The 142,518-nt window shown below is 42.5% G+C and overlaps 3 protein-coding genes across 3 annotated transcripts; 1 reads left to right on the top strand and 2 right to left on the bottom strand.

Moving 5' to 3' along the window:
- Positions 1-10,573: 10,573 nt before the first annotated feature.
- LOC145341421 (E3 ubiquitin-protein ligase DDB_G0292642-like) lies at positions 10,574-17,142 on the top strand. Its single transcript, XM_080186362.1, has 4 exons — positions 10,574-10,688; positions 12,446-12,543; positions 12,631-12,804; positions 15,978-17,142. Exons 1-4 carry the CDS (start codon positions 10,613-10,615, stop codon positions 16,491-16,493), a joined length of 864 nt encoding a protein of 287 aa, XP_080042488.1. The 5' UTR covers positions 10,574-10,612; the 3' UTR covers positions 16,494-17,142.
- Positions 17,143-21,254: 4,112 nt separating this feature from the next.
- LOC145341217 (uncharacterized) lies at positions 21,255-92,772 on the bottom strand. The gene is made up of 23 exons (XM_080186137.1): positions 92,585-92,772; positions 90,911-91,050; positions 88,359-88,455; positions 88,041-88,183; positions 84,276-84,364; positions 83,169-83,300; positions 81,194-81,289; positions 73,564-73,695; positions 65,010-65,051; positions 60,650-60,745; positions 58,049-58,165; positions 55,923-56,039; positions 53,797-53,913; positions 51,072-51,188; positions 46,955-47,071; positions 44,236-44,352; positions 37,394-37,510; positions 31,940-32,056; positions 28,964-29,095; positions 28,099-28,163; positions 27,909-27,964; positions 24,838-25,307; positions 21,255-21,497 (listed from the first exon to the last, which is right to left on the bottom strand). The coding sequence occupies exons 1-23, from the start codon at positions 92,770-92,772 to the stop codon at positions 21,255-21,257; spliced, it is 3,057 nt and encodes a 1,018-aa protein (XP_080042263.1).
- Positions 92,773-116,851: 24,079 nt separating this feature from the next.
- Positions 116,852-122,854, bottom strand: LOC145341420 (C-C motif chemokine 8-like). The gene is made up of 4 exons (XM_080186361.1): positions 122,712-122,854; positions 122,482-122,602; positions 119,835-119,912; positions 116,852-118,099 (listed from the first exon to the last, which is right to left on the bottom strand). The coding sequence occupies exons 1-4, from the start codon at positions 122,785-122,787 to the stop codon at positions 118,072-118,074; spliced, it is 303 nt and encodes a 100-aa protein (XP_080042487.1). The 5' UTR covers positions 122,788-122,854; the 3' UTR covers positions 116,852-118,071.
- Between the last annotated feature and the right edge of the window lie 19,664 nt (positions 122,855-142,518).

Genomic DNA, 142,518 nt, shown 5'->3' with positions numbered 1-142,518 from the left:
GGAGTGGTGTCTGAGGAAGGTGAGGGGATGTCCAGGGAAGAGAGAAAGTTTCTTAGAGGGTGGTGTCAAGTGTGGAGTCCTCAGGGGAGAATCTAGGATATAGGTGGCAGGAGGGAACAATGACAGTCAGAGGGGGAAATGAGATGTAGTAGGGTAGCAAATTCAGGGTGTGAGTCTGACAGGTGAAGGTACTGGGTGGATCAAAGAGGGGAACAAAACAGGTGGCTCAGATAATGAAGAATGCAGGATCATTGCTGGCATGGGGCTGGTAATGGGCGTCAGCTCTGAGGGGAGGGAAGGAGTTAGATTATTATAGGGTCTGGGGTCATGGCAGAGGTTCAAGGGTGATAGAAGGGGGAGGAGTGGTGATATTTGGTAGGTCAATGGTGATGTCGAAGTTAGTGAGCGACAGGAGCAGGTAGAAGGTGATGGAGCATGTTTGCACAGTGCACATGCAGTATTTTCTCATATTGCACTTGAAAACACAGTCACTCTGAATGTGTGAATCCTTACAGTGGGAGGAGGGTCTTTTTGGATGGGTGGAGTTCATTCTGCACAAGTGGCCAAAAAAATGGGCATCCTAATAATTATGAGGCAACTGGACATCAAAGATCTCAGTTGTATTCTCTCTATGTTGAAGGCCGCATTGCAGCAGATTTGCTCCTGACTCATGGGTTTCAATGTTGAAATCTGAGCAACGCATGGAGCTGCTATACACTGTGTATCATTTGCTATTGGCTGTCGTCAAGAACTGGGTACAGGGAAGGAAGGATGTCAATGTCTCAGAGGGGCATGGCTGGTGGAGAGCAACTAACTCATGACTCCAATCATTAATCCCACCGGATAAATAATCATGCCTGACAAGGAATCATGTAGTTGGCTGAGGCAATGGACTTTCTATGGAGAGAAGTGGAGTGTGTCTGGAGGAGGCTTCGTACACATGGCTCTTATCACCCTGGTCAAAGAGCAATGTCTCCAGTACACATTCTATATGAGTGAGAGAAGTACCAATCTCTGGTCCTCTAAGAAATCCTTTCCCTGAAAGGGGTGTGGTGTCCAGCCATGCCTAGACAGGAGCTGAACCCTGCAAGTTTTGAGATGGAGGGAAACCTGTAAAGGAACATGCTCACTGAATTTATCACTTCAAGTCATCCACTGTAGGCATTAATAATGCCCGCTGTAGGCAAGCTTGCCTTGGAAATGGCTCTCATCCAAGTAAGATGATGGAGGGCTCATTGCAATTTGGTACAGGGCCATGTGGAGCAAGGGCCTAATCAATAAGGGGCAGCGAGGCCTCTATAATGTCAAAATGTGGCAAACGTGGATCACTGCAATGGCGAGCATTTGCCTGGGTGTATTTCTGCCAACTGTGTTCTTATCTAGAAACGAGTGAATGCCAGTTCCAGAGGTGTCCTCACATGCCCTGAGATGTGGTTGCTCAGATTTGCGAATTTCTCTGGTAGAAGTTGCAGACGCAAAGACTCTGGAAGTGCAATGTAGAGTTCCTGACCTACAGTTATCTGAATAACTATCTGGGTGCCCTTTTAATATATTTTTTATTAATTCATGGGGTATGAGCATCCCTGGCTAGACCAATATTTATTGCCTATTCCAAATAGTCCTTGAGACATTGGTAGTGAGCTGTCTTCTTGACCTGTTAAAGTCACGTGGTGTGGGTACACCCACAGTGCTGTTAGGAAGAGAGTTCCAGGATTTTGACCCAGCGACAATAAAAGAACAGCCATATACTTCCAATCCAGAATGGTGGGTGGCTTGGAAGGGAACCTCCAGGTGGTGGTTATCCCTGGAGGTGCTGTCCTTGTCCTTTTTGATGGTAGTGGTTGTAGGTTTAGAAGGTGCTGTCTGAGGAGCCTTGGTAAGTTCCTGCAGTGCATCTTGTAGATGGTTGTAGTGGGGTCGGTTGGCAGGGAGGGGGGGAGCATTTCCCGAGGGCCAGGTGATCGAGTCCGACCTTATGGATGTTTGTGGTGAGAAACTGAACCTATTGGCAGGAGGGCACATACAATGGGTCGAGGGTTTTCTTGCAGTTGGAGCCAGGGAGCAAGGAATATAGCTACATTGTAAGGTAGAGGCAGCTAAGGGACTTCATTGGTGCATTCTGGGAGAACTCGGCCTGGCAACATCTACTGAGAAGTGGAAAGTGGAAGATCTGGTGTTAAGGAGCAGTAAGCCGGAAACACTACATTAGTGTTTCCCTCCTTCCCTTCTCCTTTAACCAAAAAAACAAGGCCACTGTGAGAAGATAAAAGGGAAGGTCAGAATTTTATAAATTTTTAAAAATAATTTAATTAATGCTCGAAATGTCGGTCAGTGGGGTTAAGTGCTGCACATGGGAGATTTGGGAGATCTGTGGCGCTTCCAACATCTCGGACAACTACATCTGCAGGAAGTGCACCCAATTGCAGCTCCTTCTAGACCGCATGGATAGGTTGGAGCAGCAGTTGGACGCAATTAGGAGCATGAAGGTGGCGGAAATCGTCATAGTTAGGAGCTTTAGAGACATGGTCACACCCAAGGTGCAGCCAGATAGTTGGGCGACAGCTAGAAGGGGCAGGCAGTCAGTGCAGGAATCCCCTGTGGTTGTCGCCCTCTCTAACAAGTATACCGTTTTGTATACTGTTGGAGGAGATGGCCTATCAGGAGACAACAGCAGCAGCAGCAGCCGCAGCCAGAGCAGTGGCGCTATGGCTGGCTCTGTTGTTAAGCAGGGAGGGACAAAGAGAATTAGAGCATGGTAGCACAGTGGTTAGCACTCCTGCTTCACAGCTCCAGGGTCCTGGGTTCGATTCTCGGCTTCGGTCACTGTCTCTGTGGAGTTTGCACATTCTCCTCATGTCTGCATGGGTTTCCTCCGGGCACTCCGGTTTCCTCCCACAGTCCAAAGATGTGCGGGTTAGGTTGATTGGCCATGCTGAGAAATTGCCCCTTAGTGTCCAGGGTAGTGGAGGTTAGAGGGATTAGTAGGTATAATATGTAGGGATATGGGTGTAGGGCCTGGGTGGTGTTCGGTGCAGACTCGATGGGCCGAAGGGCCTCTTTGTGCACTGTAGGGTTCTATGATTCTATGTTATAGAGGACTCTATATTTGGGGTGCAGGTAGGCACTTCTATGGATGTGAAAGAGACTCCAGAATGGTACGTTGCCTCCCTGGTGCCAGAATCCAGGATGTCTCTGAACAGGCAGAAAGCATTCCGAAGGGAGAGATTGTGGTACATATTGGTACTAATGACATAGGTAGGAAGAATGATAAGGTCCTGCAGCAGCAGCAGCTTAGAGAGTTAGGTAGAAAGTTAAAAAGCAGGACTTTTACTGTTGTAATCTCAGAACACCCTGTGCCACATGCCAGTGAGGCTAGGAATAGGAAGATAGTGCAACTCAACATGCGGCTAAACAGCTGGCGTAGGAGGGAGGGTTTCAGATATCTGGGCCATTGGGTTCTCTTCTGGGGCAGGTGGGATCTGTACAAGGAGGATGGGTTGCACCTAAATTGGAAAGGCATAAATATTCTGGTTGGGAGCTTTGCTAGTGTCACACGGGAAGATTTAAACAATTTTGGCAGGGGGGGTGGAAACCAAAGCAAAGGTGAATTATCTGAAGGGGAACCAGAGGGTAGGGCCAGTAATGAAAGAGCAGGCAAGGTGTGGTTGCTAATCAAAGGGGGTCTGGACTGAAGTGCATTTGTTTCAATGCGAGAAGTGTAAAAGGTAAGGCAGATGAATTTAGAAGTTGGGTTAGTACTTGGAACTATGGTGTTGTTGCTATTACAGAGACATGGTTAAAGCAAGGACAGCATTGGCAGCTTAACATTCCAGCTTACAGATGTTTCAGGTGGGTTAGAGGGGGATGTAAAAAGGGTGGGGGTATTGCTCTACTGGTTAAGGAGAATATCACAACTGTATTGCGGGAGGACATCCGGAGCGCTCATGTAGTGTGGGAATATGGGTGGTGCTCAGGAATAGGAAGGGTGTAGTCACAATGTTGAGGGTTTACTATAGGCCGCCCAACAGAGAGCAGGAGATAGAGAAACAGATATGTAAGCAGATTTTGGCAAGGCTTCTTGAAACAGTATGTAGATAGTCCAACTAGGGAAGGATTCGTACTGGACCTGGTATGAGCCCGGCCAGGTGGTCGACATTTCAGTAGGGGAGCAGCTCAGGAACAATGACCACAATTCAGTAAGCTTTAAGGTACTGATAGATAAAGAAAAATGTAGTTCTCAAGTTAAGGTGCTACACTGGAGGAAGGCTAATTACAATAATACTAGACAGGAACTGAAGAATAAGATGGGGAGCAAATCAACATGTAGCATATGAGAGTCTTTCAAGTGTAAGTTGATAGGGATTCAGGACTGGCACATTCCTGTAAGGATGAAGGATAAGTATGGCAAGTTTTGGGAACCTTGGACAATGCGAGATATTGTGAGCCTAGTCCATGAGGAAAAGGAAACATTTGTCAAGGCTAGGAAGCTGGGAACACACAAAGCAAATGTGGAATACAAGGAAAGTAGAAAGAATGGAATAAGTAGGGCTAAAAGGGGTCATGAAAAATCATTGGCCAGCAGGATTAAGGAAAATCCCAAGGCTTTCTATACACATATAAATAGCAAGAGGGTAGCGAGGGAGAGGGTTGGCCCTCACAAAATCAGGGGAGGGAATCTATGCATGGAGCCAGAGGAAATGGACGAGATATTAAATGAGTACTTTGCATCAGTGTTCACCAGAGAAGAACTTGGTGGATGATGAATCTGAGAAAGGATGTGTCAATAGTTTGAGTCATGCTGAGATCAAAAAGGAGCAGGTATTGGGGTTCTTGAGAAACATTAAGTTAGCCAAGTCCCCAGGGCCCGATGGAATATAACCCAAAATAATGAGAAAGGCAAGGGAGGAAATTGCTGAGACCTTAAGAGAAATCTTTGTATCCTCACTGGATACAAATTGGATTGGAAGATTGGAGAATAACCAATGTTGTTCCTTTGTCTAAGAAGGGTAGCAAGAATAATTAAGCTAATTACAGGCTGGTAAGCCTTACGTCAGAGGTAGGGAAATTATTGGAGAGGATTCTTTGAGACAGGATTTATTCCCACTTGGGAATAAAGGTTGTATTAGTGAGAGGCAACATGGTTTTGTGAAGGGGAGGACGTGTCTCACTAACTTGATCCACTTTTTCGAGGAAGTGACGCAGATGATTGATGAGGGCAGGGCAGTGGATGTTGAGATAAATGTCTGCTTTATATTTCCTGGGCCCCCGGAGTTGAACAAATTATACATCATTTTCGATACCAAATAAAGCTGTGCAAAATGTTTGGCGGGATTTTCCACACAACCCCTCTGCATGTTTTGCGACAGCAGAGATGGCCTGCCATTGGCTGGTGGCGAGACCTTCTAGTCCTGCAATTGTCAGCAGGGTTTCCTGTTGAATGCACTCCTCATTGCTGGGAAAGCTGCAGCGGGGGTGCGCCATCAGTGGAACTGGAAGGTCCTGCCAGCATGAACACTCAATACCTTCCGACTGATAAGTGGTCAAGTCCTAAGATACCTGCTTGTTACCCTTATAGGTAATCCCCTCTCTATAATTCTTTTCAATCTTTCTCCATTCTATTATAAAATCTAATTATTATTCTTAGTTCTCCAGTTATTTCTTACTTGTACTCATCCCCACTCTACTTGTTTTATTAGTCTGTGGAAAAATTCTGGAAAAGAGCCCCCAGATTTGTTACAACCAGGTGTGAAGGAGTGAACCAACTCCCATTTCTTCAGCTCCCTGAGTTGGTCACAAAGGGTGTTTAAAAATGCAGTTTCCTTGTAGGTGTCATTTCCAATCTCAATGTGTTTACCTTTTTTCTAATACAGAGCCAATCAGGCCAGATTTTCATGAGTCAAGGACAGAGTAAGTTTATTATTTATTAAACCCAAGAAATAAGTACCACAAGATGTGAAGACACACATACACAGACATCAAAAGTAAGAATGTTAAGAATCAACCAAAAGTCAAAATAATAAATTATTAAATTCTTTGTGATGCAGGTGTATAGTTTAATTCAACCTACGTTAACTTTAATTCAGTTTAGTTCACTGCTTTATACTCAAGTTCCATGTCAATCACTACTGTCTTGCACACATTATCAACCAACTCAAGCTGTCTGTCAGTCCCATACGCATGATCCTGACATTCCAGCTTACCAATTGAAGTGTTAGTATCTATCTTCTTTTTGTTTATTTGCATGGGATGACATACAATGTCCATTTGTTGAGCAGAGGCTCTAAGGGCCAAGCATCCACCATTGAGGGGGCTACAAATAGGGGAACCTCATTGTGAACCTCTCAGTGAATGCAAGTCTTGTATCAACACTTTCAGAAGTAAATTGTTCCTATAATTTTATTCTGTTTGTAAAATGAAGTTATAATTTTATTCAATTCAACACATGGAGGAAAAAGATACAAAAGCAGCTGAGGGATCCAGGTAAACTAGCCAATAATAGGATTAAAAACAAATAGACTATTCAGGTCGTGGCAAGAGGGTGATGCTAACTGGTTACAAAAACAGCCACGAGTCTGGAACAGTGCAATTGCTAGAGCAATATTATTTTGAAAGATGAACCAGACACAATTGGTTTCTGAAACAATTAACACTGATGTTAGGCAGTAGGTTGTAAGCATGTCACTGGTAGGTTCACTATGAGTTTTCTCCTAATTATTAACCTTCATTCCTGTAAACTTGCAGTGTAAGTTGTTTTTCATTCAATTCCTTGCACAAACACTTCATCATCATTTCCATTCACTTGCCCAGAGTTAATGAAGTCCAAAAGCATAACAAGAGGCAAGCAGGGATGTACTTCTGAGGCTATATAAGACTCTGGTCGGACCCCATTTGGAGTATTGTGAGCAGTTTTGGGCCCCATATCTGAGGAAGGATGTGCTGGCCTTGGAAAGGATCCAGAGGAGGTTCATAAGAATGATCCCTGGAATGAAGAGCTTGTCATATGAGAAACGATTGAAGACTCTGGATCTGTACTCGCTAGAGTTTCGAAGGGTGAGGGGGGATCTTATTGAAACTTACAGGATACTGTGAGGCCTGGAAGTGGACATGGAGAGGATGTTTCCACTAGTAGGAAAAACTAGAACCAGAGGGCACAACCGCAGGCTAAAGGGATGCCCCTTTAAAACAGAGATGAGGAGGAATTTCTTCAGCCAGACAGTGGTGAATCTGTGGAACTCTTTGCTGCAGAAGGCTATGGAGGCCAGGTCATTGTGTGTCTTTAAGACAGAGATAGATAGGTTCTTGATTAATAAGGGGATCAGGGGATATGGGGAAAAAGGCATGGGGATGAAAAAAAATCAGCGATGATTGAATGGCAGAGGATACTCAGTGGGCTTCATGGCCTAATTCTGCTCCTATGTCTTATGGTCTTATTGTCTCATTTTAAACCAAAAATGTGAACTTATGAAAACTATCATTGAATTCTTTAGACATGTCATACAACAGGAGTGCATAATGGTAGACCCTCAAAAAATGAAGGCCAACATGGCTTACCACAACCAAAGTGTGCTACTGATGTCCAGAGATTCCTTATAATGATCAATCGATTGTAATTTGATTCTGAACTTCGCTACGATCACCGAACTTTTGAGAGATCTTTTATAAAAAGGCCAACAGTGGTTTGGGGAATTAAGCAAACCAACATTATTTAAGAAAGTAACCAAATACTAAACTCTTCAAACGTACTGACACATTATAATCCAAGGTGGCCCACAGAGGTGGCCGAAGATGCTACTCAACAGATCTTGGAACTATACTTGCTCAGGTTCAGGAGGATGGTAACAGAAAGCCAGTTCACCTAGCTTCCAGGGCATGAACTGAAAAGGAACGATGTTTTGTGACTATGGAGAAAGAAGTGTTGGCAATAACCTGGACATCTGAGAAGTTTTCTCATTGTTTGATGGGATTGCAATTTCAAATTGAGACAGGTCATAAATCGTTGATCACCCTTCTAAATTTTTCCGAGATTGTCAAAATGCCTCTACCCATATTATGATTCAGAATCAAACAGATGTGTTATTATACAGTTATGCATGTGCCAGGCAGAACACACATCATAGCAGATACATTTGCTGGGATTTTATGACCTCGCTTGGGCGAGGTTCATAAAATTCTGTCCTAGGCTAATGGAAAATTACATTCTGCAAGCCTCATTTGCCCCGCTTCTGGGGTTGATGAGAGCAAAGAACAAAGGACAACACAGCACAGGAAACAGGCCCTTCGGCCCCACAAGCCTGCGCCGCCTATTTTAACACTTAAGAGTGCCTCATTCCAATCCTTCTTCTACCTGCGACTTTTGTCTACATCTCGTGGACTCCACAATAAAGGGGTGCAAATTTAGAGAATTATATGTGCGCCAGATTAAGAGAGGTCCAATTTAGGGACAATTTATCAACACCAATCAGCCTAAAAGCATGTTTTTGGGGTGTGGGAGGAAACCGGAGGACCAGGAGAAAACCCACGCAAGCACGGGGAGAATGTGCAAACTCCCACAGACACTGACCCAAGCTGGAGATGCAACCTGGGTCCCTGTAACTGCACAGCAAACAGTGATAGTCACTGAGCTATCGTGTTGCCCATCAATTGGTCCAGTTTAAGCGTACACTAACGATGTGAAGAACTAGGCAACTCTCGAAGCAACATCCAAGAGCAGCTCTCGCGCGACCCACTGTGTGCATGACCCTTGTTGGCCAACAAGGCGGACTGAATCACCTGTGGATGTAAAAAAGAGACATCAATAAACATACAGTCTATACTGACATTAATGAAAGATCCCCAATAGCTCCAACGTGAGAGACTGGTGAGCCATAAAATTGTGGCCGTTATCTAGAACTACGGTTAGACTCAGTTCTTATTTCAGAGCTGAAAACATTTTTATCAATGCTAACCAACTCTTTACCAGCTTTTGAGATAAAACTACAAGAAATCAGGAAAGCACAAAAACAGAATATATGAGTTGTACCCAGGTTAGGAAATTTTGCCAAGAGCTTGGTTAAAATATAGTCCAAATAATCAGCTTTTTTATGAAAGTACCACAAACAGAGGGAAAAAACTAATGATAGTGGGTGATCTTCCAGTATTTATCCATAGATTAGTAATGCCCAAGCCTATGAGGGAGGAAATTCTTTATAGAATTCATGGCGGTCACTTGGAAACAGTGAAGTGTAAAGCTTGTGCACATCAATATATGCGGTAGCCAGGAATTTCCTGAATAATGTAATTGCTCGCACAGTAACATCAAAAATTTGGTCATCTATCAACAAAAATGTATTGTGCATAGACTTTTATGAACCCTGTGGTTTTGACATTGCATTTTTACTTTGAATAATTTTTGGATTTTTCTTTAGGCAAAACATGTGGCCTGTTCTGGATTAGGAAGGTTTCCCACTATTTATGAGCAACTTAGGTCTAATTCTGCTTGTTTTTTTCAAAAACCTTTTTTATTTACACTCTACTACATGCTGAGATTCTAGATGAGTACATCTCCTTCTTGTACAATATGAAGCCTTGAATTGCTTTATTCTGCCCAGATAATGTCTAATATCCTGGCAATAAAAACAAAAATTGACCTACATATCTTAACATGTTGCTTTTGCTTTTCCTTTTGTTACTCATTCAATGCTTGGTTATACTCAGTTTCTCCATTTCATTTTGGACTTCTACTAATCCATTCCATCCTATGAAAAATGTCTTATACTTAGTCTTTCATTTGTTTACACACTTGGAAAAATTGCACTTATGAAGCTATCCATACCAATCTCACAGAATCAACGCTCAAGGATTCAAATGTTCAACTTCCAATTGATTCAATGATACAGAAGGGATAATGAATGGTCAAGTTTATCCCATCATCTTTTCAAGGTTCATGAATGAGGTCTTGTTCAATGTACAGCATTCTTACGTTACCTCAACAAGTGGCTAAACTTAATCTGAAATGTCTGGACAAGGACTGTCAGCAGATTGTTCAAACATGTGGAACATCAGTGACCAGCCACCTTCTTTCACCTCAAAATACCCAGTTTAAATTTCCAGCAGGGTTTATCACCAGAAAGGAGAATCTCATCTTGTTACCATTCCCTGTTGAAGATTAACTGTATTTCTGGTTGTTTTCACAGAGGTCCACTAACTCTGAGTGGCCTCATGGGCTGAGCAAGATGGGAGCCAGGATTCACTTTCAGAAGTGGGCACAGAGTAGTGAAATTACAGAGTTACAGAGGTGAGGGCAAGTTGGAAAAACAGAGAACTCACAAAGGCAAAAAGGATATTTATAACAGAACCATAAAAATGTATAAAAATAAAATTGCCGATGGAACTTCCCAGAAAAGATAACATTTTCAAGAAATCATGTTCTGAAGAAAATGAAACTGAAACACAACTTGCTGACGGAGCAGGCAGACACTGGTTTAATGCGATTGGTCAGTGGCATGGTCGTCAATTTTATTGACTCGTGCCTGTAAACAAATTAGGAGAGTTTGTTTTGAGGAAGTAACCTGTGTATTTGAACGGTGCGGGGAGCTCGTCGGGCACATACGTTGGAAGTGAAGCGGTGACAATAATGGAACGTATGGAAAAGCGCTATGATCCTGAAGACACCACTTTGAAATTTGTAAGGGCAAAGGACGAAATCACAGGTAAAATGCTAAGCGATACGTGTCAGTGGCGTTAGAAATAAAAACAATTGGAGCGATTGTAGCATCAATAAATATGTTTAGTTATCTTTAACGTAACGTAATCTTCAATCTAATAAAACAAACTCAAGGCATTTCAGGGCATTTTTGGAAACAAAATCCGATACTGGGCAGATCGCAAGTGGCCAAATCTTTTGTCAAAGTTTTAAGGATTGTTTTAAAGGAGAAAACTAAGGTAAAACGGTGGGCTAGTTTAGGGGAGGAGCTCCAGAGCTCCCTGCCCTATTAACAGATTTTGGGGGAGCGATTACACCCGAGAGTCTTCAAGAAGCCAGAATTAGAGAAGTGCAGCTCATAGAATCAGAGAATCCCGACAGTGCAGAGGGCGGTCATTCGGCCCATTGAGTCCACACCGAACACACACCCACCGAAGTTTTTACCCCGCTAGTTCCCCTGACATTAATGGGCACGTTAGCGTGGCCAGTCAATCTAACTTGCACGTCTTTGCAGTTTGGAAGGAAACCGGAGCACCCGGAGGAAACCCACGCATACACGGAGAGAACGTGTAAACTCCATACACCCAGTGGCCTGAGGTGAGGTGAATTGAACCCAGTCCCTGGTGCTGTGAGGCTAACCACTGTGTATGGCTAGAGGAGATTACAGAGATAGCCTCAACACAAGGATGAGAATTTTACTGTCATATTAAAGTGCACTGTTTGAAACAGTGAATTCTGATATTAATTCATCTTCCATTTTGCAATGATAGTTTCATTTTCATTGGCAAAGTGACACGGTGGAATTGACAAAAAGAATTGAAGGATTGCAATTAAACTTTGGGTGATAGTAATATTATTACAGGGGTTTTGCCTTCATTTTAATAGCCAGCTGCTTTGGGAAGGATTCTGATATACAGAATGCTTAGCGGTAAGTGCCCTTGTTTTTCAACTGACTGGAAAATCTGACCAGCATATTGTAAAACCATAGGGAGTAACCTTAACAAAAGCATTCTAAGCCCTGAATGAGCATGAAAACAGGAGAGTTTTGGTTCTTTTTTTCAGTGCAATTTTATGCCGCTCTGTTAAAAAAAATGCAAAATCTGTTTCCCACCAGCAGCTCACAGTGGAGTGGGCAATTGTGCATGCACAGCTGAGTCTTCCTATGTAACAGCACAGAGATCCATCAGTCACTTTCAACCCCTGGAAAGCACCCACCTCCCCCTGCCTACTCCTTCATGATTGCTGGCCTCCTTGGCCAATTGGTCACTCAACCCCACCCCAGTCAATCGCAACTCACCCCCCACCACCCCCCACTACCCCCACCCCCGCCCCCCCCCCCCCCACCTCTCCCCAATCCCCAATGCCATTTGCTCCTGTCCTGGCCCAGCCGATCATTGGCCCCTCCTTCCCGGCCTACTGATTGCACCCCCTCCCCCCCATCCTGGTCAATCGCTGGTGAGGACCTTCACCGGCGAGGTCGCAAAGGCAAGTGATTCCAGACGATTGCATCCCGGGCTCACTAATCATAGTTAAATCTACATTACTGGATTTAAATATTAAAATGTGCCTTGTGACTTTTTCGGGTGCAAGGCTGATCTCACCAGATATCCGGGCCCGGTAAGATCACGATAGCCGTGAACTCAATTTTTTGCCTTGCTCACAATCTTATCAGTTCACCCCACCCATTGACCGGTGGGATGAGAAAATAGGATTGCCTCCATTGACTTTATTGATCAAAATTCTAACGAAAAATGTCCATTTCAGGAGACGATGACCCAGATGTTCTGAGAGTAGAAATGTCCTGTGGACATGCTGTAGACCCCAATTCACTCACTTTATGGTGTCGGAGCCTGATAGACCAGGTCAGTACCTTGGACAAAATTAATTTGTTTGTTAAGTGATTGTTAAAAATAATATTTTGAAAACGTAATTTTCAATTCCTATTTTAGGGTCATTTCACATTCCACTGCCCTGCAATAATGAAAGGCACTGAGGAGAAATGTAACAAGCAGTGGTCTTACGTGGAAGTTCGCAGGCATGCATTGCTGACTGATGAGGAACAGATGTATTTTGAAGAGAAGGTTGCCTTACTCGCTGCTGCAAAATACTGTGAATACAAATGGGTAATCCAGCATCAGCATTTCATATCTATTGTTCATTATAAATGGGGGACATTTCAGGAATTGAGAAAGTTCTGAAGCAGGATGGAGTGAGAATATAGAAGAGTAAGGCAATCAACATGATTGATTCAGGCAGGATGGCAATGTCTGCTTATTAGACATTTTTTTAAAAAAGTGAAATTTAAACAAAAACATGGGATGTATCCTGGCATTTCTATGGTGAAATATATTAAATAGGCTGGGGCCCATTTCTGTTTGAATATAGTAAAATGAATTTTTGTTAATTGTGAAGGAGTTCAATGAGGGAGATGTAGAAAAGATGTTTACACTTGTGGGGAGTCTAAAGAACCAGAAACCATAAAGATAAGATAGTTACCAAGGAATCCAAAGATTCCTTCCTGCAGGGAAGGAATGAGCTGTTTTTTTCAGGAAAAGCATGTAAGTACATCAGACATTGAATCAAAGAAGGAGTCTGATCCTTACCCAGCTTGATCAGTTTTTCCTTACAACTCAGGCCTTTGATACTGGAGATCAGTTTCCTGGTTTTACTTCGCATTCAACAGTTGAATGGCATTCATGTGCCTTGGAGATAAGAAGTGGATGTTGTACTAGTCTGATCAGAGCGCTATGCAGTTTGGTCATAATTTCCTTTGACTCAGATTCTTCTATTTTGTTATTTAGTTGAACATTTTTTCTTTTCGTTGAGTGCTCTGTGGCATTGATTTGCATTGTGCTTCCAGTCTGACCACCCAGCCTGCCTATTACAAGGGTGAAAGCTTCTGTTTCTTCTCTTTAAGTGCTGGCTGTGCCGAGAAACTGGCATACAGTGCCCCTGCCAGCTTTTCTTGCCAGATAATGCAGCATTTTGAATAAAACAAATGCTGTAAGCAGCTATGACACTGTATCACCGACAGGGTGGGCCTGATAGAGCCAGCAATACCGGCTCCACTGATATCAGGGTGCCCTTGTCTAGTGGGCACTGCCAGGGTGTCTGGTGGACACTGCTTGACAATGCCCTGACCACCTGGGGGCTTCAATGGTCTCTGAGCCCCCCAGCATGGCCATCACATACTGGAGACCAGTACTGATTCATGTCCATGTACCAAGGCAGTGGGGATATTTCAGGAAGGGGGACGATTGCATGCCAAACTCGCCACTGAGATTTAAGTCAAGTCAATCTTATGCTAATCAGTCTCTCACCCTTTCTGGGCATGATCTAGTTTGCGGCAGTAGAGAGGAACCAGAATGATTGCAAACCATTTGGCGCTGCATGCACAACTGATTTTTAGGCACGCACTGTATATTCTGTGATTGATGCAATCTGCGCCAGGTATGACGAGGTCAGAAAATTGCCCCCACCTTCTCATGCAGCAGGGGTCTATTCATGTCACCTTCCTTTGCCTCCAATTCTTCCACCTCTCTTACCTCCTGCTCCTTACCTTGATGTGCTGTCTCCTTCCAGGGCCTCACTATCCTCAAAATCCACACCTCTCTGGAGGTCCATATTATGAAGAGTGCAAGAATGACTGACACCCTTTCAGGAGGGTATTGCAGAGCGCCACCCAAAGAGTCCAGGCATGGGACCCAATGGCCTCTGAGTCAGCAATGGCCCATCAATTGTGATGCTGATGCATTGTCTTAGGAAAGAGGGCATCTGCCACATGGGTGATGGATTGATGTGCAGTCACCTATGAGATTCTCTAGACCTCTTCACTGAGCAGGGCAGGGATGCAGGTGAGCAACTGTTTTGAGAGTTCCAGTCTTCTGTGGCGTTGTTTCTCAACGTGTGGTCTTTCTGCTTGGTGCCCCTTGTTCCACTCCCTCATGCCCTGCACTTGCTCTTCCCATATGGGTCACTGCTTCTCGTTCCCAGACTAAAGTACCTGCGGCCTTCCTGGTGTTCACATGCAGTCCAAACAATCGCCAGGACAGTGTAGACCGTAAACTGACAACTTTTAAATATTGATTCCTCCCTTGATGTATGATGGGTTGTTGCAACGACAAAGGAATATATCCTTTAAACTTTGAAAATCACATTTACTTAACTTTTTAAACTCTGCATGCCTTCGTAACGTGCCCCTGACATGGCCCTTTCCTTGAGGCGGCTGGTCTAATTCAGACACTTGCTAACCAAGCCCCCTGCAGAAAAATTGCAAAAATGTGGAACACGGGCTTTTACTAATCCTACATGTTGTTAATTTGAATAATAATTGGCATGGTGACTCCGAGGAAAATTGGGGAAGTGGAAATATGGTCCTTTGCAGCTGTGATTTTCTGCTATTTGAACAATTTCTTATCCAGGTGTAGCCTGGACGCACTCATCATTGAGTTTATATAGAAGCCTTTCATGTGGAACATTATTAGATTTTTTTTGGACATCTACATACATTACAGGCTGAATAACGTGCTCCCTGATTGGGAATGTTTCCCACTTTGTGGAGCATGTGATAGTGTGTGATGATGTCAGGCACAGTTCATTACTTTATCATCATGTTAGTTTCCAATAACAGCGTAAGTGGATCAAAAAGTTAGGAACCTGCCCATGTTATTTAAACAGCAATTCACTGAGCCAATTAACTAGCTATCTCACTGGAATAATAGTCAGAAGGCAATAATATGCCACAAGGTAAGATTTATGAAAGGTAAAGAAACTTTTTTTAGGGACAAGGCAAGCTTGTTTGGGTGGGTTTTAGTCTCAGCTTTGTAGTCCAGAATGCACTGGCTCCAGGGACTGCTCATTTTGGATATATTCTTGTGACATGGATGCTCCTCTCATTAAGAGGACTCTTTTGAGTGTTCATTGAATATGAAATATTTTCTTTGTTATGCTTGCCTCTGTAGAAGTTTGTCTCTGTAGAAGGTGTGTAGTTTTTTATGTTGTGGCAATGATTTAACTGTAGCAAACATTTAACTTTTGTAGGAGATTAAAAATTGGGAAGATAGTGGAGAAAAATAGCAAAAAAGTAACTTACAGAACTGGATATGAACGCAAAGATATTTTTGATGCTAATAAAAAGCACCAGCTAGCATACACGTTTAAATGTCCATTTCATCATTGTGTTGTGTATAGCTAAATACATATAAAGTATGCTTTGAAAGATAATGAGAAGATACTGTCAATGCTTTGAATACACTTCCTGTCTCAACATTTAGTTATTTTTGTGTTTTTTTTAAAGTGCCCTGAATGTAAAAGCTGTGTTGAACGTAAAGACCTGACAAACCTGTCAGTCAGATGTACAATTTGTACGACTGAGAAAAGAAAGTCTTATGAATTCTGCTGGCAATGTATGAAGGAGTGGAAGGGCCGAGCACCACGATCAGATCGATGTGACAATGAAGGCTGCACCAATATCCAGCTGGAAACCCTAAAAAAGTGTGACACAAAGATTTTACCATACAGCAACATTACCTGTCCTAAAATCCGTGCATGTCCTACGTGCGGAATGCTCATAGAGCATAAAGAAATGTGCAAATATGTCATATGCATTACATGTAAAGTAGAATTTTGTTTTGCATGCCTTCAGCTTAAAAAAGATTGCAGCAAATCATCTGACTATTCTAATGCATGTGCTAAACCTGTGGCACCAAAGCAAACCAGTATTCCTGTATGGAGTCGTCATGCTTCAAATTCAAATGCTTCAAATTCAAATGCTTCAATTGCTGCTGAGCCCTCTTTGTGTACAATCAGTTAAGCAAATAATCAGAGTCCAAGATGAAAGTATGAACACAAAAAAAATCACAAATCATTCAATATCACAATGCATGTCATTTATTATTGCTGATCAATGTTGTCTGATTTTGGTAGTTATGTTGAAAGGGGATTTGATAAGCCAAACCCATGATAGTTTTTGTTTGTTTGGATTATTTTATTCATAAGCTAATACCAAGCAAATAAATAATTATTATGTTTGGCATTTTATGTTGCCAAGGAAATTATTTCCTAATATTTTCATCTCTGAATTTACATGGGCTTTGCTGTGTTCTATATAATGTCTTCAGCTGGCATTTCCATTTTCTATTCTTCATTTATATGTAGTTGTGGGTTTAGCTTCATACTTGTTGTTTGACATGATTACAAATGCAAGAAAGTATATTTTTCAACAGTTGTACTATCATAGGAATGCTTGCACTAAATTGCTCTCTGCATTGTCTCAACGTTAAATTACTTAAAATAAGCATTTAATTTCAAAAGTAGTATGTGCATGAAAATATTGAAGGGAAATTATGTTACAACATGCATAAATAATCTGTTGATGCACTACTATAAAAGGGCTGTTGAGAATATACATCAGTGCATTAAGCAGTGTGAAATTTTTATCCTTTTTTAAATTCAAGTTTTATCTGAGCTTTTTAACATTTATCTTTGTATTATTTCAACTTGTATTTTGTTTCCTCGTAACGTTTGGTTTCCTGAAATAAAATATATAAATGTAAGAAATTTGGCACAATGTAATGTTTTATATCAATGATTCCCAAATTGTGGGTTGCAAACATGAATGAAGTTGTAAAGATCATATTTGGGATTGCAAGATCCACCTTCTCGTAGGCACCAATACAGCTGTGGAGAGCAGAGAAACCAGACTGGAGCTGCTCGCAAACCAGCCCTTGAACCATTAGACTGATACAGCCAAACAGCAAGGGTTGGACAGTGAACTCAAAGTGCTCTTTACCCTCAGAGTTACAGGATCGCCAAGTAGTTTTAATAACAAGGAAATAATGTTTATTAAACATGGAAAAATTGGATTATGATTCAATACTCATTTGCTCTCCCTTAGCATAATGAATACACACAGATTTTAAGATTACCATGGATTACATCTTAAACTGCAACGATCTCAGCAACACAGTACACAGATTGGCTGTGGTCAAATCACACAATTTACACTCTGAACCCAAGTCGGTGTCTGTGGATTTCTCCTCAGAATTCCCCCATTTAAGAGTTCTAAACTCCACTTCCAAAAACAATTTTATAATCTTCTTTCACAATAATGCTTTCTATCAGTAGCTTGCATTCCGAAATCCAGTCTAGTGTTTCCAAATTACTCTTTCAAACAAATCTTCCACTCTACTTATAAAACCAAATCCAGTATACAGGTTTTATAGCATGCCCTTTAGGATTTTGTTGTCTTAACTTCTGCACAAACTGCACAATTGCTTTTAACTCCTGATTCCCAGACTCTATTATAAATGGCATCAAATCTTTCATTTACCTCAGAAGTCTGCTTTCCCACTGGTTACTGCAATTGTTTCTTTAACTCAAAATACTTTGTTTACTCTTCCTTGAATTCTTCTGAACAATACCTTGGTCTGTGATCTCTTAACTTCAGTCATCTTAAAACATACAGTATGTTGAAATGTTAAAATATCTCAGATTCTTTAGACCAGTTTGCTTACTCCAATGTTTTACCTCGGTGCCCTTATTTGCAAGGTGGACAAACGACAAACAAAAGTAAAGGTTCAACAAGTTTATTAACAATAACACTACTAACCCTTAAATTACCCACATAAAACAAGAGGATACCCCAAAATCAGATATACTACCCACAAAGATGGTTTGGTTAAACTGCAGGCTTGATTCTCTGAGTCCCTCTGGTCTGTCGTCAGGAAGGTGAGTCTCGATGGCAGCTTCTTCCCTCTTCTCTGGTCAGCCTTCTGAACGGTCAAGGGTCGCCTCCTTCATCGAGTCTTCTCCAGTCTTCCCTGCTGGTGTCTGCAAGTGTGTTCCTTTATCCCCTGCCTGCTTGCCTTTCCAGAAACTTCTCTGGTTTCCGGCCAATGAGGTCCTAGGAGGGGGCTCCAATACCCAGTGGGTTTCTTGATGTCTGCCTGACAGGACACCAGGGTCCGCCCCCAGGCGTCCATCTCCATGCTGCTGCTTACATGTAACCTATTATCAGATTAAGCCAACTGCAGGAACTCTTGGTGACAGAAAGTCTGGCCCGACCTGGGCTTCTAACAATAGGCTGGTGCGTTTCAATGGGGTGCAATGATCTTTGGTAGGAAGTTGATGAGTCAGGCCCAGACAGGTTTGTGTATTGTACAACTAGCCTGCCTGAGCTTTGACTGTGTTTGATTTTTAATATGCCCAATTCTTTAATTTAGGATATCCAATTTTATCAGCCATAAAACTAGGCCCTGTTCATGTTACAAGTATTTCTCAATTCCCTGGCTATCTGTACAGTACTAATTCTGTAGGAAGTGTGGCACTTTGCAGGCTCCCTTACCCTGTCCAGTCTTTGTTCTGGCTGAGTTGAGAGATGTTCACACTCCACTGACCTGTCTCCAACTGGAATATACCCAGCTAACACTAAAACTTAAGCTTCCTCTTTTAAAAGAGCCTCAGTTGCTAAGCAATGCTCACATACTGACACCTTTTAGTTATTCCTCATGCTGTAACCTTCTCTAAGCAGAATAAAATTACAGTGGAAATTGAAACCAAATCTCCATACATATAAATACTTATACCCAGCATGAATTTAGCTATAGAATTTACCACTTCCAGACACAGAAACATGAAATTAAGCCCACTTAACTATACTTATTTCCAATATTTATCAATAGGAATATAAATCCCTTAACACTACCCTTATTTTCTTAGCAATTGTCTGATTGTATATGAAACAAAGTTTTGCAGTGTTAGTTTGTATGCAGCCTATCGCTGATTACACCATGAACATGAAACAAACCAGAATGCAAATTTTATTTTACAGTATTGTGAAAAATCATTAACTTGGCAAGAAAGTATCCCATTGGTTTATTTATAACTGTGCAAAAGATAACACTACCTCAGTCCACATTAACATATTTTGCACATATCACCCTAAGTATACACTGATAGTTTCAATACATGCAATGCAGATAAGTTGCACAAGATCTTTTCCATTGCATAGAAGAAGTAGTGGACTTTTCTATGCATTAGATATTCAATATTTTCCATGCAAGGGATATAATTACATTTCATTTCATCAGATCAAAAAATTTCTGAGCAACAGAGTGGAATGATTGAATACATTAGGCTAAGTTTTCTGACCTCTCCACAGCAAAATATTCTAGGGTCATATTGCAGTGAACAGAAATTTGGCTGAGTGCCAAATTCTTCATTCTCGTAGCAGTGGCAGTGGGGCATGAATAACTGGAGAGTTCCAGCCATAGGTCTTCACTGTCAGTGTGAAGCATTGGAATCCACAGGTGTCTCTGTGAGACAGAACGTTTATGAGGTCAAAGCAGAAAAAAAGGAATGATTCATAATTATATCTGTTTTCTTGAACAGCAGGTCTGAAGGCTGCATTTATTGTTGCTGCTCTCTATGCTATATCCCCAGTATCTACTTTGCAAAACCATTTTATCATGATACTTCAATACCTAAAAACTCATCAGAAAAAACAAATGAGATAATAGATAAGTGGACAAAAGGACAAGACTTAAATCAATGGAAAATACTGTTGAGAATCAGGTGTAGGGTAAAATTGTTCACTAGTTCATTATGAGCCCATTATCCATTGCTGTCCTGGCAATTTCACCCAACAAAGTCCGCACAGAGTAAATATTCATAAGCAACAAAGAAAATTCTATCCCTGCTTCGCCTTCTGTTTCCAAGATAATTATGTATGATAGAGGCAATCTAGCCCAGCCCATCTGATCTAACCAGAATGGCATATATATTAGGAGCAGGATAGACGATTTGGCCCCTTGTGCCTGCTTTGCCATTTCTAAATAATTTTTATTCATGTTACATCCTGCAGGCATCACTGGGTAGGACAGCAATACTGCCCTTCAGGAGGGGTTGGTGAGCTGCCTCCTTGAACTGCTGCAGTTATTGAGGTGTGGGTACACCCATAATGCCATTAGAAAGGGAATTCCAGGATTTTGACTCAACAACAGTAAAGAAATGACGATATATTTCCAAGTCAGGACAGTAAATGACTGGAAGTGAACTCCCAGGGGCGGTATTTCCAGGTATCAGCTACTCTTGCCTTTATAGACAGTAGTAGTCATGGATTTAGAAGATGCTGCCTAAGGAAACATGGTGAGTTCCTGCAGTGCATTTTGTAGATGACAACACATTGCTGCCATTGTTCATTGGTGGTGGAGGGATTGAATGTTTGTGTAAGGGGTAGCAATCAAGTGGGCTGTTTTTTCTTAGCTGCAGAGGCAAACTTATAATTAAACATATTCTGCATAGGCACAGGTCCCCGACCGAGAGGGGTGGGGGAGAGAAGGGGGGTGAAGTGGATGGGAGGCCAGTGGGGACTGCTGGCTAGTGGTTTTGGGGCACCAATCAGAGCCTGAATTTGCTGGTCGTTTCATTTGTATTTCTTGAGCCTATCAGCAACCAATGCAGAGTAACCGCTAGCTCCATCAGTCTCAATACTGGCCTCAGAAAGTCTCTTCTAGACAAAGAATGGAATCCTGATAGACAGTTGCTAGCAAAGCTATTGATATGGGACTCGGACTCACAGGACTTGAATTGATCGGAATATTGGCTCCTGCACTAGAAGTTTCCTGGCTCTTTCTGTCCTGTGCTGGCCTATACTTATGCTGGAGGCATACCATCGGTTAATTTCTCCATCTTGTTGCTCATTGGCTTGTTCCATGTTTATTCGCCTCAAGGCGCCTAGATCACAATGATCATCTACACCATCATGCAGACAACAGGCAGGCTTGGATTTCAATTCATCAACTACAGGTTTGTTTCCCTAATTACAAAGCACTAATGCAGTTAAGCAGAGATTTGTCATTTGTCTATTTTAGTATTTTTGTGGTTTGCATTGTGGATTTGAATTAATCATTACAGGCTTGTTTTCAAAAGTGTAGAACTACTGAATGAATAATTTGTGTACTTTTCTGTATTTTTGTGGTTTGCATTGTGTGAGCTGAGGGTGGGTGGGGTCAGGAGAGCAATTTGGGGGCAGGGCTTGACATAATTTGGTGCAGGACTTGACATATTTTAGGGTGGGAATTGATATCACAGGAAGCCAGGCTTGAGTGCCATATCACAAGGTGGTGCATCGTGATACCACAGGGGGCCCCAGCGCTGAGACAAAGCTCGGGGCCTCCAAAAGTGTAAGTTTATCTCTGCTTTGATAATGTTGAACTTATTGAATGTTGTTGGAGCTGCACTCATCCAGGCAAGGGAAGACTATTCCATTCCACTCCTGGCTTGCGCCTTGTAGATGGTGAACAGAATGTGGGGAGCCATGACGTGAGCTACTCACTACAGGCTTCCCAGTTTCTGGCCACAGTACTTACATAACTGGTCCAATTTAGTTTCTGGTAACTCCCAGGAAGTGGATAAATAATGGGGGATTCACTGATGGAAATGCCATTAAACTTTGAATGGCAATGGTTGGATCCTCTCTTGCTGGAGATGGTCATTGCCTGGTACTTATAATATTGCTGAAATATTGTCAGGACTCATAGCCTTTGCAGTATTCTGTGCCTTCAGCTCATTCATGTGGAGTGAATCAAATGGACTGAAATCTGGTATGTGTGATGCTGGGGACCTCTTAAAGAGACCGAGATGGATCATCCACTCACTATTTCTGGCTGAAGCTTGCTGCAATTGCTTCAGCCTTGTCTTTTGCACTGATGTGCTGGGTCCTCCATCATTGAGGATGGGGATATTTGTGGATCCTCCTCCTCCAGTGAGTTTTTTAATTCGCTGCTGGATGTGGCAGGACCACAGAACTTAGATCCGATTTGTTGGTTGGGGAATCACTTACCTCTATTATTTGCTGCTATTGCTGTCTGGCACACAGTAATCCTGTGTTATGGCTTCACCAAGTTGACACCTCATTTTAAGATAAGCCTGGTGTTGCTCCTGGCATTCCCTTGTGCAATCTTCATTGAACCAGGCTTGATCCCTAGCCCAGTACTAATGGTAGAGCATAATAGAGTGGCGCATGCCAGCCCATGAAGTTACAGATTGCGGTTGAGTACAGTTCTGCTGCTGATGGCCCACTGTACTTCATAGATGCCCAGTTTTAACTTGTAAGATCCTTTTTATATCTATCCGATTTAGCACAGTGGTAGTGCCACACATGTCAGAAGGTATCCTCAATGTGAAGATGGAACTTAGTCTTCATAAGAACTGTATGGTGATCACTCATTCAAAACCGTCATGGACAGGTGCATCTGTGATAGGCAGTTCGGTAAGCATGAACGGAAATATGTTTTTCCCTCTTTCTGGTTCCTTCACCACCTGCCATAGACCCAGTCTAGCAGCTATGTCCTTTATGACCCAACCAGCTTGGTCTGTGATGGTACTATTAAGCTGCTCTTGGTGCTGGATATTAAACCTCCAACCCAGAATACTTTCTGCACCCCTTCCATCCTCAGTGCCTCCTCCAAGTGTTGCTCAGCATTGAAAAGTTCTGCCAGTGGGGCAGGACACCCAGGAATGGTGAAGGTAGTGTCTGGGACATTATCTGTAAGATAATAACCCATAACTGATCAGCAGTGGAAAGCCATCAGCCACCAAACACAATTTTTGTGTGCATAGCTGAGTTGAAATATTGCACCTCAATTCTCAATGGGAGCAGTAACCTTTGGCAGAATCATCTCTGCAGGCCCCAGCAAGACACAGGAGAACCCTAACCACACCTTATGGCACACCAGACTGGGAACGCCCATAAGGTCCAACTTATAAATAACAATTTTGCATTGAAAGGATTTTTCTGCTGTTATAAAAGATATCTTGAAGCTTTGTAATTTTTTTTGCTATTTCTGAACAATCATATTGTCATTGGCTCATTGTAATTAAGCCTGACATCCAAAACAGTTAGGTCAGATAAAGAACAAAGGGGAAAACTGCTTCTAAGGAGATGATTAACCCTGTGCAGGGGAGGCGTTTTTAGATCTCAGCCAACAGCTGGAATAACTCTAAACTCCCAGCAAGAAGTTCCTTTGAAGAAAGCCTATCTTGAAAAGCAAGCTGATGATTTTTATCTCAGCAATTCCAAAAGATATAACTGCCTTGCGTGGTGACTGCTATGGGTTTTTTAAATAGATTTTAAAATCCATAAGGTGTTGTGAAACATTTGGGGAGAGTTAGTTCTGAAGCTTGTATACTGAGGATTGTTTGGAAGTGTTTAACTGAGTGATACTGTAGATAACCATTTTGTTAATTTTGTATACTTCTAGTTTACTTTATAATTGTTTATTTTATTTTTTATTAAACATTTATTTTATTCAAAATCATCACAAAACATCTGCAACATCATCCTCTAGTTTCAAACCTTTCCTCACATTGTACCAAATTGGAAAAATACAGTTGAGGGTAGTTGTTTCAAGTTACCCCTCTGGGTTAGGAATAATTGGTTTATTTGGAATTTGGTGTTGTGAGACATCTTACTGTGCTAACCCCTGTCCAAGGTTGGCATCTCCGCTTCGGTGCTTATGGTCAGCCATATCCCTAACCCATCCATAGCAAACAAAAAAATACAGAATAAAAACAGAAGTTTACTAGTTTTTTGTTTAAAAAAATCAGTGGCAATTCTCTTAACAAATAATATATCCTGATGACCCCAAATGACTTGAGTGTATTACCGGTGCTGCATAGTGTGGCTTAAAACATTTTAAAAGAAAATTAAATTCAGAAACACAACAGATCTCAGTGAATTATCTGGATTTACAAAAGAATTAACAGTCCAGCTTTCATATTTTTAATATTTGAGTTTTCAGTCCGAATCTTTCATTTTGCGACAGTAGCAAAATTGAGACTTTGAATTTATTTTAAATCCTTTCTTTATTCTAAAGTCTTCTTAGACCTTCGCTATTTTTGGATCCTCTTTTTCGTAAATAAACTCTTGAAATTTCAAATAGCCTCTCGTCTTTGTCTCTTTTGGCAATTAATTTTCTTTCCCTACCTGCTCTGATTCACCCTGCCCCTTTGATTTCATTTTCCTAAATGTTTGTTCTTGACTTCCTCTTCCTTTATCCCTGATAACGAAGGTCCTAGCTCTTCCTCTTGGCTCTCTTTATCATTTCTACTCAGCTTCTCTTCACTTGCTGAAGGATGTTTATTTGGTTTCATACCGATAGACTCCTTCCTAACCTGATGTTTGGTTTCTTCCATTCTTTTACCACACTGCAATCCCTCATATTGGCTGTTTGTACCATTCCTTTCTGTTCCTCTGGATATAATTCAGTTTTATTTAGACCTGTTGTATCATTTCCTTCCTGTATTGTCCTTTCATCTTTTTTCCTTTCAGTGCAAAGGCTTGTCTCTCCTATCCCATTTGCCCCTTTCATATTCTTTTCATCCACATTGCGTTCTGTAAACTCTTTTGATTGTACATCCCCATTTTCCATTTCCACATCTAATATTCTTTCTACAGTTTTCTCCTCACTGATCATTAGCTGTCGCATATGGTCCTCTCTCATATTTTCTTTCCCAATGATCTGACGCTGCTCTCCATGGTTTTTTTTCAGGTTCATTTCCATTCTTTCAAACTCAAAGCTTCCATTTTTCTTTGGCATTAGTTTTTCTTCATCTGTACTCTCTCCTTTGACACATTTTGGAAAAAATGATTAAACAATGTAAATAATCCTATTCATAACAGTCACAATTAAATTCATAGGCGTGATGCTATTTTATAATTTTCATCCTGATAGGAAACATTGTTCATAACTAAAACAACCTCAGCTAGCAAACTAAAGGACACCAATACTTGGCAAAAACTGGGCATGTGGGTAGAATCATATAGTGCAGAAGGAGGCCATTCGGCCTATCCAGTCTGCATCAACTACAATCCCCCTAGACCCTATCCTCATTACCCCATGTATTTACCCTAGCTAGTCCCCCTGACACTAAGGGGCAATTTAGCATGGCCAATCCACCTAATCCGCACATTTTTGGACTGTGGGAGGAAACTGGAACACCAGTAGGAAATGCACGCAGACACAGGGAGAATGTGCAAACTCCTTACAGATAATGGCCCAAGCCGGAATTGTACCCAGGTCCCTGGCACTGTGAGGCAGCGGTGCTAACCACTGTACCACCGTGCAGTAAGTAAAACTGAGCAGATTAGTTATCCACCTCCGATTTCCCTCTATAACCTAAACTTGAAAATTCCAGCAGCTCTGATGTGCCTGTTTAATTGGGCCCTCAAGAAGGTCTGTTGATAGGGATACAACAATAGAAGAACAACTGCATTTAATCCAAGCAGGAAAAGCTCTCCCACCTGATGGTTTGATAGTTGCTGGAAGAGTGAAGAGGTCATCCAAGGTAATAAAAATACTTAATTCCATGGTACCATGAGGAGAGGAAAGCCTCCAATGAGGCCCTCTTAAATTCCTCTCCACGGGACATAACTGTTTGCTGATGAGCCTTCCTTTGCTGCTTCTAGCTAAAAAAGACATTCAGGTGGCCTGAAGCCATTAGTCCCTGGGCCAGCAGTGATTTTACACCCTCTACGGCTGGGCAGCTGAAGACTGGCATATAGACAAGGCTCAGGAGTTAAAATATCAAGGGGCCACAAACTTTGGAACACTAGCCCCCAGTCCATCCGTCCAAAACCTACTATGGATCCAAATTAACCCCGATGGCTGAATCATGAGATGAGCAGATTATCTGAGCAGGTACTAAGTTTCCACCTTACCAATGTTCATGGTGTCATAATTCATTGACTTTTTTACAATTCATGATGCAAGCGTTTGAAAATATTTACTAAAAGGTAGTCAGACCTATTCTGTGGCTCATAATTCATAGAAACAAAGGAATTAGGAGTGCATGCTTTATGACCATGGCTGATCTCTCATCTTTACTCTACTTCTCTGCCTTTTTTTTCCCTCCACAGCCCTTTATCCCACTTTTGATCAAATAGTTATTTATCTTTTTTTTAATCCATTGGTTGATTCTGCATCCACTACACTCTAGGGCAATGAGTTCTATAGATTCGCAACCCTCTGTGAGAAATAGCTTCTCCTTATCTCTGTCTTGAACCTCCTCCCTCTTACACTACAGCTATGACCTCTTGTCCTAGAGTGTTCTAGAAGGGGGAACATTTTGTTTCAATTCAATGTGTCATCAACTTTCAAAGGGAAGAAAGTTAAATTGTAAAATATATTAATAGTACTAACTTATGTTGCATCCTGATTTGAATTTAATTTCCATATGATTTACTCCATACATAGAATAAAACATTGATAAATTGCTGCTATTTGATTCCAGTAAATTGTTTAGTATATTACTGCTGTTGATAAGGAGCTGACAGTCTCTGTGTTGGAGCTGTTACTGCTCAGCAAGGAGCTCACTGAGCCAGAGTGTCTCTGCAGAGGGGTATGGCCAGGCCAGCAAACGCAGGGAGTCTCCTCAGTCTGGAACTTTCCAACAGCAGAGGAATAGCAAGGTATTAAGGATGTCCAAGTACCTGCTGATGGACTGTGACTACTTGGAACTGGAGACTTTCCTAAAACTCCACATTTGCCTCGTCTCCATTCCCCTCAATACACCACTGATGCCTGGCACAGGAGAATGTTACCAGTTTTGACTAACCATTGGGTTTAATTGAGCAGGGAAGAGAGTGTGAATACCAGAGCCTATTTCTCTTTAGGCTGAAAGTTGGTATTGCAATATTCTTGTTATATTCTTGATGTCATTCTTTCTTTTTTTTATTATTGATTATACATAATCAATAATAAATAATCAATAATAGTCAATGGTGTTTCATAGTATTATTGAAACCCTACTGTGCAGAACAAGGCCATCCAATCGAGTCTGTACTAATTCTCTGAAGGAGCATCCCGTCCACTTGCACTATTCCCTCACACATTTACCATGGCTAATCAACCTAACCTAACCTAACATCTTTGGACACTAAGGGACAATTTAGATGGCCAAACTAACTAACCTGCACATTTTTGGACTATGGGAGGAAACAGGAGCACACAGAGGAAACCCACGCAAGCACAGGGAGAACGTGCAAACTCCACACGGGCAATGACCCAAGACCAGAATCAAACCAGGATTTGAGACAGCAGTGCTAACCACTTTGCCACTGTGCTACTCTTTAATTTGAAAAATCCTGCACAAAAATTTGGTGCAGATATTAAATTGCTGAATACAAACTGATCCATTCCATATCAGAATAGAAGACTCTATTTACCTTGACGGATGTTTACTTCCTCCTTCCTGTACATTAGCATGTATGCTGTATCTGATCTATGGTAAAAATACATACAGTTAAAAAAATCATCTTAAACTTATGGTAAAAAAATTCTGGGGTTCTTATAGCTGTCAAACTAATGGATAATCAAGATGATTTAATCAGAACCTCGGTAACACAACACAATTACCTTATACAAGGCATGCTTGATGGGCTGTTTGCATCAGAGGATGATTCTAACGTGAAGTCTGACTTCTGTAAAATAAATAATCATACTAATTTCTGGTTGAAGGTAAGATAAAGCATTATATTTCAGAGATTGCAAAACTCATGTTCATGAATAAAGGGAGAGGTGGTGTACAACAATGCTCCCTCTAAGCATTGCTCCCTCTAAGCATTGCTGTACACTATGCTCAACTATGCTTAGAGAACAAACTGGCCATGCACAAGCAACCAGAATACTGTTAGAGAAGGAGAAATGGAAATTGGTACAGGATATAGGACCTTAGAGTTTCTGGTACTCTTTGATCCCATGACACTTTTTCAGTCCGAATCTTCAGCTTTGAGCATTAATTTGGAATTGCATCTGATGGGGCATTCCTAGGAAACCTGCCAGAAATGCATCTAATTGGTCCAGCAGTGTTGCCATTGATAAAAGCATATACAGTTTCGCTGCGTCACTGAATATAGGCAACAAGAGTTAAATAGTAAGTCAATGATTGTTCCCAGAGTAATCCATGAATAATGCAAAGTCACGGGTAGGACTTCTCAGGAAGATGTGATCCTTTTCATCTTGGGGCCAACTAGCTGTGATTCCCTCTTTTGTGATGGAAGGGTGTGATTTGCTGCCTCTGCAGGGTGGGACCGCCCACTGTACTTAGAGAGTTTAATTACTGGGGTTTGGAACAAGCACCATGCTAAAGGAGAATCTATATAAGTAAAGTTTCAAAATATATTTAGATTACATAAAGAGTTTGAAAGATTACTCCAGAAAATTTACAAGAAAATTGAGAATAATCAGAATATTTTTCCTCAGTGAATACAATAATATTTACCTTGTTGACACTTGAGTCATTGAAACAGTACCAGTTACTGGAAGAAATTGGTTTAATGCAAGCAACATAATGGCCACTGCCATAACCTCCCAAATGTTCACATATTGCAAACAGCTTGAAGGTTGCGTAATCCTAGGGAGAGATTGAAGCATGTTATCAAAAAGGGAATCAAATCACACTTTAAACATTATGAAAAAACTTCATTTGATCCTTATTAGACTTTGGAATTGGATACCTATTTAATTAATGTAATGGTCTCACAAAGATGTAACTAAACCTGATTTTAATGCCAGTGTGCTAAAAACTTGATTAAATGAATAGAAGTGCTGTATCTATTGTAAATCCCAATTGCAGACATCTTCAGATTCTGAAGTCTTGAGAATATAATGCAGAAAATTGGAGAAGAGAATTGGCCATTTTCCCAAGCTCGATTCACAGAGTTATTTCCATACAGACAGTTGACCAACAGTTAGAACATAGAACATAGAACATTACAGCGCAGTACAGGCCCTTCGGCCCTCGATGTTGCGCCGACCAGTGGGACCAATCTAATGACCCGCTAACCTAAACTATTCCAATGTTATCCGTATGCCTATCCACTGACCATTTGAACGCCCCTAAAGTTGGCGAGTTAGAGAAAGAATCAACTTCTTCCACTTAATGACAAAACATATATCTTATTTATTTGTTCTTGGCATGGAGAATTTCTGCCTTTCCCTCAATACACATTGCTGAGTTCAGCAGCATTCTCTCACCAGTGGAAACCATTTATGCCAAAGCATACTCAAACTAAAAGGGTAGAAGAATTTTACAGGCGCACACACTGGTTGGTTTGCAGGAGGTGGGGAGCAGTGGAATTCTCCAAGTGGCCTTCCCAATGTTTATTCACCCACCGCTGAGCTGTCTGAAATTTTTGATGGTTCAGCGTGCAGAAATATGCTGGTATATTGACAGGTCTGTCAGAAAGCTTGCTGTGATTGCTAAGGAGCATGGCACACGGCTTTGTGTGGAGATTGAAGCCCAGCCTTTCTGGCAAGGACATGGTGACAAACTTGGGAACAGTTATAGATTTGCCCATCATGCATTAACTAATTGGTGGATGTCTCAGTCTCCATTCCATAGCTCCTCAATATCTGGCTGATGCAGAAGAAGCTCAGACTGAAGTTAAGGAAGTATAGCTTTCCTGCCTCGGCTGTTCAGACTATTGCCTTCCTAACTGTAAACACCTGTGCTCAAGGTGCTTGCAGTATCTCACAGCAGTCCAGCAATCTTTCCCTCAACATATTTAAATTCCTTAGACACTGTCCTGGAAACATGACAGTGATTCCATGGAGCACAAGTATGTCCTCTCTCAGGATGACACTTCGTCCTCCCACCCCTGTTATTCTGCTGGTGCCCATAAATCAACCAAGCCAGGTTGTTGACATCAACACCAAGATTACATACTCTAGTACCAGACCTTCTACTGCCTGAGCTGCTCGAGGTTGTTCTGTTAGGCATCTGCTGTCACCCTCGCTGAAAGTTGGCATCCTTTGAACAGCCATACTGTAATGGATAGGACCACCAGAACAACCAAAGTCACTTATAAGACAGGCAGTAAAGGAATGCACAGGAATGATTAGCTGGCCATCTTATAAAATATTTAATTTTTTTTCATTGTTGTTTGTTTTGTGGTCGTTTTTATTTCAATGTTACCAAGTGGCTGTAACAGAGGAATTAGAAGGTTTAGGACTACTGTTCAACAATGTGCTATTGCTGCTGACTTTGCTGGTAATCTGTGCATGCGTGAAGTTTGTATGTGCGCAGATCAGCACACAGCCTCTTCTAAAGACATCTTGCCTGTATGCATTGTTCCCATGTGCAAAATAATATATTCACACAAGTTGATGGCATTATGGGTGGAATTAGAGTGTGGCCACAAGCAGGAAAAACGTAATGAAGGCTGGCGGCTTTGTCCGTTGTATCATGAGGAACTTTGAAAAAACATCCCTAAGGGGCAGGTCCCATGATGTCATGGTGGTGGGGCATGGCCAGCATGGTTTTGCTTTTAAAGATTTTGAATTCTCTGTATTTAGATGCAGCACCCACTTTGTAGTAAGTTTAAATTTATTTATGCGTGTAACATGATGGTACATGTATAACATTTGAACAAATACCTTTATCAAACATCTGCCACAACTGTCCCAGAAGCGAGCATGAGGTGCAGATGTCATTTTTCATCCCAAATTGTAGCCCCGATGCCTACATTTCAAATGCTATGGAGTCATGTTCGCAGCTTGAGCCTTCACTTTTTGGCCCAAACTGACTCTGTTCCCTAGCCATCAACTCCATCCCTCTCTTCAGCTCCTGAGACCTCATCCTTTGAAACTGCCTTTCCCTTCTCATCACTTCTTTAAAACAATCTCTTTGACCAAGCATTTATTCTAGTAACTCCTAAATGCTTTGGTGTCAAATCTTGCTTGAAAACACTTCCGTGAAGCACCATATGACATTTTACTGTGCTAAAAGTGACACAGAAGTGTACATTGCTGTTGTTGATTCAACAGAATTTAGGCAGTGTGAAGTATGCGCCCAAATAAGGGCCTGGCTGGATTTCCACCTGTTTGAGATGCAGTTCATGTCAATGCCACACAACCTCCACAGAACATAGGAAATATTTTCCAATGATGCAATGACCAAATGCATGCACATTTCTATACACCTCAGCAAGAACTTACATGTGTATATATTTACAGGGTGGAATTTTACCAGCATACCCGTCTGAGGTTTGTACGATCCTACTCGAGGCCAATGGAGAATGCTGTTCTCCAAGCCTTGCCTGCCCCTGGAATCGGGATGGGCGTGCCAGTAAAATTCCAGTGACAGTCTTTTAATGTCTTAGATCATTCCTTAAAATGATCTTCTATACTACATACCAACGTGTCTCAAGACAAAGCTGTGTGCCTTGTTTGATGTGCCGTGCTCTGTTTGCCTTACCTCCTGAATCTCATCTTTTGGTAGCTCCGGGATTTCTTCAGAATCAGCATTGTGGGATATTTCTGATGTTTGTGTTTCCGGCTCTGAAGAACTTGCTGTTTCTCCTTCCTTGGATTCCTATGGAAAATAGCAATTGAAATCTGTTCAGTGGGCAATTAATTCACTTCACATAGTAATCTTGTTGGAAAGACGTTCAACTGAAATATTCGTTATTGCAGCACAACATTAGTAAACATTGTCAGCTGAATGTTCTGGAAAATTCCTAGGATTGTATAGAACTTATGTAAATTTGCTTTATCCTGATATGAGCCTTATTTCACACACTCCCACCCAAGGGTTTCATGACAGTGGTGCTTGTAAATTGCAGTCTGTGCCCTCCCACTATCTAGCTGCCCGTCACTGATCTGTCTCCAAATCTATGGGGATGGTAGATGTGACAGGTGGCAAAGAAATGGTCAATTAGGGGCCTCGCCCACCCTGGCACTATTTTACTATTGGCAGGGGAGTCTCATTCTAGCACCCTAGCAATGTGAGCTGCATCAGCAGGTGTGGTCCGGGAACATGGGGAATATCTGACCCAATAAGGCCATACCCCATTCCTTTACCTACCCCATCTGAACACTCAAACATGACCCTCACAACACTTGTGAGGCCTTCCAGCCTGACTCCGCTGATACTTTGGAGTCACCTTCATGTTCTTTTCCATTACAGCACATATCTACTCTCAGTGTTGCGGTACTGTCACTGGATGACAGTACCGCACGGTAATGCTCCGAAAATCTGGGTTGAATTCCCATGAAGATAGATGATGGAACCTGAGCTCAATTAGAAAAAACAATTTGGAATCATGAAACCATCTGGTTCACTGATGTTCTGATATCAGGCATTCTATTGCCCGAGCTGCTCTAGGTTGTTCTGTAAGGCATCTGCTGTCACCCTCGCTGAAAGTTGGCAGCTTTTGAACAGCCACACTGCAACGCATAGGAGCGCCAGGACAACCAAAGTCACTTACAAGACAGGCAGAAAAGAAATGCATAAGAATGATTAGCTGACTGTCTTATGAAATATTGGATTTTCTTGCAATGTTGTTTGTTGAGTGGTGATTTTTATTTCAATGTTACCGAACAGCTTGTAATGGTGGAATTATAAGTTTGAAGACTGTTGTTCAACAATGTGCTATGTTGCTGACTTTGCCAGTAATATGTGCATGCGTGAAGGTTATACGTGCGCAGATTGGCACACAGCCTCTTCAAAGACACGTCAGCAATCATCTTGCCGCTATTTATTGTTCACATTTGCAAAATGATACATTCACACAAGTTGATGACATTATGGGTGGAATTAGCATGTGGCCACAAGCAAGAAAAATGCACTGATGGCTCACGACTTTGTCCATTGTATCATGAGGAACTCTGAAAAAAGTGTCCCAAAAGGGGCAGGTCCCATAATGTCACAGTAGTGGAGCATGGCCAGCATGGTTTTGCTTTTAAAGATCTTGAATTTGAATTCTCTGTATTTATGTATTTACGTGCAGCACCCAGTCTTAAAAGTTTATTTATATGTGCCATATGACACATGTGTAACATCTGAACAAATACCTTTACCAAACATCTGCCACAACTGTACCAGAAGTGAGTGATGTTGTTTTTCATCTCAAATGGTAGTCCTGATGCCAACATTTCAGATGTTATGGAGTCATGTTCATAGCCATAGTCTTCACCTCTTGGGCCAAACTAACTCTGTTCTCCAACCATCAACTCCATCCCTCTCCCTGCCAATCAGTGATCCAGATCATATTTGATCCGAAAATGAGTTTTCGGATGACATGTCCTTCCATTCCTAAGAAAGCCTATTCCACCATCATAATGCTGTGCATCTCCCAGTCCTCATTCTTTTGTTACCTCCAAATTTGGCTATTCAAACAGATTCCTATCCTGGAACCCACACTCCCATCTCCATAACGATCAGCACAACCACAATTCGCATCAAATATTTTCACTTACTGCCCTATATATGCTCCCAGTTTGGAAACACCTTAATTGTAACATCCCCTTTGACTTTAAATCCCTTCAGAACTTCACCCATCCGTGTATCAATGACCTCCTTCAGACAGACAAACCTTTTGGCTCTTCCATTCTAACCTCTCATGCATCCTTGATTTTAATGCTCTATGATTTGGAATTGTGCCTTCAGCTCTTGAGATCTCATCCTTTGAAATTGCTTCCCTAAATCGTACCATCTCTTTCCCTTCTCATCACTTCTTAAAAACAACCTTTCTTGACCAAGCATTTATCCGAATCTCATTATGACTTGCTGTCAGATCTTGTTTGAAAACACTTCAGGAAAACACCATTGGACATTGTACTATGTGAAAAGTGATACAGAAGTGCACATTGCTGTTGTTGATCTGAGAAAATTCAGGCAGTGTGAAGTATGTGCCCAATTAAGAGCCTGGATGGATTTCTGCCTGTTTGAGATGCAGTTCATGTCAATGTCATGCAAACTCCACGTAACCCAGGAAACATTTTCCAATGATGCAATGACCAAATGCAAGCAAATTTCTATATGCTTCAGCAAGGACAGCAAAAAAACTTACAAGTATATATATTTACAGTTTTTAATGCCTTAAACTATTCCATAAAATGATCTTCTATACTATATATTAATGCGCCTCAAGACACAGCTGCATCCTTGTTTGTTGTGTCATGCTCTGTACTCCTTACCTCCTGACTCTCATCTTTTGATGGCTTCGGGGTTTCTTCAGAATCAGCATTTTGGGATATTTCTGATGTTTGTGTTTCTGGCTCTGTAGAATCTGCTATTTCTCCTTCCTTGGATTCCTATGGAAAAAAGCAACTGAAATCTGTTCAGTGGGCAATTAATTCACTTCACCTAGTAATCTTACTAAAAGATGCTTGGAAGAAATATTCATTATTGCAGCACAACATTAGCAAACATCGTCTACTGAATGTTCTGGAAAATTCCTAGGATTGTATTGAACTTAAGTAAATTCGCTTTATCCTGATGTGAGCCTTATTTTACACTCTCCCACCCGAGGGTTTTCACGGCAGTAGTGCTTGTAAATTGCAGTGTGTGCTCTGCCACTATCTAGCTGTCTGTCACCCATCTGTCTCCAAATTTATGGGGATTGTAGATGTGACAGGTGGCAAAGAAATCGTCAATTAAGGGACTTAACCACCCCAGCGCTATTTTACCCATACCAAGGGAGTCTCATGCCAGCAGCTTGGTAGTGTTAGCTGTATCAGCAAGTGTTGATCCAGGAATGTGGGGCACTATCTGTCCATCAAGACCAAACCCCATTCCTTTACTTATACCCATCTAACCTCTCAAACATGACCCTCACAACACTTGCCAGGGCCTTCCAGCCTGAATCTGTGATAACTTGGAGTCAGCTTCAGGTTTGTCTCCATTGCAGCACATATGCACTCTTGGTGTAGTGATACTATCGCCGGATGACCAAAGCAGAGATGCAGATTAATTTTCTGGGAACCTGGGTTCGAACCCAACCATGATAGATAGTGTAACCTGAGCTCAATTAGAAAAAACTTTCGGAATCATGAAACCATCTGGTTCACTGATGTTCTGATATCAGGCATTCTATTGCCTGAGCTGCTCTAGATTGTTCTGTAAGGCATCTGCTGTCACCCTCGCTGAAAGTTGGCAGCTTTTGAACAGCCACACTGCAACGCATAGGAGCGCCAGGACAACCAAAGTCACTTACAAGACAGGCAGAAAAGAAATGCATAAGAATGATTAGCTGACTGTCTTATGAAATATTGGATTTTCTTGCAATGTTGTTTGTTGAGTGGTGATTTTTATTTCAATGTTACCAAACAGCTTGTAATGGTGGAATTATAAGTTTGAAGACTATTGTTCAACAATGTGCTATGTTGCTGACTTTGCTAGTAATATGTGCATGCGTGAAGGTTATACGTGCGCAGATTGGCACACAGCCTGTTCAAAGACACGTCAGCAATCCTCTTGCCGCTATTTATTGTTCACATTTGCAAAATGATACATTCACACAAGTTGATGACATTATGGGTGGAATTAGCATGTGGCCACGAGCAAGAAAAATGCACTGATGGCTGACGACTTTGTCCATTGTATCGTGAGGAACTCTGAAAACAGTGTCCCAAAAGGGGCAGGTCCCATAATGTCACAGTAGTGGAGCATGGCCAGCATGGTTTTGCTTTTAAAGATCTTGAATTTGAATTCTCTGTATTTATGTATTTACGTGCAGCACCCAGTCTTAAAAGTTTATTTATATGTGCCATATGACACATGTGTAACATCTGAACAAATACCTTTACCAAACATCTGCCACAACTGTACCAGAAGTGAGTGATGTTGTTTTTCATCTCAAATGGTAGCCCTGATGCCAACATTTCAGATGTTATGGAATCATGTTCATAGCCATAGTCTTCACCTCTTGGGCCAAACTAACTCTGTTCTCCAACCATCAACTCCATCCCTCTCACTGCCAATCAGTGATCCAGATCATATTTGATCCTAAAATGAGTTTTAGGATGACACATCCCTCCATTTCCAAGGAAGTGTATTCCATCATCATGATGCTGTGCGTCTCCCAGTCCTCACTCTTTTGTCACTCTAAATTTGGCTATTCAAACACATTCCTCTCCAGGAAACCACCCTCCCATCTCCGTAACAATCAGCACAACCATAACTTGCATCGAATATGTTCACTTATTGCCCTCTAGAAGCCCCCTGTTTGGAAACATCTTCATTTTAACATCCGCTTTGACTTCAAATCCCTTCAGAACTTCACCCATCCGTGTATCAATGACCTCCTTCAGACAGACAAACTGTTTGGCTCCTTCCATTCTGGCCTTTTATGCATCCTTGATTTTAATGCTCTATGATTTGGAATTGTGCTTTTAGCTCCTGAGACCTTGTCTTTTGAAATTGCCTTCCTAAATCATACCATCTCTTTCCCTTCTCATCACTTCTTAAAAACAACCTCTTTGGCCAAGCACTTATCCTTGTATCTCATTATGATTTGTTTTCAGGTCTTGTTTGAAAACACTTCAGTGAAACACCATTGGACATTATACTATGTGAAAAGTGATACAAGATGTGCACATTGCAGTTGTTGATTTTTAAGAAAATTCAGGCAGTGTGTAGTATGTGCCCAAATAAGAGCCTGGCTGGATTTCTGCCTGTTTGAGAGGGAGTTCATGTCAATGCCATGCAACCTCCACATAACCCAGGAAATATTTTCCAATCATGCAATAACCAAATGCATGCAAATTTCTATATGACTCAGCAAGAACAGCAAAAACTTACGTGTATATATTTACAATCTTTCAATGCCTTAAACTATTCCATAAAATGATCTTCTATACTATATATTAATGTGCCTCAAGACAGAGCTGCATCCTTGTTTGTTGTGCCATGCTCTGTACTCCTTACCTCCTGACTCTCATCTTTTGATGGCTTCTGGATTTCTTCAGAATCAGCATTTTGGGATATTTCTGATGTTTGTGTTTCTGGCTCTGTAGAATCTGCTGTTTCTCCTTCCTTGGATTCCTATGGAAAATAGCAATTGAAATCTGTTCAGTGGGCAATTAATTCACTTCACATAGTAATCTTGTTGGAAAGATGTTTGACTGAAATATTCATTATTGCAGCACAACATTAGTAAACATTGTCAACTGAATGTTCTGGAAAATTCTTAGGATTGTATAGCACTTATGTAATTTCGCTTTATCCTGATATGAGCCTTATTTTACACTGTCCCACCCAAGGGTTTCATGGCAGTGGGGCTTGTAAATTGCAATGTGGGCCGTGCCACTGTCTAGTTGTCTGTCACCCATCTGTCTCCAAATTTATGGGGATGGTGGATGTAACAGGTGGCAAAGAAATGGTCAGTTAAAACGGCTTCATCTCACCCACCACTATTTTAACCATAGCAGGGAGTTTCATGCTAGCATCTTGGCAACATTAGCTGCATCTGCAAGTGTTGGTCCAGGAACATTGGGGACTATCTGACCATCAAGGCCATACCCCAGTCCTTTACCTATCCCCATCTGACCTCTCAAACATAAGCCTCAGAACATTTGCTGGGGTCTTCCAGCCTGACTCTGTTGATAGCTTGGAGTCACCTTTGAGTTCTCCTCCAGCACAGCACAGATGCACTGTCAGTGTGGCAGTGCTGTCGCTGTATGGCCAAAGCAGAGATGCAGGATAATGCTCTGGGAGAGGTCAGATGGGGATAGGTAAAGGACTGGAGTATGGCCTTGATGGTCAGATAGTGCCCAATGTTCCTGGGCCAACACTTGCTGATGCAGCTAACGTATTTAGATGCAGCACCCACTCTGTAATAAGTTTAAGTTTATTTATGCATGCCACATGACACATGTGTAACATCTGAACAAATACCTTTACCAAACATCTGCCACAACTGTACCGGAAGTGAGTGAGGTGCAGACGCCATTTTTCATTGAAATGGTAGCCCTGATGCCAACATTTCAGATGTTATGGAGTCATGTTGATAGCTATAGTCTTCACCTCTTGGGCCAAACTCATTCTGTTCTCCAACCATCAACTCCATCCCTCTCACTGCCAATCAGTGATCCAGATCATATTTGACATGTCCTTCCATTCCTAAGAAAGCCTATTCCACCATCATAATGCTGTGCATCTCCCAGTCCTCATTCTTTTGTTACCTCCAAATTTGGCTATTCAAACAGATTCCTATCCCGGAACCCACACTCCCATCTCCATAACGATCAGCACAACCACAATTCGCATCAAATATGTTCACTTACTGCCCTATATATGCTCCCAGTTTGGAAACACCTTAATTTTAACATCCCCTTTGACTTTAAATCCCTTCAGAAGTTCACCCATCCGTGTATCAATGACCTCCTTCAGACAGACAAACCTTTTGGCTCTTCCATTCTAACCTCTCATGCATCCCTGATTTTAATGCTCTATGATTTGGAATTGTGCCTTCAGCTCTTGAGATCTCATCCTTTGAAATTGCTTCCCTAAATCGTACCATCTCTTTCCCTTCTCATCACTTCTTAAAAACAACCTTTCTTGACCAAGCATTTATCCGAATCTCATTATGACTTGCTGTCAGATCTTGTTTGAAAACACCATTGGACATTGTACTATGTGAAAAGTGATACAGAAGTGCACATTGCTGTTGTTGATCTGAGAAAATTCAGGCAGTGTGAAGTATGTGCCCAAGTAAGAGCCTGGATGGATTTCTGCCTGTTTGAGATGCAGTTCATGTCAATGTCATGCAAACTCCACGTAACCCAGGAAACATTTTCCAATGATGCAATGACCAAATGCAAGCAAATTTCTATATGCTTCAGCAAGAACAGCAAAAAAACTTCCAAGTAGAAGAATTTTACAGGCGCACACTGGTTGGTTTGCAGGAGGTGGGGGGCAGTGGAATTCTCCAAGTGGCCTTCCCAATGTTTATTCACCCACCGCTGAGCTGTCTGAAATTTTTGATGGTTCAGTGTGCAGAAATATGCTGGTATATTGACAGGTCTGTCAGAAAGCCTGCTGTGATTGCTAAGGAGCATGGCACACGGCTTTGTGTGGAGATTGAAGCCCAGCCTTTCTGGCAAGGACATGGTGACAAACTTGGGAACAGTTATAGATTTGCCCATGATGCATTATCTAATTGGTGGATGTCTCAGTCTCCATTCCATAGCTCCTCAATATCTGGCTGATGCAGAAGAAGCTCAGACTGAAGTTAAGGAAGTATAGCTTTCCTGCCTCGGCTGTTCAGACTGTAAACTTCCTAACTGTAAACACCTGTGCTCAAGGTGCTTGCAGTATCTCACAGCAGTCCAGCAATCTTTCCCTCAACATATTTAAATTCCTTAGACACTGTCCTGGAAACATGACAGTGATTCCATGGAGCACAAGTATGTCCTCTCTCAGGATGACACTTCGTCCTCCCACCCCTGTTATTCTGCTGGTGCCCATAAATCAACCAAGCCAGGTTGTTGACATCAACACCAAGATGCCATACTCTAGTACCAGACCTTCTACTGCCTGAGCTGCTTGAGGTTGTTCTGTTAGGCATCTGCTGTCACCCTCGCTGAAAGTTGGCATCCTTTGAACAGCCATACTGTAATGGATAGGACCACCAGGACAACCAAAGTCACTTATAAGACAGGCAGTAAAGGAATGCACAGGAATGATTAGCTGACCATCTTATAAAATATTTAATTTTTTTTCATTGTTGTTTGTTTTGTGGTCGTTTTTATTTCAATGTTACCAAGTGGCTGTAACAGAGGAATTAGAAGGTTTAGGACTATTGTTCAACAATGTGCTATTGCTGCTGACTTTGCTGGTAATCTGTGCATGCGTGAAGTCTGTATGTGCACAGATCAGCACAAAGCCTCTTCTAAAGACATCTTGCCTGTATGCATTGTTCCCATGTGCAAAATAATATATTCACACAAGTTGATGGCATTATGGGTGGAATTAGAATGTGGCCACAAGCAGGAAAAACGTAATGAAGGCTGGCGGCTTTGTCCGTTGTATCATGAGGAACTTTGAAAAAACGTCCCTAAGGGGCAGGTCCCATGATGTCATGGTGGTGGGGCATGGCCAGCATGGTTTTGCTTTTAAAGATTTTGAATTCTCTGTATTTAGATGCAGCACCCACTTTGTAGTAAGTTTAAATTTATTTATGCGTGTAACATGATGGTACATGTATAACATTTGAACAAATACCTTTATCAAACATCTGCCACAACTGTCCCAGAAGCGAGCATGAGGTGCAGATGTCATTTTTCATCCCAAATTGTAGCCCCGATGCCAACATTTCAGATGCTATGGAGTCATGTTCGCAGCTTGAGCCTTCACTTTTTGGCCCAAACTGACTCTGTTCCCTAGCCATCAACTCCATCCCTCTCTTCAGCTCCTGAGACCTCATCCTTTGAAATTGCCTTTCCCTTCTCATCACTTCTTTAAAACAATCTCTTTGACCAAGCATTTATTCTAGTAACTCCTAAATGCTTTGGTGTCAAATCTTGCTTGAAAACACTTCCGTGAAGCACCATATGACATTTTACTGTGCTAAAAGTGACACAGAAGTGTACATTGCTGTTGTTGATTCAACAGAATTTAGGCAGTGTGAAGTATGCACCCAAATAAGGGCCTGGCTGGATTTCCACCTGTTTGAGATGCAGTTCATGTCAATGCCACACAATCTCCACAGAACACAGGAAATATTTTCCAATGATGCAATGACCAAATGCATGCACATTTCTATACACCTCAGCAAGAACTTACATGTGTATATATTTACAGGGTGGAATTTTACCAGCACGCCCGTCTGAGGTTTGTACGATCCTACTCGAGGCCAATGGAGAATGCTGTTCTCCAAGCCTTGCCTGCCCCTGGAATCGGGATGGGCGTGCCAGTAAAATTCCAGTGACAGTCTTTTAATGTCTTAGATCATTCCTTAAAATGATCTTCTATACTACATACCAACGTGTCTCAAGACAAAGCTGTGTGCCTTGTTTGATGTGCCGTGCTCTGTTTGCCTTACCTCCTGAATCTCATCTTTTGGTAGCTCCGGGATTTCTTCAGAATCAGCATTGTGGGATATTTCTGATGTTTGTGTTTCCGGCTCTGAAGAACTTGCTGTTTCTCCTTCCTTGGATTCCTATGGAAAATAGCAATTGAAATCTGTTCAGTGGGCAATTAATTCACTTCACATAGTAATCTTGTTGGAAAGACGTTCAACTGAAATATTCGTTATTGCAGCACAACATTAGTAAACATTGTCAGCTGAATGTTCTGGAAAATTCCTAGGATTGTATAGAACTTATGTAAATTTGCTTTATCCTGATATGAGCCTTATTTCACACACTCCCACCCAAGGGTTTCATGACAGTGGTGCTTGTAAATTGCAGTCTGTGCCCTCCCACTATCTAGCTGCCCGTCACTGATCTGTCTCCAAATCTATGGGGATGGTAGATGTGACAGGGGGCAAAGAAATGGTCAATTAGGGGCCTCGCCCACCCTGGCACTATTTTACTATTGGCAGGGGAGTCTCATTCTAGCACCCTAGCAATGTGAGCTGCATCAGCAGGTGTGGTCCGGGAACATGGGGACTATCTGACCCAATAAGGCCATACCCCATTCCTTTACCTACCCCATCTGAACACTCAAACATTTACCCTCACAACACTAGTGAGGCCTTCCAGCCTGACTCCGCTGATACTTTGGAGTCACCTTCATGTTCTTTTCCATTACAGCACATATCTACTCTCAGTGTTGCGGCATTGTCACTGGATGACAGTACCGCACGGTAATGCTCTGAAAATCTGGGTTGAATTCCCATCAAGATAGATGATGGAACCTGAGCTCAATTAGAAAAAACAATTTGGAATCATGAAACCATCTGATTCACTGATGTTCTGATATCAGGCATTCTATTGCCCGAGCTGCTCTAGATTGTTCTGTAAGGCATCTGCTGTCACCCTCGCTGAAAGTTGGCAGCTTTTGAACAGCCACACTGCAACGCATAGGAGCGCCAGGACAACCAAAGTCACTTACAAGACAGGCAGAAAAGAAATGCATAAGAATGATTAGCTGACTGTCTTATGAAATATTGGATTTTCTTACAATGTTGTTTGTTGAGTGGTGATTTTTATTTCAATGTTACCAAACAGCTTGTAATGGTGGAATTATAAGTTTGAAGACTATTGTTCAACAATGTGCTATGTTGCTGACTTTGCTAGTAATATGTGCATGCGTGAAGGTTATACGTGCGCAGATTGGCACACAGCCTGTTCAAAGACACGTCAGCAATCATCTTGCCGCTATTTATTGTTCACATTTGCAAAATGATACATTCACACAAGTTGATGACATTATGGGTGGAATTAGCATGTGGCCACGAGCAAGAAAAATGCACTGATGGCTGACGACTTTGTCCATTGTATCGTGAGGAACTCTGAAAAAAGTGTCCCAAAAGGGGCAGGTCCCATAATGTCACAGTAGTGGGGCATGGCCAGCATGGTTTTGCTTTTAAAGATCTTGAATTTGAATTCTCTGTATTTATGTATTTATGTGCAGCACCCAGTCTTAAAAGTTTATTTATATGTGCCATATGACACATGTGTAACATCTGAACAAATACCTTTACCAAACATCTGCCACAACTGTACCAGAAGTGAGTGATGTTGTTTTTCATCTCAAATGGTAGCCCTGATGCCAACATTTCAGATGTTATGGAGTCATGTTCATAGCCACAGTCTTCACCTCTTGGGCCAAACTAACTCTGTTCTCCAACCATCAACTCCATCCCTCTCACTGCCAATCAGTGATCCAGATCATATTTGATCCTAAAATGAGTTTTAGGATGACACATCCCTCCATTTCCAAGGAAGTGTATTCCATCATCATGATGCTGTTCGTCTCCCAGTCCTCACTCTTTTGTCACTCTAAATTTGGCTATTCAAACACATTCCTCTCCAGGAAACCACCCTCCCATCTCCATAACAATCAGCACAACCATAACTTGCATCGAATATGTTCACTTATTGCCCTCTATAAGCCCCCAGTTTGGAAACATCTTCATTTTAACATCCGCTTTGACTTCAAATCCCTTCAGAACTTCACCCATCCGTGTATCAATGACCTCCTTCAGACAGACAAACTGTTTGGCTCCTTCCATTCTGGCCTTTTATGCATCCTTGATTTTAATGCTCTATGATTTGGAATTGTGCTTTTAGCTCCTGAGACCTTGTCTTTTGAAATTGCCTTCCTAAATCATACCATCTCTTTCCCTTCTCATCACTTCTTAAAAACAACCTCTTTGGCCAAGCACTTATCCTTGTATCTCATTATGATTTGTTTTCAGGTCTTGTTTGAAAACACTTCAGTGAAACACCATTGGACATTATACTATGTGAAAAGTGATACAAGATGTGCACATTGCAGTTGTTGATTTTTAAGAAAATTCAGGCAGTGTGTAGTATGTGCCCAAATAAGAGCCTGGCTGGATTTCTGCCTGTTTGAGAGGGAGTTCATGTCAATGCCATGCAACCTCCACATAACCCAGGAAATATTTTCCAATCATGCAATAACCAAATGCATGCAAATTTCTATATGACTCAGCAAGAACAGCAAAAACTTACGTGTATATATTTACAATCTTTCAATGCCTTAAACTATTCCATAAAATGATCTTCTATACTATATATTAATGTGCCTCAAGACAGAGCTGCATCCTTGTTTGTTGTGCCATGCTCTGTACTCCTTACCTCCTGACTCTCATCTTTTGATGGCTTCTGGATTTCTTCAGAATCAGCATTTTGGGATATTTCTGATGTTTGTGTTTCTGGCTCTGTAGAATCTGCTGTTTCTCCTTCCTTGAATTCCTTTGGAAAAAAGCAATTGAAATCTGTTCAGTGGGCAATTAATTCACTTCACATAGTAATCTTACTAAAAGATGCTTGGAAGAAATATTCATTATTACAGCACAACATTAGCAAACATCGTCTACTGAATGTTCTGGAAAATTCCTAGGATTGTATTGAACTTAAGTAAATTCGCTTTATCCTGATGTGAGCCTTATTTTACACTCTCCCACCCGAGGGTTTTCACGGCAGTAGTGCTTGTAAATTGCAGTGTGTGCTCTGCCACTATCTAGCTGTCTGTCACCCATCTGTCTCCAAATTTATGGGGATTGTAGATGTGACAGGTGGCAAAGAAATCGTCAATTAAGGGACTTAACCACCCCAGCGCTATTTTACCCATACCAAGGGAGTCTCATGCCAGCAGCTTGGTAGTGTTAGCTGTATCAGCAAGTGTTGATCCAGGAATGTGGGGCACTATCTGTCCATCAAGACCAAACCCCATTCCTTTACTTATAACCATCTAACCTCTCAAACATGACCCTCACAACACTTGCCAGGGCCTTCCAGCCTGAATCTGTGATGGCTTGGGGTCAGCTTCAGGTTTGTCTCCATTGCAGCACATATGCACTCTTGGTGTAGTGATACTATCGCCGGATGACCAAAGCAGAGATGCAGATTAATTTTCTGGGAACCTGGGTTCGAACCCGACCATGATAGATAGTGTAACCTGAGCTCAATTAGAAAAAACTTTCGGAATCATGAAACCATCTGGTTCACTGATGTTCTGATATCAGGCATTCTATTGCCCGAGCTGCTCTAGGTTGTTCTGTAAGGCATCTGCTATCACCCTCGCTGAAAGTTGGCAGCTTTTGAACAGCCACACTGCAACGCATAGGAGCGCCAGGACAACCAAAGTCACTTACAAGACAGGCAGAAAAGAAATGCATAAGAATGATTAGCTGACTGTCTTATGAAATATTGGATTTTCTTGCAATGTTGTTTGTTGAGTGGTGATTTTTATTTCAATGTTACCAAACAGCTTGTAATGGTGGAATTATAAGTTTGAAGACTATTGTTCAACAATGTGCTATGTTGCTGACTCTGCTAGTAATATGTGTATGCGTGAAGTTTATACGTGCGCAGATTGGCACACAGCCTCTTCAAAGACACGTCAGCAATCCTCTTGCCGCTATTTATTGTTCACATCTGCAAAATGATACATTCACACAAGTTGATGACATTATGGGTGGAATTAGCATGTGGCCACGAGCAAGGAAAATGCACTGATGGCTGACGACTTTGTCCATTGTATCGTGAGGAACTCTGAAAAAAGTGTCCCAAAAGGGGCAGGTCCCATAATGTCACAGTAGTGGGGCATGGCCAGCATGGTTTTGCTTTTAAAGATCTTGAATTTGAATTCTCTGTATTTATGTATTTATGTGCAGCACCCAGTCTTAAAAGTTTATTTATATGTGCCATATGACACATGTGTAACATCTGAACAAATACCATTACCAAACATCTGCCACAACTGTACCAGAAGTGAGTGATGTTGTTTTTCATCTCAAATGGTAGCCCTGATGCCAACATTTCAGATGTTATGGAGTCATGTTCATAGCCATAGTCTTCACCTCTTGGGCCAAACTAACTCTGTTCTCCAACCATCAACTCCATCCCTCTCACTGCCAATCAGTGATCCAGATCATATTTGATCCTAAAATGAGTTTTAGGATGACACATCCCTCCATTTCCAAGGAAGTGTATTCCATCATCATGATGCTGTGCGTCTCCCAGTCCTCACTCTTTTGTCACTCTAAATTTGGCTATTCAAACACATTCCTCTCCAGGAAACCACCCTCCCATCTCCGTAACAATCAGCACAACCATAACTTGCATCAAATATGTTCACTTATTGCCCTCTATAAGCTCCCAGTTTGGAAGCACCTTAATTTTAACATCCGCTTTGACTTCAAATCCCTTCAGAACTTCACCCATCCGTGTACCAATGACAGACAAACCGTTTGGCTCCTTCCATTCTGGCCTTTTATGCATCCTTGATTTTAATGCTCTATGATTTGGAATTGTTCTTTTAGCTCCTGAGACCTTGTCTTTTGAAATTGCCTTCCTAAATCATACCATCTCTTTCCCTTCTCATCACTTCTTAAAAACAACCTCTTTGGCCAAGCACTTATCCTTGTATCTCATTATGATTTGTTTTCAGGTCTTGTTTGAAAACACCTCAGTGAAACACCATTGGACATTATACTATGTGAAAAGTGATACAGATGTGCACATTGCAGTTGTTGATTTTTAAGAAAATTCAGGCAGTGTGTAGTATGTGCCCAAATAAGAGCCTAGATGGATTTCTGCCTGTTTGAGATGGAGTTCATGTCAATGCCATGCAACCCCCACATAACCCAGGAAATATTTTCCAATCATGCAATAACCAAATGCTTGCAAATTTCTATATGACTCAGGAAGAACAGCAAAAACTTACGTGTATATATTTACAATCTTTCAATGCCTTAAACTATTCCATAAAATGATCTTCTATACTATATATTAATGTGCCTCAAGACAGAGCTGCATCCTTGTTTGTTGTGCCATGCTCTGTACTCCTTACCTCCTGACTCTCATCTTTTGATGGCTTCTGGATTTCTTCAGAATCAGCATTTTGGGATATTTCTGATGTTTGTGTTTCCGGCTCTGTAGAATCTGCAGTTTCTCCTTCCTTGGATTCCTATGGAAAATAGCAATTGAAATCTGTTCAGTGGGCAATTAATTCACTTCACATAGTAATCTTGTTGGAAAGATGTTTGACTGAAATATTCATTATTGCAGCACAACATTAGTAAACATTGTCAACTGAATGTTCTGGAAAATTCTTAGGATTGTATAGCACTTATGTAATTTCGCTTTATCCTGATATGAGCCTTATTTTACACTGTCCCACCCAAGGGTTTCATGGCAGTGGGGCTTGTAAATTGCAATGTGGGCCGTGCCACTGTCTAGTTGTCTGTCACCCATCTGTCTCCAAATTTATGGGGATGGTGGATGTAACAGGTGGCAAAGAAATGGTCAGTTAAAACGGCTTCATCTCACCCACCACTATTTTAACCATAGCAGGGAGTTTCATGCTAGCATCTTGGCAACATTAGCTGCATCTGCAAGTGTTGGTCCAGGAACATTGGGGACTATCTGACCATCAAGGCCATACCCCAGTCCTTTACCTATCCCCATCTGACCTCTCAAACATAAGCCTCAGAACATTTGCTGGGGTCTTCCAGCCTGACTCTGTTGATAGCTTGGAGTCACCTTTGAGTTCTCCTCCAGCACAGCACAGATGCACTGTCAGTGTGGCAGTGCTGTCGCTGTATGGCCAAAGCAGAGATGCAGGATAATGCTCTGGGAGAGGTCAGATGGGGATAGGTAAAGGACTGGAGTATGGCCTTGATGGTCAGATAGTGCCCAATGTTCCTGGGCCAACACTTGCTGATGCAGCTAACGTATTTAGATGCAGCACCCACTCTGTAATAAGTTTAAGTTTATTTATGCATGCCACATGACACATGTGTAACATCTGAACAAATACCTTTACCAAACATCTGCCACAACTGTACCGGAAGTGAGTGAGGTGCAGACGCCATTTTTCATTGAAATGGTAGCCCTGATGCCAACATTTCAGATGTTATGGAGTCATGTTGATAGCTATAGTCTTCACCTCTTGGGCCAAACTCATTCTGTTCTCCAACCATCAACTCCATCCCTCTCACTGCCAATCAGTGATCCAGATCATATTTGACATGTCCTTCCATTCCTAAGAAAGCCTATTCCACCATCATAATGCTGTGCATCTCCCAGTCCTCATTCTTTTGTTACCTCCAAATTTGGCTATTCAAACAGATTCCTATCCCGGAACCCACACTCCCATCTCCATAACGATCAGCACAACCACAATTCGCATCAAATATGTTCACTTACTGCCCTATATATGCTCCCAGTTTGGAAACACCTTAATTTTAACATCCCCTTTGACTTTAAATCCCTTCAGAAGTTCACCCATCCGTGTATCAATGACCTCCTTCAGACAGACAAACCTTTTGGCTCTTCCATTCTAACCTCTCATGCATCCCTGATTTTAATGCTCTATGATTTGGAATTGTGCCTTCAGCTCTTGAGATCTCATCCTCTGAAATTGCTTCCCTAAATCGTACCATCTCTTTCCCTTCTCATCACTTCTTAAAAACAACCTTTCTTGACCAAGCATTTATCCGAATCTCATTATGACTTGCTGTCAGATCTTGTTTGAAAACACCATTGGACATTGTACTATGTGAAAAGTGATACAGAAGTGCACATTGCTGTTGTTGATCTGAGAAAATTCAGGCAGTGTGAAGTATGTGCCCAAGTAAGAGCCTGGATGGATTTCTGCCTGTTTGAGATGCAGTTCATGTCAATGTCATGCAAACTCCACGTAACCCAGGAAACATTTTCCAATGATGCAATGACCAAATGCAAGCAAATTTCTATATGCTTCAGCAAGAACAGCAAAAAAACTTCCAAGTAGAAGAATTTTACAGGCGCACACTGGTTGGTTTGCAGGAGGTGGGGGGCAGTGGAATTCTCCAAGTGGCCTTCCCAATGTTTATTCACCCACCGCTGAGCTGTCTGAAATTTTTGATGGTTCAGTGTGCAGAAATATGCTGGTATATTGACAGGTCTGTCAGAAAGCCTGCTGTGATTGCTAAGGAGCATGGCACACGGCTTTGCGTGGAGATTGAAGCCCAGCCTTTCTGGCAAGGACATGGTGACAAACTTGGGAACAGTTATAGATTTGCCCATGATGCATTATCTAATTGGTGGATGTCTCAGTCTCCATTCCATAGCTCCTCAATATCTGGCTGATGCAGAAGAAGCTCAGACTGAAGTTAAGGAAGTATAGCTTTCCTGCCTCGGCTGTTCAGACTGTAAACTTCCTAACTGTAAACACCTGTGCTCAAGGTGCTTGCAGTATCTCACAGCAGTCCAGCAATCTTTCCCTCAACATATTTAAATTCCTTAGACACTGTCCTGGAAACATGACAGTGATTCCATGGAGCACAAGTATGTCCTCTCTCAGGATGACACTTCGTCCTCCCACCCCTGTTATTCTGCTGGTGCCCATAAATCAACCAAGCCAGGTTGTTGACATCAACACCAAGATGCCATACTCTAGTACCAGACCTTCTACTGCCTGAGCTGCTTGAGGTTGTTCTGTTAGGCATCTGCTGTCACCCTCGCTGAAAGTTGGCATCCTTTGAACAGCCATACTGTAATGGATAGGACCACCAGGACAACCAAAGTCACTTATAAGACAGGCAGTAAAGGAATGCACAGGAATGATTAGCTGACCATCTTATAAAATATTTAATTTTTTTTCATTGTTGTTTGTTTTGTGGTCGTTTTTATTTCAATGTTACCAAGTGGCTGTAACAGAGGAATTAGAAGGTTTAGGACTATTGTTCAACAATGTGCTATTGCTGCTGACTTTGCTGGTAATCTGTGCATGCGTGAAGTCTGTATGTGCACAGATCAGCACAAAGCCTCTTCTAAAGACATCTTGCCTGTATGCATTGTTCCCATGTGCAAAATAATATATTCACACAAGTTGATGGCATTATGGGTGGAATTAGAATGTGGCCACAAGCAGGAAAAACGTAATGAAGGCTGGCGGCTTTGTCCGTTGTATCATGAGGAACTTTGAAAAAACGTCCCTAAGGGGCAGGTCCCATGATGTCATGGTGGTGGGGCATGGCCAGCATGGTTTTGCTTTTAAAGATTTTGAATTCTCTGTATTTAGATGCAGCACCCACTTTGTAGTAAGTTTAAATTTATTTATGCGTGTAACATGATGGTACATGTATAACATTTGAACAAATACCTTTATCAAACATCTGCCACAACTGTCCCAGAAGCGAGCATGAGGTGCAGATGTCATTTTTCATCCCAAATTGTAGCCCCGATGCCAACATTTCAGATGCTATGGAGTCATGTTCGCAGCTTGAGCCTTCACTTTTTGGCCCAAACTGACTCTGTTCCCTAGCCATCAACTCCATCCCTCTCTTCAGCTCCTGAGACCTCATCCTTTGAAATTGCCTTTCCCTTCTCATCACTTCTTTAAAACAATCTCTTTGACCAAGCATTTATTCTAGTAACTCCTAAATGCTTTGGTGTCAAATCTTGCTTGAAAACACTTCCGTGAAGCACCATATGACATTTTACTGTGCTAAAAGTGACACAGAAGTGTACATTGCTGTTGTTGATTCAACAGAATTTAGGCAGTGTGAAGTATGCACCCAAATAAGGGCCTGGCTGGATTTCCACCTGTTTGAGATGCAGTTCATGTCAATGCCACACAATCTCCACAGAACACAGGAAATATTTTCCAATGATGCAATGACCAAATGCATGCACATTTCTATACACCTCAGCAAGAACTTACATGTGTATATATTTACAGGGTGGAATTTTACCAGCACGCCCGTCTGAGGTTTGTACGATCCTACTCGAGGCCAATGGAGAATGCTGTTCTCCAAGCCTTGCCTGCCCCTGGAATCGGGATGGGCGTGCCAGTAAAATTCCAGTGACAGTCTTTTAATGTCTTAGATCATTCCTTAAAATGATCTTCTATACTACATACCAACGTGTCTCAAGACAAAGCTGTGTGCCTTGTTTGATGTGCCGTGCTCTGTTTGCCTTACCTCCTGAATCTCATCTTTTGGTAGCTCCGGGATTTCTTCAGAATCAGCATTGTGGGATATTTCTGATGTTTGTGTTTCCGGCTCTGAAGAACTTGCTGTTTCTCCTTCCTTGGATTCCTATGGAAAATAGCAATTGAAATCTGTTCAGTGGGCAATTAATTCACTTCACATAGTAATCTTGTTGGAAAGACGTTCAACTGAAATATTCGTTATTGCAGCACAACATTAGTAAACATTGTCAGCTGAATGTTCTGGAAAATTCCTAGGATTGTATAGAACTTATGTAAATTTGCTTTATCCTGATATGAGCCTTATTTCACACACTCCCACCCAAGGGTTTCATGACAGTGGTGCTTGTAAATTGCAGTCTGTGCCCTCCCACTATCTAGCTGCCCGTCACTGATCTGTCTCCAAATCTATGGGGATGGTAGATGTGACAGGGGGCAAAGAAATGGTCAATTAGGGGCCTCGCCCACCCTGGCACTATTTTACTATTGGCAGGGGAGTCTCATTCTAGCACCCTAGCAATGTGAGCTGCATCAGCAGGTGTGGTCCGGGAACATGGGGACTATCTGACCCAATAAGGCCATACCCCATTCCTTTACCTACCCCATCTGAACACTCAAACATTTACCCTCACAACACTAGTGAGGCCTTCCAGCCTGACTCCGCTGATACTTTGGAGTCACCTTCATGTTCTTTTCCATTACAGCACATATCTACTCTCAGTGTTGCGGCATTGTCACTGGATGACAGTACCGCACGGTAATGCTCTGAAAATCTGGGTTGAATTCCCATCAAGATAGATGATGGAACCTGAGCTCAATTAGAAAAAACAATTTGGAATCATGAAACCATCTGATTCACTGATGTTCTGATATCAGGCATTCTATTGCCCGAGCTGCTCTAGATTGTTCTGTAAGGCATCTGCTGTCACCCTCGCTGAAAGTTGGCAGCTTTTGAACAGCCACACTGCAACGCATAGGAGCGCCAGGACAACCAAAGTCACTTACAAGACAGGCAGAAAAGAAATGCATAAGAATGATTAGCTGACTGTCTTATGAAATATTGGATTTTCTTACAATGTTGTTTGTTGAGTGGTGATTTTTATTTCAATGTTACCAAACAGCTTGTAATGGTGGAATTATAAGTTTGAAGACTATTGTTCAACAATGTGCTATGTTGCTGACTTTGCTAGTAATATGTGCATGCGTGAAGGTTATACGTGCGCAGATTGGCACACAGCCTGTTCAAAGACACGTCAGCAATCATCTTGCCGCTATTTATTGTTCACATTTGCAAAATGATACATTCACACAAGTTGATGACATTATGGGTGGAATTAGCATGTGGCCACGAGCAAGAAAAATGCACTGATGGCTGACGACTTTGTCCATTGTATCGTGAGGAACTCTGAAAAAAGTGTCCCAAAAGGGGCAGGTCCCATAATGTCACAGTAGTGGGGCATGGCCAGCATGGTTTTGCTTTTAAAGATCTTGAATTTGAATTCTCTGTATTTATGTATTTACGTGCAGCACCCAGTCTTAAAAGTTTATTTATATGTGCCATATGACACATGTGTAACATCTGAACAAATACCTTTACCAAACATCTGCCACAACTGTACCAGAAGTGAGTGATGTTGTTTTTCATCTCAAATGGTAGCCCTGATGCCAACATTTCAGATGTTATGGAGTCATGTTCATAGCCACAGTCTTCACCTCTTGGGCCAAACTAACTCTGTTCTCCAACCATCAACTCCATCCCTCTCACTGCCAATCAGTGATCCAGATCATATTTGATCCTAAAATGAGTTTTAGGATGACACATCCCTCCATTTCCAAGGAAGTGTATTCCATCATCATGATGCTGTTCGTCTCCCAGTCCTCACTCTTTTGTCACTCTAAATTTGGCTATTCAAACACATTCCTCTCCAGGAAACCACCCTCCCATCTCCGTAACAATCAGCACAACCATAACTTGCATCGAATATGTTCACTTATTGCCCTCTATAAGCCCCCAGTTTGGAAACATCTTCATTTTAACATCCGCTTTGACTTCAAATCCCTTCAGAACTTCACCCATCCGTGTATCAATGACCTCCTTCAGACAGACAAACTGTTTGGCTCCTTCCATTCTGGCCTTTTATGCATCCTTGATTTTAATGCTCTATGATTTGGAATTGTGCTTTTAGCTCCTGAGACCTTGTCTTTTGAAATTGCCTTCCTAAATCATACCATCTCTTTCCCTTCTCATCACTTCTTAAAAACAACCTCTTTGGCCAAGCACTTATCCTTGTATCTCATTATGATTTGTTTTCAGGTCTTGTTTGAAAACACTTCAGTGAAACACCATTGGACATTATACTATGTGAAAAGTGATACAAGATGTGCACATTGCAGTTGTTGATTTTTAAGAAAATTCAGGCAGTGTGTAGTATGTGCCCAAATAAGAGCCTGGCTGGATTTCTGCCTGTTTGAGAGGGAGTTCATGTCAATGCCATGCAACCTCCACATAACCCAGGAAATATTTTCCAATCATGCAATAACCAAATGCATGCAAATTTCTATATGACTCAGCAAGAACAGCAAAAACTTACGTGTATATATTTACAATCTTTCAATGCCTTAAACTATTCCATAAAATGATCTTCTATACTATATATTAATGTGCCTCAAGACACAGCTGCATCCTTGTTTGTTGTGCCATGCTCTGTACTCCTTACCTCCTGACTCTCATTTTTTGATGGCTTCGGGGTTTCTTCAGAATCAGCATTTTGGGATATTTCTGATGTTTGTGTTTCTGGCTCTGTAGAATCTGCCGTTTCTCCTTCCTTGGATTCCTATGGGAAAAAGCAATTGAAATCTGTTCAGTGGGCAATTAATTCACTTCACCTAGTAATCTTACTAAAAGATGCTTGGAAGAAATATTCATTATTGCAGCACAATATTAGCAAACATCGCCTACTGAATGATCTGGAAAATTCCTAGGATTGTATTGAACTTATGTAATTTCGCTTTATCCTGATGTGAGCCTTATTTTACACTCTCCCACCCGAGGGTTTTCACGGCAGTAGTGCTTGTAAATTGCAGTGTGTGCTCTGCCACTATCTAGCTGTCTGTCACCCATCTGTCTCCAAATTTATGGGGATTGTAGATGTGACAGGTGGCAAAGAAATCGTCAATTAAGGGACTTAACCACCCCAGCGCTATTTTACCCATACCAAGGGAGTCTCATGCCAGCAGCTTGGTAGTGTTAGCTGTATCAGCAAGTGTTGATCCAGGAATGTGGGGCACTATCTGTCCATCAAGACCAAACCCCATTCCTTTACTTATACCCATCTAACCTCTCAAACATGACCCTCACAACACTTGCCAGGGCCTTCCAGCCTGAATCTGTGATAACTTGGAGTCAGCTTCAGGTTTGTCTCCATTGCAGCACATATGCACTCTTGGTGTAGTGATACTATCGCCAGATGACCAAAGCAGAGATGCAGATTAATTTTCTGGGAACCTGGGTTCGAACCCGACCATGATAGATAGTGTAACCTGAGCTCAATTAGAAAAAACTTTCGGAATCATGAAACCATCTGGTTCACTGATGTTCTGATATCAGGCATTCTATTGCCTGAGCTGCTCTAGATTGTTCTGTAAGGCATCTGCTGTCACCCTCACTGAACGTTGGCAGCTTTTGAACAGCCAGACTGCAACGCATAGGAGCGCCAGGACAACCAAAGTCACTTACAAGACAGGCAGAAAAGAAATGCATAAGAATGATTAGCTGACTGTCTTATGAAATATTGGATTTTCTTGCAATGTTGTTTGTTGAGTGTGATTTTTATTTCAATGTTACCAAACAGCTTGTAATGGTGGAATTATAAGTTTGAAGACTATTGTTCAACAATGTGCTATGTTGCTGACTTTGCTAGTAATATGTGTATGCGTGAAGGTTATACGTGCGCAGATTGGCACACAGCCTCTTCAAAGACACGTCAGCAATCATCTTGCCGCTATTTATTGTTCACATCTGCAAAATGATACATTCACACAAGTTGATGACATTATGGGTGGAATTAGCATGTGGCCACGAGCAAGAAAAATGCACTGATGGCTGACGACTTTGTCCATTGTATCGTGAGGAACTCTGAAAACAGTGTCCCAAAAGGGGCAGGTCCCATAATGTCACAGTAGTGGGGCATGGCCAGCATGGTTTTGCTTTTAAAGATCTTGAATTTGAATTCTCTGTATTTATGTATTTACGTGCAGCACCCAGTCTTAAAAGTTTATTTATGTGTGCCATATGACACATGTGTAACATCTGAACAAATACCTTTACCAAACATCTGCCACAACTGTACCAGAAGTGAGTGATGTTGTTTTTTATCTCAAATGGTAGCCCTGATGCCAACATTTCAGATGTTGTGGAGTCATGTTCATAGCCATAGTCTTCACCTCTTGGGCCAAACTAACTCTGAAACACCATTGGACATTATACTATGTGAAAAGTGATACAGATGTGCACATTGCAGTTGTTGATTTTTAAGAAAATTCAGGCAGTGTGAAGTATGTGCCCAAATAAGAGCCTGGCTGGATTTCTGCCTGTTTGAGATGGAGTTCATGTCAATGCCATGCAACCTCCACATAACCCAGGAAATATTTTCCAATCATGCAATAACCAAATGCATGCAAATTTCTATATGACTCAGCAAGAACAGCAAAAACTTACGTGTATATATTTACAATCTTTCAATGCCTTAAACTATTCCATAAAATGATCTTCTATACTATATATTAATGTGCCTCAAGACACAGCTGCATCCTTGTTTGTTGTGCCATGCTCTGTACTCCTTACCTCCTGACTCTCATTTTTTGATGGCTTCGGGGTTTCTTCAGAATCAGCATTTTGGGATATTTCTGATGTTTGTGTTTCTGGCTCTGTAGAATCTGCCGTTTCTCCTTCCTTGGATTCCTATGGAAAAAAGCAATTGAAATCTGTTCAGTGGGCAATTAATTCACTTCACCTAGTAATCTTACTAAAAGATGCTTGGAAGAAATATTCATTATTGCAGCACAATATTAGCAAACATCGCCTACTGAATGATCTGGAAAATTCCTAGGATTGTATTGAACTTCTGTAATTTCGCTTTATCCTGATGTGAGCCTTATTTTACACTCTCCCACCCGAGGGTTTTCACGGCAGTAGTGCTTGTAAATTGCAGTGTGTGCTCTGCCACTATCTAGCTGTCTGTCACCCATCTGTCTCCAAATTTATGGGGATTGTAGATGTGACAGGTGGCAAAGAAATCGTCAATTAAGGGACTTAACCACCCCAGCACTATTTTACCCATACCAAGGGAGTCTCATGCCAGCAGCTTGGTAGTGTTAGCTGTATCAGCAAGTGTTGATCCAGGAATGTGGGGCACTATCTGTCCATCAAGACCAAACCCCATTCCTTTACTTATACCCATCTAACCTCTCAAACATGACCCTCACAACACTTGCCAGGGCCTTCCAGCCTGAATCTGTGATAACTTGGAGTCAGCTTCAGGTTTGTCTCCATTGCAGCACATATGCACTCTTGGTGTAGTGATACTATCGCCAGATGACCAAAGCAGAGATGCAGATTAATTTTCTGGGAACCTGGGTTCGAACCCGACCATGATAGATAGTGTAACCTGAGCTCAATTAGAAAAAACTTTCGGAATCATGAAACCATCTGGTTCACTGATGTTCTGATATCAGGCATTCTATTGCCTGAGCTGCTCTAGATTGTTCTGTAAGGCATCTGCTGTCACCCTCACTGAACGTTGGCAGCTTTTGAACAGCCAGACTGCAACGCATAGGAGCGCCAGGACAACCAAAGTCACTTACAAGACAGGCAGAAAAGAAATGCATAAGAATGATTAGCTGACTGTCTTATGAAATATTGGATTTTCTTGCAATGTTGTTTGTTGAGTGTGATTTTTATTTCAATGTTACCAAACAGCTTGTAATGGTGGAATTATAAGTTTGAAGACTATTGTTCAACAATGTGCTATGTTGCTGACTTTGCTAGTAATATGTGTATGCGTGAAGGTTATACGTGCGCAGATTGGCACACAGCCTCTTCAAAGACACGTCAGCAATCATCTTGCCGCTATTTATTGTTCACATCTGCAAAATGATACATTCACACAAGTTGATGACATTATGGGTGGAATTAGCATGTGGCCACGAGCAAGAAAAATGCACTGATGGCTGACGACTTTGTCCATTGTATCGTGAGGAACTCTGAAAACAGTGTCCCAAAAGGGGCAGGTCCCATAATGTCACAGTAGTGGGGCATGGCCAGCATGGTTTTGCTTTTAAAGATCTTGAATTTGAATTCTCTGTATTTATGTATTTACGTGCAGCACCCAGTCTTAAAAGTTTATTTATGTGTGCCATATGACACATGTGTAACATCTGAACAAATACCTTTACCAAACATCTGCCACAACTGTACCAGAAGTGAGTGATGTTGTTTTTCATCTCAAATGGTAGCCCTGATGCCAACATTTCAGATGTTGTGGAGTCATGTTCATAGCCATAGTCTTCACCTCTTGGGCCAAACTAACTCTGAAACACCATTGGACATTATACTATGTGAAAAGTGATACAGATGTGCACATTGCAGTTGTTGATTTTTAAGAAAATTCAGGCAGTGTGAAGTATGTGCCCAAATAAGAGCCTGGCTGGATTTCTGCCTGTTTGAGATGGAGTTCATGTCAATGCCATGCAACCTCCACATAACCCAGGAAATATTTTCCAATCATGCAATAACCAAATGCATGCAAATTTCTATATGACTCAGCAAGAACAGCAAAAACTTACGTGTATATATTTACAATCTTTCAATGCCTTAAACTATTCCATAAAATGATCTTCTATACTATATATTAATGCGCCTCAAGACAGAGCTGTGTCCTTGTTTGATGTACAATGTTCTGTACTCCTTACCTCCTGACTCTCATCTTTTGATGGCTTCTGGATTTCTTCAGAATCAGCATTTTGGGATATTTCTGATGTTTGTGTTTCCGGCTCTGTAGAATCTGCAGTTTCTCCTTCCTTGGTTTCCTATGGAAAATAGCAATTGAAATCTGTTCAGTGGGCAATTAATTCACTTCACATAGCAATCTTGTTGGAAAGATGTTTGACTGAAATATTCATTATTGCAGCACAACATTAGTAAACATTGTCAACTGAATGTTCTGGAAAATTCTTAGGATTGTATAGCACTTACGTAATTTCGCTTTATCCTGATATGAGCCTTATTTTACACTGTCCCACCCAAGGGTTTCATGGCAGTGGGGCTTGTAAATTGCAATGTGGGCCGTTCCACTATCTAGCTGTCTGTCACCCATCTGTCTCCAAATTTATGGGGATGGTGGATGTAACAGGTGGCAAAGAAATGGTCAGTTAAGGACATTACCTGCCCCGGCATTATTTTACCCATAGCAGAGGAGTCTCATTCTAGCATCCTAGCAATGATAGCTGCAACAGTCCAGGAACATGGGGGACTATGTGACCAACAAGGCCATACCCCACCCCTTTACCTATCCGTATCGCAACACTTAAATATGACCCTCACAACACTTGCGGGGGCCTTTCAACCTGACTCTGATGATAGCTTGGAGTCATCTTCATGTTCTTCTTTATTACAGCACATATGCACTCAGTGCAGCGGTACTGCCATTGGTGAACCAAAGCAGAGATGTAGGATAATGCTCTGGGAACCTGGGTTTGAATCCCACCAAGATAGATGATGGAAGCTGAGCTCAATTAGAAAAAACTATTTGGAATCATGAAACCATCTGGTTCACTGATGTCCTGATATTGGGCCCTTCTTAACAACAACCTCTTTGACCAATCTTTTATCCTAGTATCCTCTCTATGGTTTTAACATAGAACATAGAACACTCCAGCACAAACAGGCCCTTCGGCCCACAAGTTGCACCGATCACATCAATACCCACCAATCCATAGACCTATCTATAACCCCCAATCCCATTAAATCCCATATACTCATCCAGAAGTCTTTTAAAAGACCCCAGCGAGTTCCCCTCCACCACCACTGATGGCAGCCGATTCCATTCACTCACCACCCTCTGAGTGAAAAACTTACCCCTAACATCACCTCTGTACTTGCTTCCCTGCAACTTAAATCTGTGTCCTCTCATAGCGACCATTTCAACCCGGGGAAATAGCCTCTGAGAATCCACCCTATCTATTCCTCTCAACATTTTATAAACCTCTATCAGGTCTCCTCTCAACCTACGCCTCTCCAGGGAGAAGAGTCCCAGCTCCCTCAACCTATCTTCATAAGGCATGCCTCCCAATCCAGGCTACATCCTTGTAAATCTCCTCTGCACCCTTTCAACAGCTTCCATGTCCTTCCTATAGTGAGGTGACCAGAACTGCGCACAGTACTCCAAGTGGGGCCTGACAAGGGTCTTACAAAGTTGCAGCATTACCTCCCAAGTCCTAAACTCAATCCCTCGATTAATGAAGGCCAGTACACCATACGCCTTCTTGACCACATCCTCCACCTGCGAGGCCGATTTAAGAGTCCTGTGGACCCGGACACCAAGATCCTTCTGCTCTTCAACACTGCTAAGACTCCTGCCCTTGATAGTGTACTCGTTCATCCCATTGGTCCTGCCAAAATGGACCACTACACATTTATCCACGTTGAAGTCCATCTGCCACTTCTCCGCCCAGTCTTGCATCCTATTTATGTCCTGCTGCAACTTCTGACATCCTTCCAGACCATCCACAACACCACCGACCTTCGTGTCATCGGCGAACTTACTAACCCATCCCTCCACTTCCTCATCAAGGTCATTTATGAAAATGACAAACAGCAAGGGTCCTAGAACAGATCCCTGGGGCACTCCACTGGTGACCGACCTCCATGCAGAAAAAGACCCATCCACAACCACTCTCTGCCTTCTGCAGGCAAGCCAGTTCTGGATCCACAAGGCCAAAGGCCCTTGGATCCCATGCCCTCTCACCTTCTCAAGAAGTCTTGCATGGGGGACCTTATCAAACGCCTTGCTGAAGTCCATGTACACCACGTCCACTGCTCTTCCTTCGTCAATGTGTTCAGTCACATTTTTGAAGAACTCAACTAGGCTCGTAAGGCACGACCTGCCCTGTTTTCTGTCACTTCTTCTTTGAAGACACCAGTGAAGCACCATAAGACATATAATATGTGAAAGGTGATACTGAAGTGCACATTGCTGTTGTTGGTTTAAACAAAATTCAGGATGTGTGAAGTGTGCGCCCAAATAAGAACCTGGCTGGATTTCTGCCTATTTGTGATGCAGTTCATGTCAATGCCATGCAAATTCCACATAGCCCAGGAAACACTGATGCAATGACCGAATGCACGCACGTTTCTATATGCCTCAACAAGAACGCAAAAATTTACACATTTATATATTTACAGTCTTTTAATGTCTTAAACTATTTCATAGAATGATTTTCTATGCTCTGTGCTAATGTGCCTCAGACAGAGCTGTGTGCCTTATTTGTTATGCTATGTTAAACACTCCTTACCTCCTGCCTCTCATCTTTTAGCCTTTCATTTCTGGATCTTTTCAATGGTTGTGGTTCCAGCTCTGTAGAATGTGTTGTCTCTCCTTCTTTGGAATTCTATAGACAATTGAAATCTGTTCAGTGAATAGTTGATGCTCTTCACATAGTAATTTTGTCAGAAAGAGGTCCCATTGAAATATTCATTATTGCAGCACAACGTTAGTAAACATTGCCAATTGAATGCTACGGAAAATTCCTAGGATTGTATAGAACTTAAGTAAGTTTTCTTTGTCCTGTTATGATCACTTGGGCTGGATTTTATGCTCTCCCACCTGGTTGTTTCATGGCAGTGGTGCTTATAAAATGCAGAGTGTGCCCTACTGCTGCCTTCCTGCCCGTCCCCCATCTGCCTCCAATTTTATGGGGGTGGTAGTTTTGTCAGGTGGGAAAGAAACAGTCATTTAAGAGCTTCATCTGTCCTGCCACTATTTTATCAATAGCAGGGGAAACTCACGCTACTGGGTAACCTTGGCAGCTTTAGCTCCATCAGCAAGTGTTGGTCCAGGAGGTGGGGGACAATTTGACCACCAAGGTCATACTCCACTCCTTTACCTATCCCAATCTGACCTCTGAAACCTGACCCTCACTTGCCTCACACCCATTGCCTGCACCTTCTAGCCTGACCCTGGTGATAGTTTGGGAGTCATCTTCAAGTTATTTTCCATTGCAATATGCAACTCTCTGGGGCAGCCAGCATTCCCTGTGTAGTGATACTGTCGCTGGATGACCAATCCAGACAGCCAGGGTAATGCTCTGGGTTCGAATCCCACCATGACAGATGATGAAATTTGAATTCGATTCAAAAAAAAATTGGAATCATGAAATCATCTGGCTCAGCCAACGAAGTCAACATCCCACGGATGAATAGGCAAATAAAAACAGCTATGGATGTCTATTCAAACATTGCTCCCAGTATTAAATTTCTGAAGAGAAGTTAGCAGTATTGTCGATGGGTTGGCTGGTGCACTCGGTTGAAGTCTGCTTGGAGCGCCATTGCGCAGGCGCTGAATCTCCTAGTATACTGTTTACAGTTTAATATCCCAACATACTCTTTTTCAGTTATTTGCAACTCAATGACTTCATCCTGAATAAGATTACTGTCCTTCTTGAAGCTAAGGTATTCCCCCATAAAAAAAGTTCTATTATCTGCGGAATCTAAACAATCGATCAGCAAATTTTGAGAGTATACATTGGACAGTCTGCAGTCTTGGGAAAATGACCTTACAGTACATATTGATGAGGTGATATGGGGCGATATTTTGGAATGTGCCAATAAAATCTTGGTTTGCAATAGAACAAAAGGGATTCAGTTCAAGATATTATTCTGTCTGCATATTATTCTAAACTTGAGGCAGAGGTTTGACCCTACTATATCTGAGATGTACAGAAGTGCAGGGTGTTCATGGGAACTAGCTCCATTGTGTCTGACTTACGTTAGGATCAGATCCTATTGGTTTGGCATCCTTAAAGAGCTCGGGAGGCTTTTGATACGACTTTAGAGTTTAACTCTTTGTACTTGATTCTGGTTCTCCCAGGTAAAAAAATAATTAACACTAATGGGAAAAGGTAGTGCAATATTCTAACTTATGAAGTAGCAATAAATCTCCATCAATTCAAAATTGGCATTAAATTATTATGGAATATATCCCAATGGGATTCTTGACTTTTATATTCAGAGCTAAATCGAACATATTCTGTAAGCCATGACGTGGAGATGCTGGCATTAGACTGGGGTAAGAACAATAAGTCTCACCACTTGACAATCACCAGGCAGGAATGTTCCCTTCCTGTCTGGGAATACTTCAGTCAGTCAGTCAAGGGCATTCAGTCTCTGATCTTTGGGTAAGCGTCTCCGAGGCGGCCTTCAAGACACACGACAACGCAGAATTGCCGAGCAGAAACTGATAGCCAAGTTCCGCACATGAGGGCAGACTCAACCGGGATCTTGGGCTCATGTCACACTATCTGTAACCCCCACGACTTGCTTAGGCTTGCAAAATCCTATTAACTGTCCTGGTTTGAGACAATTCACACCTCTTTAATCTTTGCTTAATCCTCTCTCCACTTGCATTGTCTGCACCTGTAAAGACTTGAATACATGTTAAGACTCGCAATCCAAGCATTTTCGTGTAATCAAGTCTGTGTCTGTGTTCAATTCTGGTTCCACGCTACCAGAAGGATGTGGAGGCTTTGAAGAGGGTACAGAAAAGATTTACCAGGATGTTGCCTGGTATGGAGGGCATTAGCTATGAGGAGAGGTTGGAGAAACTTGGTTTGTTCTCACTGGAACGCCAGAGGTTGAGGGGCGACCTGATAGAAGTCTACAAGATTATGAGAGGCATGGACAAAGTGGACAGTCAGAAGCTTTTTACCCCGGGTGGAAAAGTCAATTACTGGGGGGGCACAGGTTTAAGCTGCAAGGGCAAGGTTTAAAGGAAATGTACGAGGCAGATTTTTTTTTACACAGAGTAGTGGGTGCCTGGAACTCATTGCCGGGGGAAGTAGTGGAAGCGGATATGGTAGTGAATTTTAAGGGGCACCTTGACAAATACATGAATAGGATGGGAATAGAGGGATATGATCGCCAGAAGGGTAGGGGGTTTTAGTTCAGTCGGGCAGCATGGTCGGTGCAGGCTTGGAGGGCCAAAGGGCCTGTGCTGTAATTTTCTTTGTTCTTTATATGCCCTGTTTGTGAACCCAACTCTTCACTACCTGATGAAGGGGCAGCATTCCGAAAGCTTGTGCGACCAAATTAAACCTGTTGGACTTTAACCTGGTGTTGTGAGACTTCTTACTCTGCAAAGATGTGCATCAATGTGCCTTTTTGCCTTTATCCTGATATCTTCCATTTTATGAAATATCTTTTCACTATGTATGATACGAGATGCCGGATACAACAAATAATCTGTACCAACTGTTTAGCTATTTTTTTCTGTCCTTTTCTATTTGTGTTTGTGGGAAATTGATCATCCTGTACTGTACTAATCTTTAAGAGTTTTTTGCATTGTTAAAAAACAGAAGAATATTTAATCAATGTATTTTTTCAGAAAGTACTTAAAATTAATGAACACACCCTTCTCTCTGTGACAAGTTCAATCCATAGTTAATATGTCGGTACTGCAACTTTGCACAGCTCAATACATGTGACTGGGGAGTGAGGGAGCAAGATATCGTTTTTTGCAAAGGTAATGGAGGTCAACATATCTTGGACTGCAACTTATGAATTTTTACATTGAACTGCATATCTGCATTCGCCTGAAACTGTTATCCAACTTGTGCATAGATAACAACATGTGCCATTAATGACACTTTTATTTCTAAAGAAAATTTGACCCATCACAAACTGAAAACATCACTGCACAAATAATTTTACATACTATGGAATCATTTTTGAGACAGGCAAGTGAGATCAAAGGCAGATGTATGAAAATACAATTCATAAACTCCCTCTTTCTGCTTTAGAAGAAATGGAACTGAGCACAAAAGAATGAGTGAGAATCCAGTGTATTGTAACTAAAGGGGTCAATGTTATTGAAATGCTTAGACCCTATTGCTGAAACCTAATTGCTATTTACAACATAATCCATATTTATTATTGATCAATTCTGTAGATACATAAAAACATAGAAAAAAAGAGTAGGCCATTCAGCCTTTCAAGCCTATTCTGTCATTCAATACGATCATAGCAGATCCTCTATACTTCCTCGCTCTCCCCATTTCCATCTGACACCTTAGAAATCTATTTCCTCAAATATATTCAGCGAGTTGGTCTTCTATGGTACAGAACTCCACAGGTTCCTCATCAACTGAGTAAAGATGTTTTTCCTCATCAATCCTAAATGGCCTACCCCGTAGCCTGAGACTATGACCCTTGTTCGAGACCACCCCCAGCCAAAGGAAGCAACATCGCTGCAACCAGTCTGTCCAGTCCTATCAGAATTTTATGCATTTCAGTCAGTTCCCCTCTCATTCTTCTAGATTCCAGTGAAAATAGGGCCGGTTAACCCAATCCCTCCTCAAATGACAGTGCGAAGGCCGGTAAGATGCTGCTTATATTCAACTTATGACAATGCTGACTACTGCATTGCCAGATTTTCAGTCTGTCTATAAAACAAAGATAGAATCAAATCTGCATTCCTCTACTGTATAGCATCATAAATCTATGTGCTTGTATGCTGTGATATCACAAAGCTGTCCTTAGAATGGTATAAACTGCCTAAAATTGAGACACTTCACTGTAAAGTGCAAACCAATCCCCAGGTTATTAAAGCAAGAGATATATTACAATAAAAATAATTTTAAAAAGGTGAAGAAATCTTACCATGGATGTCAGTTGCCACTCTGTTTTACCAGCAACCGTAGTCTATGAAAAAGAAAAATAAGTTGAAACAGTTTTATAAATCTAGCTTGCCCTAACAGTTTTTAATAGTACAGAAAAGAAAGACAAAAGAAAGCTATATTTTTTTAATTATTCAGATCTGGAATATCATCACAATGAAGAGACTCTCCAGTCTGGCGATAATGGCAGAAGAGACTAAAATCTGGAAGTCCTGCCATGAACATGGCACTTATCATTTCCACAGGAACAGAAATGGGCCCAGGTCAGGATTTGTTCATATGAATTTCCTGGGGGCAACTGCCTATATGAAACAGTAGCTGTCTCCAGTCATGTCTGATTTTCATTAGCCTCTAGTGGGAGACATGACAGCCAGATTCTCCGGTCCCACCAGCAATGCACTTTCACCTGTAATTTCCCACTGGGAATGATGTCAATTGGAATCCCACTGACAGTGGCAAGACCAGAGAATCCCGCTACTAGCAACAATTCGCCACTTCCCAGCGGCGGGAAGCACACGGCTGGAAGGCCGGAGAATCTCGTCCAACGTGTGCAGATTAGAACTGGTAGGAACAGACCTAAACTTTGCATAGTCCAAAGGAGATGCGAGGTATCCCTTTGAAAAGGTAGGGTATCACTTTGGATCTGGTCCTGGGACACCATCGAGGAAGGTCAGGCCCCCTTTGTAAGAAGTCAGGTGGCCCTTGAAATTCTTAAAAGGAGGCTTGAATGCACGTAAACCAATGAACTGTCAAGCTCATTGGAAATGTCAAAAATGAACTGTCTAATATTAAAAAGCATTCTGAAAAGTAACTGTCAAGACATTACAAACTCTTGCCCTTTAAATCTTTGAAAAATATCTGGAGTGTTTAAAAAAATCATTGTTTTTATTTCACTTTGTTTATACAAGCCATTATTGATTTAGTGCTATATAACTAATTTCACAAGTTCCATTATCACAGGGGCAGCACAATGGCATAGTGGTTAGCATTACAGCCTCACAGTGTCTGTGTGGAGTTTGCATATTCTCCCCATGTCTGTGTGGGTTTCCTCTGGGTGCTCTGGTTTCTTCCCACAGTCCAAAGATGTGTGGGTTAGGTTGGTCAGCTTTGCTAAATTGATCTTTAATGTCAGAGGAATTGACAGGGTAAATACATGGGGTTATGGGGATAGAGCCTGAGTGGGATTGTTGTTGGTGCAGGCTTGATGGGCCAAATGGCCTCCTTCTGCACATAAGGTTTCTATGATTCTAGATCACAGTAGAGTACCTTCAATGATAGCTTCAAGCGCTTATCGATTCTTTAAAGTGGGACTCTGAATTATAATTACATGTTCATAGTGGATTGAAACTTGAATGAAATATGTTTGATTTTATAAGACTGCAGTTAAAGGAATATAAATGTAGTATAAATGGCATTTTATGAATGAATTATTTCAAAATAAATTTGACAACAGATACTTAGAACTTCATATCATTTAATCTCAGCATTGTTCCTGGGGTCTGTCCATGGTAGACACTGTAAGAGTTAGAATGGTAGGTATGAGCCTAAAGAGTTGTAGGTGGGGATACGTGGTTCTGTAATCAGTCAGCATGGGGCTGTAAATGGTTTTGAGGATGGGTGGAGGGGAATAGGTAGGCAAAGGATCTTTATAGGTCCATGGAAGATAGATGGAATAGCATAAATTTAGCCTAGAGACAATAAAGTGCCAATGAGAGTTGGTAACAAGAGGTTATTGCAGAAGGTCAGGGGACATGGAGTTGGGGGTAGGGTGTTAGCGTGGATAGAGGATTGGTTGTCAAATAGGAGGCAGAGAGTGGGGGTCAATGGGTGCTATTCGGATTGGCGGATGGTGACTAGTGGGGTGCCCCAGGGGTCGGTGCTGGGGCCTCAGCTATTTACCATTTATATAGATGATCTGGAGGAGGGAACCGAGTGTAGGGTGTCGAAATTTGCTGATGACACCAAGATTGGTGGAACGGCAAATTGTGCGGAGGATGTGGAGAGTCTGCAGAAGGATCTAGATCGGCTGGGCGAATGGGCCAGGAACTGGCAAATGGAATTTAATGTTGGCAAGTGCGAGGTGGTCCACTTTGGTAGGAATAATGGTAGGAAGGGTTATTACTTACATGGCGAAAAACTGCAGCAGGCGACGGTGCAGAGGGACCTCGAGGTCCTTGTGCATGAGTCGCAAAATCCCAGCTTGCAGGTGCAGCAGGTGGTCAGGAAGGCGAATGGGATGCTGGCCTTCATAGCGAGGGGGATTGAATATAAAAGTAGGGAGGTCTTGCTGCGGCTGTATAGGGCATTAGTGAGGCCGCAGCTGGAGTACTGTGTGCAGTTTTGGGCGCCGTACTTACGCAAGGATATTTTAGCCTTGTAGGGAGTGCAGAGGAGGTTTACTAGGCTGATGCCGGAGTTGAGGGGGTTGAGCTATGAGGAGAGGCTGAATAAATTGGGCTTGTACTCGTTGGAGTTTAGAAGAATGAGGGAAGATCTCATTGAGACGTATAAGATGATGAATGGGATGGATAGGATAGAGGTGGAGAGACTCTTCCCGCTCAGAAAGGATAGTAGGACTAGGGGGCACAGCCTCAAGGTAAAGGGGGGACGGTTTAGAACAGAGTTGAGGAGGAACTTCTTCACTCAAAGGGTGGTGAATCTCTGGAATTCTCTGCCCGTTGAAGTGGTGGAGGCTGCCTCGCTAAATATTTTTAAGACGCGGGTTGATGGGTTTTTGATAAGAGAGGGGATTAAGGGTTATGGGGAGAGGGCGGGAATGTGGAACTGAGCCACAACAGATCAGCCATGATCTTATTGAATTGTGGGGCAGGCTCGAAGGGCTAGATGGCCTACTCCTGCTCCTATTTCTTATGTTCTTATGTTCTTATGTAGAGATGGCATAGGTTGGCATGGAGGGTATGAGAGGCCATGGGATGGCTAGAGTACATTAGGCGGCCAGGGCTGGCATGGATTGGACATGATGAATGTGTGGTGGAGTGAGGAATTGTAAGGAGAGAGAGGACTGAAGGGTTGCTTTTTAAAAGCTTGAACACATTGCCAAAGCACAGGGATAGGCTTTTCACCCAGCCTGCGTCTGCAGCCAATATTTTCTATAGTCATTCTGGGGGCAATGGACATTGTCTCATAACTTTTGGAACTGAAAACAAGGATGACAGGATCTGGGACCTTAGTAAATAGTAAGGCCAACAATGTAACTCCTAAATCAACGACATTTAAAAATTAAAGTAGAGGAAATAAAGGAGGGTGAATTAGAATTATAAACTACAAAAATAGAAATAAATGTGGAAAATTTTACTTGAGGAACGAATGAGTTTGGGAATGGGTAGGGTTTGAAAACAATGAAATTAAAAACATACCATGAAGCTGGCTCAAACTCATCAACATCCTCAATTAATTGCAGCATGTTAGACTGCCTGTGAATAATCCCTTCAGGAGGATACGTTACTGGTCGGAATTTTACCGGCATGCCCACCCCAATTCTGGGGGCGGGCAAGGCTCAGCGAATGGTATTCTCCTTTGGCCTCGGGCGGATGTGCCGATAAAATTCTGCCCACTATCTTATTAGCAGAGGTTTAACTAGTGATGGACAGGTACCCCAGACTTCCTTGGACTCTATCAGAACAATGTGGAAATACAGACTAATTAAGTAGGGGAGTTGGGGCGGGGGGGGGGGGGGGGGGGGGGCACTGTAGAAATAACAGGCACAAAATTCCATTAGCATTGAAAACCCCACAACTAATTTTCACCTCATTGTGAAAGACGTTAAGGCACTTGTTTTGACAGGATACATTCATGATTTTACAGATAAATTTCACTTCAGAGGTTTTATATCTAATCTCCAATTTGCAACTGTGATCAGATTGGCATGGGTGCTGCTTACGCTGGGTGAAATCTGGAGCCCTCCCCAGGGCAAGTTTGGTGATAGGGAGACATTTAAATGGATGAGAGATTGCCAAGTGGGGACCCCACCATTTTTCTGCTTCCACCCCAATTAAGTCCATAGGGGGAAGGCTGTGAACTGACTTCCCAGCCTGCTGTCAACTGAGACCATTATGTGAGCAATTAGTGTCCACTGGTGGGCTGGGAGGAGTGATGGCACCGTGCTCTGATCTTGCTGTTGACCTTATTCACCCCCACCACCCCAATATTTGCAGCCTCCTGGACGATGACCTGCTGGACCTGCTGAAATATTCACTTAAACCAGTGACTACTAAACTCATCATCACTCTCAATTTTTCTCCCGACCTTCCTGCCAGAGATCTGCCATGATAGTTTTGGGGCTTGTGCAGTCAACTGCCCACAAAGATAACTGATGCCAATCAGAAAGCCTTGGCTAGTTAGACATGGGTGCACAGAGACTTTTTAGATTCTCCCATATTGCCCAGTTGTATTCATTAGCTGGAAGGACATCCACTCTCTGTCAATGGGCACAACCACAAAAAGATTCTTATAACAGGTTTGTGTAAGATTCTCGACGGCTGCCGTGATGATTTCATCCCAAGTTAGTCTACCTCTCTGATCTCTTGACATCTCAGAGTTACTTTCTGGCTACTTAGTGACAAGAGATACCCACATCAAACTTTGCCAACAATAATTCTGAGGAACTCAATAAGTGAGTCCCAGGAAAAATATAACGAAAGCCAAATGAAATCCGGAGTTATCACTGAACCAGCAATCACCATGCTGAAAACATGCTTCAGGTGTCTCAGTGGGTCTGGAGACACTCTTCAATATTCAGCAGCCAACATCTCCAGAATGGCCATGGTGAGCTCCCCTCTACACAGCATTGCACAGTAGCAAGGTTTGGACCTTCAGCTCAGCAAGATGCAGAGTGCAGAGCCTCTTCAGTGGAGGAGGAATGTGATGTAGGCAGTGTACCAACAGCAGCACACATTGCTGGCTGAGATGTCCTAATATTGTAAAGGTTTGGTTAGGTTTCACAGTGTCCCCCCGGCAGCCCCATGCAAATTCCTTCACCCCATTCTTTCCCCAACACAAAGCACTGCTGCAATCCACCGAGCTTCCTTTTCACAACTCCCTACTCCTCTACTACTCAGCAATATTTCCCGTCTTAGTCACCACAAGTGAAAAACATACGGCTGCAGTTACATTTATAAATGGACAATACAGGGAAGTGGTGGAATTGAGTAATATTTTGGTGGTTGAAAACTGAAACAGAAATTTATCATTCTAATATTGTGAAACATAGCAATATGCAACTACAACTCTTCACAGCATGATGTAATCTCTGCTGGAGGCAGGCAACTCAGACTACGGTGAAAGTGGAAGTGACTGGAGTTGAGCACTTTTACCACCACCTATCTCATGGATATTTCATTTTCTGTACTAACAAAGTGCTTGCGAACACTCTGCTGCTAGATCAGTGGGGTAATAAATGCAAGACTGGATTATCATGAAACCTATTTAAAGTGACATTCATTGAAAGCAAACCCTTGGTGGGATTTGTCTGGAAGTTGTGTGACTGCAATGTTTGATGCTCCTTGCCAATGATCAGTGATTATTCTTTCCAGGGATGAAGACATCTTTGCAAATGCCTGCAACATCATGCTACTCATGCCTGTGACTGACTGCTCCAGTCTCCCTGCAAGTGTGCACGGAGCAGTCGGAGCGCAAATCATTACTTAACACACTCATTGTGCATGCTCCAGAAGCAACATTTGGTTGATGGCTTATAACAATCACCACTGTGACCAGCTGAGTTTACCTTTGAGTATCCATGTCCTATGCTGTGAACTCTGCATTGCTGTCTCTGCCTTCACCATCTGCTCTTGCTCACTTGTAAAGCAAGAGACGCCATTGTGACTATCTTCTTTAATGGTCCCACTGAGCATCTGAACTGATGCATGCATAAGTCTTGTGACAGTTCAGAGAGAGTGACTCCTTTGAGGAATTACCATGTCCTCCTGAACTACCTCCTTTTGAGTTGCTTGAAGGTCTTGTGGGACATTATGGACATGAGTTAGAACTGTCATGGTAAGGCTACTTGAGCTAATCATTAAGCTCAGAATGATAGATCATCTGCTATAAACATCAGGTCAATATGGATGAGTGTTGTATGCAAGGGGTTGACAACTGGACAACCCCTTCTCTCTATTTCCGATGGTCAGACATCCCGAGACTCTGATTTCCAGTGCTTCCATCTCTTCCGATGCTAATTGCTAGATTAATGGAGGGCCACCTCAAATACTTTGTCTTTTCTTGATAGTCTATGGTAATTTCTCTTTCAGAAGGAGAAAGTACAGACCTATGAATGAGCCAATAGCAGATGCTTAACAGATAGATCGACAACATTTGTTGAGGGTGGTTATACAGGAAAGCGTGAAACAGCAATAAGGTGCCAGTGTGGAGACACACTGGCAGCTGAGACAGATGGGTATGTGAGGAGGTGGACAGACAGAGCAAAAATATACCTGCAATGTAGATTTTGTGAGGAGTGAAGAGTTGTATTAGTTTTGAGAAAGCAGAATGACAAGAATTAATACACACATTAAGTTGCAGTTGAACATGCCATTTCCTCATTTTTCCTGCCCTGATTTGGTCACTGAGTCACTTTCAGCATTGAACCCAAGAGTGAAATTCTTCCATGGCTCTGCTATTGGGTTCAATACGAGGTGGAAGTTAAGAATCAGTTTTAAGTTGGCCTGAATTTGTCATGGGATCTTCTGCTGGTGCCTGCCATCGCAGAAGGGAAAACAGTTCGGACTAGTATTTTATTTCCCAATTTTTATTGATATTCTATTTTAAGGTATACAAGTATTCTTATTTTCCTGTTTTTACTGCGTTTTCCTTCTGAGATGATAGATCAGTATACCTGCTAGAGGCTGATATGATACTAATTTGGATCCAGATAATAGGATGCACGTGAATAAAAAACAAAGAAAATTACAGCACAGGAACAGGCCATTTGGCCCTCCAAGCTTGCACCAACCTGACTTAACTAAAACCCCCTACCCTTCCTGGGACCATATCCCTCTATTCCCATCCTATTCATGTACTTGTCAAGACGCCGCTTAAAAGTCACTACCGTATCTACTTCCACTACCTCCCCCAGCAATGACTTTCAGGAACCCACTACTCTCTGTGTAAAAAAATCTGCCCTGTCTATCTCCTTTAAACATTGCCCCTCGCACCTTAAACCTATGCTTCCTAATAATTGAATCTTCCACCCTGGGAAAAAGCTTCTGACTATCCACTCTGTCCATGCCTCTCAATCTTGAGGACTTCTATCAGGTCGCCCCTCAACCTCTGTCTCTCCAATGAGAACAAACCAAGTTTCTCCAACCTTCCTCATAGCTAATGCCCTCCATACCAGGCAACATCCTGGTAAATCTTTTCTGTACCCTCTCCAAAGCCTCCACACCCTCTAGTAGTGTGCTGACCAGAATTGATTGCCACTTTTTAAACTCAATACCGTGGCCGATGAAGGCAAGTATGCTACATGCTTTCTTGACTATGTTCGCCACCCACATTGGAGGCCCAACCACATCTGGAAAATCTTGGCATGCAGAAGTTGGGATTTACTAATGCCTGGAATTGTCTCTGAAATTTGGGATGGAGGCTGCCAGCAACTGTGGACCCCAGAACACACATACCAGTGGTGGGGAGAGTATCTACAGGTAGATTTATCAATATGGCACCCAGATATGAAGATGGGACTCATGCCATCATGCTCACCCTGCCAAGGAATATGGCACTAAATCCACTGGTGCATAATTAAAGAGGTTAGGGCTGGAGGATTCAGCATGGTTTCCAGCCAGCCTCTACAGAGGGAAACACACCACATTTCTGTCTTGCCACCGGATTTAGTCCCAAAAAAAGAGAATTCCGCTCTCAATTCCACTCCACTACCATTGCTTACCTCCTGAGCAGCTTCCAGTCGCAACTTCTTGGGTTCATCAGCAAATTTCTTGTTCCTATCATTAGGGAGTTGTATCTTTCTGTGAGCTCTTAAAAGGTCCCATCATTACATCTAAGGACACATCACTATAAGGAGGCACCAATCTGAAATGTTGGACTTCCATACTGACACATTCTTCTTCCACCCCCAGAATCCATCAATTGTTATTGAATTGCACTTCTGGGTTTGGTATGCACTAACGGAGCAAACTCACCTCACACCTTGCTTCTACTGCTTGTAGAATGGGTTAATAGAGACAGAAGAGACGAAGGCAAAGTCATAAAAAAGTCCAAAAATCTTTAAAATTCAATACTTCAAGGAATGAAATTCAAGTTTCAATTGTTACCTTTTATATGTCAGACAGGGCAATGCATTGCATTAATTAAAGTTAAATGTACTTACAATGATAATTACTAGACATAACTTTCTGCATATTTAATGAACATGCAAAGTCAATAATTTCTTAAAACAACAGGAGCCACTAATTTGGCCTTAATTTTAGTACTGAAATGAAGCCTGGGCCAGTTTGTCATTGTTCCTAATCCAAGCTTACAAAAAGGAAATTTCTTTAAAGTAGAAAAGCAAAATGAATTTGTACCTTCTGAAATGTTAACTTCAGTGGAATCTCGACAACATCATGCAGCTTTGTGAAACACATACTAGTATAGTCAAATTCAAATCTTTTCAGCTGTAGAGCCAATATCTTTGGCAGACTTTCAAAGTAATATTTCTGAAATTAAAAAGAGGACAGGCAAACAGTTATGCAGATGTCAACTTACTTGGGACATTTTGTGTCAATAATGGTCCATCAACAGACTAAACATTGCAGAGTAGAAATAGTCAAAAGATTTTATACGCTGATTATCTTGGTGTCAATTGCACACATTCACAGAGGGCAAAAAAAAGCAACCACCTGAACCTTAATGTAATATTTAAGTGTTTCTGAAATTACACAATAATGTGTCTAAGTAACACATCAATATAAACAGATATTCAAAGGTTCCATGGTGCTAAGATGCATATTAAACAGAGCTCAACAATTTTTAATCTTAATTTGACTGTTTACCTTTTCTCCCCCCATTGATGTTTAAGCAGTAATGAGACTTAATGCTGAGCGTAACATGTTTTTCATTAGCTACTAATGACTTTTCAAATGCAAGTATGCTATCTGATGTTGGGGGAAAAAAATGAACACCAATAGATAGATGCCAAGTAGCTCACACTGCACAACAGCTGTTCTGCACATATACACTAGTAAAGAGATTCTTGTGTCTGTAGACGGAGATGAGCATTCCACACTTTGGTGAATGATTAGTGCTTATAGAAGTTCCAGATCTTAAAATGCAGATTATAACAACAGGTTCATTGACACGGGTAGGTTTGAAGGTCAGACTAACCATAATGCGGGATGGTTCTGCATACATATCTCAATCAGAAAATATCATGTTTAGTCAGTATTAGGGTAAGCAATTGTGACCATCAGTCAACAAAGCCTGACCAATCTTATGTTAGCAAGTAACTGAACAGGATGTTTGGGGAACAGTCTTCAGGGACAGATAAGAACCAGTACAAAAATACCATCTGCACTTAACCTTGCAGCTTGAGGAGGCGGGGTGGGGGTGTGGCTCTGCCACTTATAATGCCCTTCAATGTGGTCTCCAACCACTTTTGGGCAGCACAGTAGTTACCACTGTTGCTTCACAGCTCCAGGGATCTAGGTTCGATTCCTGGGTTGGGTCACTGTCTGTGTGGAGTTTGCACACATTCTCCTCGTGTCTGCGTGGGTTTCCTCCGGGTGCTCCGGTTTCCTCCCACAGTCCAAAGATGTGCAGGTTAGGTTGACAGGCTATGCTTAAAAATTGCCCCTTAGAGTCCTGAGATGTGTAGGTTAGACGGATTAGCAGGTAAATATGTAGTGATGTGGAGTAGGGCCTGGGTGGAACTGTGGTCAGCGCAAACTCGATGGGCCAAATGGCCTCTTTCTGCACTGTAGGGATTCCATGATTCTATTTCCTTCTCATTTCAGCTGTGCTGTAAAATGGACACAAAAGGATTGGACCAAAGTTTGACAATGGGATGGCCTTTGTCACAGCCCCCTCTAATTCAAATTGAGATCAGTAGCTAGAATTATTCTTCACTTTTTTGTATATTCCTTTTTGATATCCTCTCTATTCACTTTAGACTCCAAATTTTATTCATATTTACATAGGGAAATAATATGCTTTTAGAGCCTTTAGATTTCTAAAAGTTTAGAACTTTTGTAATTCTATTGTTTAATTGCCTCAAAAGCATATGAAGTATGAGTGCAGACCATATGCCTCACTGAACCCATTGTACCATTCAATACAATCACGGCCACAATGGCTTCTAATTCACAATTGATTTTCATATCTCTTGATTCCTTGAGAGAACAAAAATCTGTATGCCCCATGTATAAATATATTCAATGATGCAGCATACACAACTCTATGGAGTAGTGAATAAGTTTCTCTGCCTTAAAAAAATGGGCCCCTGATCCTGAAGCATTGCTCCCTTAGCATGGATAAAGGATTAGTTCGCTAACAGGAAAAAGAAAGTAGGTATAAATGGGTCTTTTTATAATTGGCAAGCTGTATTCAGTGGAGTGCTACAAGGCTCAGTTGTGGGGGATCAACTGGGAGAGGTGGTAGTGTAGTGATAATGACACCAAACTAGTAATCCAGAGGATCAAACTAATGCTCCAGGATAAATCAAGCTTAACACAAGTTAGAAACTGGTAGAATTTTAATTCAGTTAATCAACCTTGGATTAAAAAAAAGCTAATCTTGGTAATAGTGACTCTTCTCTATTGTCATAAAAACCCATCTGGTTCACCAATGCCCTTTGGGGGAAGGAAATATGCTATCCTTACCTTGTCTGGTCTACATGTGACACCAGACTCAAACTAACGTGGGTCTCTCTGAAATGGCCTATTCAGATATGTCAAACTGCTGTAAAGCCTACAACTTGGCATTGACCTTGGCACTGGAAATAATAGAAAACCTAGCCCCATTGATTTCCCAAAATGTTTGATAAGGTACTGCACAAAAGGGTACTCAACAAGAAAAGAGACAATGGTGTTTGGCGTATAAGAATATAAGAACATAAGAAACAGGAGCAGGAGTAGGCCATCCAGCCCTTCAAGCCTGCCCCGCCATTCAATAAGATCATGGCTGATCTGTCGTGGCTCAGTTCCACATTCCTGCCCTCTCCCCATAACCCTTAATCCCCTCGCTTATCAAAAACCCATCAACCCGCGTCTTAAAAATATTTAGCGAGGCAGCCTCCACCACTTCAACGGGCAGAGAATTCCAGAGATTCACCACCCTTTGAGTGAAGAAGTTCCTCCTCAACTCCATTCTAAACTGCCCCCCCTTTATCTTGAGGCTGTGTCCCCTAATCCTACTGTCCTTTCTGAGCGGGAAGAGTCTCTCCACCTCTATCCTATCCATCCCATTCATCATCTTATATGTCTCAATGAGATCTCCCCTCATTCTTCTAAACTCTAACGAGTACAAGCGTAGTTTATTCAGCCTCTCCTCATAGCTCAACCCCCTCAACTCTGGTATCAGCCTAGTAAACCTCCTCTGCACTCCCTCCAAGGCCAAAATATCCTTGCGTAAGTACGGCGCCCAAAACTGCACACAGTACTCCAGCTGCGGCCTTGCCAATGCCCTATACAGCTGCAGCAAGACCTCCCTACTTTTATATTCAATCCCCCTCGCGATGAAGGCCAGCATCCCATTCGCCTTCCTGACCACCTGCTGCACCTGCAGACTGGGTTTTTGCGACTCATGCACAAGGACCCCGAGGTCCCTCTGCACCGTCGCCTGCTGCAGTTTTTCTGCAGTATATTAGCAAGGATAGAGGATTGGCAATGCAATAGAAGATAGAGGGGTGTTCTCAGGATGGCAACCTGTAATTAGTGGAGTGCCACAAAGATCAATGCTGGGGCCATAATTATTTACAATATATGGGGGCGATTTTCCCATCCCGCCACACTAATTTTTTAGTACAGCAGGCTGGGAGAATCACGTGTCGACCGATTCGTGGGATTCGCACATACATTCTTGACATGCACGCATCTCCCAGTGCCAGATATCCAGCGCAGTCGGAACCATGCTAGAAACCAACGGGAACACCATCTCTTTTTAATGCGATTAGTGGATCCGGGATCGAATTCTCCAGGCCTGCATCTCCCACCTTGCCAGGAGTATTTCACTCCAGCGGGATTCAGACTAGCTCCCCATGTTCGAGGAACTAGTGGGACAACCCCACTGGAGTGAAGGGGGGAAGCAATCAGGGGGTCGGGCAGTAGAGGTGTGGTGCTCCCTGGGCATGGGAGCCCTATCAATGCCATCCTGTTCCCCTTTGCACTGCCCCATGCCCAGGGGGATCCTCGGCATGGCAGTGCCAAGGAGGCAGGGCCTAGATGTGGGATGGGGGGGTCCCCACTGTTGCTCTACATTGGAATCAATTGGGGCTAGAAGGAGGCCAATGACTGGGGCAGGCTGGGAGGGGATGGTCTGCAGATTAGGGCGCTCTGGGATGAGAGGGGGGACGGTCAGAGCTGGCCTGGGAATACTCGTCGGGGCTGCGATTGTGCTGTGGGAGGGGTAGAGAGGCAGTACTGCGATGGTCTTGGGCTGGCCAGTGACCAGGAGGATGACAGATAGGGGCAACTGCACATGCACAGAGGCCCAGAACCGTCAACCTTCAGCATGACTAGGCACCTCCCCTCCCTCCATGGGCTTTTAATAATATTCAGGATTGTGACCTCTCTATTGCACAGGGTATGGGAGATTCGAGTGTAACGTTGCACTGAGAAACTGCCGTGATTTGCACCAGTTTTCCCACACTTATAACTTTTTTGGGAGAATTGCGGTCTATATTCTGACTTGGATAAGGAAGTGAATGTATTATTGCCAAGTTTGCAGATGACACAAAAATAGGTGGAAAAAGCAAGTATTGAGGATAATACAAAGATTCTTCAGAGGGATAGAGAACGTTAAATCAGTGGGCAAAAACTAGACAGATGGAATATAATGTAGGAAAATGTGAGTTTATGCACTTTGTGACGAAGAATAAAATTTAAATGGAGAAAGACTGCAGAAAGCTTCACCACAAAGGGGTTTGGGAGTCCTCGTACGTAAATAACAAAAAAAGACGAGCATGCAATTGGGAAGGAAAATGGAATGTTGGTCTTTATTTCAAAGGGAATGGAGTTTTACAAGGCACTCGTTCGACCACACCTGAAAAACTGAACAGTTTTGGTCCCGCCATCTAAAGAAATATATACTGGCATTGCAGGCAATCCAAAGAAGGTTCACTATGTTGACCCTGGGTATGGAGAGATTTTCTTATGACGAAAGGTTGAGTAGGTAGGGTCTTTACTGATTGGAGTTTAGAAGAATGAAAGGCAGACTTATTGAGACATATTGATTCTTGAAGAGCTTCACAGAATAGATGCTGAAAGGTTGTTTTTCCCTTGTCAGAGAGTCTAGGAGCAGAGGGCACAATCTCAGAATAAGACGTTGTCCATTTAAGACAGAGATGAGGAGGAATTTCTTCTCTCAGAGGGTAGCAAATTTGTGGAATTCGTAACCACAGAAGGCTGGGTCATTCAATATGTTCAAAGCTGAGAAAGACAGGATTTTTAGGCTGTATCCCATCAGGCCCTGGGGACTTGTCTATCTTAATGTTTCTCAAGAACTCCAATATCTCCTCCTTTTTGATCTCAACATGACTCAAACTATCTACACACCCTTTCCCAGAGTCGTCATCCACCAAGTCCTGAGACAGTGCTACACTGTCTGTGATGGCTGTTGAGCTGTTAATCTGAGACTATGGGCAGGATTTTACAGCTTTGGTCAAGCGAGATCGGAAATTTCCTCCCGGGGTCAATGAACATTTTCATAGTCCGCTCCATGCCTGCTCTGAATCCGTGGCGGATGAGGCTGTAGCATTCCAGCACATGTCTACCCTTATTAGATTGATGTGAAAGATCCAACGTTGATGTCTATGGCTGGCCAACTTGTGCAAAGCAAGCTCTCTAATGACAGGTGAAAAGTGTTGTCCTGAGATCACGAAAGAAGCTGGAGAAATTCTTATTCATTACTTTTTCCTTTCTTCGTGGAAGTAAGTACATGAAGGCAACCCCTTCCCCAATTCTTACTCCACCACCCCCACCCCTACCCTATGCACAGCTTCCTCACTGCTGCCACACAGTTTAATTGGAACACTGGCAGATATTGGGTTGGGCTTGTAAATTTTCAAGGCATACTTCAGAGCTACTATACACAAACGTATTACGTCAGTGAAGATTTTAGTCAGAAATCAATTTACAGCCAAAAAGCTGCTATATTATCACCAAATTTCCTCCCATATTGGAGGACTTCTGCTTTTCCACTGGAAGTTTAATTGAAGTTACCAAAATCCTGGGAAATATAACTGTATCCGGTATCCATCTCGTTCTCACCCCCACCCTCACTTTCAGGCCAACTGGAGGATATATTTCATGCTAGGCAGACCTTAATTGGTCACTTGAGTGTGAGATCACACCTGGCAGCATATTCTACGTCTGCTCCCAGGCCTGACAACCAAACCTTTCAGGCCCGTACTTGGAGTACTGTGTATAATTTTGGTGTTCTTGCTTGAAAAAGGATATAATTGTATTAGAAGCAGTTCAGAGAAGGTTCACTCAACTCATTTGATACAAAGTAGAGATCATTTGATCTCTGCTTCTCAGAAGACTAAGGAAATTTGGCATGCCAGCTATGACTCTCACCAACTTTTACAAATGCACCATAGAAAGCATTCTTTCTGGTTCTATCACAGCTTGGTATGACTCCTGTTCTGACCAAGACTGCAAGGAACGACAACAGGTTGTGAAGGTAGCCCAATCCATCATACAAACCAGCCTCCCATCCATTGACTCTGTCTACACTTCTCCCTGCCTCAGCAAAGCAGTCAGCATAATTAAGGACCCTATGCACCCTGGGCATTCTCTCTTCCGCCTTCTTCCTTCAGGAAAAAGATACAAGTCTGAGGTCACGTACCGACCGACTCAAGAGCAGTTTCTTTCCTGCTGCTGTCAGACTTTTGAATGGACTTACCTTGTGTTAAGTTGATCTTTCTTTACACCCTAGCTATGACTGTAACATTACATTCTGCACTCTTTCCTTTCCTTCTCTATGAATGATACATTTTGTCTGTATAGCGCGCAAGAAACAGTACTTTTTCACTGTACGTTAATACATGTGACAATAATAAATCAAATCAAATGTGTGGTCACATCAATCCTAATGCACTTTGTGAATTATAATGCAAGTAAATTGATAGACAAAATTCAATTGCTATTAGCGCTTCATGATTCTATTACTTATTCCTCCTTGATTATTTCAAAGCACAGGTATAAAGAACTCAGCCATACATGCTAAACAGATATGACCATATGATATTATGCACCCCAACCAGATATAATTTGACTCATTTTTGAATAGTCAAGGACAAACATGAAACTTTTTGAAGCCATTTGGAATATCTGCTGTTGGGTGTTTTACTGCTCCAGTCCAGGCCCATGATATACTGAATCATATCGTTTCTGATCGGTCACTCGCATCTCAATCTCTGATCTGGCTCTAAGTGATCTCTCAGTGCTAGTTTGCTGGGTTTACTGCATCATTGATAATTGTTTTCTGTGCGGTTCCATGTAACAGGTCCCACATTTGGATGAGCAATTTTTCAAAAAGCGATTACAAAGGGAAAATCCTTAAAGCAATGAGTTGTATGTACAATCAGATGCTATCAATCAGGAACTGAGATTTAAAGAATGAGAGTTTATCTACTATATAAAATCCTTAGGGCACTTGACTGGGTAAATGCTTCCTCTTTTAGGAGTCTAGAATGAGGAAACATGGGTTTAAAATAAGCGTTCTCTCTTTTAAGATGGAAATTAAGAGAACTTTTTATCCCTGAGGGTCATCGGTCTATGGAATTCTCTTCCACAGAAGGTACAGGATGCTGGGTCATTGAATTTATTCTAGGAACTGGAATTTATGCGAATACTTATTGTTGATAAAATCTTGAGTTATGCTTTTTACATTTGCTGAGTAATACAAATATCTAGTGTATGGAGCATTTTGTTTGTCCTAATTAATGTTTACAACAAAGTTACCTGTTTGAGTTAGAGAAATAGAAAATTAACTCACCGCCTTTGTCTCTGTTTTCTCCTCACAGGTTTCACAGTAACACAAATTATCTCCATCCAGAGTTGTTTCTTCCAAAAATGCATCAAGACATTTAATCTAAAAAGACAATTAGAAGCAACTTTTATCAGCAGAATTTTATGAAAATCGGTGGTAGCTGGAACGTAATTTATATTTTTTGTCACATTTTCACCAATTCAGCCACTTTACAACATTTAAAAAAAAATTAATCTGTGGGACATGAGCGTCACTAGCTGGCCAGCATTTATTGTCCATCCCCAGTCGTCCTTGAACTAAGTAGCCTGCTTGGCCATTTCAGAGAGCATTTTAGAGTCAACCACACTGCTGTGGCTCTGGAGTCACATGTAGGCCAGATCAGGTAAGGGTGGCAGATTTCCTTCCCTAAAGGACATTAGTGAATCAAAAGGGTTTTTCCAATAATCAGCAATACTTTCACGGTAATCAGTAGACAGATACCTTTTATTGACTTCAAATTCTACCATCTACTGCGGCAGGATTTGAACCTGGGTCCCCAGCTGAGTTATAATGATAATACCACTAAGCCATCGCCTCCTCTACTTTGTGATATTGTAAACATCTTAGCATATTTATTTCAACAATCAACAAAACAACTGTTTCATTCACCCGGCCTCAGTGACTGGGTAAGTGGAGTTTGTACCTTCTCCCTATGTCTGTGTGAGTTTCCTCTGGGTGCTCCAGTTTCCTTCTAGAGTCCAGAGATATGTGGATTAGCCATGCTAAATTACCCTTTAGTGTCAGGGAGATTAATAGGTTAAATATATGGGGTTCTGGAGATAGAGACTGGGTGGGATTCTTGTCAGTGCATTCCTGCCTCACAGTGCCAGGGATCTGGGTTCGATTCCTGGCTTGGGTGACTGTCTGCACGTTCTCCCCATATCTGAATGGGTTTCCTCCAGATACTCCAGTTTCCTCCCACAGTCTGAAAGACGCGCTGGCTAACTGCATTGGCAATGCTAAACTCTTCCTGAGTGTTCCGAACAGGCAACAGAATGTGGCGACTAGGGCATTTTCACAGTAACTTTGTTGTATTGTTAATGTAAGCCTACTTGTGACAATAATAAGTAAACTTTAAAAAGATTCTTGATTAACAAGAGGGTGACAAGAGGGTGAAAGGCTATCGGCGGTAGGCAGGAATGTGGGGTTGAAGTTATGAACAGATCAGCCATGATCTTATTGAATGGCAGAGTAGGTTCAAAGGGCTAAGTGGCCTCCTTCTGTTTCTAATATGTACGTTCATATGCCCTTGGCTGCTGAAGTAACCCCTGTTACCTTAAGCATGACTGGCATCAGGTGGTTTCACAAGCATTTGGAACTCATCTCCCTGGCCATCATGTTACATAGAGACATCAAGATAAAAATAGACATCTAAGGCACTGGTACTCAGAACTGTAATAGCTGGATCTCTGCCTGTAGATGCATTGCAATCTGACAACACAGAGGAATGCACCATTGAGAAAACTGTGGCAATGGGAATTTTAAACTTAATGAGCCCATTTCCTGAAATAAAAATAACAATGAAATTGACATACAAAGCCAAATGAGCCTTTAAAAATGAATTACAATTGCTTGGCTAGATCCATTTGTACAGTGGCAAAGTATCACATCTGCCGACCGCACCCCCCCCTCCACCCCCCCACCCCCCCACCACCGCCTTCCCCCAAACTCTGAGGTATGTGCTGCACAAGTGCTATATTGGCATGGGTGCCTGTTGAGTGCCAATATATAGGATAGGATTAGGAACAGATGGAGTGTGCAGGAAAAAGATCTGACTCGTCCTCAGACAATACCAGAAGGTCAGTGCAGAGATTTGTAGCCTATATTTCCAGCCGGGGACAGCATTCACTATCTGCAGTTTGAAACTGGCCCTCCTTATGGTCCTATTATTAAAATCAGGATTTGCTGGAATTTTAACTAAGGACATTGACGTTCTGCTTACCACACTGTTGAAATCATTAGCTTGATCAAATGAGTGAATGCTCAAAGGGATATCCAAAAGAATGCATTCCTCCAGGGATTCAATCTTGCATTTCAAACACTTCAGAGAATTAATCACTTTACTCTGGTAGATCTGGAAAAAAGATTATTTTAGAATTTTCTCCTTTTCTATGTTTTCTCTCCCCTCTATTCTTCACATTCCCACAATGAAACAAACATTTTTTTTTCTATTTACTTCCTTTTTTCTTGCATCTTTTAGATGAAGATGCATGCCATCATATGGATATGGTTGCAAAGCAATCAACATCCAGATGGTATTTTGAACAAGCACTATGTGAGCCCAGAATTTGCTCACCAAGGAGACATCAGAGTGCAGTCTGATTCTATCTTCATCTAAAATTCTCTCACTTGCGCTCGCCAGCAATCAAAACTTGGCCTCTTGACTGGCTTCATTTTACCCCTGCATTTTATGCATCTTTTACACAGATGTTAAGACCAGCTGAAGTGCCCATCACTGTATGCACGATAGGAGCTACCTGGAAATAGTTCTAAACAGATTGGTACGGCTCTGTTACAATGCCAGATGTGAGCTATGCTCAAAGGAGAGATGGAGATGGGGTGAGATTGCACTACCAAATCTCCAATCAGCCCTCCTCTAACAATTCTCCACCGGGAGTGTGGGGTTGGTGAATTTGTCCTATTGTGTACATTTTTTTTTCACAATTTATTGAGCCAATGATGACAATTAATATCCTGAATGCACATATTTGTGGCCAGGGTCAAACCAACATCCAGTCAGCAGCATCTTTATATCATTTAGAAAATGGATGGTCAGCAAGAGTTGAATGACACATATTAATTTACAGATCAGTACCACATTAATTCCTCAAGTTACATTTAAAAACAACAACAAACCAAAAATTATTGATCATCACTGCAGTATAAAATGTAACAGTGTGAATTTGGTCATTTTCATGCAATTGATTGAGATAATCAATCCAGATAACACTTGCTGACAAAATAAAGAAACCTAAGGAAGATTTGCTTAGGTTAACTTTACTAATATGCAAGAATTGATTTTAAAATCTCTCCTCTGTTCTAAGCTCACCTGCAATATTTTGCAAGACCCATCACTTTCTCTGTCAACTTTGTTCAGTAACCATCGAAAACATTCTTCTATATCCTGTTGTTTGAATACTTAAGAAATAATCCAAAAGTAATTTTTATAGTTCTGTACTTCAGTTACTTTGAACTTGAAATAAAAAAAAGTTTGTTAAAAATTCAGGAAACAACAATAGTGTTGGAAAATATAATGGCACAGTAGAGGCTGAGATTGGATACTTCTCAGAGACCATTCTTGAAGGATTTATCAATTTGGAGATAAAAGAATTAATGAAAAGAAATTACAATATAAATAAAAACAACTATATTCACTCTGATGACTGGAATAATATAATTTCTGACAAGCAGGATCTCATTAATGAGAAAATTAGGAATATGACAAATTAGGATGCATTTAGCTCAGTCCTTAATTCTCCAAATATGGTGCAGGAAAATTTATTCTCCAGTATCACTATTGCAGAATTATAAAATGCCTTTTCTAGTACATTTATCTACTATATTTCTGGCCTTCAAATTATGCCATGGCATACTTCCATGTAAATGTTTTGTGCAAAGCATTGTCTTCTTGAACTTCACATACCATTGATCATAGCATATGAGTAAATAGATGTACGAAGAGGATACCATTTTTTCAGGGCCAGATACCATGTTTAGGTCTATATTTGGCAGATAGGTTAACCCTCTTTTCTGCTAAGGAATGCTATGCTCACATTAGGAGATGGTGTCATTTTTTTGCATTTCAGATATGCACATTTTAAACACCTGAAACACCATAAGCCCATGGGACCAAGAAAGTGATATAGACCTTATTGCCAAGATGATGCATAGGAGGTTAAGATACACTCACATGTCGAGAAATGGCTCCTCTAGAAAAAGAATGAAATATGAAGCTGGTTTCTGTTGTAGTAGCTGCTAACTCATCAAATAAGCAGGTATGGTGGCGAGCAGCTCTGCCTACTCCGCTGACCATAATGCGGGACCCCACACCAAACTCTGAGCTTGGACCTCATTAATTATTCACAGGTGTTTTCCCATCTGACTTTCCTGGTTGGTCAGCAGCTGAGTTGTCTGCCCACCTTCAGCTGACAAAGGTTTGAATATCTTGAGCCATGTTAAATATCAGTCCCGCACACTCCTATCACACTCTCCAACCCACCTAATTTCACCAGACTGTGCAGGACGTCAACAACCCAGAGAGAAAAGGGTAACAGCCTCAAAAAAGTCTCTTCCTTTATTCGACCACCTTTCCCCCTCCGCCTCCCCCATGAGCCCATTACCTGCAAGGCACCCATGCCCTACTTGGACCCCATCCATTGCCTCTGGAGTCTTCATTTATCCCCTTCCAGTAAACAGTGTGATATCCATTTGATCCTTTTGTTTGTGAGCTTTTCATGTAGCCTTGTTTGGATTCATTTTCCCTCCCCTCAGTCCTCCTTCTGCTTTTCATTGTCTTCGTCATCCACCACCTCACCCCTCTGCCTGCCATCATGAAACCTCACCCTATCCCCACCCCAACTCCTTGCATAAACCTCCTTTCACATTGATGAAGACAAGAAGGGCAGACCACCAAAACCCACTCCTCACCTCACACTCTATCCCCGGTCAAACTTTGGACTTTGTTGCAGAGGCTGCATGAATCCCACAGCATCCTACTGTTCAGATAGACACTGGTGTGTTGCACCAGAGGTAGGAGACTCCTGTACTCCCCAGCTCCAGGCACAGTGCTGAACCAAGATAAACAGTGACACAGGAGAGTCCATGGGTCCAGCAGCATGGTGCTGACCATGAAGACCATCTCAACATGGAGATGGAGGGCAGGGACCAATCTGCCCTGGCAAAGTGGTGAACAACGCATTAGAAGCAGTGCAGCTGTATGGCAGAAGAAAGTTGTTACACTGACCTCAAAGTCTCTGGAGAACTGAGGACTGACTTGTGCACGTCACTCTTTATCAATTGGGTTTGACGCTGACATGATTTCCCACTTGTGTGACACAAGATAGGAAGGCCTGACGGGACACTGGCAGGCAGTTGTTTTAATAAACATTCATAAGATGCAAATTAATGCAATAGTATTCACACCCCCTGCCAGCAGGACCACCGACTTGCCATTAAGTGAATTGCAATGTAATTTTACGCTGGGTGACGCTAGATTCTCCGCTCTTGTCCACCAGCAAACCCACCATGATGGGTTGGGAAAATTCCGGCCTATGTTAGGGAATTTGGTGTTCGAACTAAACTGGTCTGAAAAAGGAAGGAGGAATCCAGCCTGAAGAAGATGTCCAAGACTAAATACACAATGAGGACAGGAATCAGCTGCTGACCTGATCTTGAGAAGCATGTATCAGAATGAGTCCTCGAAAATCAGCAACACGGTTACATCACCACCAGAAATGCATTCCGTATAGAGGCACACAAGTGGGAAAATCAAATCCTGAGCCCAGCAAAGATTTCACAGCAACTGCTGATTGGTATGGACAATTTTATTTAGTGCTGTTGCATTAAAAAATAATGATCACTCAACAAAATGCCAAAATGACCAGTTTCCAGTGATACATCATGAAACAGCGCCAAAAATGTGAGTATCATGATGTCACACTAGCAACATGGGTGTATTATGATATGCCCAACAGTCGAATTGTGAAGTGGGAACATTCAAGAAAAGTTCAAATACTAACCACAGGATGTGGGAATCAACCGGTGAATTCTTTGCGTTGGATGCCAAGAAAAATGAACATGCTTCATTGGAGATTTTTAAAACACGTTGCTTACAGTTGAAGATAGGCTTGTAGAATTATTTCATTTAGTAAAATGTGTTGATTTAATTTGTATTACCAGTATTTTTACATTTCAAAGTGGCAAGTCAAAACACCAAGACTAGCAGTTCATGTTATATTTGGCATACAAGTCAAACCCCATTTTGGGAAGATATATTTGAACCATGACCCAAGGTAAATCTCCTGATAAAGGAATGGCACAATGGTTAGCACTGCTGTCTCACTGCCAGGGACCCAGGTTCGATTCCCTGCTTGGGTCACAGTCTGTGTGGAATTTGCACATAAGAACATAAGAAATAGGAGCAGGAGTAGGCCATCTAGCCCCTCGAGCCTGCCCCGCCATTCAATAAGATCATGGCTGATCTGTCACGTCTCAGTTCCACATTCCTACCCTCTCCCCATAACCCTTAATCCCCTTGCCTATCAAAAACCTATCAACCCGCGTCTTAAAAATATTTAGCGAGGCAGCCTCCACCACTCCAACGGGCAGAGAATTCCAGAGATTCACAACCCTTTGATGAAGAAGTTCCTCCTCAACTCCGTTCTAACCGCCCCCCCTTTATCTTGAGGCTGTGCCCTCTAGTCCTACTGTCCTTTCTGAGCGGGAAGAGCCTCTCCACCTTCTCCACACTCTCCCCATGTCTGCACGGGTTTCCTCTGGGTGCTCCGGTTACCTCCCACAGTCCAAAGATATGTGGGTCAGGCAGATTGGCCATGGAAAATTGTCCCTTAGTGTCGTGGGGACTAGCTAGGGTAAATGCATGGGATTATGGGGATAAGGCCTGGTTGGGATTGTGGTCAGTGCAGACCAAATGGCCTCTTTCTGTACTATAGGATTCTATAAGCTTCAGATGAACATGTTACATGACTTCCAAGCTAGTAACTTAATACATTACATTTTACAAGATATGCCATTACTCGTGCTATACGCCAGTCTGATATATATATGTTGGCTTTTCCTACATGTTATGACTTACCATCTTGCTTACTCATGCCCAGGTTCCTTGTAATCCCATGTGTGCGTGCTGTATGATTTGCATCTAACTCTGCAAACAGAGCTTTTAGCTGGTAGCAAATGCTGGAGTCCTTATCAATCTTTCCATCTGTCTCTTTCACAAATCTAATGGGTTGATTATTTGTTTAACAAGTTAATACATTTCCAGTACAGAGAATAACTTTTATATAATGTATTTTTCACTTTTCATATGTAAATATTCAAACCAAAAACATTTTACACTTCAAAGTAGTTAGAGCACATGTATTCAGAAGCTCATTATTATATTAACTGCACAAACCTGATGATAGCTTCCTTCACTTCAGGAGTCATGTAGAGAGTTTGAAGCAATGTGTTCAGGTAGCAAGTGGCTCCTTGGTTACGTAATCCTGAAAACTCTAAATCAGAAATAAAAGTTTGCCTAACATGATCACTAATGGAGAAACAGCAGCGTTTCCTAACAGACAATAAACAAACAAATGCTAATTTTCATATGCACGTAACATACAAAACTTCCTATAATTGTGGAATTCTGTAGCATTTTTCACAATAATTTATAAAAAGTTGCAATATGTGCTACACAGACCAAATGTTTTATTGTGATAATATTAATATTAATAAGCAACTTTATGTTTATTGATGTCATAAAGTTGAATAATTTGGAATCAAGCTGGAGACATCAAAAATGTTCCTATCTCTTGACATCAATCTTAACACCACAAATCAGGAATAGCATTGGTAAATATTTATTATTTATTCATTTACGGGGTGTAGGCATTATTGGCTAGGTCAGTATTTTTTGTCACTTCTCCCAATCTTCCTCGAGAAGGTGACATTGAGCTGTATTCTTGATCCTGAGATATGGGTATGAAGGCACAATGGTTACCACTGATGCCTCACTGTGCCAAGAACAAAGAAAACTACAGCACAGGAATAGGCCCTTAGGCCCTCCAAGCCTGCACCGACTATGCTGCCCGACTTAACTAAAACCCCCTACCCTCCTGGGGACCATATCCCTTTATTCCCAAGGATCCAGGTTCAATTCCAACCTTGGGTAATTGTCTATGTGGGGTTTGCATGTTCTCCCTGTGTCTATGACCGTTTCCTCTGGGTGCTCCTCCCACAGTCTAGGAGATGCGCAGGTTCGGTGAATTAGCTATGCTAAATTGCCACTTTGTGTCCAAGTTGGTAAGATGGATTAGCAATGGTAAAGGTTAAACGTACATGGGGTTGCAGGCGGAGAGGTGAGCCTGGGTAAGATACTGTTTTGAACAATATCTTACTGCAGTCACTGCAGACTCAATGAGCTGAATGCCTCCTTCTGCATGATAGCGATTCTACGAATCAATGATAAGTCACAGTGCAATTAGCAAGGGAGTTCCAGGATTTTGACCCAGCGACCCATAGGGAATGGAGATATGTTTCCAAGTCAAGATGGTGAGTGGCTTGGAGAGAAAACTGCTGGTGGAGGTGTCCCCATGTGCCTGGTGCCCTTTATACTTTTAGAAGATGCTGCCTAAGGAGCCTCGGAGAGTTCCTGCAGTGCACCTTGTAGATGAGTGCTGCTACTATTCATTGATAGTGAAGGGGTGCCAATCAAATGAGCTGCATTGTTCTGGAAGGCGACAGGCTTCTTGAGTGTTGCTTGAGCTGCACTCACCCAGACAAGTGGAATATTCCATTGCACTCCTGACTTGTGCCTTGATGGACAGGCTTTGGGGAATAGGAAATTCATCACTCGATGCAGGATTCCTAACTTTTGACTTGCTCTTTTAGTCACAATATTTAAATGGCTAGTCCAGTTTAGTTTCTGGTCAACCCCCAGCAGTGTTTGACATGCATATTACTTGCCACTTATCAATCCAAGCCTGGATATAGACAGCTTTTACTGCATTTGGACATGGATTGTTTCAGTATCTGAGTGGTAGTGAATAGTGGTGAACATTATGCAGCCATCAGCAAATGTCCCTAATTCTGAACTTATAATGGAAGGAAGGCCAATGTGGTGAAGAGGATGAAGATGGTTTACCATAGGACAGAAACCAGAGGAACTCCTGCAGTGATGCCCTGGAACTGAGATAATTGATTTCCAACCATCACAATCATCTCCCTTTGTGCTTGGTATAATTCCAACCAGTGATGAGTTTTCCATGATTTCAATTGACTCCACAATTGCTAGGGCTCCTTGATCCCACACTCAATCAAATGCTGTCATGGTGACAAGGGCAATCACTCTCACCTCTAGAGTTCAGCTCTTTTGTCCACGTTTGCGCCAAGACTTTAGTGATGTTGGAGGCTGAATGACCCTGACCAAACTGTAAGTATGCATCAGTGAGCAGGTTATTGCTAAGAACATACCACTTGATAGCACTGTTGATGACCTCTTCCATCACCTCACTGATAATCCAGAGTAGACTGATGGGGCAATAATTGGCTGGACTGGATTTGTCATCCTGTTTGTATACTGAACATAGCTCGGAAATTGTCCACATTGTTGGGTAGATGTCAGTTTTGTAGCTACACTGGAGCAGCTTGGCTAAGGGTGTAGCAAGTTCTGGAACACAAACCTTCGGTACTATTGCCAGAATATTGTCAGAGCCCATAGGATTTCCAGTGTCTTCAGCCTTTTCTTGACGTTTTGTAGGGTGTACTGAATTGACTACAGACTGGCATTTGTATTGCTGGAAACCTCTGGAGTAAGCCAAGATGGATCATCCATTTAATTAGCACTTCTGACTATTGCAAATCATTATCTTATTCACTCAATTGCAGGGCTCTTTGTATGTAGCCCTAATCAGTAGTTGTGAGTGGATAGAGGCAATTATTTTACTTTCATTGGTATGTGTAAATTACTGGTAGTCAAATCTAGAAGTATATTTGTTTCTGTAAATCTGTATGCTGGACTCTGGTTGGCCATTAGCTGGCGTTCCAGGTCCTTGCTATAGTTCAGATAATAAATAGCTTTTTCAAAACTCTGGATATTGATCTGGTCACTTCAAGGGAATACAGTTGCAATAAGTTTAAAGGCTGCACACCATCAGCCCTGCAACACCATCATCTTACCATCTGATAGAATGCCTCAGAAGATAATAGCTGTGAGCTATAACATTGCAATATACGTTAAGCTAGTCCAACCATATAGCAATGCCAGTCCTTCTCTTACTAAACCTTCTGGTATGACGACACTTGGACATTCTCCAAAAATACTGTCATGGTATTATTTTGTTGTGCTCTTATCAGATTCTCCCTCATTTACATTTGCACTCTGTATCAACCACGATTAGACAGCTCCATTAGAGTAGCCGGTGAAATTAGTAGTCCACAAACCGGTTACAGCTAGAACTAGATGATTTGATTAAAATTCCTCAATCCTATCTACTGTTACAATTGTGATGCACAGAGGCTTCAATTGCCCTTTACAGTAACCAAGGGTTCAGTCCCTATGCACGTAGTGGGTAAGAGCTATGGGAAATCTTGTGAGTGATGCTATCCTGGAATCTCTGCTTCCCGACTGATGTCAAGCGGTCCACGGCCCTCAGTGAGAATGGCCACATTCAGATCTCTGGGGTGGAGAACCCATTTCCACAACTCATCCCATCAAAACCCCACCTGAGCTGAGAATATCCAGCGCCTGTTGAGACGAAACGGAGGCATCACTGCTGCAAGTTTTTTGTACATAGTCTTGAGGCCCTGCAGTAGTACCAGCATTTGTCAAGTCTAGACAAACTTGAGCTCATTCAAAATTCTCCTGCCAAGTCCCTTGTACCGATCAGCTCTGAGCTCACCTTCATTGGCTCCCAATTCACCAACACCTCAAGCTTAGAAATGTTATTCGTCTGTTCAAAACACTCCATAGCCTTACTTCTCTGTTTCTCAAGTATTCTCTGGACCCTACATTAGCTCTTTGTTCCTCCAGTGTAGGCTTCTTGTGTATCCCATTTCCTTTGTCAAACATTGGCAGACATGTTTTCAGTCGTCTAAGTGCTGTGCTTTGACATCCCCAACCCAAACCTTTTCACTTTGTTATCTCCTCTCCATTAACACATTCCGTGAAACATTTCACTTTCTCTAATATATGTCACACATTTTGACTGACATCCAGTATTGGGCAAGTAATTTTTTTTTGTGTAAGTATTAGGAACACCAGGCATTATCCTTGCTGGCCACCAATTCTGTTCTCCAGCCACGAAACCCGTCCCCTCCCTGGTAATTGAGAGATTAAAACCAGCTTGTTCACAATATTGGTGTCATGTCTGACCCCAAGGTGCAATTCAGTCACATTTCCACTCTATCACCAAGAACACGCATGTCCACTTTCATAACATTGCCTGAATCCAGACAGCTTCAGCTCATTCTCTGCTAAAACCCTCAAGCAAACCCTTTCTGCCTTAATGGATTCCTTCTCTCTCTTAGTCAACTTGACAACTTCTACCTTCCGCAAACTCAGATTCATTCAAAGCTCTGCGAGCCACATCCTAAATTACACAAATACCTGTTTGCTCTTCCACCCTGCACTCACTGACCTACCTTATTTCTTGATTAAACAATTCCACAACTTCAAGATTCTCATCCTTGTTTTCAAATCCCTCGATGGCCTCACCCCTTCCTATCCCTTTCACCCTCTCCAGTCCCACAACCCTCCCAGATATCCTGACCCAGTTCATTCTGACCTCTTGATCATACCTGATATTAATCACCTCACCATCACTGACCATACCTTTAAGCACCTTTACCCTAAGCTCTGGAATATCTTACAAAGAACAAAGAACAAAATCAGCCCGGGAAACAGGCTCTTCGGCCCAACGAGCCCGCGCCGCCATCTCAACACCAGCAGTCCACCTCTCTACCCACGACCCCTGTCTAATGTTTTATGGCCATCCAGATTGAGGGAAACTAATTTAGGGACAATTTATTCCTGCCAATCAGCCTAACAGCACATCTCTGGGGTGTGGGAGGAAACCGGAGCACCCGGAGAAAACCCACACAAGCACGGGGAGAATGCGCAAACTCCCACAGACACCAGCCCAAATCCATGTGTCTGCACAGCAATCAGCGATAGTCACTGAGCTGTCGTCTTGCCCAGTATCTTGTCCAGTTTAGGCACACACTAACGACATGAAGCACTAGGCCAATCTCGAACAACCAAGAGCAGCCCAAGTACGACCCATCGCGTGCATGCCCCTCGTTGGACACGAGGTGGACTGACTTAAAACCTGTGAATGAAAAGGGAAAAAACATTATCATACTATACCCATTTACATTACCAGGGATGCCCCAATGCTAATGACCCTTATTTAAAAGGATCTCCTATATCCACCCAGCTCCAACTCAGTCATGTGCCTGTCTAAGTTACTCTTAAAGGACTCTAGCGTGTTTGCCTCCACCACCTTACTTGGCAGAGCATTCCATACCCCCACTACCCTCTGTGTGAAAAACCTCCCCCTAATATCTGTGTTGTACCTCTCCCCCCCTCACCTTAAGTCCATGGCCCCTTGTCCTACGTGTCTCTATTATAGGAAATAGCTTACCTCTGTTTACTCTATCTATACCCTTCATAATCTTATATACCTCTATTAGATCCCCCCTCAGTTGGCATCTTTTAAGGGAAAAGAGCCCCAATTTCTTCAATCTTTCCTCATACCCCAGTCCTTCCATACCAGGCAACATCCTGGTAAACCTCCTCTGCACTCTCTCCAGAGTCTCCACGTCCTTCCGGTAGTAAGGCGACCAGAACTGGACACAGTACTCCAAATGCGGCCTAACCAACGTTCTGTACAACTGCAACATTAGACTCCAGCTCTTATATTCTATACCCCTTCCTATAAAGGCTAACATACCATAAACTTTCTTCACCACACTCTCCATTTGCACTGCCACCTTCAAAGACTTGTGCACTTGCACCCCCAGGTCTCGCTGCGATTCTATACTCCTTACGGGCTTACCCTTTATCATATAACTTCCCCCTACATTATTCTGGCCAAAATGCATCACCTCACATTTATCCGGATTAAACTCCATTTGCCACATATCTGCCCAATCAACCAGCCTATCAATATCCCGCTGTATTGCCAGACACTGCTCCTCACTGCCCGCCAATCCAGCCATCTTGGTGTCATCAGCAAATTTGCTGATCACACCACCTACTCCCTCTTCCAAATCATTTATATACACTACAAAGAGAAGAGGTCCCAGTACCAAGCCCTGCGGCACACCACTAGTGACAGACCTCCAGCTAGAAAAAGACCCCTCCACTACTACTCTCTGACTCCTCTTTGCAAGCCAGTTCTCTACCCATCTAGATACCTGACCACATATCCCATGAGCTTTAATCTTCTGTACCAACCTACCATGAGGGACTTTGTCAAACGCCTTACTGAAATCCATATAGACAACATCAATGGCTCGTCCTTTGTCAACCGTTTTTGTCACCTCCTCAAAGAATTCTACCAGATTTGTAAGGCAAGACTTCCCCTTGACAAAGCCATGCTGCGTATCCTTAATCAGATCGCAACGCTCCAAGTGCGCATACATCCTATCCCTAAGAATCCTCTCCATCAACTTACCTACCATTGACGTTAAGCTCACTGGCCTATAGTTACCCGGGCTATCCCTCCTACCCTTTTTAAACAACGGTCCGTCAACATCTCCATCTTAGAACTTTCTTTCCTCTTCTAAAACAGTTATATAATTTTAAAGTTGTGGCATTGTTTAATCCCATAAGGAGTTATAGAATCCCTACAGTGCAGAAGGAGGCCATTCAGTCCATCAAGCCTACACCAACAACAATCCCACCCAAGTCTATCCCCACATATTTATCCTGCCAGTCCTTCTGACACTAAGGGGCAATTTAGCAACCTAACCCACACATCTTTTTGAGTATGGGAGGAAACTAGTGCACTCAAAAGGAAACCCACACAGACACGAGGAGAACGTGCAAATTTCACAAAAGACAGTGACCCTAGACCAGAATTGAACCTGGATGCCTGGCACTGTAAGGCAACAGTGCTAACCACTGTGCCACGGTGCCTCCCCAGCCTTTCCTGGCTCCATGGATGTTTAATATTGGATTGGGGCGTTCTACTATTTTAAATACGCTATCTAATTAGAGGCTGTTGTTGAACGTCTTTGACCAAGTTTTTTAAGGCATGTTCTTTAACTCAGTTGTAGTTTTTATTTGAGTATACCCTACCTCGGGCCGATTTACTACATTAACAGTACTGTATTTTATTATCCATAATATGGTCTGTAACTTAGTTTTCAGTAACGGCTGACGACTAAAAAAGTTTTGACATTAATGTGCAGTTGGAGGTGTATCAAAATAAAAGCTACCGTCGTCACAGGTTAAGCAAAGCAAGTTAATGACATTAGTTCATTATTAATTCACTCGATAACAATTTTATCCCTTACTTTTAGGAGTGTCCCCGTGTAGTCCGCTCCACCTTTTCCGCATTTCTCTCTGTTGTGTTTTATCTCAGTCCTTTCACTCTTGTTAATCTGCAAGTAAATGAACGGCGTCATTCAATAAACTTATTTAACCATTTCCTTACATGTGTATAATTAAAATACACGCGTTCCTTATTTACAATGTGTTATTCCGCTCCGGGAAGTCTCTCTGTCTTCTACAGAAACAGTGAAGCGAGTGTTTCAGAGCCTGAGGATGATTCCAGCTCTCTGCACTAAGATTCAACTCACTCCTTATTTATCTCGGCACCTCCCCACATTCATTCCGATTCGGAACAGCAACAAGTTTCAGTTTCTATTCCTAAAGATTAAACATACGCAACAATATTAAAACAGCACAGTGTTTTTCTCAAATGCTGCTTTACAAATGGTAAGGTTGTAGGTTCAGAGTTTGAATATGAGAATCTAGGCTGACACTAGTGCAGTACAGAGAGTGGTAGTGCTTTTGGATAAGATGTTAAACCAAAGGTCCTATCAGCTCTCTTGGAAAGATGTAAAAGATACTGTGGTGGTGGTGGGGGACAATGGAGTGCACTCTACAGAAAGCTGAGGGGGTACAGTCATTGAATATATTCAAGACTCAGATAGATTTTTGATCAGTAAGGGAATCGAGGATTGTAGGGAAAGTGAACATGAGGAATGTTGGATCAGCCATGATCCTTTTGAATGGCAGAGCAGGCCCGAGGGGCTGAGCGGCCTATTCCTGTTCCTATTTTTATGATCTTATTGGTCAACTTGGTGGTTTCCTGGCACCGTCCCAACTGTGAGCCTTTTTTAGGAAGGACTGAACAGATTGTCCTGCAGAATAGTATTTCAGCATCTGTGGCTATTTTTAATTTCAAACATTTTAGAAGTGTTGAGTGACAGCCTAATGGCTTTGAGAGTCTGACCATGATTCTTAATTAGATAGTAATGCCCCCTGCCAATATCACTGTCTGTTGGTTGTTCTTGACACTGTGTGGGCACGGGATCCTCACTTAATTCATATGTCGAAACTCCAACCCAAATTGGAAAATCTTCTCCGGCCGCTCATCTCAAAACCAGATAATCCCGCCTGAGGTCAATGGACCTTTGTATGGTCCAGCCCCGCTGTCCACCACATAAACTTGTGAACTTTACATTCATAAGTTCCTGAATCTTGTACAATGAAGCATGAATTTGGTGCCCCCTTGTGACCTCATTTAATGCAGCAGCAGAATAAACAAATTTATAATATTTAATCTAAAAAAAAGTCAGCTATTTTAGAACTGAAATCCCTACTTCTTGAGTTTGATTTGCCAACCCTCCAAGTTGGTACTTTAATCAATTGTTGGATTCATGAGTGACCAGAGTTGCTTTGTAATGTGTTTTGCAAGGTTTGCCAAATATTTCTCTAGTCTTCTCAAAGATAAGGAAGAATAGGTATTGCCTTCATGGACAACAGAGCATTCCAATGCAATGAAGAAGTTAAAATTAATAGTTATGCACTAGGTGTGGAACAGCTATTTTGTTGGAAACAGCATCCACAGATGAGAGGTTGATGGCAGTACCAGGACAGGACTATGCAAGCCACAGGCATCCAGTAGTTTGTTCCTCTCACATCCTACAGGGGGCAGAAAACCACCAGCATCACAAAATTGCTGCAATGAAGGAGGCCATTTAACCTATCACATTTGCACCAGCATTCAGAATGGGCATTTCACTTAGTGCCATTCTCTCGTCATCTCCCCATAACTCTGCACATTTTCTCTTTTCAGATAAATGCCTAATTCTATTTTGAATGCTTCTATGGGCGGCACAGTGGTTAGCACTGCTGCCTCACAGCTTCAGGAACCCGAGTTTGATTCCGGGTTTGGGTCACTGTGTAGAGTTTTGCACGTTCTCTCTGTGTCTGCGTGGGTTTCCTCCAGGTGCACCGTTTCCCTCCCACTGTCCAAAGACGTGTGGCTTAGATGCATTGGCCACACTAATGCATCTAATGCCCTTGGTTTCCTGGGACTCATAGGTTAGAGGGATGAGCAGGGTAAATATGTGAGGTTACGGGGATAGAGCCTAGATGGGATTGTTGTTAGTGCAGACACAATGGGCTCAATGGCGTCCTTTGGCACTGCAGGGATTCTATGATTTTTTGAACCTGCCTTTACCATACTCTCAGACAGTGCATTCCAGACCCTAACCACTCGCTGCATGAAAAAGCTTTTTCTCGCATTGCTTTTGCTTCTTTTGAAAATTACTTTAGATCTATACCCTCTCATTCTCCATCCTTTCACAAGTGGAAACAGTTTGTCCCTTATCTACTTTGTCCAGGCCTCTCATGATTTTGAATATCCCTCTCAAAACCTCTCTGAATCTTCTCTCCTCCAAGAAAAAGACAGCCCCAAGATCTCCAATCCAGCTTTGTAACATAAATTCTGCATTCTTGTGATAAAGTCTTAATTTGCGAATGGCATTTGTTGGCTATCTTTGGGCAGCACACCGTTTAACATACAACACAGGCCTACAGAAAGTAATCAATTATTCACTTCATCCTCCTCTGAATTTATTGATGAAGCCAGGAGATACTTTAGTATCATCACAGAAACTGAATAGAATCATAAAATCCCTACCATACAGAAAGAATTGGCCCACTAGTTCTGCACCAACTCTCCCAATAGAGCATTTTATGCAGTCCAGTGCCTCCAAATCCCCCACATCCCCGTAAACCTATGCACTTACCCCGCTAATCCCCCTAACCAACATATCTTGGGACACTATAGGGCAATATGGCATGGCCAATCCACCCAATGTGCACATCATTGGACTGTGGGAGGAAATCGGAGCACCGGAGGAAACCCATGCAAATATGAGGAGAATGTACACACAGATCATCACCTGAGTCTGGAATTGAAGGTGGGTCCCTGTGCTGTGAGGCAGTAAAGCTAACCACTGTGCCATGGTACCACTGTGGATGCTAGAAGTATTTCAGTGATTTAGTTTTGACCCCATATAGTATTATCTTTCTTTCTATAATAATTTGTAAGAAGGCCATCCTCACAAGGTGAAGGAAGCAAGCTAACAATTTTTTTTAAAGAAATTCATTTATGGGATGTCACTGGTCAGGCCAGCATTTATTGCCCATCTCCTATTATCCTTCAGAAGTGGTGGTGAGCTGCCTTCTTGAACCGCTGCAGTCTATGTCGTGTAGATATATCCACAGTGCTGTCAGAGAGAGACTTACAGGATTTTGACCCATCAAAAGTGAAGGAATATTTCCAAGTCAGGATGGTGAGTGGCTTGGAGGGGAACCTCCTGCTCTTGTCCATCTAGATGGTTGTGGTTGTGGGTTTGAAAGGTGCTGCTTAAAGAGCCTTGGTGGGTTCCTGCAGTGCATCTTATAGATGGTACACACGGCTTCCACTGTGTGTTGATGGTGGAGAAAGCAAATATTTACAGGAGAGGTGCCAAACAAGCGGGTTGCTTTATCCTGGATGGTATTGCTCGATGGCACTGTTGATAACCCCTTTCATCATTTTAGTGATCGAGGGTAGATTGATAGGGCAGTATTGACCAGGTTGGATTCATCCTGCTTTTTCTGTACAGGACATACCTGAGCAATTTTCCACTTTGTTGGCTAGATGCCAGTGTTGTAGCTGCACTGGAACAGCTTGATTAAGGACACAGCAAACTCTGGAGCGCAAGCCTTCCGTACTTTCTGGAATATTGTCAGGGCCCATAACATTTTCAATATTCAGTACTTCGACTGTTTCTTGATATCATGTGGAGTGAATTGAATTGGCTGAAGACTATGATGCTGGGGACCACTGGAAGAGGCTGAGATGGATCATCTACTTGGCACTTCTGGTTGAAGATTGCTGCAAATGCTTCAGCCTTGTCTTTTGCACTGATGTGCAGGGCACCTCCATCATTCAGGATGGGATATTTGTGGAGCTTCCTTCTCCAGTAAGTTGGTGAGTGCACCTCCATTCATGGCTGGATGTGGCATAATTGCAAAGCTTAGATTTGATCTGTTGGTTGTGGGATCGCTTAGTTCTGACCATTACTTGCTGCTTGTGCTGTTTGGCACACAAATAATCCTGTGTTGCAACTTTGCCAGGTTGACACTCATTTTTAGATATGCCTGATATTGCTGCTGGTATGCCCTGCTTCACTCTTTATAGAACCAGTGTTGATTTCCTGGCTTGGTGGCAATGGTAGAGTGGGTGACGTGCCAGGCTGTGAGTTTGCAGATTGTGGTTCAGTACACTTCTACTGCTGCTGATGGCCCACAGCACCTCATGGATGCTCAGCCTTGAGTTGTTAGATCTGTTCAAAGTCTTTGCAATTTAGCCTGAGTGCCACAGAACACAATATGAAGATGGGACTTTGTCTCCACAGGGACTGTGCAGTGATCACTCCAATCAATACTGTCATGGACAAATGCATCTGTGGCAGGCAGCTTGGTGAGGATGAGGTCAAGTATGGTTTTCCCTACAGCTGCCGCAGTCCCAGTCTAGAGGTTATGTCCTTTATGTCCTTTACAGATGATGATCTTTCCAAATTGCACAATTGTTAAAGTTTATTTATAAATGTCACAAGTAGGCTTACATTAACACTGCAATAAAGTTACTGTGAAAATCCCTTAGTCTGACACCTATTTGGGTACACTGAGGGAGAATTTAGCATTGTCAATGCACTTATTGCACCTCGTGCATTGGGAAAGTTTCCTGAGGTGCCTAAATTCTTCATAAATTAATAACAGAATTTGGTGTGATGCATTTTAAGGAAGTTATTTACGGCCATGTACCAATGAGATTGCTCACCCCTTTGGTTCCATCAAACTGCCTGAAACTAAAAATGAAACTGAATGCATTTAGTTTACATTTGACTTAGAGAAGCACGGAGGAGACACTGCAGCTTGTGAATTCCCCAAGACAGTACAGTGGGGAAAACCTTTCAAGTGTTTGTTTTGGAGCTGATGGGGCAGAAGGTCACTGTTGATGTTTCCCATTCTGAGACAGAGCTTAACGCGATGACAATCTCTACATTTAAGGGAAACTGCTAAGAAACTGCCAAAGCAGCTATGTGGGTATTGAGAGCAACAAGTGGCCTTTTAAAATTAATGGGAAAAAAATGTGGGCAATCTTTTTGCTTGGTGATAGAAGTTGCCTCCCCTTTCTCCTGATGATATAAACTTCGAGGAGGCAGTTCTCCCAAAAGTGCTAAGTTGGCAGGAAAACTGTTCTGGATCACAACTGTTCTGACAGTTCAGCTTCTCACCTGAATCTCTGCACTTTGTGCAATGCAGAGGGCCCAGTCATGAATCTTATTAAACGCTTGAGGCCAAAGAGCCTAAAATTGGCAGGATGGAGCAGGAATCCACACATGTGCACGTCTCTGGGAGATCATGGAAAAGACTTCCCAACATTGAAATCACTGCCATCCAACCCCCACTGACATCACTGGCCTCACGTTGGCCCCCATAACTCTCCCCCAAACATCGCTGGCCTCATTGCTGGCCCTCACAACCCCCACCCCCCACAGAGACATCGCTGGCCTCATTGCTGCCTCCCATCTCCCTCCACATACAGACACGGCTGGCCACTCAACTCATGCCCCAGTGGATCCAGATAATGCAGGCATGCAATCCGCTCATCCCCTGAACTCACTGCCTTCACTGCTGCCCTGCAGAGAATTAGCATTGTGCTGACATGCACAACCCACCTTGTGATCATTCCCTCTCTTGAATGGAAGTGTTGAGTATTGCACACCCTTGGACACAGCAGCCTATTGAATGGCAGCCAATCAGCACCCCGAAGGATGAATGACACTCAACTGAACGCAACCTTCAAAATCTCTCACAAGGATTTGTTGCCAACGGACCCTTGACTGGCCACACTCACTGCACCTGCACTCCCCTAATAAGTCAGAGCTCCAAAAAAGCTGCAGGAGTGGACACACAGCCAGTCACGCCACAAAGATGGCTGCGCGTAAACCGACTCTCAGATTTTCAGACACCGACCAAGAGCACCTGCTAGATGCCGTGGAGGAGAGGTGTCATCGTCTGTTCCCAGGCCAGGGCCCTCATCCAAGGGATGCATCTGCTATGGCATTGTGAGAGCAGTTGGCAGAAGTGGTGAATGCCAGGAGCCTGACACTGCTCTGGCACAGTAAGAAGTCTGACAACACCAGGTTAAAGTCCAACAGGTTTATTTGGCAGCAAAAGCCACGAGCTTTTGTAGCACTGCTTCTTCATCAGGTGAGTGGGATTTCAGTTCACAAACAGGGCATGGAAAGACAAACTCAATTTTCAAAATAATAAGAACATAAGAACATAAGAAATAGGAGCAGGAGTCGGCCATCTGGCCCTTCGAGCCTGCCCCGCCATTCAATAAGATCATGGCTGATCTGAAGTGGCTCAGTTCCACTTTCCCGCTTTCTCCCCATAACCCTTAATCCCCTTGCCTATCAAAAACCTATCTACCCGCGTCTTAAATATATTTAGCGAGGCAGCCTCCACCACTTCAACGGGCAGAGAATTCCAGAGATTCACCACCCTTTGAGTGAAGAAGTTCCTCCTCAACTCCGTTCTAAACTTATTCCCCCCCCCCTTATCTTGAGGCTGTGCCCTCTAGTCCTACTGTCCTTTCTGAGCGGGAAGAGCCTCTCCACCTCTATCCTATCCATCCCATTCATCATCTTATATGTCTCAATGAGATCTCCCCTCATCCTTCTAAACTCTAACGAGTACAAGCCTAGTTTATTCAGCCTCTCCTCGTAGCTCAACCCCCTCAACTCTATTATCAGCCTAGTGAACCTCCTCTGCACTCCCTCCAAGGCCAAAATATCCTTGCGTAAGTGTGGCGACCAAAACTGCACACAGTACTCCAGCTGCGGCCTCACCAATGCCCTGTACAGTTGCAGCAAGACCTCCCCACTTTTATATTCAATCCCCCTCGCTATGAAGGCCAGCATCCCATTCGCCTTCCTGACCACCTGCTGCACCTGCAGGCTGGGTTTTTGCGACTCATGCACAAGGACCCCGAGGTCCCTCTGCACTGTAGCATGCTGCAGTTTTTCGCCATGGAAGTAATAATCCTTCCTACCATTATTCCTACCAAAGTGGACAACTTCACACTTGCCAACATTAAATTCCATTTGCCAGTTCCTCGCCCATTCGCCCAGCCTATCTAGATCCTTCTGCAGACTTTCCACACCCTCCGCACAATTTGCCGTTCCACCAATCTTTGTGTCATCAGCAAATTTCGACACCTTACACTCAGCTCCCTCCTCCAGATCATCTATATAAATGGTAAATAGCTGAGGCCCCAGCACCGATCCCTGGGGCACTCCACTAGTCACCAACCGCCAATCCGAATAGCACCCATTGACACCCACTCTCTGCCTCCTATTTGACAGCCAATCCCCTATCCACGCTAACACCCTACGCCCAACTCCATGCCCCCTAACCTTCTGTAACAACCTCTTGTGCGGCACCTTATCAAACGCCTTCTGAAAATCAAGAAACACCACATCCACCGGTTCCCCTCTATCCACCGCACTAGACACATCCTCATAGAATTCCAATAAATTCGTCAGACACGACTTCCCCTTAACGAAACCGTGCTGCGTCTGCTCTATCAAACAATTCTCCTCAAGATGCCTCGCTATTTTCTCCTTAATTACGGATTCAAGCATTTTACCTACAACAGACGTTCAACTAACCGGCCTACAATTCCCTGCCTTTTGCCTGCTACCCTTTTTAAACAACAGCGTAACATTAGCCGTTTTCCAATCTTCCGGCACTTCCCCGGAATCCAGCGAGATTTGGAAAATAATCACCAAGGCATCCATTATCACTTCCGCCATTTCTTTCAGAACCCTTGGATGCATTCCATCCGGTCCTGGGGACTTGTCCACTGTCCCTCTAGTCTGTCGAGCACTGCCTCTCCAGTAACAATAATGTCATTCAGGCCCTCCACTCCTACCATCTTTCCATCATTAACACCCAGCAAACTATTCGAGTCCTCCTCTGTGAAGACCGAAGCAAAAAAGTTATTCAAGGCCTCAGCCATTTCCTCATCCCCCACCACTAAATCCCCCCTCTCATCCTCTAAGGGTCCAACGTTCACCCTAGCCAGCCTCTTCCTTTTTATATATTTATAAAAACTCTTACTATCCTTTTTTGTATTTAGCGCTAGCCCAGCTTCATAGTTTATTCTTCCTTTCTTTATCAACTTCTTCATCATTCTTTGTTGATATTTAAACCTCTCCCAATCCTCTTCTCGCCCACTACTCTTAGCCGCTCTAAACGCATCAGCTTTTAATTTAATAATCTCCTTTACCTCCTTTGTTATTCACGGCTGATTATCTTTCCTCCTACGATCCTTTTTAACCATCGGAATAAATTTCTGCTGAGCACCAAGAAAGATCTCCTTAAAGATCTTCCACTGTTCCTCAGCAGACCTACCTTCCAATGTGCTCCCCCAATCAACATTCGCCAATTCCTCTCTCATCCTGTCGTACTCCCCTCTGTTCAAACAAAGGACACAGGTCCGGGAACCCACTTTCTCCTCCTCCATCTGCATCAAAAACTCCACCATACAATGATCAATCTTCCCAAGAGGATCCTTCCCCACAAGGTCCCTAATTCTACCTGCCTCATTACATAACATCTGATCCAAGATAGCTCGCTCCCTCGTCGGCTCCAGCACACACTGTTCAAGGAAACTATCCCGGCAGCATTCCAAGAACTCTTTCTCAAGCCCACCGCGTCCAACATGGGTCGACCAATCAATATGTAGATTGAAATCCCCCATAATTATCACCGTTCCATTCCTGCATGCCGCATTTATTTGCGTGTTAATAGCCCGCCCCACCTCCAGATAATTCTTTGGGGGCCTATAGATGACACCCACCAGCGTCTTCCTCCCTTTGCTGTTCCTAATCTCCACCCACAACGATTCCACATTCTGCTCTTTGGCTCCTATATCTTCCCTTACTACCACCCTGATGCTATCCTTAATCAGCAGAGCTACCCCCCCGCCTTTTTCCTCCCGTCTATCCTTCCTAAACACTTGATACCCCTGGACATTCAGCTCCCAGTCCCTGTCACCTTGCAGCCACGTCTCTGTAATGGCCACCAGATCATATCCATTTGTGCTGATCTGCGCCACCAGCTCATTCACTTTATCCTGAATGCTTCGCGCATTCAGATAAAGTGTCTTCATCCCAGCCTTCACCTGTACCCTATTTGCAGAAACGCCACCAACCATACTCACGCCTCCTACTCCCTTTATTATTGGGACATCCTCGGCCTCCTCCCTTACCTGTACCCTCTCCTTTACTTTAGACCCTGTAATTTCACCTACCCTCGCACCCCTCCCCCCCCCATTAGTTTAAAGCCCTATCTACAGTCCTATTTACACAATTTGCCAGGACTCTGGTCCCAGCACGGTTCAGACCAACACCATCCCACCTGAACAGGTCCCACCTACCCCAATACTGGTGCCAATGCCCCATAAATTCAAACCCATTCCTCCCACACCAATCCCTGAGCCACCCATTCATCTCTTTAATCCTATCTACCCTACGCCCGTCTGCACACGGTTCGGGTAGTAATCCAGAGATAACCACCTTGTCGGTTCTACTTTTTAATTCCATTCCCAGCTTTAATGGTTGGAATGCGAGTCTCCACAGGCAATCAAGTCTTAAAGACACAGACAATGTGAGTGGAGAGAGTGTTAAGTATAGCCAGGACAGCCAGGACAGCTAGTGAGATTTTGCAAGCCCAGGCAAGTCATGCGGGTTACAGATAGTGTAACATGAACCCAAGATCCCAATTCAGGCCGTCCTCATGTGTGCGGAACTTGGCTATTAATCTCTGCTCAGTGATTGTGCCCTGTCGTGTGTCGCGAAGGCTACCTTGGAGAACACTTAGCCAAAGATCAGAGGCCGAATGCCCATGACCGCTGAAGTGTTCCCCAACAGGAAGAGAACACTTGCCTGGTGATTATTGAGCAGTGTTCATTCATCGTTGTCAGAGCATCTGCACGCTCTTTCCAATGTACCAAGCCTCGGGACATCCTTTCCTGCAGCGTATCAGGTAGACAACTTTGGCCGAGTTGCAAGTGTATGTACCATGTACACCTGATGGATGGTGTTCTCACGTGAGATGATGGCATCTGTGTTGATGATCTGGCACGACTTGCAGAGGTTGCTGACGCAGGGTTGTGTGATGTTGTGGTCACTGTTCTCCTGAAGGCTGGGTAGTTTGCTGCAGACAATGGTCTGTTTTAGGTTGTTTGAAGGCAAGAAGTGGGGGTGTGGGGATGGCCTTGGCGAGATGTTCGTCTTCATCAATGACATGTTGACAGCTCCGGAGAAGATGTCGTAGCTTCTCTGCTCCGAGGAAGTACTGGACGACGAAGGGTACTCTGTCCACTGTGTCCCGTGTTTGTCTTCTGAGGAGGTCGGTGTGGTTTTTCGCTGTGGCGCGTCGGAACTGAAGAAGCAGCAGTTCGAAAGCTAGTGGCTTTTGCTATCAAATAAACCTGTTGGACTTTAACCTGGTGTTGTGAGACTTCTTACTGTGTCTACCCCAGTCCAATGTCAACATCTCCACATCACTGCTCTGGCAGGCAGTGTCGCAAAATAATGAACGACCTTCTCCAAGAAGCAAGGGTGAGTGAGCATCCCTCTTGGAACCATGCATATGCTTGGTACGGATCTCCAACCCTACTCAGACACCTGAAGGCCATGCAACAAGTGACCCTTCCCCCAGGAACAGAATCTAACCCCTTCCCCTCATCCCTCAATGAGCACCCTTCAGTGGTGAACGCTTTCCCCAAAACTGTCAGCGCAACGCTCGAGACACAGGCAGGCATTGCACAGCTTGCTATCCGCCTGATTTTCCTCCAGGAAAAGAACATCCACAATGCACAGGAAACAACACAGACCTGTGACAGCTGAACAGCATGGAGGAGCGTGCCATGGAGCTGGCAGGGGACGATGGGCCATCCTGAATGGTCACCAACAGCCAGGTCGGTGTCCAGCATTCAAGTGAGTAGAAGCACTCCCTCAACCTCGGCCTTTGTCTGAGCAAGTGTGATACTGCATGGAATGTTTTGCCTCCCTCCCCCTAATGTGTTTTTTTTACAGTTCTGGACTCAGAGAACCCGACTCTCTGGGTGTTGCCACCACCCCCACTGCTCTGAAGCAAACTGCCCATGGCCCCCTGAATGACACCTCGAAGGGAGACGCTGAGAAATCCTCCGAGGGCAGCACCACTGAAGCGACACCGGTATGTACCCCACAACCCACCGACACAGACGAACACACAATGGGTACTTTTAGTGTTGGGACTCCTGGGTCACGATCTGGTGAGCACATCACAGCTGCTGGTGCACATTGGGTGGAGGTGGATACATCTGAGGGCTCGGGCACACGGAGGTCTCCGGGAGGCCAGGATTCAGCTGGGCCTCTGGGTTTGTTCCTCCCAAGGCTGGCGGAGATACATCAGGAAATTCGGGGAGTTGTGGGAGGGCTGCAACTGCAAGGCTGTTCAGGGGAATCAAACAGAAAGCTATTATGGACGAGAAGGGATTGGTTTAGGTTAGTGGGTCATTGTTTTGTAACTGGTCGGCGCAACATCGTGGGCTGAAGGGCCTGTTCTGCGCTGTAATGTTCTATGTTCTATGTTCTATTGCGGGAGATGGTGCTGACACAGTGTGAGACCCAAGCCAACACTGCAAGGGTGGCGACCACAGTGGAAAGACTGGCTCAGGGGTCTGTCCTCATGGGTGACAGGGTCCAGGCCATCCCAGAGACACTACAGGCCATGGGTGAGTGTGTTTCTAATTCCCAAGAGGCACAGTGTTCGATGGGTTTTTGGGGCATGGGGGAGACACTGTTGGTCATTTTGGGACTTTCGTTGGCACTCTGGAGACACAGCAGGCCGTGGCTGTGAGCCTCGATACCTTAGCCCAGGCTTAGAGGGCCACTGCTGAGGGGCTCCAGAGCCTGGCTTGCTCACAGAATGCTGTAGCAGAGGGACTCCGGATCTTGGCTGAGTCTCAGAGGGCCAGGGCTGAGGACTCACACATCATAGGACAGACACATCTAGGCCTCCAGGACCGGCAGAGCCAGGTGATGTCGGAGCTTCTAGAGTTCAGTCCAGCTATCCTGGCATCCCATGGAGTGCCCCCGGGGCCTCTGGGTACCCCAAAGGAGGAGGAAGGCCTTGAGCACATGCTCCACCTAGGAGATCACGGACATCTCGAGACCTTCCAATTAATCCCTTCCTCATAGTGGGACATCTCAGGGCCAGCGAGATGAACACGGTGGCACCGAAATAGTGCCATCTGTAAGTCAGCTGGGGCCCTCCAGGTCCAGGCCACCCAGGGGGCGTCTGCCAAGGGCATCACAGGCAACGGAGCGAGCATCACAGCTGGGCACCTCCACCTCCGATGTGCATCTTGGTGTAGCTTCTAGAAGAAGCAGTAGACAGCACAAAGTTAGAAAGTTGTAGTTCACTAGAAGGCATGGGTGAAGGGCAGCTTTAGTCAGGGTTTATGTTAACCATTTATGTTAAGAGCACAATAAAATGTTAATTTCCCATCACGCTGTAACTAATGCGTCTCTGATTCTCTTCCCCCCAACCCCCACCCCCCACCCCCCCGCCTCCCCACCGGCCACACACAGTTCAGTGTTCCTGACTCCCAAACATAGAGGTGCTGTCTGTTGAGCCTTGCAGACTCACTCATATTTCAGAGTGAGCCTTACCTTCCCCAACATCCACCAGACCCTTGGTGCAAATGCACCCACCCCCTCCCCTCTGTTGGTCAAAAAACATATGTCCCAAACCTTACAGCTATGGTTGCAGTGTGCATTTGGAGTACAGGTAGGAATCAGACTTGAGTGGCACCAGGGGCAAGATTGTCATTATCATCCTCCAGCCTTCAACCAAGACTCACAACCATTGCCAGCCCAGGCACATCAATAGGGTTGGATGTTTCTGGGGGATAGGGTGGTGGGATCTGGGGAAGGGTGATGTGGTGGTTTGAGGGCCCAGGTTGGTTTGGAGGGGGAATAGCGGCTGCACTTTCTCCTGGGGTGTGGTGGGTGTGTGGTGGTTGCACCTCTCTCACTGCACAGCACTGGCTAGGTGAAGGGGGCTGCAACCAAGGCATCCCATACTGCTCTTCCTTGCCAGACATCTACCATTGCTGCTTGCCATCTTTCCTCTGGCTCTTCATGTGATAGGGTGCCCACTTTGCCCCCTCGTTCCTCCTCCTCCTGCTCCAGTGGTCTCCCTGCTGCTACACAATGTTGTGAAGAGCGCAGCAAATGACCATGTTATGTGAAGCACGCACAGGGTCATACTGGAGGGCCCCCCCCAACTTTGGCACCCTCCGCCTCCTGTGCACTCTCTTGGGAGGCTGCCCACCCCTCTCCTGGCCCTCTGCGGCAGCCCCCTGCCCTTCTTCCTGAGGGTCTGGTGATAGCTGCTCTTGTGGTGGTCTATCCAAGCCTGCCACCTCCTGAGCCGCTGCCTCTTCCTTCTCTGCCCCTGCTGCCTTTTTGTTGGTGAACACTCCAGCGGTCACAGCATTCGGCCTCAGATCTTCAGGTAAGCATTCTCCAAGGCAGCCTTCATGACACATGACAGCACAGAGTCACTGAGCAGAAACTGATAGCCAAGTACCGCACACATGAGGACGGCCTCAACCAGGATCTTGGGTTCATGTCGCACTATCTGTAACTCCCCTGAACTTGCAAAATCCCACTTACTGTCCTGTCTGGAGACAATATACATCTCTTTACCCTATGCTGAATGCTATCTCCACTTACGTTTTCTGCACCTTTAAGACTTGAATAGCAGATTAGCTGTAAAGACTCACATTCTAATCAGTATTCTGTAAACTGTGTGTGCCTTTATATGCCCTGTTTCTGATCAAAACTCCCCACTCAACTGATGAAAGAACAGCATTTCGAAAACTTGTGGGTTTACTATGAAATAAACTTGTTGGACTTTAACCTGGTGTTGTGAGACTTCTTACTGTGTTTATCCCAGTCCAATGCCAGCATCTCCACATCATGGCCTCCAACATGGCTAGCTCCAGATTGAGCAAACAAAAATCCATCTGCACGGTGGGGTTTGGAAAGAGCATTGAATGATAGATTATTATCATTGGCTGCAGAGACCCAGCACCACCCCAATCCCTCACTTGGGCCAGAACCCCCACTTGTGGGAGCTGGCAACCCCACACAATCCATGGTACCATGTGTGGCCTGATTTAGGGTTGTGTGAGATTCCCATCATGACAAATCCTGGCACAGATTATGCAGGTCAGTGTTTCCGTATCAGTGAAGGGGCCCAATCCCCCTAAAACCTACATATTTTACTTCAGGCTGAGGATCACATGATTATAGTTTTGACACTTGCGGGCATTAACAACTCTGTGGAACAATTTTCATTCTTGAAGTTCAAATTAATTTCATTCAAATTAATTGACTAGTGGAGGGCTGCAAACTCACTTTGAATACCAGGAGACTAATCAGATATGAACAATAAGGAGTCTATCTTTTATTTATGAACTGTGTTCACTAACTAGGCTTGTGCAGACCAACGGACAGGCTGAAGCCTGCTCCTCCACAGTCTAAGAACACAAGCATAGATGAAGGAAAGTATATTAGCTTCCCGCACAGATTCAGTTGTAAAGGCGTCGTACAATAATGGCAGATAATAAGTTTGCATACTTGAGGAACCATCTGCCAATTGTCACTGTAAGTTCTACCAGCTAAGTGACCCATCGATTTTCAGCGGGTTCCTGGCGGCACCATTTTTCTCTGGCTGGGAGATGCGTGTGTGTCAAAAAAACTGTTGGGGAACCCGCAAAATGGCCATGATAGGAGAATCACAGCCCATGTTTGGAATCTTCTGGTCCTGCCAGCAATGGGAAGCTAGCCGCACTGGGGGGGGCTTAACAGCATGAGGCCAAAAATCAATTTCGCATTGTGGGAATGAAACGTAGGAATTCTGTCCTTGAGACTTTAAAGATGTGATAAAGGTGGAGCTTCCTAATGGATAGTGTCAGGTCTTCTGCATGCATTAGAGGGTGGCACAATGGCACAGTAGTTAGCACTGCTGTCTCACAGCGTCAGGGATCCAGATTCGACTCCCTGTTTGGGTCACTGTGTGGAGTCTGCACGTTCTCCCTGTATCTGCATGGGTTTCCTCCGGGTGCTCTGGTTTCCTCCTACAGTTTGAAAAACGTGTTTGTAAGAGTACTTTGGCCATGCACCCCAGTGAATCTGAACAGGCTCTGGAGTGTGGTAACTAGGGGATTTTCATAGTAACTTCCTTGCATTGTTAATGTAAACCAACTTGTGACTAATATATAAACTTTAACTTTATGTTGTGCATACTAATTACAAGACCACCTTACCCAGAATTAAGTTCCCTTCTACATGAAGTGCACTGCCACTGAGAAATTAGAATGTTCATTTTCACAATAGCGCATTGAGTGACGTGTATCTGGAGAGCTTGACGTCTTCCATGATTAATGGTGAGTTGCCACAGCATTGTTCTCTTTGGAAAGTGTATGAAAATGCCAGCCTATGCTTAGCCTGGGTAGCAATGCAAGTTGTGTGGAAAATGACCAAGGAAGAGAGACAGGGTTGGCATGGAAAAGTGGAGCAGTGGATGGGCAAAGATGGAATGGAAAAGTGCGCGCTATCCGGGTCACAATTAAATATGATGCTTGGATCTTTGCCTCCATGAGGTAATGGTGAGAATGATGACCTTCTGCACACCACAAGATTCATCATGTGCCATAATAATGAGCTGACCAACACAAGATAGCACATGGTTAGCCATCCCAGTGGAAATCATTCTGACCACGGCTCCCACCACCAAATTTAGATTGCAGAATGGAAGATTCTGCCACCTATTTAGATTTACACTCCATAATGAGCAGTTTTGCAGAACATTGTTTAACATTATGTCTTAATCTGTACGAAATACTTATACTTCCTCTTTTGGCATCTGTGTGTAATCACATTCCTCCTGTTTCCCAAGTTATTTTTATATAGACAATGTTGGCAAGAGTTCTACCAAAGACGTGAAACAAATTTAAGAAAATCTTTGTGTCAATCTGGAGCCTCCATAATGCCCTGTCAAATTATTACTTTGACTATAGGATTTCTTTGATGTCTGAAATGCTGCCATTGTAATGAGGGAGCACAACTTCATGTTATATATTTGGCAAACCTGCAGGGGGAGAATGGCTGTCTTAAGGAGAAAATTTCCAATCGCTGAACAACTGTCTTATGAAAGGTTAAACTGAGTTCAAACATCATTCAATCACTCTTATTTTTTGCAATCCCCAAAATGCTGATGCATTGTCCCTTGCTAAGTATAGAATTGTAACTATCAAAACTTCCACACACACATTTCCGCTGAAAGCTGGCTGAGTGATATTATCCCAAATCACATGTTATGTGATTCTTAGCTGGTAGAGCTTACAGTGACAATTGGCGGATGGTTCCTCAAGTATGCAAACTTATTATCTGCCATTATTGTACGACGCCTTTACAACTGAATCTGTGTGGGAAGCTAATACATTTTCCTTCATCTATGCTTGTGTTCTTAGACTGTGGAGGAGCAGGCTTCAGCCTGTCCTTTGGTCTGCACAAGCCTAGTTAGTGAACACAGTTCATAAATAAAAGATAGACTCCTTATTGTTCATATCTGATTAGTCTCCTGGTATTCAAAATGAGTTTACAACCCTCCACTAATTAATTAATTTGAATGAAATTAATTTGAACACCAAGAATGAAAATTGTTCCGCAGAGTTGTTAGTGTCCACAGGAAACAAAACTATAATTATGTGATCCTCAGCCTAAAGTAAGATATGTAGGTTTTAGGGGGATTGGGCCCCTTTACTGTTATGGAAACAGACTTGACAACAAAATTCCGCTGTAAGACTGCTTTTCCAAAATAAAGTCAGAACAAATTATTAACTTTCATGCAAACTATAGCAATAAACTCAGGCAGTGACCTACAGGTCAATGCGGGTTATATATACACTCTTTTCTACCTTCTCCTGTCAGGAAAAAGATACAAAAGTCTGAGATCATGTACCAACCAATTCAAGAACAGCTTCTTCCCTGAAGCCATCAGACTATACATTAAACTGATATTTCTGTATAGTCCAGCAATGACTGTAACCCAAAATTTTGCAATTTCTCCTTTCCTCTTACTCCATGTGCTCTATGAAAGGTATGTTTTGTCTGTATAATGTGCAAGAAACAATAACAAAGAACAAAGAAAATTACAGCACAGGAACAGGCCCTTTGGCCCTCCAAGCCTGCACCAACCATGCTGCCAGACTGAACTAAAACCCCGAGCCTTCCAGGGACGATATCCCTTTATTCCCATCCTATTCATGTATTTGTCCAGATGTCCTTTAAAACTCACTATCTATCTGTTTCCACTACCTTCTCCGGCAGCGAGTTCCAGGTGCTCACTACTCTCTGTGTAAAAAACTTGCCTCGTACACTTTCTTCAAACTTTGCCCCTTGCACCTTGAAGCTATGCCCCCTAGTAATTGAGTCTTCCACCTTGAGAGAAAGCTTCTGACTATCCATTCTGTCCATGCCTCTCATAATCTTGTAGACTTCAATCAGGTCGCCCCTCAACCTCTGTCGTTCCAGTGAGAACAAACAAAGTTTCTCCAACCTCTCCTCATAGCTAATGCCCTCCACACCAGGCAACATCCTAGTAAATCTTTTCTGTACCCTCTCCAAAGCCTCCACATCCTTCTGGTAGTGTGGCGACCAGAATTGAACATTATATTCCCTATGCAGCTTAACTCGGGTTCAATAAAGATACAACATGACTTGCCAATTTTTAAACTCAATGTGCTGGCCAATGAAGGCAAGCATGCCATATGCCTTAACTACCTCCTCCATGTGCATTGCCCCTTTCAGTGACCTGTGTACCTGTACATTAAGATCCCTCTGCCTATCAATATTCTTAAGGGTTCTGCCATTTACAGTATATTTCCTATCTGTATTAGACCTTCCAAAGTGCATCACCTCACATTTGTCCAGATTAAACTCCCTCTGCCAGCTCTCTGTCCAAGCTTCCAGCCGATCTATATCCTGCTGTATCTTTGATGGTCCTCATCGCAAACTTACTAATCAATTAGTATTATTATCAATACTAATAATCCTCCAAATCATTTATATATATTACAAACAGCAAAGTTCCCAGCACTGATCCCTGAGAAACACCACTTGTCACAATCTTCCACTCAGAAACGTACCCTTCCACTGCTACCCTCTGTCTTCTATGACTGAGCCAGTCTGGTATCCACCTTGCCAGCTCACCTCTGATCCCATGCGACTTCACCTTCTGCACCAGTCTGTCATGAGGGACCTTGTCAAAGGTCTTACTGAAGTCCATGTAGACAACATCCACGGCCCTACCCACATCAATCACCTTTGTCATTTCCTCAAAAAACTCAATCAAGTTAGTAAGACATGACCTCCCCTTCACAAAATCATGTTACTTCTTGCTAATACGTCCACTTATTTCCAAGTGGGAGTAAATCCTATCTCGAAGAATCCTCTCCAATAATTCCTCTACCATTGACGTAAGGCTCACTGGCCTGTAATTACCTGCTACCTTTCTTAAACAAAGGAACAACATTGGCTATTCTCCAATCCTCTGGAACCTCCCCTGTAGCCAGTGAGGATGTAAAGCCCCAGCAATTTCCTCCCTTGCGTCTCTCAGTATGTTGGGGCATATCCCGTCAGACAATGAGGACTTGTGTACCTTGCTGTTTCTTAAGAACCCCAATACCTCCTCCTTTGATCTCAACATGACTCAAACTATCTACACACCCTTTCCCAGATTCATCATCCATTAAGTCCTCTTTGGTGAATACTGACACAAAGTACTCATTTACTACCTCGTCCATTTCCTCTGGCTCTATGCATAGATTCCCTCCTCTGTCCTTGAGTGAGTCAACCCTCTCCCTGGCTATCCTCTTGCTTTTTATATATGTATAAAAAGCCTGGGACTTTCCTTAAACCTGCTGTCCAATGATTTTTCATGACCCCTTTTAGCCCGTTTACTTTCCTTGTATTCCACATTTGCTTTGTGTGTTCCCAGCCTCCAAGCCTTGACAAATGCTTACTTTTTCTCTTTGACTAGGCTCACAATATCTCTTATTATCCAAGGTTCCCAAAACTTGCCATACTTATCCTTCATCCTTACAAGAATGTGCAGGTCCTGAATCCCTACCAACTTACCCTTGAAAGCCTCCCATGTGCCAGATGTTGATTTGCCCCCAAACATCTGCCCCCAATCTACATTCTTCAGTTCCTACCTAATGTTGTTGTAATTCGCCTTCAACCAGTTTAGCACCTTAACTTGAGGACTACACTTTTCTTTATCCATCAGTACTTTAAAGCTTACTGAATTGTGGTCACTGTTCCCGAACTGCTCCCTTACTGAAACGTCGATCGCCTGGCCAGGCTCATTTCCCAATACTAGGTACAGTATGACCCCTTCCCTAGTTGGACTATCTACATACTGTTTCAAGAAGCCCTCCTGGATGCTCCTTACAAACTCTGTCCCACCCATACCCCTAGCATTTAGTGAGTCCCAGTCAATAGAAGGGAAGTTAAAATCTGATGTGGAGATGCCTGGTGTTGTGAGACTTCTTACTATTTTTACACCTTGTCACAATCTGCCTACATATCTGTTCCTTATCCTATCCCAATACAAGTGACAATAATAAATCAAATCAAATCAAATTAAGTATCTCTTATTAGTAATGGGTGGGAGACACACAATATGGTTGCTAATTGTCTGGGATTGTCCTGAGTCTCCAGATTCTAATAATGTTCAATGGTAATATTCTTATTAACAACCTGGTAATCTATACAGGCAAAGAATGCACATTTTTCAAGCATAACATTTTCATTCAATTTTGCATTTGCAAAATTCTAGGGACAAAAGAATAGCTTTGAATGTACTCTTTCTGAATCAATATCCTTGAATTGTGTGCTGTCCTGTACTCAGTAAAGAGATTGTGAGAAATCTCACTCATGATGAAAAGTTTTAAGCAGGTTCCTTTGCATGTGATGTGAGCGGAATGAAAGTGTGATGCAAACAAGGACCAGTTTTAGTTCCAGTTTTCAGCTTGTTCCTCAAAAGTTTCGTGTATTATTGGTTTGCTTATATTTGGTCTCCTAAATTACAGAGCATTGGTGCAAAAATTGTAATTCAATTCAAAAAGGAAGGACTGGAACAGTATCTGATTTGAAGCATTTTGCTGTTCTCTTCTACCTGGTTACACACACACAATCAATTTGTCCAAAATATATGTTACTCAGGATGGCTCATGATGCTTTATACCCATGAGTTACCAACTTTCAGTCAGCAAGATTCCACAAACAACGAATAAATGGCTCGCCAGATCATCTGCTTTTGACTGTATTAAATAAGGAAGAGAAAGAACTCACATTCAATGTGAGTTCACAATTTCACAATCTTTCACAATCTCAGGATGTCCCAAAGCACTTTTGAACCAATGTTTTTGAAATGGTGTTATTGCTGTAGTTGAGGGAGAAATGTCCATCAGGGTGCTGAAGAACGCCCTGCCTTTCTTCCAAATAATACCATAAAATCCTGTGTGACTCCTTAGGAAGACGAGTGGAGCCTGAAATTTCTGAGTCATCCAGCAGATGGAACAATATCAATATAGTGCGTCTGTACAATTACAAGATCAAACCAATGCCATGGAACCGTGACCTGCTGTTTCAACTGAACCAAACTGACTTAAGTGACTAAAGATTGGCTAAATGGACAATTCATGAATTACAAAGTCATTAAAGCTTTATAGGGAGAGCTTTTATCATATGTAGTTTCTGTTCAGATAGTAATCCTTTCTAACTCTTGCCATATCGCTTTGGTTAGCTTCACATGGCTAGTGTGAAGTTCAGGTTTGATTCCTGGTTGGGCCGAGGTAGAATTGAGAACTGAGACCTGTGTTATTGTTCTGCCCTCTGAGTGGGTTGGAAGGTGATGGTGAAAACCCACTGACACAACCAAATGTGAAGAAAAAAGCTCAGGATGAAGCATTGACAGACGATAAACCAAAAGCCCGCCTTCAGGCAGAGCGCACACAATCAAAATGAGAGTCTATAATTTTCATCAAAAAAAGGGAATGCTACAAGAGTTTTTATTTCTAAGGATATTCCTGGAAAATATTCCAGGATTTTGCTTTGGAATATCATAGCTGCAGAAACATGATGACTATTAATGCTTGCTGAAAGTGTTCTTAAGAAAGACACATGAGGCAGGCTACATTATCCTTTATTAATAGGTAAAAACAAAGTCCAAATTTGTAAAATAAAATAGAAAAATAAATGATTAGCATACTTAAGCATGTATCTAAAATAAGTTCCTCAGACATAAATGAATAATGCATAATATTCTAAATAATACTGTTGCAGCTTTTATTAAGCCTGAATATAATGCAGAAATAACAATGGAGCTCTTATTAATAATATTTGCCAAAGCTTTTGATTAAATTTCATACAGCAATTCACTCCAAAACAATGCTAAATATATCTTTGTTTTCAAGTATCTGATGGTTGATGTTCTAGGACTATATGAAGAGGATTAGCCCTCGAGTTTGTCAATTAGATCATGGTTAATATGCACCTCAGTATAATTTACCACCTCAGCTCCATATTGCATTGTATTTTTGCACAAAAAAACTTGCAAATAAGACATTATAAGTGAACTTTACTAAGTATCACCAACATTCTGCTTACTAGCAATATAAAACAAATGCTGGGTGAGAATTGACATTCTGTTATATTTGATAATTGTCACATAGATAAATTTGATAATTGCTATCTCAAATAAAACTTGTGGAAGATGCCTTGGGCACAGAACATCATTATCGCACACATAGGATTCCACTAACTACTATATAATAGACTGGACTTTGGCAGATGAGGCTCGGAATTATGAGCAGAGCTTTCACTTTGGAATTCTAGATCTAACAGTGCTTTCAGGATTCAAATTACTGTTGCATTTCAAGCATCAAGGTGACTTATATTACTTATTCCTAAATAAAACTGCATCAATGTTAAGCTTTAAAGCATAGCAATAGAGTATTCCAAAGCATAAATCTTAGATAAGTACTAAACTACTTGAAAGATCACAAGATTATAGATGAAATATTCCGATTGCTTATGAAGTTTCATTCCCTGATTGTCTGATTAATCTTGAGAGCTATGATTGTCTTGGGAATTCAGTTTACAAAGTGAGAATAAAATACTTTGACAATCATTCTTATAACTGGCTTTCTAATCACAGGCTTTAGAAATTCAGAGAATTCAAACATTCAGTGAAATTTTTACTTGATCATTATTATGGAAAGGAAGTTTGAGATCGATTGAGCTTTTGTAAGAAATATGTAACTCCCGAGGTCAAATGACACAGTAAAAATACAGACATTCGTTTGCATAACTGAACAGTGGCGCCTGTTTTCATCCCTTCCTCATTGTTAGGTACTGCCAGTCTCCATCCTGTTTCTTGAAATAAACAAAAGATTAGTAGAGAATATAACTCAAACTACTGGCATGATCCTATTAATAAACTTAGATATTTTGTTGGTATAACTAGGCACAGTCCTGGAACAAGCATTAAGAAAGATAGATATTTGACGATAACGAGGAAAGTAAGCATATTAAGACTCAGAGAAAAATCAGCATGCAAACTAACAAAGAGAGGACAAGCAAGGGAAAGACAAAGTAAATCATTTATTTTAAGCTGAGAAACTGAAGTGAAAATTCAGGGTTCATGCATTGAACATTGTGAAAGCAAAGATATGGTAAATCATGAATTATTTGAAGGTGATATCAAGATGTTAGGAGATGAAAAGGCTGAAAGGCTCTAAATCCTGTGTATTTGAGGTGCTGGGAAAAGGATGAGTCAATGTAAGCTGTATTGGCTTAACTTTATTGTGCTGATGCAGGGTTAAGGAAGGTGCTGTAAGCAGAGGAATAAAATGTACAAAAGCCAATGAAACTTGCAGTAAAGAAAAGTTAATAACATCGAGAAAGAAACAAATGCATGAGAAATGTGGAAATTGGAGAACACTGTGCCCACCCCAGTCCAATGTCAGCATATCCACATCATGAAATTGGAGGACAGGGAGTAGAAAAGGAATGAATATCCAAAATTAGTTATTTATGCAATGTGAGAAAACTACTCCCAAGTTATGGAGCAAACACTAATGAAAGCAGGTAAAAGCTGGCTTAATTGGAAAACAACACCTTGCTGTTAGAAAATAATCCTGCAGAACAGAATATTAGCATAATTACTCAAAGGAAACTCTCAACAAAAGTACCTTTAAATGATATTTGTCAAATTGTGCCTTTCAGTACAAGAGAACATTTAAGTTCAACAATTTAATCATTGGTTGGAGTGCACTAGCTCCTCTCTATTTCTAGCTGGAGTATCAGATTTCTGCATCATCAGATAAAATATCTGGCATACTGGTTTGTACTGTACTGTGTATGCTGGAATGTCAGATGTAATACACATGTAATAAGGTACTATCAGCTGGAGGAAAAGATGGCCAGTATCATCCTATTAACTATTTTTCAGAGGGTACTGAGGACATCATGGTATTTCTGATTTGTGGAGTTACAAACTGAAAGGATGCAGAACTAACATTCAACACAAAGAATGATTTTATGTTGAATACTGTTAATTCGCCTCCCTGTTCAATAACTCCCTTAAAACAAGCTTACCATGTGCCCAGTGGCTCAGTGTTTTAACTGAAGGTACTTTTACCATGTAGCGAGGATACTGATTTTGATTGTGCCAAAGTGGAGACCTCCGACCATGCTCACCCTTCCTGTTGAGCCAATGTGGCTGCAGTTACTATTGGAAGACCAATAGAGAGAAACTTGCATGTTTGTTATCTTCACTGGGGGCTCTCAAGGGGATACCAAGGAGAAATAAAACTTTTTTTTTCACATGGTACATAGTTTGGGTCTAGAATGTATTCCCTGTAAGTGTGGCAGAGGCAGGTTTAATGGAGACATTCAAGAGGGCATTAGATGATTATTTGAAATAGAAGCAATGTACAGGGTTGTGAAGAAATGGTAGAAGAATGGCACTAAGTCAGAGTGTTCAAATGGAGAGCCGGTGCAGACATAATGGACCGAATGGCCTCCTTCTGCAACATAACAAATCTTGCGATTCTGTGAAATAGTCAGCCAAACAGATAACATCTGACCAGCATTAAATTCAACTTACTGGATTTCTCTGATTTTCTTTGGCACCCAGCGTGCAACTGGATCCGTACAGATGGGTCCAACCTCCACTGTGTAGAAACTAAAATAGCAAAGACATTAGAGCACTTTTAGAATTTTGAAGTTGACAATAGAAAGAATTTTTGTGCACAACTTATATAAATAACGTTTGGAGCCATGAGTCACTATTGATGTGTAAAGCTTTCTGTTAAGGATGCAATATGTTTTGAGATAAAGACAGGAAAAATTCCAAGTTGTAAATTGTCATGTCAATATATTTAAAGACAAGATTGACCTATTAACAATGGCGGTGGGGATACTTGGTAGAAAAAAAAGGAAGATATATCGCAATTGTTTTTATAGAACATTTGAACAGATGCAACGGAGATGGAGGACTGGGAAAATGGAATATAATCCTTCTAGGTATGAGGGAGTGAAAGGAACATAATTGTCAGTAGACTGTATGCCAGGATTTTACAACCACGCTCGGGCAAGGCTCTTAAAACCCCACGCAAGGCCAACGGAGAATTCCGTTCTGCAAGTGTCCCTTGTCCTGATTCTGGGGCAGACGAGACAGTAAAATTCCAACCATAGCAATTAATGACTGATAGTCTATTCTCAGATTTGGAAACAGAGAAGTCTGGAACAGAATGGTAGCTTCAGAGATGGATCATATTGCAAAGAAAGGGTGAGAATTGAAAGCAAAGTCGATGCAATTTTCCAGTTCAGAATGAAAGCAGAAAATGGCTCCCGTACAATTATCAGTCCACTGGAGAAAGAACTGAGGGAGGGGACTTGAGTAAGATTGGAACAAAAAATGTTCCACATATTATACATCAGGCAGGTGTAGCTTGAACCCATGTGTGTATAAGAAATAATGTATTTTATTTGGAGGAAGTGAGCAGAGTTGAAAGAGAAGTTGTTCAATGTGAAAACAAGCTGAGTCAGGCAGAGGCAGGTGGTGGTGAGTGGGGATTGGTTGAGCCTCTGTGCAAGGATGAAGGAGGGAATCCGTAGCAAAACTATCCTGGTTGAGGATGGAGGCATGAGGAGATTGGGAATTGGAAGATCGATGTTTATTCAAAGTGTGTATTAGAAGCTATTTATCTTCATAATGAAAGCATTTACTAGATTTTATAAAGTGCCTGTAATATGTAAAAATGTATGGTTAGAAATTAACGTTGGTACTATTAGCGATAAACATTCAAATCATTTACATTTGTGGTTGCATTATTACACCAGAGTTGCTCATCCATTTAAGCAGATGTCAACTTGTATCTTATGTAGCAAGAGAGGAATGTCTTATGGCACCCTCTGATCTCTGTAAGAATTGGCAGTGGTGATCTCTAATGTTGATATATTATCGAGCATGCCAACTAATGTTTCCAAAGCATTATCTACAAGAATTTTTGAAGATCAGTTTTGTACTCATCAAGATTTGAATCCAGTCAGCAATGTGGGGAACTTATTATTCCAACCCATTTAGATATAAATATGGTCTTCTCCGCTTAAAAATCTTTTGTTCAATTAAAAACTTTTTCCAAAATATGCCTAAGGATTTTGGAATGCCAAAATTTTCTTGTTTTCTGCACTTCACACAAAACCAGAAAATACAATAGTTACCAATAATTTTCCAAGATTCACTATCACTATGTCAAAAGAAATGGACAATGATTGTTGAAAATACCCCCTCACACCACCCTCCCACTGCTATGCTATAACGCCTTGTACTTTGCCGATATGTTAATTTGTTAAAGTATATTTGTTTGCTCCGATATTCTCCCTTAAGACTGCCTCTCCTGAAAATGGTCAACATAGGAACATACAACATTGATTGTCAAGCTAGCTGCTCCTACACCTCATGATAATTGTTAACACAAACATGGCCACAGCACCATAGTGTCAGGGGGTATCATGGGGTACTCTTTCAAACAAAATATTTTCTAGGATGGGACGAAGGGCCTCTTTTTGTGCGGTAAAACACAATGACTCTATGACTTGGGGTGTGCCCAGATTGTATTTGTTGCCCAAGTACAATGTCTGCTTTTAAAAAAAATAGTAATTTCAGAAATAATATTTTTGGAGCATACACCCAAAGCCAAGGTTTCACAGAAAAATTGGCAAGTGGACCTCTGCCCAAGAATGATTGAAGCCTCCAGGGAAAGAGGAGAAAATTTCAGGGAAAAAACATACAAAAAAAGGGGATTTTTAGAAGATCCAATTTATGGATATGTTAACATAGTGAATATATTGCAGGACTAATAATCCAGAGTCCTTCCAGAGGTATGAGTTCAAATCCTAGTGCGCAGCTGGGGAGTTTAAATTCAATTATTCTAGTATCTGTAATGGTAACTATGAAACTATCCGATTAAGGTCAAAATCTACTTTGTTCGCTGATGTCCTTTAGTGAAGGAGAATCTACCTTCCTTACCTAATCTGTGATTCCTGAACCATAGAAATGTCTTTGGCTCTTAACTGCTGCCTGGGATGATCTAGCAAGCTACTCAGTCATATTCAAGAAGGCAACTCATCATTGTTTTCACAAGGACAATTGGAACGTCCTTAATTACCAGCAAAATCACAACCCCCGTGAATAAATAAAATAAAATATTGAACCTTTGAAGATGGTTTAATTAAACATAATCACTTACACCACAGCTTCCACACAAGGAGAAAGGGCATTCTGTATCCTGTAATGTGTAACGTTATAGGGGAATCTTCTTAGAGACACTCGCTTGCAGCAGCTTGTGGTAACTCTGCTTGGTCGGAGATCTGAAAAATAAGAGTACAGCTTTTGTCCAAGATGAGCGTACACAGCCTCTTTCAAATCAGTCTGTTTGTTTACCAGATATAGAAGATATTAAAAGAATGCAAAACTTACATGACTCGCTTGATACAAGGATGATTCCAAACAACATAAAAATGACAGCAATTTGGAGTAATCTTTTTGACTGCATTGTAGACTCTGAGAATTGTTTTTTTTTGCAACCTGTCTCTTCAGCAGTGAGGTTAGAAATGGTTCTGCCGTTGTGTGTTTCTCATGGTTAACTTATTTCCCTTTTATAACACGAGTATCATAAAAAGCACACAGGAAGATGGTTGGCAGTGTCAGTTACGTCTATGTGGTTTCATTCGAATGAAGTGCTCATTTCAAGATTTGAGGTAAAGTTAATCACTCACTTCTCCAAATCAAAACGAGCTCATCCCTTTTGACTGCTAAGAAAGGCTTCATGGAATTTCAAGTGTTCATCTCTTTTCTCCAATCCTGATGTTATTTCTTGCTTGCAAGAACAAGTGTTATTTTATCTTAAATCTGCAACCAGCACACATTGCCCATCCCCAGTTGCTCTTGAGAAGGTAGCAATGTGCCATCTTCTTCCTCTTCAGGTGAAGGTTCTCCCACATTGCTCTCATTTCGATCCAATAATCACAAAGGAATGTCCAAATTAGGATGATGTGTGACTCGGAGTAAAAATTGAAGATGATAACTTTATAATACTCCTGTTGTCCTTGGCCCTCTAAATTATGATGATTGTGGTTTTGGGAGCTGATGACAAAGAGGGTTGGTTGAGTTGCCATATTACGTCCTGTAGATAGGACACACTGCAACATTGGGATCCTAGTTGTGAAAATGTTTAAGTTGTGGATGGGATTCTGATTAATGGAATGCTTTGTCCTGAATTGTGTCAAGCTTCCTGAGTGTTGTTGTAGTTGCAAGTGGAGAAAATTCCATCACACTCCAGACTTGTGCCTTCGAGGTGATTGATATTCAGACACTCTTACACAGTACCAGCAGACTTACAGCCACTCAAACAACCAGGGTGCTTGAAATACGAACCTAAATAGAGAGTTGGCCCGCATGAATGAGCCTGACGTTGTTCTCATCTTTCCAAAGTCAACTTGCTCAGCATCAATCTTGACTGGAAAATTTGGGTTTTTGTTTCTCTCTCCACAGATATTGCAGGATCTACTGAACATTTCCCACATTCTCTGCTTTTATTTGAAATTTCCAGTTTACATAATATTTTGTGTTTGTATCTTAAGACAACTGGATGTAGAAATACATCTATCATATAGTGTTCCTGACAACGTGTTACACTTTGGCCCAGTTTAAAACACCCAGGAGGTTTCACAGCTTTAGCTGTTATGTAGACCCACATGATAGCACTTTGCACCTGTTACTTTCAGTTGGAACATTTATATCTTCAAAGATGCACACTCAGCAACTTGTTCCACCAAACAAGGGATCAATACTGCAATGATTATATTGCTGGTTGAGTAATCCTGAATTCTGAAATAATAATCCAAAGCAATGAGTTCAGATCCCACCATGGGGAATAAAAATTTAATTAAATAATTAAAATCAGAAATAAATATATTGTTTTAATAATGGTGACTGGATTGCAGTAACAACCCATTTGGATCTGATTCATGAATATCCTTTGGAAAAGGAAATCTATCATCATTGCCACGTCAGGTCTATAGTTGATTCCAGATTCACAACAATGTGGGAGACAGAAAGCAGGAACCAATAGGCAAATTAGCCTATGGTTTCCCTATTTGTCATTGGGAAAATGTTAGAAGTATTATTAAAGATGTTATAGCAGGGCACTGTGATAGAAGTAACATGTGCTGTGAATAAAGAGGGATCGGTGCATGTACTGTAATTAGATTTTCAAAAGACATTTGATAATGTGCCACCTCAAAGGTTTTTGAGGAAAGTTAAAACTTATGGTGTAAGGGGTAACATATTGGCATGAATAGAAGATTGGTTACTAACAGGAAACAGAGGGTAGGCATAAATGGGTCATTTTCAGGTTGGCAAGTTGTAATGAGTGGTTTGCCACAGGAATCAGAGCTATGATTTCAACTTACAATTTATGTAAATGGTTTGGATGAAGGGACTCAAGATACGATTGTTAAATTTGCTGATCAAACAAAGACGAGCTGGAAGCAAATTACGTAGAGGTCATAAGGATATAGATAGGTTAGTTCAGTGGGCAAAGATCTGGCAAATAGAATATAATGTGGGAAAATGGAAATTGTCTATTTTGGCAGGAAGAATGAAACAGAAGCAATCCTGTTATATCCAGTTGTGAATAGCGGTGATGAACAGATGATTCACCATTGCCCACAATCATGGATGATCATCTTCAATCAATTTGAGTCTCTCTATGTGTTGTAAGAAACAGTTGAGCTCACTGCATACAACAGAGACAATGAGCTCTGACAAAATCCCAGCTAGACTGCTAAAGGTTAGTGCTACAGACCCTGGACGTAGATTCTAGACTGGCTCTGTGGCAGATGGTGAGGGAGCCCATAAGAGGAAAAAGCATACTTGACCTCATCCCCACTAACCTGCCTTGAGGACATTGAGGATACTCTTCATCATGGTGTGTGGCACTACCACTGTGCTAAAAGAGATGGACTTCGAATAGATCCAGCAACTAAAGATAGGACATCCATGAGGTGTGATGCACCATCATCAGCAGCAGAATTGTACTCAACCACAATCTATAACCTCATGGCCCCGCATATCTACCATCAACACTGGTTCAAGGAAGGTTGTAGGAGGGCATGCCAGGACCAGCACCAGGCATACCTAAAAATGCATTCCAAACAATGGAAGCAGCAATTAATGGGTAAATCATCCACTCAGAATTTCTAGGTGAAGTTGGTTATAAATGCTACAGCTTTGTTTTTGCTGTTATGTTCTGGACTCTGCCATCAATGTAGATGGGGACATTTTGGAGCCCCATCCTCCAGTTAATTGTTTCATTGGCCAGTACTATTTTTGACTGAATGTGGCAGGACTGCAGAGCTTTGATCTTGTCTGTTGGTCATGGGATTATTCAACACTATTTATTGCATGCTGCTTTCCATTGTTAAAAAAAACCATCACATCCTGAGTTGTATTTTAAACTAGGCTGGCATCTTGCTTTTGCTGGGTTCTCCTACACAGCTCATTGAGCCAAGGCTGGTGTCCTATCCTGAGGGCAACGTTGGAGTAATGACTATGTCAAGCCATGAAGTCAAAGATTATAATTGAATACAATTTTGCTACTGCTGATCGCCCAGAGTGCCTTGTGGAAGTTCAGATTGAGCTGCTAACTACCAAAGATGCGTTACATGGAATATTACACTGTAATGTCATCTTCTATAGAACCTTCTGAACAGAACATTTTGTGCTAAACATAAGAAACCTCACCTATATTTGTGATATATGAAAAAACCACTTTACAGAGCCCTCAAAGACAATGGTTAAATAAGCCTCAGATTGAAACCAGTGAGAGGTTACACAGTACTGCCGCAGTAACAGTTGGGACAATAGCCCTATTGCCTCTCTCTTCCTCTTTGAATCCTCTCTCAATAAAGCTGAGCCCTGTTTGTGGTTTGAAAATCCACCAGAAGACCTCATTGCTGCAAACTGAGAATTCTTAAAGGAGGATTCTAATTTAAGACTTGCCTTCATTGAAAAGAGAATCTATCAGCCATTATCGCAGAGTGACTGGTCCAGTGAGACGCCAAAGTACCAGCAGTCAGTATGGAAACTGACTCTCTAGCTGTGAACAAGCATTTGGGTAATCTGTGAATAATTTTTCTGTCTTTACCTTCTTTTCACTTGGCCAAGTTTTAGCATCTGAAACTCTACAAAAGTTCATTTGTTTCTGTAAGTAGAAGCCTGGGGAAGTTGGGTGCTTTTTGCATTAATGGAAAATTGGACATTTTAAACCATGTTGTTAATAATTTCTGTGACTTCACCTGAGTGAGTTTTTGTAACAAAACTAATTTCTTACTTGCTATCTCAAGGAAACTGGTTGGCTTAATTCTTACAATGAGTTATACATGGTAAAATACATATTGGGCAGAATCTGACCAAAAAATAACAAACCATCAGTGTTTGACTCCAAACTGATGACAAGCATGTTTTCTGTACAGATTATACATGTCAAAATAAAAGCAGGGCAGCACGTTTCACACCCGGTCATGTTGAGGGGTCATAAATTTGGTCCAAATGAATCAATAGAGTATAGTATGTACTATGCCATGCACATTAATTTTGTGCATTCAGCTTTCATTGTGCTGTATTGGACAACCTCAATTATAATACTGTTGGAGACTATGATTGGACATGATTCCCCCAATTAGAATCCATGAGTCCTTCTTGAAATGCGCATATTTGTACATTGATAAGAGGTGATTTGCAAAATGGACAGCTTCACAATAAGAATGGTTATTTGAATGGGACATCAGACAGTCACAACTGTATAGATGTATAGAGTACAGTTCAACATGAATTTGAAAAGGCAGGATAAACAAACTATAGATGAAAGGGTGACTTCTGCGGTTTTATGATTCTTTATCATTCAGGAAATCATAGAATTTGTGATATCAGCACAAACACATTCTAACTGGTGTTGCAGTTCTTTACTGATGCAAATTCCTTGATGGAAACTTTGTTCCAGTTAAAATTTATTGCTGAATTCTAAAATAATATTTCCATCGAGGAATTCATATTTGCAACAAAAAAAAACACAGCACTGAGGTTTACTTTAGAACTTTACAGTATTTGACAGAGAACACATTTTGGGCGGATACAAGCAGGAATAGTGGAAAATGTGAATCAAGTTGATGGTGGTAAAGCTGGCACAGTAAAACTGATTTCTCAACCTAATTATATCTAGTAGCCATCAACCCCTTACTACAATATTGCTTCTAAAGTACACATTTTCATCCCTGTGCAGGAACTCAGGAACTATGATATAGCCATTCACAAGTGGTCTCGCTTTGGATAATAGCTTAACAAAAAAAAGTACCATGCATTAAAATAAACAGGCCCTGCCCAACAAAAAGTAAATTAGAGGAAAAATTGTTCCAAAGAAACCACTTTGAGCAACAGATAGGTTTTATGTAGAGGATGTATGAACATAACCCTAGGAACATAGAAACATAGGAACAGGAGTAAGTGATTCAACCCCTTGAGCCTGCTCCACCATTCAATAAGAACATGGCTGATCTGTAGCTGAATTCCACATACCTGCCCTAGACCCTTGATACCCCTGTTCAGTAAAAATTTGTCTGTCTCGGACTTAAATCTAACAATTTAACCAGCATCCACCGCTGTTTGAGGAATGGAGTTCCAAACCTTTACCATTCGTTGTGCGAAGAAGCGTTTTCCAACATCTCTCCTGAACAACTTGGTCCTAATTTTTAGATTATGGTCTCTGGTTCTAGAGCACTCAACAAGTAGAAAAAGTTTATCCTTATCCACTATGTACTCCACCAAACGGGTCTTGGGGGAGGGCATTAGATTCCACCAACTGTGTGGAACATTTGATCATGTTTTGTGACCATGTGATTGCACATAATGTTGTACTTGTTTTACAGTGTGGACCATCACATTGAGGAAGCATCATCGTACTTGATTGAAACTGCTATCTTATCTGTTTTCAGCCCAGACATAGGTTTCAGGAATGTAATCATATTTATTTGAAACCTCAATATTACACAAGCTGTGGTATTTTATTGTGGTTATTGTGCCTCGTCGTTGTCTGCGTTTCTGCACATCAGCTCACTGTACTGTCAGCGATCGAGAGCAAATTGTACAGCTGGATAAAGAAAAAGGGGATATAGAGATATGAGAGAGGAAATATGATTGAAAATAATTGCTCATGTGAAAAATCAATGCTAACACAAGCTGGTTGGGCCAAATGGCCTGTTTCTGTTCTGCGTATTCTATGTATTTCTCTGTATGATGATCTTTGTTCAATTGCAAATTGTTGCATGGCTGAACAGTATATATTTATAGTTACACTTTTTGAGCTATATTCTTTGTATCCTCCGGATGACTTTAACTGAAAGGATTTGAGGATGACTGATGACACCTAAGATCTAAAGATTGGATTATGTTACCAACCTTATTGGCCGATAGACCTATGCCTATTTCTACTGCATATAAAAACAGAAAATGCTGGAAAAACTCAGCAAGTCTGGCAGCATAATTGACGAAAAAAGTGGGGTTTACATTCCAAGTTCAATATGACTTCTTCAGAATTTATAATAAACACAGCTACATTGTCCCTGGTGAACTGACAAATTCAGGTCAAATCAATCTGCTTAATTGGTACCCCACCCATCCCCTTAAACATCCTGAAACATTCACTTCCTCCAGTGTCAATGCAAAATGACAGCAGTGGTATCATATAACCACTGCACCAACTCACCAAGGCTCCTTCAAAGGCACATTACAAATGCAACCTCTACCATCTAGAAAGAGAAGCATATCATAAACATTGGAACTTCACCAACATGGAGTTTAATTTAGCTAAATGTGAGGTGGTACATTTTGGTAGGTCAAACCAGGGCAGGACTTACTCAGTTAATGGTAGAGCATTGGGGAGAGTTATAGAACAAAGAGATTTAGGGGTATAGGCTCCTAGCTCCTTGAAAATGCAGTCACAGGTGGACAGCATGGTGAAGAAGGCATTCAGCATGCTTGGTTCCATTGATCAGAACATTGGATCAGGAATTGGGATGTAAAAGGCATTGGTAAGGCCACATTTGGAATACTGTGTACAGTTCTGGCAACCCTATTATAGAAAGAATATTATTAAAGTAAAAAGAGTGCAGAAAAGATTTACTAGGATGCTACCAGGATTTGATGGTTTGAGTTATAAGGATAGACTGGGACTTTTTTCCTTGGAACATGACTTGGGGTGACCTTATAGAGGTCTATAAAATAATGGGGGGCATAGATTAGCTAGATAGTTGCCATCTTTTGCCAATGGTAGGGGAGTCAAAAACTAGAGGGCATAGTTTTAAGGTGAGAGGGAAGAGATACAAAAGGGTCCAGAGGAGCAATTTTTTCACACAGAGGATGGTGAATGTCTGGAACAAGCTGTCAGAGGTAGTAGTAGAGGTAAGTATAATTTTGTCTTTTAAAAAGCATTTAGACAATTACATGGGTAAAATGGGATCGAGGGATAGGGATCAAATGTGGGCATGGTTAGTGGCTAAAAAAGAGTGGCATGGACAAGTTGGGCTGAAGGTCTTGTTTCCATGCTATAAACCTCTATGACTCTATGATTTGCAATTTTGCTCCAAGTCTTGTAAAATGCAGTCTTGGAACTACAGAGTGGATTTTCTGCCCCCCACCTTGACAGGTTCCCCCACAGCAGGTGGGGAGAGCCAAACAAAAGTCTGATGTTGGTGAGATCAGAAGATCCCACCAATGTTTCCTCACTGTCATTGAATCAACGTCCAGGAACTCACTTGCCAACAGCACTGTGGGTGTACCTACATCACATGGGCTGCAGCAATTCAAGAAGATGGCCCACCACCTTCAGTGTTAAAGATTATTATTAGATTACTGCTAATCATACAATAGAAACATAGAAAATATGAACAGAAAATAGGCCTTTCAAGCATGCTTCACCATTCAACATAATCATGCCATATTGCTATCTCAACGCCATGCTCCAGCACTCTTCCCATACCCTTTGACAACTTTAGAGTCTAGAAATCTATCTTCTTTTTAAATATACTCACTGATTTGGCTGCACAACCTCCTGTGGTAGAGAATTGGACTGGTTCATCACCCTTTGAGTGAAAAAAATTCTCTTCATCTCAGTCCTAAATGACCTACTCTGTATCCTGAAACTCTAACCTCTTGTTCTAGACCCACCAGCATGAAGAAACAACATCCCTGCACCCTGGCCACCCGGTCCAGTCAGAATTTTATCTACTTCAAAGAGATCCCCTCTCATGCTTCTAAGTTCCAGCAAACATTGGCCCAGTCAACCCAATCTCTCCTCACAAGACAAACCTGCCATCCCAGAGATCAGCCTGATGAATCTTCCCAACACTACCTTGATGGTAAAAATATCTTAGCTAAGGAGGCCAAAGCTGCACACAGCACTCCAGGTATGCTTTCACCAAGTCCATGTAAAGCTGCTGTCGGACAACCTTGCTCCTGTACTTGACTCTTGTTATAATGAAGGCCAATATATCATTTGCATTCTAACAGCACTGTGGGTGTACTACATCACATGGGCTGCAGCGATTCAAGAAGATGGCCCATCATCTTCAGTGTTAAAGATTTTTATTAGATTACGGCTAATCATACAATAGAAACACGGAAAATAGGAACAGAAAATAGGCCTTTCATATGGTGCTTGTTATACCTGCATACTTACTTTCAGTGACTGGTGTACTAGGACACCCTTTGTACATCAACATTTCCAGATCTATCACTATTTAAATAATAATCTACCATAATTATTCTCTGGGAATAGTGGAAATTTCACATTTATCATGTAATCCTGAATCTGCCATGTATTTGCACATTCACTCAACTTGTCTAAATTACCTTGAAGCCCCTTAATATCCTTCTCATCAATCACAACTCCACCAAATTTCAGGTCATCAACAAACTTAGAAATATTACCTTTGATTCCCTCATCCAAATCATTGATGTATATTGTGATTTGATTTGTTTTGATTTATTATTGCCACATGTATTAACATGCAGTGAAAAGTATTGTTTCTTGCATGCTATACAGACAAAGCATACCATTCATAGAAAGGAAAACAAGAGTGCAGAACATAGTGTCACAGTCATGGCTAAGGTGTAGAGAAAGTTTGACTTAATGCAAGGTAAGTCCATTTAAAAGTCTGATAACAGCTGGGGAGAAACTGCTCGAGTCACTTGCTGCAAGACTTCAGATTTTTGTATCTTTTTTCCCTACAGAAGAAGGTGGAAGAGAGAATGTCCAGGGTGGGTGGGGTCCTTAATTATGCTGGCTGCGTGTGATAACTGGTACCCAAGCACTGATCCCTGCAGGACCCCACTTGTCATTGGCTGTCACTTCAAAACACCCCCACTTATTCCTGTTCTCTGGGTCTGATGTTACCATTTTGATCCTAAGTGCTGAATCTGGGTGCAATTCAGATCCAACTTGGAAATCTGCTCTCAGGTGCCCCCATACTGAAAAAAAGATTGCAAGTTTGAATTGCACTGTGGGTGAGGCTTAGAGTCATTGAAATGATCAGAGCTCTGAACTGTACATTTGCAGTTAGAAAAAAAATTGAAAATTGCGCTGCTGTCACATTGCTCCTGGGCCAGATAATGCCTCCCCCCAGCTCTCACAGACATTATCCCACCCCCACAACATTACAGACTTACTTATCTCTCCACCTTCCACCACCCAGAACTATTATGGCTCCCTCCCCTCTCCCCTTCCACCAATATCAGGCAGAATGGCAGCGGACCCCCCCCCTTCCCGTTCTCCCACTGATCTCAGGCTGAGACCCCCCATGTTCCCCCATATCTCCCCCAGATCCTCCCATTCCCAGCATCCAGCATTTTTCCAGAATGTGTTTGCCCTCTAAACGTCACCATCTGATCCTCTGCATGGCTCCTTCTGTACCAACAGAAGAAGACTGAGCACAACACCCGTGAGAGGGCGAAAGCTGGGAGTGGTGAACAAGACCCCTGGGTCCTCACTCCCTTTGAGGAGCGGGCACTGGAGCTCACCAGAGAAGGGGAGATGCGGGCCGTCAGCAACGGCATGGTCGGGCTGCTGACCTGACATGAGCACCTGTCATTCCTACACTCACTTTGAAGCAATTTCTTGGGACACGAGTTTCGGGAGCAAGGCACAAGGTGTAAAGGAGATGTACTAGGCATGTTTATTTGCATAGAGAGGGTAGCGGGTGCCTGGAACTTCCTGCCAGGGGAGGGTGTGGATGTAGAAACGATAGGGACATTTAAGGGGCATCTTTACAGCTTTCTGAATGAGATGGGAAGAGATGCTTATGGCCCTCGGAAGGGTAGGGGCAAACAAATCAGATAGGCAGCGTCGTCACTACAGGATTGGAGGGCCGAAGGGCCTGTTCCTCTGATGTAATTTTTTTAATGTAATTTTACGTTCAATGGAGAAATATGAATCATGTGTTTGGCATCCCAGATTCCTGTCCTTCCCTTGCACTTAACCTTGTGTCCTATGTTGCAGGGACAGGCTCCGAAACCCCAGGGCCTTCTGGACTCCACGCCTGTACTGCAGCCCCCGCCCATCCTGAGAACGATAGCTCGGACAAGTCCTTGGAGGATATGGGTGAATGTCCTCCGAAAGTGGCACCGTTGATCCGTCATCTTGTACCTCACAACTCACCATGATAGAAACTGACACGTCGGTGGGTCCAGTTAGTGTTGAGGCTTCTGGGTCACAATCTGGTAAGCACGACACATCTGCTGATGTACATTGAGTGGAGGAAGGAACGTCCAAGGCCCCTGACATATGGGGGCCTGCCAAAAGCAAGGACTCAGCTACATGCTGATCTTTTGAGATTACTTCTCCCTCAGCTGCTGAAGATGCAGCAACAGAGCCAGGGAATGCAGGAGAGGTTGATGGCCACACTGGACCAACTACGAGGCTGCTGGGAGGAGTCCCAAATCTTTCAGGTGAACCAGCTATTGCCTGTCTTGCGTGCTTCCCAGACCAACGCTGCAAGGATGGTGTCTGCAGTGGAAAGCCTGTGGCAGGGGATCCTTACCATAGGTGGCAGGCTCCAAGCAACGGCCAAATCACTGCAGGCCACAGCAAAGGGACTGAGCAGGCGTCTTGAGATTCTGTGGCCCACGGCTGACAGGCTCGAGAGCTTGCAGGAGACCCAGCGGGACAGCACTGAGACACAGTGGGCAATGGCAGCAATCCTTGAGAAGGTGGCCCAGCCTCAGAGGGCCACGGCTGAAGGCTGGCAGAGCATGGCCCGCCATGGCTGAGGGCTTGCAGAGTGTGGGCCAGTCCTAGACAGCACTTTCTGCAGCCATTGAGAGATGGTCCATGACTCAAGTGGTCAACCACCATGGATAGGATACAGGTGGTCCTCCAGGACTGGCAGTGCCAGGTGATACCAGAGCTTCTGGACTTCACTGCAGAAGCACCAGTGTCCCATGGAGTGTTCCAGAGGCCAAAAGGGTCCCCAAGGGGGGAGGAAGAGCTCGGGCCCACACCGGTGCCTTCCGGACAGGAGGCAATACCTTCTGACTCCCCCCTTCCTGACTCTGGGGTATCACAGGGTCAGCGGGATGAAGAGAATATCATGGAAACATCTCAGACATCTGGAAACAGGCCAAGACCCTCAAGGCCCAGGGCTTCCAGCAGATGCCCACCATGTGCATTACAGGCCATGGGGCGAGATAGGTAGCTGGCTCCCTCCACCTCTGATGTACATTCTGGGGAGTCACTGAGACATAGTGGTAGGCTACATAAGGTTGGGAAATTATAATTGCACTGAGATGACGGATGAAGGGCTCCACTAGTTAGAAAGAAATGTACGCACCTTAACGTTTCCTTTTCACAAGTTCTTTTATGTTACAACAGCTTATCTGAACACCTTTATTGTAAATAAATGTTTTTTTCTCAACAGCCACCTGTGAACAAGTTGTCTCAGATATGATTCCTTCCCCAGTGATGATCACGTGACGGATGCCTTATGGTGATATCAGTTTGGGGTGGCCCCTCAATGCAGTGTCATTGAGAAAAGGAAGCCATTGGTTTCTCATACCCCATGAGCGATGATCTCCCGTCCCCCATCCCATCCACCCCGGCACCCTGTATGAAGGTTTCAGTCCCCTTATCCACTAGATAGATATGGGCCCAGGTGCCAGGGTGCATGCGGAGCTCATGTAGGAGTCAGACTAGTTGGCATCAGGACGTCATCAAAATGGTGTTTAGCAAATCGTCATCACCCACCTGCCTGCTAAAAAAACTCACAAACACAGAGTAACCACTCTGTGTGACAATGTTCAGGTTAAACAGAAGGCATTTGGGGGGAGGGGAGTGATGGAGGGGGGAATGAAATCCACAATCACCATCCCCTGGTGACTGAACCGCCTGGTTATCCGACCCTCCCTATCCACCCTCGTATGCCTCAGCTGAGATGTCAGCCCTCCACCACCTGGCTGGCATTCTCTTCCTCCTGTTCCTCATTCCAGAGGTCACCTCGCTGCACAGCCAGATTGTGCAGGGCACAGCACACCACCACAATGCAGGTGGAGATCAGAAGGCTGTACTGGAGGGCTTCTCCAAATCGGTCCAGGCACCGGAATCGCACCTTGAGGAGCCCAATGCATCTCTCTATTGTTGTGCGGGCCTCACTATAGCGGGTCTCTGCCTCTGTCACAGGCCTCTGCACAGGCATCATTAGCATGTCCGAAGCGGGTAACCCATATCGTTTAGGAGCCACTCCCACAGCCTGGACTCCTCCTCAAATGTTCCCACGATGTCTGAGCTCCTGACAATGAAGCTGTCTTGCATGCTGCCTGGATGCCTGGTGCAGACGCGTATGATGGTCATGTTGTGGTCGCACACGATTTGTACATTCAGGGAGTGGAACCCCTTCCTATTAACAAATCGCGATGGATCCTGTATGGGGGCCCTGAGGGCGATGTAGGTGCAGTCGATGGCCCCCTGCACATTCGGCATCCGCGCAATTGCAGCAAATCCCGCAGCCCGGGCTTCCTGATGGGCCTGGTCCCGGTTAAATTTGATGTACTGCCCAGCCCACACATACAGGGCTTCAGTGACTTGCTTGACACAGATGTAGACTGAAGACTGGGAGATGCCTCAGACATCTTCGCTCAGAATCTGGAAGGAGCCAGCCGCATAAAAGTTCAGAGCAGCCGTCAATTTGACAGCCACCGAGAGTGGGTGCCCCTCCCCCGCCTCTAGGACCCAGGTCCTGTAACAGGCTGCACAGGTATTACACAGTTTCCTTTTGGAGTCGGAGACACATGGTGTCGCTTGAAGAAAACCCGTGCATGGAACTGCTGGGATCGCTGCTCTCTCCTTCTCCTATGTCACTGCTCAGAACAGCAAGATCGATTGGTTGCATTGCAAAAGTCATCTCATCACTTTGAAAGGGAGGAGGGGAAGCTTTGGTGGAGATGAACAAATATCGAAGTCATGCAATGCTGCTTGCCCCTAGCACATCAACAATCACAGCCCCTCCATGCCCCCCAATTTCCCCAGCCACATGCTTCCCACAATCACAGCCCCCTCCATGTGCCTCAATCCCCCCCAGCCACATGCTCCCCACAATCAGCTCCTGGTAATGTTGAGAGGCTGCAGCAATGCTATCTGCAAAGGTTTTGTGCCTGTCCTTCAGTGTGAAGCGAGCTGAGTGCATTAGGATCCAGCAGCACGACAAAGCCCAAGGTCAGTGCTGAGTCCTGGGTCCATACTGCAAGACAAACATCGGCGACCCTGCAGAGCAACAGCCACCCCTCCCCCCCCTACACACACGTTTGCAGAGTTGCCATTGACCTGAGACAGAAAATGGCCACAACTGCAGGACACCCATGAGTAGCAGAGAGCCATCCGACGCCATGCACTTACCTCCTCACCAAACCTCACTTATGAAGTGCCCAAATCAGACTTTTATTTAGCATGTCCATTTCGTGCCGATTCCAGATTGGCAAATGTGGTGGTGAAGGGGGAAATGCTGAAAAAGTTGAGTGGGCAGTTCATTAATTCAATTGAAATGCATGCAAATGCATTTAAACCCCCGTTGCATGAATCAGATCATGGCCATTCCTGGGCCTAGGTAAAATGACCACCTATGCAGCCATGGGCGCGGATCGCGTTAATGGCCTCACGCCCAATTTTATCACATTTTCTCACCCAAAAATGAGCATGACGCAATGGTAAAATTGTGCTCTCTGTTTCCTGTTTGCTAACCAATTCTCAATCCATGCCAATATATTGCTCTCAATGCTTTAGTTCTGCACACTAATTTCTTATGTGGGACTTAATCAAAAATTTTCTGAAAAGCTAAATGCACCACATCCACTGGTTCACCCTTATCTATTCTATGGGCAGAATTTTTCCAGCACGTCCATCCGAGGTTCATGTGATCCCACCCGAGATCAAGGGAGAATGCTGTTCTCCCAGCCTCGTCCGCCCTGAAATTCTGGCCCATTAGTTGCATTCTCAAAAAACTCCAATGGGTTTGTCAAACATGATTTCCCTTCCATATACCCATGTTGACTTTGTCTAATCCTGTTGATATTTTCTGTGTTCTGTTATTGCATCCTTTATAATAGACTCTAGCACTTGCCCTCCTACTGATATTAGGCTAACTGGTCTATAATTCCCTGTTTTCTTCCTTCTTCCTTTTTTAATTAGCAGGGTTCCATTTGCCACCCCCTAATCCACTGGCATTGTTCCAGAATCTACAGAATTTTGGAAGATGACAATCGATGCATGGCCATCTTCTTTCGTACCCCGGGATGTAACTTATCAGGTCCTGGGGATCTATCGGCTTTTGGCCTCATTAATTTCTCTAATACTAATTTCCTCAATTACTCCTTCTCACTAGACCATTGCATTTGTGGAAAGTTATTTGTGCCTTCCTCTGTGAAGACAGAACTAAAGTAATTGTTTAATTGCTCTGCCATTTCCTTATTCTCGATAGTAAATTCTCCTGTTTCTGACTGTATGGGACTTACAATTTATTTCATTAATCTTTTTACTTTTATATAATTCTGGAAGCTTTTACAGTCCATTTTTATGTTACTTGAAATCTCCTGGAAAATAAGGTAAATTTCAAACAATTTACATTGGGGGTTAAACTCTGAAATTAAAATATTTAAAATTGTCCAGCAATGTCTGTTGTTAATCATCGTATGCACAGTTCCAATATTAATGAATTTTCTTCCTTCTGCAATCTCCAGTCTTGTTGCTTGTTTATGAATCAGGGTGATCCATAAAATGGAGGCTTGTTTTTAGAAGGGAAAATGTGAACTTTTGTCAACTTTCTCTCTTCTTTTGACTTTGTGAGGAAAACTTAACTTTATTCAGTTGTCTAAAATGGATATGAGCAGATCAGAAATCGAAATCAGGAAATAATTAAAACAGGCTACCTACTTGCCATGATCAGACTGTCAATCTACCCATTTTCATGCATCATCTTCCCTCATAAGCTAGCACAGGCATTGAATGCTTGTGGGTTATAGGTCGTTGTCTCAATCTGCCTCTCCAGGCATCTTCCCACAGACTTTTTAGCAGGAATCACTGGATAGTGACCAGGAACATTGGTCGAAATTTCCCTTCCTTGGTCCAATAAAGCTAAAGTGAACCTTGAACCCGTTGCGGCTCCGTTTAAGAAATGTCCCTTTTTGAACGATTACACACCAAGCCCCAGGGTGCTTTCATCCACTGAACATTCAGGACAATTCTTGCGAAGATAACTCAAATCAATATGAGCTAAAGGCAGAGATTTGCAAATTTGCAAGGCAGTTTTTGCAAGTTGAATTAAAGGAATTTTTAGTGCTTTGTATGCGTTACATAATTGTGGTGAGCATAATAAAAGAACCAAAAAATGACACCTCATGAGGGAAGGGTGGTCTTTCTGTACAGTTCTATTTCATTTGGTGTCTGTGGTTGAACGTTAACAAGCAATTTGCTGATGTGGTCAGAATGTTGAAGCTTGAGTTAATCAGGAATGCTGTGTAAGATTTGTATGATACTGAATAGTGCAGCTCATGACTCACACGTGGAAATAAATTCAGGAAATAAAAGCTTTGATTGCATTTTGTTTTTCCTCTACTTCACAGCTCGTTGACCAGTATTCTCATTGTCTCACAAGGGTGGCATGAGTAATGCAGCTAGCTCTTTTACAAAATGATTCAAAGTGAAAGCTCACACCACTAGTTCTGTTTTTGGGTAAAGCCCTCTGGTCAGCCACCAGAGAAATAGATTTTTGTGGTATCAAAAACTCATGACCAAATCTCCTGATGTTCAATGAAGCTACGATACGCTAAAGTAAAGTCAGGCAAGCATTACTTTAAAAAAAAACACAACAAAGGAAACTGCCTCCAACTTCCTTTGCTAATGTATAATCTTCTCAAACTAGGATTGAAAGTTGGAGCTCGATAAAATGGAGATATCTATAAACATTTATTAATAAAAAAAGCTGAGTGAGAAATTTTTAATAGGTTCAATGTTTTAGGTTATTAGGGGTCGAAAGATGGTCAGATATCCCTGTGGATTTCTTATGTTGCACAAAAATTATGGAATTTTTACCTGAAATCTAAGAGTGCAACAATTTTCTGAACATTATTGATTTTATATCAAAGCTGGAGTGAACAAAGTAATACTACTTCAAGTTCACAGCGGTTGAGAAAGACAGCATGGTGGGTGGAAATAACTAGAATAACCCCTTCAAATAGCGGCCACAGACTCAAAGAGCTCCATGGTCTCCTTCCTTGCTGTTAGAGTCTATGAATGTTCATAACTCAACATTTGCAAACTTGGATATATGCCTTAACTAGGATTTGCTGGTATTAAATAAAGCACAGGGATAAAATCCATGGCACATAGTTAAAAAGTGACATGTAAGTGACATGAATTAGAATTTTTTAAAAAGCTGAAGTAAAGTAACAATGAAATATTATTGAGATTAAAATGATTTAAAATCCTATATGTACTACGCTTGAAAGCTATTTGTTAACTAAGTCATTTATTCAGGAAAGTTTTATGTTGCTGATAATCCCTGAAGATCTCTGAGGCTTCTTTACTGAGGGGATTGTGCAGAAAAGTTACATATAATAGTCTGAACTCAGAAGCAGTGCAAAAACGTAACAATACATTATCCAGAGCTCAAAAACATGAAAGTACTGAAATGTTGGGCAGAATTTTGCCATAGATATAATGAGTGAGACTCACAACATTTACCAAGACTGAAGTATAAATCAGACACAATGGTGGCCCATGAAATGCAGGGAAATTTGCCTTCTTCTGTGGAAATCACCATTAGACAACACCTTAACTGTCTTAATCCTCTGCCCATTTCCCATGGCTGGCCAGTTGATTTTACTCACAGACTTTCTGATCTGGACTGTGACCAGAAACAGAACTGGACTGGCCAGATAAATACTATGGCTACAAGGGTAGGTCAGAGGCTAAAAATACTATGGTGAGCAACTCACCTCCTGACTCCCCAAAGCCTGTTCACCATCTACAAGGCACAAGTCAAGATTGTGATGGAATATTATCCATTTGCCTGGAAGAGTGCAGCTCCAACACAACTCATAAAACTTGACATCGTCCAGGACAAAGTAGCCCACTTGATTGTCACCCTTTCCAAACATATTCACTCCCTCCACCACTGATGAACAGTGGCAGCAGTAAGTGCCACTGACAGGATGCACGGCACAATCTACTCAAGGCTCCTGAGACACCACCTTCCTAACCCATGGCCAAGGGCAGCAGATACAAGGGAATACCACCATTTGGAGGTTCTTCTCCAAGTCACTCGCCATCCTGACTTGGAAATACATTGCTGTTCCCTCATTGTGGCTGGGTCAAAATCCCAGACCTCCCTCTCCAACAGCGCTGTGGAAGTACCTACACCTCAGGGACTGCAATGGTTCAAATATTTGCCTTGGGTGGGAATATGTTGGGAAGCTCCCCCAACATGTTGGGTGGGATTTTATGGCCTGGCTCGTCCCAAAACTGTAAAATCCCACCCAAGATCAACAGATCTTTCAATGGTCCACCTCTCATTTGCTTTCCGTGGGAGGGCATAATGGTAAAATTCTGGCCTCTGTGTTCTAAATTGCCACGCAACGCCTGCCTCCAGGGTAACTTCAACAGAGCCAAGAAGACTCCTGCCAATATTTTTAAAACATTCTGTCTTTGATCTTTTGCAAATAATCCCACCTTTCTTTCTCTACCTTTATATTGCTTTTACAACAAATGGTGACTTTCTGGTTTAAACTATCTGTCTCAGTAAGAATTCTTTAATCTGATTGATTAAAGCAATACACTGATCTCAGATCCCCTGTGCTGAGATAGTTTCAGTTCTCCGGTTTACAGTAAGGTTTGCGCAAAAACTGATAGACAGTGGGCAAGTGCATTTGTAATAAATGACTGATGCTGTCTGTTCACACTGAGACCAAAACTCTGTCTGTTGTCTTTAGCCTGGAGGCCAGCTCACCCTGGGTACAAATGTCAACAACAAAGCCGTTACAATGATGAATATGATAATACATTTTAATGAGGAATAATTGAGGGCATTTCTTTTGCAGGAGTTCACCTTAGACTTTCAAATTTTAAGAAAATAATAAAGTTTAATCATTCAACAATGTTTACTAATTCTGCATTTTTCGAATAATACAGGAAGTTAGACAATCATATTAGGTTTCACAAGCATGCATGTCCTGTGTTAATTCTGATCAATGTATTTTCATAAAATAAGTTAATTTTATTCTGAATCATTTAATACACCAATAGAAAAATATTTTCCTATTCCATTAGTATTTGATGAATGTTATCATGTTTAACAACTATGAATAATAAATCATAGAATCCCTACAGTGCAGAAGGAGGCCTTTCAGTCTATTGAGTCTGTACTGACCATAATCCCACCCAGGCCCTATCCTCATAACCCACATATTTACCTTGCTAATCCCCCTGACACTAAGGGGCAATTAAGCATGGCCAATCAGTCTAACCTGCACATTTTTGGAATGTGGGAGGAAACCAGAGTACCCAAAGGAAATCCACACAGACATGGGGAGAACTTGCAAATTCCACGCAGACAGTGACCCGAGGCTGGAATTGAACTTAGATCCCTGATGCTGTAAGCTGGCAATGGCAACCACTGTGCACCATACTAAATAGTCGTTCTCTAATTCAGTCTTATGTGTTCTTAGGTAGAGAGAAGTTATTTAGCTTGGTTGTCAATTGCATAAGAGGCCATCACCATTCTTAACCTTTCTGCCCCTTCTTCCTTCTTCGTTAAGAATAATTTATCTATTTGCTTCTCATGTATGTTGCATCATTCAGTGTGTATACTTTCATCTTGACTCTTGATGAGCTGTTTGCTTGTAAAATTTCTCCAATCGACATCTGTCACAGGTGTTTCTCAGCTATTTGACTATAGTATACCTCACTTCTCAAGGAGATACTCACTTCATTAAAGGGGGAAATTCTTCTGTCCCACATGCCATGGGAATTGTAGCGGGGGAGAGGGGACAGACCACACAAATGTCCATTGACCTCGGGCAGGATTCTCCAGTTTTAGGACGTGCGCAGCCAGAGAATCCCACCCAAGACTTTTTTCCAACTATTGCAAGGAAGTCTACTGCCCGCTAGGGGCTCACAATGGCAATTATATACTTTGGCTCAAATGCAAGCAAAGGACATTTACCAACCAAGTGTACATTTGTTTAAAAATATTCTATGTTCATTCACAATTAATAATATCAAAACAATATGAGTATAGTTGTCCAGTTACAATTTGAGCATGTCTACTTAATGATAATATTACTGAACAAGTATCTTTCTCTATTTATGTACTAACTTGTAGACATGAGCATGATAAAAATATGTTTGACCAGTTGCAGCTGCAGAGTGGTCAATAGGAGCTTTGTATGTATACTGTATGGCTACAATCTCACTTATAATTAAAAGTTTCATGGTCCTAGAGACCAGCTGGTACTAAAGTATTTGGATTCTCAGGGCTTGTCTATCTTTGAGAATTTAGCAGCTTATGTGATTTTTAAACTTCTAAGATTTTTAATCCTTTCAATGGATAACATTGGGAAGGTGATTTTCTTTCTCCCCACCCATACTAACAGGTATAACATCTTGGGTGGTATGTTGGCGCAGTGTTTAGCA

The sequence above is a fragment of the Carcharhinus amblyrhynchos genome, chromosome 3 (assembly GCF_965287045.1).
Source record: "Carcharhinus amblyrhynchos chromosome 3, sCarAmb.v2.hapA, whole genome shotgun sequence".
Lineage (NCBI taxonomy): Eukaryota > Metazoa > Chordata > Chondrichthyes > Carcharhiniformes > Carcharhinidae > Carcharhinus > Carcharhinus amblyrhynchos.
This window is presented reverse-complemented; position numbering and strand designations above follow the sequence as displayed.

What these genes read in the sequence shown, in the direction of transcription:
- LOC145341421 (XM_080186362.1), top strand. Translation starts at nt 10,613, where the DNA reads ATGGAACGTATGGAAAAGCGCTATGATCCTGAAGACACCACTTTGAAA. An exon ending in GGCAAAGGACGAAATCACAG is followed by an intron (nt 10,689 to 12,445) that starts GTAAAATGCTAA and finishes TGTCCATTTCAG; the next exon opens with GAGACGATGACCCAGATGTT. An exon ending in AATACTGTGAATACAAATGG is followed by an intron (nt 12,805 to 15,977) that starts GTAATCCAGCAT and finishes TTTTTTTTAAAG; the next exon opens with TGCCCTGAATGTAAAAGCTG.
- LOC145341217 (XM_080186137.1), bottom strand. Translation starts at nt 92,772, where the DNA reads ATGGTCAGTGATGGTGAGGTGATTAATATCAGGTATGATCAAGAGGTC. An exon ending in CAAAAAATGAGAGTCAGGAG is followed by an intron (nt 53,914 to 55,922) that starts GTAAGGAGTACA and finishes TTTTTCCCATAG; the next exon opens with GAATCCAAGGAAGGAGAAAC. An exon ending in CAAAAGATGAGATTCAGGAG is followed by an intron (nt 29,096 to 31,939) that starts GTAAGGCAAACA and finishes ATCTCTCCCTAG; the next exon opens with GATTACGCAACCTTCAAGCT.
- LOC145341420 (XM_080186361.1), bottom strand. Translation starts at nt 122,787, where the DNA reads ATGCAGTCAAAAAGATTACTCCAAATTGCTGTCATTTTTATGTTGTTT. An exon ending in CCTTGTATCAAGCGAGTCAT is followed by an intron (nt 122,603 to 122,711) that starts GTAAGTTTTGCA and finishes CTTATTTTTCAG; the next exon opens with ATCTCCGACCAAGCAGAGTT. An exon ending in AAGAAAATCAGAGAAATCCA is followed by an intron (nt 118,100 to 119,834) that starts GTAAGTTGAATT and finishes GTTTATTTCAAG; the next exon opens with AAACAGGATGGAGACTGGCA.